At 45.3% G+C, this 113,062-nt stretch overlaps 5 protein-coding genes, 1 non-coding gene and 2 pseudogenes across 6 annotated transcripts; 3 read left to right on the forward strand and 5 right to left on the reverse strand.

Moving 5' to 3' along the window:
* Positions 1 to 15,697: 15,697 nt before the first annotated feature.
* Positions 15,698 to 19,565, reverse strand: LOC129141483 (PRAME family member 15-like). The gene is made up of 3 exons (XM_054677579.1): positions 19,258 to 19,565; positions 18,008 to 18,589; positions 15,698 to 16,259 (listed from the first exon to the last, which is right to left on the reverse strand). The coding sequence occupies exons 1-3, from the start codon at positions 19,548 to 19,550 to the stop codon at positions 15,698 to 15,700; spliced, it is 1,437 nt and encodes a 478-aa protein (XP_054533554.1). The 5' UTR covers positions 19,551 to 19,565.
* An 11,296-nt stretch (positions 19,566 to 30,861) lies between these two features.
* LOC129143353 (heterogeneous nuclear ribonucleoprotein C-like 2) lies at positions 30,862 to 31,917 on the reverse strand. Its single transcript, XM_054679439.2, has one exon. It carries the CDS (start codon positions 31,897 to 31,899, stop codon positions 31,018 to 31,020), a length of 882 nt encoding a protein of 293 aa, XP_054535414.1. The 5' UTR covers positions 31,900 to 31,917; the 3' UTR covers positions 30,862 to 31,017.
* Positions 31,918 to 40,340: 8,423 nt separating this feature from the next.
* On the reverse strand, positions 40,341 to 43,364 carry LOC129143352 (PRAME family member 10-like; annotated as a pseudogene).
* Positions 43,365 to 64,013: 20,649 nt separating this feature from the next.
* LOC129143351 (PRAME family member 8) lies at positions 64,014 to 68,573 on the forward strand. The gene is made up of 4 exons (XM_054679426.1): positions 64,014 to 64,522; positions 65,503 to 65,814; positions 66,196 to 66,771; positions 67,688 to 68,573. The coding sequence occupies exons 2-4, from the start codon at positions 65,528 to 65,530 to the stop codon at positions 68,247 to 68,249; spliced, it is 1,425 nt and encodes a 474-aa protein (XP_054535401.1). The 5' UTR covers positions 64,014 to 64,522; positions 65,503 to 65,527; the 3' UTR covers positions 68,250 to 68,573.
* Positions 68,574 to 70,371: 1,798 nt separating this feature from the next.
* LOC112207869 (U6 spliceosomal RNA) lies at positions 70,372 to 70,478 on the forward strand. The gene has a single exon (XR_002942292.1). It is a non-coding gene; the product is annotated as a U6 spliceosomal RNA (small nuclear RNA).
* Positions 70,479 to 74,901: 4,423 nt separating this feature from the next.
* LOC129143350 (PRAME family member 1-like) lies at positions 74,902 to 76,068 on the forward strand. Its single transcript, XM_054679423.1, has 2 exons — positions 74,902 to 75,032; positions 75,510 to 76,068. Exons 1-2 carry the CDS (start codon positions 74,902 to 74,904, stop codon positions 76,066 to 76,068), a joined length of 690 nt encoding a protein of 229 aa, XP_054535398.1.
* Positions 76,069 to 86,478: 10,410 nt separating this feature from the next.
* Positions 86,479 to 90,344, reverse strand: LOC129143347 (PRAME family member 15-like). The gene is made up of 3 exons (XM_054679419.2): positions 90,037 to 90,344; positions 88,792 to 89,373; positions 86,479 to 87,040 (listed from the first exon to the last, which is right to left on the reverse strand). The coding sequence occupies exons 1-3, from the start codon at positions 90,327 to 90,329 to the stop codon at positions 86,479 to 86,481; spliced, it is 1,437 nt and encodes a 478-aa protein (XP_054535394.1). The 5' UTR covers positions 90,330 to 90,344.
* A 13,852-nt stretch (positions 90,345 to 104,196) lies between these two features.
* LOC129143344 (PRAME family member 10-like) lies at positions 104,197 to 107,161 on the reverse strand (annotated as a pseudogene).
* Between the last annotated feature and the right edge of the window lie 5,901 nt (positions 107,162 to 113,062).

Here is a 113,062-nt window from a genome sequence, read left to right on the forward strand (position 1 = left end):
CTGATCAAGGAGGGCCTGAAGCCCGTGGGCTGGGCCACCAGTCCTATGGACCAGAGTGGGAACATGTGTTGCCTTTTCTGTGCCTGCTCATTGCCACCTATGACCCAATGAGTGCATACTTTCTCCTGTCTGATGTCAAAAAAAACCCAGACTCAGGGAGAACATTAGGAAGACCAGTGGCAGAGAGGAACTACCCACTGTTGGGATGATTTTCCTGTAGAGACAAGCAACCCACTCCGGGTCCTTTTCTCTGCTGAGAGCTGTAGAGATGATGAGATGACTTTCCTGCAGAGAGCAGCAACCCACTCCAGGGCCTTCTCTCTACTGAGAGCTGTGGTGATGATGGAATAACCTGCCAGGAGGGAGGGGTCACCCAGCCCAGGGCCTCCTCTCTGCTCAGAGCTAAACACTCATCAGGACGCCCTGGCTGCAGAAAGAAGTTACCCACTGTGGGTCTCTGAGCTGTTCTATTGCTCAGTAAAGCTCCTCTTTATCTCACTCACCCTCCACTTGCCTGCATATTTCACTCTTCCTGGTCACAGGACAAAAACTTGAGACCCGCCTAATGTTGGGGTAAAAGAGCAATAACACAAATAAAGCTGAAACATGCCCCTTGCTCACCAAATTGTAGGTGAAGAGAAAAAGAGAAGAGCGACTACTCTTCCAGGAGCCCAGATGTGGGAGCTTCCTGAGCCAGGGCTGTGACTCCCTTTTGGGGGTTCTGCAGTTCCTGGCATTTCCAAGCTTTCAGTGTTGGTGTCACTGTGTATTCCAGTGACAACCATGGAAGCTGTTTGTGCTGTGCCTGATTCATTTGCAGCCTTGCAGAAATCTGGCACCCATGCTGGCACCTGGAGCTGCCCATCCCACTGCTGCAGCAGCAGCAGCCGGTGACCGTCCAAAGTGGCCAGACCCCCTGCTCACTCACACACCCCTCACCACTCCAGCCCTGACCCGCCCTTAATAGGCATGTGCTCCAGGCCTGAAACATGAGCCAAGCATAGTCTACCAGGCTGCATGGGCAGAACGAACCCAGTGAACCCCATCAAAACTCTGGCAAAGGTGCCCCCAGCCACAGAGGTTTCTGGCCAGAAGAGTCACATTCCAAGGATTCCAGAAGAGAAAATTACTTAAACACAAAGAAAGACAATAAGAAAAGGATGGAAGAGAGAAGTCTCTAAACAACCAAAAAACAAGAAATGAAATGGGAGCACTAAGCCTTTATCAATAAAAACAATGAATATAATTTATCTCAATTCTGCAAGTGAAAGGCATAGGGTCTTTGAATGAGTAAAAAAATAAGACCCTACTATATGCTGTTTTCCAGAAACTCAATTCACCTATAAGCATACATGTAGATGAAAAGTGAAGGGGTAGAATAAGATATTCCATGCAACTGGAAACCAAAAACAGCAAGAGTAGCTGTACTTATATCAGGTAAAATAGATGCCAAATCTCACAATGCACTCAGGTGAAACAGAATACAAATCTGAGCTTGTAAAATAATAGACTACGCTTACACAAACTATGCCTAGAAAGAACATACATCAAAATAATAGAAGCCAAAAATGACAAATCCACATGCAACATCATATTGAATGAAGAAACGTTGAAAGTATTCCTGCTAGGAACTACAAGCAGACAAAAATGCTCACTTTATCCACCTGTAATCAACATAGGACTGAAAATTTTTGTCAGAGCAATCTGGTAAGGAAAAGGAATAAAGTATAATTAAATTGGAAAGAAGGAAGTGAAACTACCTGTGTTTGCCAATGATGTGATCATATGTGCTTAGAAAACTGGAAAGATTCCACCAAGACTCGTAGATGCGATAAGTGAATTCACTTAAATCTCAGGTACAAAATGAATATGTACAAATCAGTACCACTGTTTGATACCAACAACAAGCAAGCTGAGAATCAATTCAAGAACTCCATCCCTTCACAATAGTTGCAAAACAACAACAAAAACAGTGACAATAACAAAAACAACCTAGGAATACACTTAACCATCAGGTAAAGGATCTCTATTAGATGAACTACAAGACACTGCTGAAAAAAATCATAGACAACAAAAAAGCAGAAAAACATCCCATGCTCATGGATTGACAGACACAATATTGTGAAAATGACCACACTGCCCAAAGCAATCTAAAAACTGCAAACATCAAACATCAATCTAAAAGCGTCAGTCTAAAAATTTCATACACCAAAATACAAACACCATTTTCACAAGATTAAAAAAAGAATCCTAAGATTCATATGGAGATGAAAAAGAGGCTGAAGAGCCAAAGCAATCCTAAGCAAAATGAACAAATATGGAGGCATCACATTACCTGACTTCAATTTATATAGTAAGGCAATAGTAAGCAAAACTGCGTGGTGCCAGTATGAAGGTGGAGACATAGACCAATGGAATGGAATAGAGAACCCCGGAATAAAGCCGCATACTTACAACCCAGCGGTAGGACAGCTGCTTCTCAGTTTGTGCTGAGTGATGCCCCTTGGGGATATGGGGCCAAAGTTACTGGATTTTTCCCCCAAGAAAACCAGAGAGTGAATTGGGATATCCTGTGTGATTTTTAGACTGACTATTGCCATAGTGCTTAGGTCGTCTCCAGGTGCCCAGAGACTCAATCACCAACCAGTGTCCACATTCTTGTCACCGCTGCAAAAAAGAGTTTAGGAAGTAGGCAGAATGGGGCCGGGCGCGGTGGCTCACGCCTGTAATCCCAGCACTTTGGGAGGCCGAGGCGGGTGGATCACGAGGTCAGGAGATCGAGACCATCCTGGCTAACACGGTGAAACCCCGTCTCTACTAAAAATACAAAAAATTAGCCGGGCGTGGTAGCGGGCGCCTGTAGTCCCAGCTGCTCGGGAGGCTGAGGCAGGAGAATGGCGTGAACCCGGGAGGCGGAGCTTGCAGTGAGCCGAGATCGCGCCACTGCACTCCAGCCTGGGCGACAGAGCGAGACTCCGTCTCAAAAAAAAAAAAAAAAAAAAAAGGAAGGAGGCAGAATGAAGCAAAAGGCAAGAAGTGTCTATTGCAAAGCAAAGGAACACACTCAAGAGAGGGCTTATTCAGGAGAGCGAGTCAGGTACAAGAGAGTTTGGGTTTCTAATTTTATAGGATTTCTAAGGAGAGGTGGAAATAATCATTAGGATTTTAAGAAAAAATGGTGAAGTTTTCTTAGAACTGAGGTGTCACCTATTTATTTATTTATTTATTTATTTATGTTTTGAGATGGAGTTTCGCTCTTGTTGCCCAGGCTGGAGTGCAATGGCGCGATCTTGGCTCACTGCAACCTCCGCCTCCTGGGTTCAAGCAATACTCCTGCCTCAGCCTCTGGAGTAGCTGGGGTTACAGACATGCACCACCACACTCGGCTAATTTTGTATTTTTAGTAGAGACGAGATTTCTCCATGTTGGTCAGGGTTGTCTCAAACTCCCGACACCAGGTGATCCACCTGCCTCAGGTTCCCAAAATGTTGGGATTACAGGCATGAGCCACTGCACCTGGCTAGGTGTTAACTATTTTTATACTAAATATGGGCATTCTCAGAACCGTCCTGGCGCTGGTTTGTGACTTACTGTCATAATAGGTGTATAATTAGGCCTGGGGTAGGGCAAGGGTCAAACCCAGTGCCATGTCTGACCAATTCAGTGTCAGCCAGCATAGCCCCTTCCTGCTTGCTCGGATCTTATTGGTCAAGGCTTATCCTTATTCTTGCAGCTAATTTTACAAGCTCTTTTCTTGCTGCTGTATGAAATCACTGCTTGATATTTTCATGCTTCTCCTGTGACCAGCCAGCTTTCCTATTTTATGGGTATTTCTTTTCTTCTCCCTTCCCTTCCCTTCCCTTCACTTCACCTCCTCTCCTCTCCCCTCCCCTCCACTGTCTTTTCTTTTCTTTCTTTCTTTCTTTCTTTCTTTCTTTCTTTCTTTCTTTCTTTCTTTCTTTCTTTCTTTCCTTCCTTCCTTCCTTCCTTCCTTCCTTCCTTCCTTTCTTTCTTTCTTTCTTTCTTTCTTTCTTCTTTCCACTTTAAGTTCTGGGATACATGTGCAGAATGTGCAGTTTTGTTACATACGTATTCACATGCCATGGTGGTTTGCTGCGCCCATCAACCCGTCATCTACATTAGGTATTTCTCCTAATGCTACCCCTCTCCTAGCCCTCCACACCCCGAGAGGCCCTGATGTGTAATGTTCCCCTATCTGTGACCATGAGTTCTCATTGTTCAACTCCCACTTATGTGGTGTTTTGGTTTACTGTTCCTGTGTTAGTTTGCTGAGAATGATGGTTTCTAGCTTCATCCATGTCCCTGCAAAGGAAATGAACTTATTTTTTATGACTGCATAGTATTCCATGATGTATATGTGCCACATTTGCTTTATCCAGTCTATCATTGATGGGCATTTGGGTTGGTTCCAAGTCTTTGCTGTTGTGAATAGTGCTGCAATAAACATACTTGTGCATGTGTCTTTATAGTAGAAGGATTTATAATCCTTTGGATATATACCCAGTAAAGGGATTGCTGGATCAAATGGTATTTCTGGTTCTAGATCCTTGAGGAATTGCCACACTGTCTTCCACAATGGTTGAACTAATTTACACTCCCACCAACAGTGTCAAAGCATTCCTATTTCTCCACATCCTTTCCAGCATATGTTGTTTCCTGACTTTTTAATGATCACCATTCTAACTGGCCTGAGATGGTATCTCACTGTGGTTTTGATTTGCATTAGAGAAATGCAAATCAAATGACCAGTGGTGATGAACATTTTTTCATATGTTTGTTGGCTGGATAAATGGTTTTTTTGGAGAGTTGTCTGTTAGTATCCTTCACCCACTTTTTGACAGGGTTGTTTGTTTTTTTCTTGTAAATTTGCTTAAGTTCCTTGTAGATTCTGGATATTAGCCATTTGTCTGATGGATAGATTGCAAAAAATTTTCCCATTCTATAGGTTGCCTGTTGACTCTGATGATAGTTTCTTTTGCTGTGCAAAAGCTCTTTATTTTAATTAGATCCCATTTGTCAATTTTGGCTTTTGTTGCCATTGGTTTTAGCGTTTTAGCCATGAAGTCTTTGCCCATGCCTATGTCCTGAATGGTATCACCTAGGTTTTCTTCTAGGGTTTTTATGGCTTTAGGTCTTACATTTAAGTCTTTAATCCATCTTGAGTTAATTTTCGCATAAGGTGAAAGGAAGGGGTTCAGTTTCAGTTTTCTGCATATGGCTAGCCAGTTTTCCCAACACCGTTTATTAAATAGGGAATCCTTTCCCCATTAGCTGTTTTTGTCAGGTTTGTCAAGGATCAGATGGTTGTAGATGTGTGGCATTATTTCTGAGGCCTCTGTTCTGTTCCATTGGTCTACATATCTGTTTTGATAACTGTACCATGTTGTTTTGGTTACTGTAGCCTTGTCGTATAGTTTGAAGTCAGGTAGCGTGATGCCTCCAGCTTTGTTCTTTTTGCTTAGGATTGTGTTGTGTATACAGGTTCTTTTTTGCTTCCATATGAAGTTTTAAGTAGTTTTTTCTAATTCTGTGAAGAAACTCCATTAGAGCTTGATGGGGATAGCATTGAATCTATAAATTACTTTGGGCAGTATGGCCATTTTCATGATATTGATTCTTCAGACCCATGGGCATGGAATGTTTTTCCATGTGTTAGTGTCCTCTCTTATTTCCTTAAGCAGTGGTTTGTAGTTCTCCTTGAAGAGGTCCTTCACATCCCTTCTAATTTGTATTCCTATGTATTTTATTTTCTTTTAGCAATTGTGAATGGGAGTTCACTCATGATTGGCTCTCCGTTTGTCTATTGTTGATGTATAAGAATGATTTTGATTTTTGCACATTGATTTTGTATCCTGAGACTTTGTTGAAGTTGCTTATCAGCTTTAGGAGATTTTGGGCTAAGACGATGGGGTTTTCTAAATATACAATCATGTCATCTGCAAACAGAGACAATTTGACTTCCTCTCTTCCTATTTGAATACTTTTTATTTCTTTCTCTTGCCTGATTGCCCTGGCCGGAACTTCCAATACTATGTTGAATAGGAGTGGTGAGAGAGGGCATCCATGCATTGTGCTGGTTTTCAAAGGGAATGCTTCTAGCTTTTGCCCATTCAGTATGATATTGGCTGTGGTTTTATCATAAATGGCTCTTATTACTTTTACATACGTTCCATCAATACCTAGTTTATCTAGAGTTTTTAGCCTGAAAGGGTGTTGAATTTTATCGAAGGCCTTTTCTGCACATACTGAAATAATCATGTGGTTTTTGTCATTGGTTCTGTTTATGCGATGGATTACGTTTATTGATTTGCGTAAGTGGAACCAGCCTTGCATATCAGGGATGAAGCCGACTTGATATTGGTGGATAAGCTTTTTGATGTGCTGCTGGATTTGGTTTGCCAGTATTTTATTGAGGATTTTTGCATCGATGTTCATCAGGGATATTGGTCTAAAATTCTCTTTTTTTGTTGTGTCTCTGCGAGGCTTTGGTGTCAGGATGATGCTGGCCTCATAAAATGAGTTAGGGAGGTTTCCCTCTTTTTCTATTAAGTGGAATAGTTTCAGAAGGAATGGTACCAGCTCCTCCTTGTACCTCTGGTAGAATTCGACTGTGAATCCATCTGGTCCTGGAGTTTTTTTGGTTGGTAAGCTATTAATTATTTCCTCAATTTCAGAGCCTGTTATTGGTCTATTCAGAGATTCACCTTCTTCCTGGTTTATTCTGGGGAGGGTGTATGTGTTGAGGAATTTATCCATTTCTTCTAGATTTTCTAGTTTATTTGCATAGAGGTGTTTATAGTATTCTCTGATGGTAGTTTGTATTTCTGTGGGATCCGTGGTGATATGCCCTTTATCATTTTTTATTGCGTCTATTTGATTCTTCTATCTTTTCTTCTTTATTAGTCTTGCTAGCAGTCTATCAATTTTGTTGATCTTTTCAAAAAACCAGCTCCTGGATTCATTGATTTTTTGAAGGGGTTTTTGTGTCTCTATTTCCTTCGAGTCTGCTCTGATCTTAGCTATTTCTTGCTTTCTGCTAGCTTTTGAATATGTTTGCTCTTGCTTCTCTAGTTCTTTTAATTGTGATGTTAGGTTGTCAATTTTGGATCTTTCCTGCTTTCTCTTGTGGGCATTTAGTGCTATAAATTTCCCTCTACACACTGCTTTGAATGTGTCCCAGAGATTCTGGTATGTTGTGTCTTTTTTCTCATTGGTTTCAAAGAATGTCTTTATTTCTGTCTTCATTTCGTTATGTACCCAGTAGTCATTCAGGAGCAGGTTGTTCAATTTGCATGTAGTTGAGCGGTTTTGAGTGAGTTTCTTTTATTATTATTATTATGCTTTAAGTTTTAGGGTACATGTGAACGACGTGCAGGTTTGTTACATATGTATACGTGTGCCATGTTGGTGTGCTGCACACATTAACTCGTCATTTAGCCTTAGGTATACCTCCTAATGGTATCCTATGCAGCCATAAAAAATGATGAGTTCATGTCCTTTGTAGGGACATGGATGAAGCTGGAAACCATCATTCTCAGCAAACTATCACAAGCACAAAAAAACAAACACTGCATGTTCTCACTCATAGCTGGGAATTGAACAATGAGAACACATGGACACAGGAAAGGGAACATCACACACTGAGTGAGTTTCTTAATCCTGAGTTCTAGTTTGATTGCACTGTGGTCTGAGAGACAGTTTGTTTTAATTTCTGTTCTCTTACATTTACTGAGGTGTGCTTTACTTCCAACTATGTGGTCAATTTTTGGAATAAGTGCAGTGTGGTGCTGAGAAGAATGTATATTCCGTTGATTTTGGATGGTGAGTTCTGTAGATGTCTATTAGGTCCGCTTGGCGCAGAGCTGAGTTCAATTCCTGTATATCCTTGTTAACTTTCTGTCTCATTGATGTGTCTAATGTTGACAGTGGGGTGTTGAAGTCTCCCATTATTATTGTGTGGGAGTCTGAGTCTCTTTGTAGGTCTCTAAGGACTTGCTTTATGAATCTGGGTGCTCCTGTATTGGGTGCATCTATATTTAGGACAGTTAGCTCTTCTTGTTGAATTGATCCCTTTACCATGATGTAATGGCCTTCTTTGTCTCTTTTGATCTTTGTTGGTTTAAAGTCTGTTTTATCCGAGACTAGGATGGCAACTCCTGCCTTTTTGTGTTTTCCATTTGCTTGGAAGATCTTCCTCCATCCCTTTATTTTGAGCCTATGTGTGTCTCTGCATGTGAGATGGGTTTCCTGAATACAGCACACTGATGGGTCTTGACTCTTTATCCAATTTGCCAGTCTGTGTTTTTTAATTGGAGCATTTAGCCCATTTACATTTAAGGTTAATATTGTTATGTGTGAATTTGATCCTGTCATTATGATGTTAGCTGGTTATTTTGCTCGTTAGTTGATGCAGTTTCTTCCTGGTATCGATGGTCTTTCCAATTTGGCATGTTTTTGAAGTGGCTGGTACCTGTTGTTCCTTTCCGTGTTTAGTGCTTCCTTCAGGAGCTCTTGTAGGGCAGGCCTGGTGGTGACAAAATCTCTCAGCATTTGCTTGTCTGTAAAGGAATTTATTTCTCCTTCACTTATGAAGCTTAGTTTGGTTGCATATGAAATTCTCGGTCGAAAATTCTTTTCTTAAGAATGTTGAATATAGGCCCCCACTCTCTTCTAGCTTGTAGAGTTTCTGCCGAGAGATCCGCTGTTAGTCTGATGGGCTTCCGTTTGTGGGTAACCCGACCTTTCTCTCTGGTTGCCCTTAACATTTCTTCCTTCATTTCAACTTTGGTGAATCTGACAATTATGTGTCTTGGAGTTGCTCTTCTCAACGAGTATCTTTGTGGCATTCTGTGTATTTCCTGAATTTGAATGTTGGCCTGCCTTGCTAGATTGGGAAAGTTCTGCTGGATAATATCCTGAAGAGTGTTTTCCAGCTTGGTTCCATTCTCCCCATCACTTTCAGGTACAGCAGTCAGACATAGATTTGGTCTTTTCACATAGTCCCATATTTCTTGGAGGCTTTGTTCATTTCCTCTTATTCTTTTATCTCTGAACTTCTCTTCTCACTTCATTTCATTCATTTGATCTTCCCTCACTGATACCCTTTCTTCCAGTTGATTGAATCAGCTACTGAGGCTTGTACATTTGTTACGTAGTTCTCGTGCCATGGTTTTCAGCTCCATCAGGTCCTTCAAGGACTTCTCTGCATTGGTTATTTTAGTCAGCCATTCATCTAATTTTTTTTCAATGTTTTTGACTTCTTTGCCATGGGTTCGAACTTCCTCTTTTAGCTCAGAGTAGTTTGATCATCTGAAGCCTTCATCTCTGAACTCATCAAAATCCTTCTCCCTCTAGCTTTGTTCCATTGCTGGTGAGGAGGTGCGTTCCTTTGGAGGAGGAGAGGAACTCTGATTTTTAGAGTTTCCCGTTTTTCTGCTCTGTTTTTTCCCCATCTTTGTGGTTTTATCTACCTTTGGTCTTTGATGATGCTGATGTACAGACTGGGTGTTGGTATGGATGTCTTTTCTGTTTGTTAGTTTTCCTTCTAAAAGTCAGGACCCTCACTGCAGGTCTGTTGGAGTTTGCTGGAGGTCCACTCCAGAACCTGTTTGCCTGGGTATCAGCAGCAGAGGCTGCAGAACAGTGGATATTGGTGAACAGCAAATGTTGCTGCCTGATCGTTCCTGTGGAAGTTTTGTCTCAGAGGAGTACCTGGCCATGTGAGGTGTCAGTCTGCCCCTGCTGGTGGGTGCCTCCCAGTTAGGCTACTTAGGGGTCACAGACCCACTTGAGGAGGCAGTCTGTCCATTCTCAGATCTCCAGCTGCGTGCTGGGAGAACCACTATTCTCTTCAAAGCTGTCAGACAGGGACATTTAAGTCTACAGAGGATTCTGCTGCCTTTTGTTTGGCAATGCCCTGCCCCCAGAAATGGAGTCTGCAGAGGCAGGCAGGCCTCCTTGAGCTGCAGTGGGCTCCACCCAGTTCCAGCTTCCTGGCTGCTTTGTTTACCTACTCAAGCCTCGGCAATGGCAGGCGCCCCTCCCCCAGCCTTGCTGCCGCCTTGCAGTTTGATCTCAGACTGCTGTGCTAGCAATGAGTGAGGCTCCGTGGGCATAGGACCTTTTGAGCCAGTCACGGGATATAATCTCCTGGTGTGCCATTTGCTAAGACTGTTGGAAAAGCACAGTATTAGGGTGGGAGTGACCGGATTTTACAGGTGCCATCTGTCACCCCTTTCTTTGACTAGGAAAGGGAATTCCCTGACTCCTTGCACTTCCCAGGAGAGGCAATGCCTCACGCTGCTTTGGCTCAAGCTCGGTGCACTGCACCCACTGTCCTGCACCCACTTTCTGACACTCCCCAGTGAGAAGAACCTGGTACCTCAGTTGGAAATGCAGAAATCACCCGTCTTCTGCACCGCTCATGCTGGGAGCTGTAGACTGCAGCTGTTCCTATTCGGCCATCTTGGCTCAACCCCCTAGTTAATTTTTTATCTTTAATAGAGTCAGGGTTTCATCATGTTGGCCAGAGTGGTCTCGAACTCCTGACTGAAGTGATCCACCCACCTCAGTCTTTGAAAGTGCTGAGATTACAGATGTGAGCCACTGTGCCTGGTCAATTGCTGGACGTTCATGATACACCTGGAGTATCCACAGTATCACAAGGGCCATTTTTTTCCATAATCCAATTTATTTATATTATTGGTAGTGAGCTAATGTTGATGTCCCCAAGGTAGCAATTTAGTGACTATACCAATGATAAACGCTTCCATGCATCACGTGGTCAACAGCATTTGCTACCAAGTGCCACATTCCATGCTCAGCAGTGGGAACACAGGATGATGGAGACAAAGTTCCTGACCTTTAGCAGCAATATCGAACAAGTGAGATTGTCAAGAAAGAAGAAATCATTGTAAAACATACCATACCCCTACAATTCCGTAATCATGCTCCTGGATATTTAATGAAGTGAGTAAACCCACACCTGGATGTTTACAGCAACTTATTCATAATCGCCAAAACTTGGAAGCTAGCAAGTTGCCCTTCGGTCAGTGACTGGATAAGCAAACTGATCCATCCAGTCAGTGAACTATTATAAAGCTGTAAAAAGACATGAAAAATTCCTAAATGCACGTTATTGTACAAGTGAAAGAAGGCAATCTGAAAAGACTCATCCTGTTAGACATTCCAGAAAAAGCTTTTGCATTTTTCTAAGGAGACAGTAGAAAGCCCAGTGGATGCAAGGGGTTGGGAGTACAATGGGATGAATGGGAAGAGGACAGAGGACTTTTAGGGAAAGAAAACTACTCTCCATGATGCTCTAATGGTGGATACATGTCATTATCCCTTTGTTAAAATACACAGAATTTACAAAACCAGCAATGATCCCTCATGTGAACTATGGACATTGGGTGATAATGATGTGTCCCTGTGGCTTATTGGTTGTGATGAATGCTCTGTGCTGGTGTGGGTGCTGATCCTGTGGGGGTGCTGTGTATTGAAGGGGGAAGAAGGTAGATGAGAACTCTGCAGTTTCTGCTTAGTTTTTCTGTGAATCTAAAACTGCTGTAAAGAAAAAAATAGGCTGGGCGTGGTGGCTCACGTCTATAGTCGTAGCATTTTGGGAAGCCGAGGCGGGTGGATCACCTGAGTTCAGGGGTTCCAGACCAGCCTGGCTAAAATGACAAAACCCTGTCTCTACTAAAAAAAAATAATAATAATAATACAAAAATTAATCAGGTGTGGTGGTGCATGCCTGTAATCCCAGCTACTCTGGAGGCTGAGACAGGAGAATTGCTTGAACTCTCGAGGCAGAGGTTGCAGTGAGCTGAGATCGTACCACTGCACTCCAGCCTGGGTGAAAGAGTAAGACTCCATCTCCAAAATAAATAAATAAACTCAAGGCTGGGTGCAGTGGCTCATGCCTATAAGGGCTCACTCCCAGCAATTTAGGAGGCCGAGGCAGGTGGATCGCTTGAGCCCAGAATTTCAAGACCAGTCGGGGCAACATGGTGAAACCTGGTCTTCACTAAGAATACAAAAATAAGCCAGGCATGATGGTGCATGCCTGTTTTTCCAGCTACTAGGGGGACTGAGGCAGGGATATCACCTGAGCCTAGGAGGTCAAGGCTGCAGTAAGCCGTGATCATGTCACTGCACTCCAATCTGGACGACAGAGTGAGACTTTGTCTCCAAATAAAATAAAATAAAATAAAATAAACACAATATTTTTTAAAACTGTAATGTTTCCTTTCAAAGCTAAAATTGTGTTATTCTAAATATATTTTAAAGAAGAAATGATTATTGTTCAGTGTCTTTAAAATTGGTTTTTAAAATCTCATTTGTTTTGACATTTCAAACCAAGTTAACTATTCTTTTTCTCACCCTCCTTGAGACGGAGTCTTCCTCTTTCACCCAGGCTGGAGTGCAGTGCTGCATTCTTGGCTCACTGCAACCTTTGCCTCGCAGGTTCAAGCGATTCTCTTGCCTCAGCCTCCTGACTATCTGGGATTACAGGCACCTGTCACCACGCCAGGCTAATTTATTGTATTTTTCATAGAGACAGGGTTTCATCATGTTGGCCAGGCTGGTCTGGAACTCCTGACCTCGTGACCTACCCACCTCGGCCTCCCAAAGTGCCAGGAATACAGGCATGAACCACCACACCTGGCCATTAACCATTCTTAAAATATCACGTTGCATTCTTTAAAAGTTCTAATCTTTCATATACATAAGTTACAACACAAATATTTATACTCTAATAGTATTCACATTATAGTAAATTTTTTTTCATGTTCTGTCGCCTAGGCTGGAGTGCAGTGGTGCGATCTCGTCTCATTGCAACCCTCACCTCCCGGGTTCAAGTGATTGTCCTGCCTCAGCCTCCTGAATACCTGGGATTACAGGCGAATGCCACCATTCCCAGCAAATTTTGTGTATTTTTAGTAGAGATGGGGTTTCACCATGTTGGCCAGGCTGGTCTCAAAATCGCGAGGCTGCCTTGGCCTCCCAAAGTGGTGGGATTAGAAGTGTGAGACACCATGCCCGGCCATAATAATAAATTTTATTTTATCTTTTTTTTTTTTGAGACGGAGTTTTGCTACTGTTGCCCAGGCTGGAGTGCAATGGCTCAGTCTGAGCTCACCACAACCTCCACCTCCCAGGTACAAACGATTCTCCCACCTCAGCCTATCAAGTAGCTGCAATTACAGACGTGCGCCACCACGCCTGGCTAATTTTTTGTACTTTAAGTAGAGAAGGGGTTTCTTCATGTTGCTCAGGCTGGTCTCAAACTCCCAACCTCAGGTAATCCACCTGCCTCAGCCTCCCAATGTGCTGGAATTACAGGTATGACCCACTGCACCTGGCTCATAATAGTAAATTTTTAAAAACACCATAAAATATAATCCTTGCAACACTCAATTATACCATCTGGTCGGATCTATCAGCAGATGGCTCCCGAGACATACGGATTGGAAATTTTGATATTATTATGAATGAATCCAGTCCAGAAATGCCCACCCTGCCCCCTGCTGGCTCCTGGGGCTCTGCTCTTTGGGGGAATCATGATGAAATTGTGGCAGAGAGTAGAAGTTGAGCCCCATTACATGCCCTGAGTTCTTGTTGCCTCTCTATTATCAGGAAAAGGAGGTGAGATTGAAAGATGAAAAGTGCTGGGACTTCTGCTGAGAAGAGAAAAAAGAACAAGATGTATTGATCTAACTGTGTGCCAGACCCCATGCCAAGCCCTAAACATGAACCATCTCATTGGATCCTACCAAGATCCCATAAGCTGTTGGACATCATCATCCTCATTTTACAGGAAGCTGAGGCTCTTGGCTAACATCCCTGACAGCAACACCAGCCCCTGAGTACTCAGCAGGATCCTTCACTTGGGTGCCCATTATGCAGGCTTCCTCAGCACAGGGAAGGTCACTCATCACCCACAGGCCGTTGATCGTTATCCACCCTTTGATGCTGTCAGATTCCAGAACACGCTGCGCTAGTCTCTTCCTTCATAGGGAGAGAGGGAAGGTGTTATGAGAAAATCTCTCATCAATCTGACCTAGCTCCCCAAAAAGATGTAACTTTTAAAATGTCAGATGGAAATATTTAAAAAGTGTTACATGCCTGTATAGTTGTAGTATTTTACTTAAAGGGAATGTGGCTGTCTTTACTGGCTACAACGAGTTTAATTCAAGAAGGGCTGCTGGTCATCAGGAGAACAAGCAAGGGTTGATGCTGCCCAGAGTCTCCAGCCAATACACAATATGGACATCCCCTTCCACGGCAGCGGGAAGAGACTGGCTCCTTGTGCAGTGAAGCTGACATCCACCAACTAAGGCTTCCGGAAGCATGTGGAGACTCACAGGGAGTGGGCGGGGTCTCAGCATCTGGCTAGTGGTGAAAGACGCTGAGAAGAAGGTGCTTTCCGTGTGGATTGGCTCACTGTTCTTGCCCAGTAATGTTCCAGGCCTTTGGTGTCCACCTAGTGTGTATTAACCCACTGAACAGCCACAGCAACTAACAAGGAGTTAACAGACATCTAAAGAAGTGAAGAATTGGAGGAGGCCAAGCCAAGCGTGGTGGTCCACGCCTATACTCCCTGCATTTTGGGAGGCCAAGGCAGGAGAATCACAAGCTCAGGAGTTCCAGATCAGCCTGGGGAAGACAGCGAGGCCTTGTCTCTACTAAAAAGAAGTATCCAGGTGTGGTGGCTCACACAGCTGTAGTCCTAGCTACTCAGGAGGCTGAGATGGGTGGATCGCTTGAACCCAGGAAATTGAGGCTGCAGTGAGGTATGATTGTGCCACTACACTGTAGCCTGAGTGACAGGAGACCTCTAAAAAACAAAAACAAAAAAAAGCCTGACACAGTGGCTCACACCTGTAATCCCAGCACTTTGGTAGGCCTACTTGCGTGAATCACCCAAAGTCAGGAGTTTGAGACCAGCCTGACCAACATAGTGAGGAAACCCTGTCTCTACTAAACATACACAAATTAGCTGGGCATGGTGGTGCATGCTTGTAATCCCAGCTACTTGGGAGGCTGAGGCAGGAGAATCATTTAAACCCCAGGTGGAGGTTTCAGTCAGCTGAGATGGCACCATTGCACTCTAAACTCCAGCCTGGGCAACAAGAGTGAAACTCTGTCTCAAATAAAAGAATGGGAGGAAACTGATTACAATAACCACATTTCATTTAAATGCCTTGATTTTCTTGGGCTGCATCTTATTGATTGGACAACTCAGTCAGTGCCTTTTGTTTTTTCCATCAATAACTGAAGATTCCTGAGGCTTAAACTGGAAAACAGGTTACTTAATAATAGAGGGCACCAGACAGATTCTGCTCAGTTTTCCTTTATTTCTGATTGTTTCTTTACAACCATCCATGCAAGAGTAACTCCCTCATGTATTCTCAAGCCTGAATTCCACTCTAGACATTCAGATTCCCATTTTCGACTCTACAGGACACAGGTCCCCAAAGTCCCATCGAATCCATGGCAACATTTCCCCCAAGTCCAGCCCCTGCTTGATCAGCTTTCCTTTCCCACTTTCAGAGCCTATGTGTGAAATGATGTGTTCTGTGATCCCTTTAGGATGTACCTAAGACCTAGGTTTTAGTTTCCAAGTGTCCAGAAGAAAGCGTTTGACATACCCATCCAAATAGGCAGGCATTCAACAGCAGTACTGATCTGCCTCCAGGTCATAAAATGACCTGTTGCCACAGTCAGGGCAGTTGTCAGTACAGAGAAAGATCCTCTCAGGGTGCCTTAAGTCCCTCACTCTGTTCATCAGCTCAGCCCTAATTTGAGCAAATCTGCTCCAGTAGAGAATACCATCAGCACCATAACTCTCCCGCGGGGCAGGATACACCCCCACGCATAAGTTTTTGAGTATGATTGTGTGGCTCAGCAGGTTCTCCAGGGTGGCCATGGAGATGGGATTTCCACAGAAGCTGAAGGTGTTGAGCTCAAAGCAGCGGCTCAGGGCAGGCAGGATGGCGTTGACTTGGGAGTCTATGATGCCACAGTCATCTAAATCCAGGTACTCAAGGGTGGCTGCAACTTTTTCTAGGAGAATTTGGAGAGGCACAAGACTGAAATTGGTCAGTCTGATGCCACTCAGGTCCAGGGTCTTTAGTTGACTGATACTCGGGTACTGGGATAGATGCTTCAAGTCTGATTCCAAAAGCACACAGTTAGTTATTGTGAGGACCTTTAACGAGGTCTTCAGACAGCTGGGGAGAGAGAACAAGAAGTTAATTCTGGGGAATCATAGGGGTGAGTGGAGGGTAGTGGGGAATGGCTTCAAGGTAATGGATGGAGACCTTTTTGCCCAAGTCCAGGGTCATTCTGATGGCCTGATGGTCAACACTTAGGATGATGCGTGATGAAGAGCTTTGCCACCGAGGTCAATTCCACTTTAGGCCCAGCCCAGTAACTCACACCTGTAATCCCAGAACTTTGGGAGGCTGAGACTGGTGGATTCCTTGAGATCAGGAGTTTGAGACCAGCCTGGTGAACATGGCAAAACCTCCTCTCTACTAAAAATCCAAAAATTAGCCAGGTGTGGTGGCGGGAGCCTGCAATTCCAGCTACTTGGGAAGCTGAGGCAGAAGAACCGCTTGAACCCAGGAGGTGTAGGTTGCAGTGAGCAGAGATCATGCCACTACACTCCAGCCTGGGTGACAGAGAGAGACTCTGTATTAAAAAAAAAAAAGGAGAAAAAATAATTCCATTTGAGGCTGAGTCATTTCACCATCATTTATAGGAATGGATCAAGTTCACAGAATCCCTAAAGCTCCCTTTCCTCATCTGTCAGGCAGAAAACCACATCCCTGGGCCACAGGAGCCCAGTGGAGATGCAGGCATAAAGGACAAACCCAGACAGGATCCTGCAACATCAGCTGGGGTGGGCGGGCTGTAGGCGTCCCTGACACGCCTGTATCATCAGCAAACCATCTATCACTTTCACCATTCTTTGTGCCTGCTCCCTGACCCTCTGTTTCAGAATCATGCATTGCCTAGGTAATTAATTTACCTGGAGCTCAAAAGAAACTTTTACAACAGGGAATTAGAGATGGGATCATTCATGTTCACCAAACTGTGGGGCACAAAGCTGATTTTCTGACATGTGCAGGTTTGCTGAGCATTCCCCTCTTCAGTGCCCACTTCACTTCCCTACTTCACATCATCTTCTTAAAAAGTATCTTGTTGGCTGGGCGTGGTACCTCTCGCCTATAATCCCAGCACTTTGGGAGTTCACGGTGGATGGATCACCTGAAGTCAGGAGTTGGAGAATAGCCTGGCCAACATGGTGAAACCCTGTCTCTACTTAAAATATAAAAATTAGCCAGGTGTGGTGGCCCACGCCTGTAATCCCAGGCACTCAGGAGGCTGAGGCAGGAGAATCGCTTGAACCTGTGAGGCAGAAGTTGCTGCGAGCTGAGATGTCACAACTGCACTCCAGCCTGGACCATCAAAGTGAAAATCCATCTCAGAAAAAACAAGTAATCTTGTTTGTTTTTACTTTTATTTATTCATTTCTGACAGGGGTCTTGGTATGTTACCCAGACTGGTCTTAAACTCCTAGGCTCAAGCTATCCTCTTGCCTCAGACTCCCAGAATGCTAGGATTACAGGCATGAGCCACCGCCCCTGGCCTACTTTTCATCATCTTAACTTAGACACACGTCCTCAGGAAGAATTCAGAAAGGCACCCTCACTAGATCTGAAACCCCCAGTAGCTAGCTTCCTATTATGGCAACCTCTCTATAGCATCTCCCCTAGCTGATCCCTCTGCCTCTATTGCGATGGTTGCGTGATACCCATTTCAGGACAGGGCCGCCAACAGGACAATGCATGGACATTCTAGTGTCCCCTTCACGGTTACATCCTCATAGGCTGGCTCACAGTAGATGCCCACTAGTGTTTACTGTAACAGGCTCTGCTGTGGTCTGCAGAGAAAGCTCACCACCCTCCCTCACCTGAGCAGCTGGTCCAGGTGGCCTTCGAGGAAAGGAACAGAGTTCATATAAAGCTTTTGGAGGCAGCGCAGCTTGAGGAACTGAGTGGTGAACTGGGTAACAATCTCCTTCTTCTGCTCTGGGGAAACGTAGCGAGAGACATCCATGTGGGAGAGAACGAGCTTCTGAAGATTCCTCATGTGGCCCAGGTATGGGGTAAACTGTGTCAGGAATTGCAGTTTCCACCTGCAATTCACTTCCACCTCCTGGATACAGTCTAGGTTCACCATTTTCAGGATGCTTCTGATATTGCAGAAGGGCATTCCCAAAATTTTCAGCTTCTTACAGCACAGGTGTAGTAAATCTCTCCTCTGCTTGACCCATAGAAGGGGGTAGGTGAGGTATTCATCCAGAGTCCTGTTCTTGAGCCAAAGTTCTACGAACACAGTCAAGGGTTGCTGTCCTCTCATCCTTGGACAGTCCTGCACTGGTTTTTTGCTCCTCTTGGCATTGAGGAAGCACCCATGGGCCATAGCTTCAGACCAAACCATCCAGAAGTTCTCACAGACATCCTGTAAATCCAGCACTTGAAGTTTACACCTCCTGTGGGAAAATAGAGGTGAGACTGAGAATTTCAGAACTCATTTCTGAATTTAAACTCCACATCCTGGATAGCAGCTCCTCCCCTCCCTGCTTCTTGTCCCTCTCTCTGACTTTTCTTCACCCTGTTTTCCCCTTGGATCCTGCCCACTTCCACATTTTTTTGTTTTTTTTTTTGAGACCAAGTCTCCCTCTGTCGCCTAGGCTGGAGTGCAGTGGTGTGATGTCACCTCACTGCAACCTCTGCTTCCCGGGTTCAAATGATTCTCCTGCCTCAACCTCACAAGTAGCTGGGATTACAGGAACCCACCACCATGCCCAGCTAATTTTAGTATTTTTAGTAGAGTTGGGGTTTGCCATGTTGGACAGGCTGGCCTCCAACTCTTGACCTCAGCCTCCCAATCTGCTGGGATTACATTGTGAGCCACCGTGCCCGGCCCAGTTCTCACTTTTCATGGTGCCTTTCAGTGCCATTAGAGGAGAGGTTCCTGTTACCTCCATGGACCTGGCATGGTCAGCAGTGCTTTCCCTGAGGAGCTGGTGAATGGCCAAGTCCTCTCAGCTTCCTCACCACCAGCATGCCCCCTTGGGCCTCCTCACTTCTCATAACCTAGCTGTTCCTTCTGTTGGACACCTGGGCCCACCCCACCAGCCCACCTGGCCCACCTCACCTGGGACGAACCCCTTGGGTAAGCAGTGCATCAAGCCCATCAAGCACAGCTTGGAAGGCCTCCAGACAAGGCATCTTTATCAGAGGCCTCAGAGGGAGGCGGCGGAAGGGCCAGGCCTGCACCATCAGCTTCAGGGCCTCACAGCATCTCCTGCTGAAGGCCTCCATGAACAGTGGGGGGAAAAGTTCCGTGGGCAGCTCCTCCAGGGTGGACATGGCTAAGGCTTGGTCCCTCAGCAGGCTCCGCCCCGCAAGCTCCAGGAGTCTGGGTGGAGTCCGGATGCTCATCTTCATGAATCTGCAGGGAAAACTTCCAGAGGACAAACCCAGAGAAAAGGCATCACTCTCAGGCCAAGCCCATGCAATCTCATCTTCTCCCAGGGCCAAAGTCACTGCTCTGGCAATGGTGAAAGAGCCCTCAGTTTACTCGAATTCTACTCTGTACTCAGTGGCCATTAAGCCAGCATTCTGCTTCTGCTTCATCAGCATGAGCGTCTCCCAAGCAGTGAGGAAGCAGGGCCACAACTAGCCCTTCCTTTCTATCCAGTGCTCCATCCAGTGACTAGTGAGTGTGGAGGAACCTGAAAGCGAACGCCTCCTACCATTGGGGGAAATTACTAATTACTCAAGGTTCTAAAACAATGGGAATGGGAGTGTCACAAGCCTACATGTCCACATTTTCAGTTCCTACAAATAAGCTTGTTGGGAACATTCATGGGGCATCCCTAGAACAGGTTCTATTTGTTTTCTTTTCATTATTTAAGCTTGCTTTCTCTTTCTCTCTCTTTCTTCTTTCCTTCTTTCCCTCTCTCCCTCCCTTCTTTCTTTCTTTCCCCCTCTCCCTTCTTTCTTTGTCTTCTTTCCCTGTATCCCTTCTCTCATTCTCTCTCTGTTTCTCTCTCTCCCTCTCTCACTCTCTTTCTGACAGGGTCTTGCTCTGTCACCCAGCCTGGAGTGTAGTGGTGGGATCTCAGCTCAGTGCAGCCTTGACCTCCCAGCTCAAAGGATTCTTCCTCCTCAGCCTCCCAAGTAGCTGGGACCACAGTTATGCATCACCACACCCAGCTCATCTTTTATTTTTTGACTTTTTGTAAAGACAGTGGATTTCGCTATGTTGTCCAAGCTGGTCTTGAACTCCTAGACTCAAGCAATCTACCCCTCTTGGCCTCCCAACATAGTGGGATTATAGGTGTGAGCCTCTGCCCCAGCCACATTATTGAAAATTTCAGTGAGAAGCTTTGAATGCTATGTGACACTGTTATGCATCATTTGCAAGATAGATGTTTCCAATGCACACCTCTTACACATATTCAAACTGAACCACTTTGGCTGGATGCAGTGACTCACACCTGCAATCTGAGCATTTTGTGAGGCCGAGGCAGGTGGATCATCTGAGATCAGGAGTTCAAGACGAGCCTGGCCAACATGGTAAAACCCTGCCTCTACTAAGACAGCAAAAATTAGCCAGGTGCAGTGGTCTGCGCCTGTAGTCCAAGCTACTAGGGAGGCTGAGGGAGGAGGATCGCTTGAACCCAGGAGGCAGAAGTTGCAGTGAGCTGACATTATACCACTCCACTCCAGCCTGGGAAATAGGCTAGATTGAACAGAGAGACAGAGAGAGCTACATTTCACTAGACTTCTTAATCTCTACCCAGTTAATCCTGATTGGATTTTTGTCTTTCTTAATGATTAACTGATCGATTTAGATATTGATCCATCAAAATGAAAGATTTAGGGATAGGGTGAAAGTCCAGGACTCATTCACTGATTCCCTTCACAAACATGGAGTTTTACTAATATGTGTCCTTCAAAGTCCTGAGTGTGAGACAGGGAAGGGTTGAATCTCTTCCTGATATTAGACAGAAAGAAAGAAAACTTGAAAGTATCTTTGTTGAGGGATCCTTGGCTACATCAAATTTATCAAAATATTTCAGAGTTAAAACAGTTTTCAAAGACAGAGATGACAGTCCCTAAGAAAACACAATAGAAATCTTCATGTATCCTATGATCACCTGGGTCATATAATTTTTTTTGGTGTTGAGGGAGCTGAGTCTCACTTCGTTGCCCAGGCTGGAGTGCAGTGGCACCATCTTGGCTCACTGTCACCTCGGCCTCCAAGATTCAAGCAATTCTCATGCTTCAGCCTTCCACGTAGCTGGGACTACAGGCATGCACCCCCCACAGCCATGTCTCCATTTGGGTGGAAGAGGATGTGATTGGTTTAAAATTAAGGTCATAGATCCTTTTTGGTTAAGATATTGTTCTTGTTTTCTGGACAGGGTCTCTCTCTTTTGCCCAGGCTGGAGTACAGCAGTGGTGTGAGCATGGCTCACTGCAGCCTCAATCTTCTGGGCTCAAGTGATTCTCCCACACCAGCCACCCAAATAGCTGGGACTACAGATGCATGCCGCCATGCTTGGCTAATTAAAATAAAAAAAAAAGTAGAGGCCAAGCACCAGTGACTCACAGCTGTAATCCCAGCATTTTGGGAGGCCAAGGCAGGTGGATCACTTGAGGTCAGGTGTTCGAGACCAACCTGGCCAGCGTGGTGAAACCCCACATCTACTAAAAATACAAAAATTAGCCAGGCATGATTTCAGATGTCTGTGACACCAGCTTCTGAGGATGGAGACTGAGGCATGAGAATTGCTGGAACCCGGGAGGTAAAGGTTGCAGTGAGTTGAGATCGTGCCACTGCACTCCAGTCTGGGCAACACAGTGAGACTCCAACCCCACCCCCAAAAAAAACGTTGTGTAGAGTAGGGTTTTTGTGGTGTTGTCCAGGTTGGTCTCAAACCCACGGGCTGAAATGATCCTCCCACTTTGGCCTCCCAAAGTGTTGGGGTTAAAGGCATGAGTCACTGCTCCCTTCAAGAATTTTAAAAAGGCATCAGCTAAAGCACAATCAACTTTTTTGAAATAAAGACAGAACTGCATTTAGAGGAAAACATTCAAAGCTTCAAATTGTTCATATATATATAAAAAAAGGACAGGATATAGCTCTGTGCCATCGTAGGCTGCACTGTCACCATCCCAGACCGGCTGACTGTAGGTCAGATGGAAGTGTCCTTACAGAAATTAGTGACTTACCAGATCTGGATGTAGTCTAGAAGGTGCTCAGACCTCAGGAAGAACCAGGCAGGAACTCCAGGCTTGATGACTTTGGGTCTCTCCTGTGGGTCTTTAGAAGCTTTTATTGACCTTTCTAATCACAACTCCCACCCACGCCCCTCCACGTATCCGCTGCTAGCTTCCAATCAGAAAATGATATCTGATTGCATTTGTGAAGCTCCACCCAGGTAATCCTGATTGGGTTTTTGGCTCTCCCCAGATTAATGGATTGAATCAGATGTCCATTCATATCACATATCTATATTCACTTCATGAAGCAAGAAATTGACAGTGTTAGGGATAGGGTTGAAGTCAAGAATACATTCATTCAAGGCCAGACGAAGTGGCTCACACCTGTAATCCCAGCACTCTGGGAGGCAGAGGCAGGTGGATTATCTGAGGTCAGGAGTTTGAGACAAGCCTGGCCAACATGGTAAAACCCTACCTCTACTAAAATTAAAAAATTAGCCAGTTGCGGTGGTCTGCGCCTATAGTCCAGGCTACTAGGGAGGCTGAGACAGGAGGATCGCTTGAACCCAGGAGGCAGAGGTTGCAGTGAGCTGACAATACACCACTGAACTCCAGCCTGGGAAATAGGCTAGATTCAAAAAAAAAAAAGAAAGAAAAAGAAAAAAGAGAGAGACAGAACGACATTTGATTCGAATTCTACCCAGTTAATCCTGATTGGACTTTTGGCTTTCTTCCAGATTTACTGATGGAAGTAGATATTCATCCATCAAAGTGAAAGATTTAGGGATAGGGTGGAAGTCCAGGACTCATCCACTGATTCCCTTCACAAAAATGGAGTTTTACTAATATGTGTCCTTCACAGTCCTGAGTGTGAGATAGGGAAAGGTTGAATCTCTTCCTGATATTAGACAGAAAGAAAAGACTTGAAAGTGTCTTTGTTGAGGGATCCTTGGCTACATCAAATTTCTCAAAATATTTCAGAGTTAAAACAGTTTTCAAAGACAGAGTTGACAGTCCCCAAGAAAACACAATAGAAATCTTCATGTATCCAATAATCACCTGGGTGGTATAATCTAATTTTTTTTGGTGTGTGTGAAGCTGAGTCTCACTTTGTCGCCCAGGCTGGAGTGCAGGGGCGCCATCTCAGCTCCCTGTAACCTCCACCTCTGAGATTCAAGCAATTCTCATGCTTCAGCCTTCCACGTAGCTGGGATTACAGGCATGCACCCCCACACCCATGTCTCCATTCCGGTGGAAGAATTACAGTGAGGACGTGATTGGTTTAAAATTAAGGTCATAGACCCTTTTTGGTTAAGATATTGTTTTTATTTTTTGGACAGGGTCTCTCTCTTTTGCCCAGGCTGGAGTACAGCAGTGGTGTGAGCATGGCTCACTGCAGCCTCAATCTTCTGGGCTCAAGTGATTCTCCCACACCAGCCACCCAAATAGCTGGGACTACAGATGCATGCCACCATGCTCGGCTAATTAAAAAAAAAAAAAAGTAGAGGCCAAGCACCAGTGACTCACAGCTGTAATCCCAGAACTTTGGGAGGCCAAGGCAGGTGGATCACTTGAGGTCAGGTGTTCGAGACCAACCTGGCCAGCAGGGTGAAACCCCACCTCTACTAAAAATACAAAACTTAGCCAGGCATGGTTTCAGATGTCTGTGACACCAGCTTCTGAGGATGGAGACTGAGGCATGAGAATTGCTGGAACCCGGGAGGTAAAGGTTGCAGTGAGTTGAGATCGTGCCACTGCACTCCAGTCTGGGCAACACAGTGAGACTCCAACCCCACCCCCAAAAAAAACGTTGTGTAGAGGAGGATTTCTGTGGTGTTGTCCAGGTTGGTCTCAAACCCACGGGCTGAAATGATCCTCCCACTTTGGCCTCCCAAAGTGTTGGGGTTAAAGGCATGAGTCACTGCTCCCTTCAAGAATTTTGAAATGACCTAAACCAAAGCACAATCAACTTTTTTGAAATAAAGAGAGAACTGCATTTAGAGGAAAAAATTCAAAGCTTCAAATTGTTCATATGAAAAAAAAAAAGGACAGGATATAGCGCTGTGCCATCGTAGGCTGCACTGTCACCATCCCAGACCGACTGATTGTAGGTCAGATGGAAGTGTCCTTACAGAAATGAGTGACTTACCAGATCTGGATGTAGTCTAGAAGGTGCTCAGACCTCAGGAAGAACCAAGCAGGAACTCCAGGCTTGAAGACTTTGGGTCTCTCCTGTGGGTCTTCAGAAGCTTTTATTGACCTTTCTAATCACAACTCCCACCCACGCCCTTCCACGTATGCACTGCTAGCTTCCAATCAAAAAGCAATATCTGATTGCATTTCTGAAGCTCCACCCAGTTAATCCTGATTGGGTTTTTGGCTCTCCCCAGATTAATGGATTGAGTCAGATATCCATTCATATCACATATCTATATTCAGTTCGTGAAGCAAAAAATTGACAGTGTTAGGGATAGGGTAGAAGTCCAGAATACATTCATTCAAGGGTGGGCGAGGTGGCTCATACCTGTAATTCCAGCACTTTGGAAGGACAAGGTGAGTAGATCACCTGATGTCAGGGGTTCAAGACCAGCCAGGTCAAAAAGGTGAAACCCCGTCTCTACAAAAACACAAAAATTAGCTGGGCATGATGGCAGGCGCCTGAAACCTAGCTACTTGGGAGGCTGAGGCAGGAGAATTGCTTGAACCCAGGAGGCAATGGTTGCAGTGAGCCAGAATTGTGCCACTGCACTCCAGTCTGGGTGACAGAGCGACATTCTGTCAAAAAATAAAAAAATCATTCATTCATGAACTCCACAAACACTGATTGTATTTTACTAATATGTGAACTTCATAGTCTTGAGTGTGAGGCAGGGAAGGATTTGATCTGTTTACGACATTAGACAGAAAAATAAAATCTGAAAGTAGTGTTGTTAGGAGATCCTTGGCCACATCAAAATATAAAAATGCTTTATACTTTAAAAAGCTTTATAAAAACAGAGGAGTCATCCCTATGAAATCAGAATAAAAATCTCAAGGTATTGAATGGTTTTTGGGATTTTGTATAACCTAAGGTAGCAGATTACATGCTCGTTCTGGTGGAGGAGAGGTGCCACTGAGGGCGTGAGTGGTCTCAGGGCTTAGGTTAAGGCTTCTTTGGAAGAAATTGAAACCACTTCCCTAAACTTTATAAATTTAATCAGTGAAGAAGGGAGGGAGAGAAACAAAAATAAACCAAGCTTGCAACACATTCAGCATTCATCAGGACGTCTTCTTGCTCTCTGACCTGGTTCCTCATGGTTGCTGGCAGCCTACTGTTCCAAAATCATATAGACCTTAGATTACAGTTCCCCTTAACTTCCCTGCAGACAACGATTTACGCATTGTAAAACATTAACTTTTTCATCTGAGATATTCTTTCACGTTCTGCATGTCAGTGAAACTACTGATGCCAGCTGATCTGAAGGGCCCTGCAATGCACCAACTCACCAAAGAATGCAGTTTCTACATCCTGTTGACTTCTTCCCTCTTACTGCTACCCCAACTTTCCAGCCCCTTGCTATCCAGCATCCACTGGAAACCCTCAGTACTCCTTGGGGAGATGAATTTGAGGATCTCCTCCTAGCTTCTCATTCAGCCACCTTGTGATCAGTAAACTCTCTGCTGCAAACCCTGCAGTCTCAGAATATTGCTAAGCTACTGTGCAGCAGGCATAGGAACCTGATGGTCCTGTAATAAAGTCATGTGAAAATTACAAATGGGAAGTGAGGGTGGAGCTGGTCAGGGTTGAGCTGGGTTTTTAATGGGAACCTGGGAGTGAACCAAGACTTGCTGAACATGTTGGGGGTTATTGAGTGGGTGTAAGAGGAATCTATCTAACATTGCACTGATGCCCTTTTGGTTTTAATCCTTATGACCAAGTATGAGTCTTTCAAAACAATTTGTATAATCCTCCTTATTTTTCCTTTCAAAACCTTCAACTTCCTTTATCTCCCCAAATAATCTCACATCTATTCCCATTTCTTTGCTTACTTCATAATAAACATTTCTTTTTACAGAGTCTTCTTCTCTGTTAAGTAGACCATATATGTTGTTGCCACACAAGATGAGTAACCTGGTTCTCTGGACAGAAAGGGTCAAAAGGATCCCATTCCTCAACAGCTGGGGGTGATGTAAAGGTCATGGTTATTCTTTGTCATATCTGCACCTGCATATTGCCAGTGAAAACTTGCAGGGCACATTGGGCGGGCTTCCAAATTCACCACCTGTGGAAGGTCTTTCGATTGGCTTACATCCTGTCCCTGAGTAAAGTGTCTGATCATGAGTTCATGAGTGCCTCAAACCCCACAAGTATTGATGAAGGCTTCACCCACTGACAGTGAGAAGGACGCTGATTTGATTCTGATCATGAAGTTTTGCTGGTTGTCTTGCAAGGAATATGTTTTATCCTGTTATGTTGTTATCTAAAGCCAATGATTGTAACCTCTGTCTTGTCCTGTCCAATGGAAAAAAACAAAAACAAAAACTCAATTCTATTTGAGCCTTGCCAGGTCAATAAGACAAAAGAAAATTTAAAAACAAACTGATAGGAGGAGTCCCATTCCCTTCTTTTAACCTTTCTTACAAAAGCATTCCAACTTGTAACAGACTTTGGAAAACACCCACTTTGTCAGTGTGTGTCTTCCAGGTCAATCCTCACATTTAGCTTCCAGTGAAGCTTTCGTTAATTATTTCTACCTCAACAGCCTTATCTTCTATTGACACAAGGTTGCATGGTAATGGTTTGAATTGGGGTGGGAAGAAAAAATATTTCTATGTCTTTTATAAAGTAATCCTTGCATGTCATCTCCATAGAAGAATGAGTAGGTTCCTCTCCAAATATGTCCTGAGTATTGATGCATCCAATAAACAAAACTAATATTTATTTCATATACTAGAGCTATAGATGCATTCTATTTCCCTCTAGAATCTCCAATGAACCAATGTCTAGTTTCAGTAAGTTTCTCTGATTATATGGCAGAGGGTAACATGGTCATGTTCTGATTCTGTGTCTATGTCGATAACTATAGCGTTCCAGTCTTCATAATATGCGTCAAACCAGAGTTTATTCTAGTCGGAGTCTGGCACACCATCTAGATTAGACCCAGTTACACTAATGTTTTCTATGCATAGAGATAAGTTACCAGTAATGAAATCAATAATAGTCATAGGTCACCCATTTGCACCTATAGCTTCTTCTCAATGCCAAGTCATTTAATTATAAATATTAACCAACCTACCAAAGGAAGGATAACAAATCTTATCATGAATTTAGCATCCTCAATTGCTACCCAACGGTGTACGAAAGCAGGTTTTAGTATTAGGTGTGATCCTTCCCTTTCATCTAAATGACTCCATAGCCAGCAATTGCTTTGGTTAGTGAGAGTGGCCACATTTTGAACAGAAGATCTTAGAAAGTGTTTGGTTTGAGTGGTGAAAGTACCTAACAACATAAAATATAGGTTTGATAATTTTGTGTTAATACAAAACAAAACCAAGTCTCAGTCAATGGAAGAAGATCAAATGGAGTCTTGCTCCATTGTCTTGGAAAAGCTGTCTACCAGGTGATGATGTGTGCTTCTAGGGAAGGCTTTTCCTCAGATATCCTTAAGTTTAAGTCATCTGGTACGGTCCCATCCAATGCTGTTCATGGGCAGATTTCCCTTGGTGTCATTTCTAAAGGATGCAATCTCCAAATGCTAGGGCATGAGGGTCTAAGCATCACTGAAAGCCTCCTTCACCTAGTGGAAATAGTCTTTCAAATACTGCATCAAGGTCTTGCAGTATTGATTCATATTGTTACTGAACGATGGGCTCACTCTTCTAAGTGCATAGAACCCAATACTATGACACCATGTTTGAGAAAAGTAAAAAAGATTCAGCCAGGCATGGTGGCTCACGCCTATAATCCCAGCACTTTAGGAGGCTGAGGCAGGCAGATCCCAAGGTCAGAGGTTTGAGACCAACCTGGCCAACATGGAGAAACCCCCTTTCTGCTAAAAATACAAAAGTTAGCTCAGTGTGGTGACATGTGCCTATAATCCCAGCTACTCAGGAGGCTGAGGCAGGAGAACCACTTGAACCCAGGATGCAGAAGTTGCAGTGAGCCAAGGTAGCACCATTGTACTCCAGCCTGGGCATCAGAGACTCTGTCTCTAAACAAAAAATAAAAAGAATGCAGTCTCCTTTATTGGTTCAGCTAATTTTAGTTTCAAGATACAGTTTGTTCACTCAACCTTTGTAGAATACGAAGGATAATGAAGTTAATATTAGTGCCATTGGATCAGTAAAATCTTACCTGTGTGATAACCTGCCCAGTAACTGAGTTCTCCTCCCATTGGAGATTTCTCCAGAGATGCCCCAGAAAGGAAGCAAATTTTATAATCATTTTTTTGACTATGACTGTGGCATCAGTCTTTCTAAAAAGGTAATCTACAACCCATCCTGAAAACGGACACACAATCACAAGAACTGTAGCCTTTTTACATGGCTCACTGACATCATTGGTCCACGACAACCCCGTTTCGTGCAGCTATATGTGTGTATGTCTACCTATTCATATCTGTATCTATTTCCTTTTATTACCATGATTCACTTCCACTCTCCTTTCCATAGACAGCCACTCTACTCTTTGACCTAGCCTTGAATTTGCTTGTGACCTCATGGAACATAAGTATATGGAAAGCATATAGACTATATACTTGCATTTTGTATGTGTATTTATTTAAATCCACATATATGTTATAGCGTATGGTGCTACAGAAAAGGACCTCACAATTAATTGTCCAGTCCCAGACACTTTGGAGAGTGAATAGACATGCTGTTATAATAATTATTATTATTTTTGGAGATAGTGTCTGGCTCTGTGGCCAGGCTGGAGTGCAATGGCATGATCTCGGCTCACTGCAACCTCTACCTCTTGGGTTCAAGTGCCTCTCCTGCCTCGGCCTCCTGAGTACCTGGGATTACAGGTGCCCGCCACCACGCCTGGCTCTTTTTTGTATTTTTAGTAGGAATGGAGTTTCTCCATGTTGGCCAGGCTTGTCTTGAACTCCTGACCTCAGCTGATCCACCTGCCTCAGCCTCCGAAAGTGCTGGGAATACAGGCCTGAGCCACTGCACTCGGCCTCTCATGTGCCTTTTTAAATTGATGGGAAAATGACACCCAGGATAATTTATGGCCATTGTGGGAATTATTGGAAATCTTTAAGACTGTTTTTCTTACAAAACCACAATTGTAGGATTAAACAGTCTGAATGGGATGCTAGCACGTAGAGCCTTCTAAACTCTCTCTTCTTTTTTTGGGGAATTTGGGATCTGCCTACTGATTACAATTAATTGGTTGTCTTAAAAAACTCTTTGGTTAAGATTTTTTTTTGACAAGGTCTCACTCTGTTGCCCAGGCTGGAGTACAGCAGTGGTGTGAACATGGCTCACTGCTGCCTCAATCTTCTGAACTCAAGGGATTCTCCCACCTCAGCCACCCAAGTAGCTGGGACTACAGATCCATGCCACCAAGCCCGGCTAATTTTTTAAAAAAGAAGCAGGGCATTGGTGGCTCACTGGTGTGTAATCCCAGCACATTGGGAGGCCAAGGCAGGTGGATCACTTGAGGTTAGGAGTTCAAGACCAGCCTGGCCAACATGGTGAAACCCTGTTTCTACCAAAAATATAAAAATTAGCCGGGCATGGTGGCGGGTGGCTATAATCGCAGCTACTCAGGAGGCTGAGGCATGAGAATCGCTTGAGCCTGGGAGGCAGAGGTTGGAGTGAGTTGAGATCATGCCACTGCACTCCAGCCTGGGTAACAGAGCCAGATACCATCCCCACCCCTCAAAATAAATGTTTTGTAGAGATAGGGTTTTGCCATGTTGCCCAGGTTGGTCTCGAACCCCTGGGCTCAAATGATCCTCCCACCTTGGCCTCCCAAAGTGTTGGAATTATAGGCATGAGTCACTGCTCCCACCAATAATTTTTTTCTTTAAATTCCTGGTTTAATAAGGAGTTGTTTATTTTAAGGAAAAAAGGTCCCAAACATGGAGCTGTTCACAAAAATAACCCACAGTATCAACTTTAGAAAACACATTTTAAGAGTATAACACTAATTATTTTTCTGAGGATGCATTTGACATGCCAACTCTCATTCACAAAAATACATTGTTAGATTTTTGTTGAACTGCCCCACACAGCACACTAATATGGGGTGTAACACACATACTTGTAACTCCAAGCTGCTATCAGGAGCTACTCAACTCAATGAGATTGCCTTTGCAGTTAGGGAAGCAACTACTGAACTTATGTATGAAAGAAAAGAACCGTATTCCCTGCAAAAAAAGAAATTATTTTGGAGACAGTTGATAAAAACCATACGTCCTTTTTACTGTTAAGTCATAAAGAGGTATCTAAATTAAAAGCAAAAATTGCAGGGTAAGACTTAAGAAAACTTCTAGGAGCATCAAGGGAAGTGAAAATGGAACCAGGTGCAGGGCAATATGAATTAATGAATGTGGGAAGGACAAGGATGGGGAGAACAGTAAGCATGTGCTGAAGATACTAAGGGAGAGGATCTGGTGAAAAATTTGATGTTAGACAAGCTCCTAGGTAAAGAAACAATGGGATAAGATTTCTCAACCCCACTATGTGCTTAAGAGTCATCCTGGCCATTGGTGCTGTCTCTGTTATCCTCTCCTTCCTCAGCCTCTTTTTCATTATTCTTGATCAACTCTAGCTGGTTGTCCCCCTGATCTTCATTATCATCATCATCCAGTGGGTCCCCCTCCTCAGCAGAGTCATCTGCACCCCCCTCAGACTCCATCTTCACATGAGTCTCATCGTTCTTCATGGAGCTACTGCTCTGCTCCTCTTCTGACTTAGCATTTTTCACCTCTACCTCTTGTTTGCTCTGTTCCTTTTCAATTTTTTCCAGGTTTTCCAGGAGAGAATCCACTTTCTGTTTTATCTGGGTCAACTCCTGCTTAATGGCCTGAAGGTCATCTCCTTTCAGCTTTCCAGACTTGGAAGATCCCCGCTTTCCACTCTTAGAATTGAAGCCACTTTTGCCCTTTCGTGAGGTGTTTCCTGATACGCGCTGACGTTTCGAGGGCACTACAGCCAATGCCATAGCAGGAGGAGGAGGTACACGTGCTGGGAAACTGTACATCCCATCATAATAATGCCGTTGAAAGCCATAGTCCAAGTCAAAAGAGGAGCCGTACATCTCCGCTGCTGATCGTTTCACACCTGCGTTTCCTCGATTCGCTTTTGGCTCTGCAGCCAGGTTAATATCTACAACCTGGTCAGCAATCATTCTGCCATCTTCTCCTGCTACAGCAGCCCGGGCATTTTTCTCCTTATCATATTGAACGAAGGCAAAGCCCTTATGAGCAGAGCAGCCTGCAATTTTGCCATACTTGGAAAAGATCACCTCCACATCTGATTTCTTGACAACAAGAGTGTTGAGATTCCCAATGAACACACGGGAGTTCATGGAGTGAGGATCCGTCTTGTTGGTAACGTTGCTGGCCATTGTGTTGGATGATAAGGTTTCTCAAAAAGCCAAAAACAGGAGGCGGGAGGGAGAAGAGATTCGATTCTAAGTCTCCTACTGCCGGGTTCTACGTGGAGAAGCTGACTGCAGCTCGAGGCCAGAAATGCAGCCAAAACAGCTCAGTCTTCCTCTCTTCACAAAATGGCTCCCAACAAGAATTCTGAAATGACGTAAAGAAAAGCACAATCAACATTTTTGAAATAAAGACAAAACTGCATTTAGAAAAAAAAAGATCAAAGCTTGAAACCGTTCTTATGAAAAAAAGAAAAAAAGACAGGATAGAGTTCTGTGCCATCGTAGGCTGCACTGTCATCATTCTGCATCGGCTGACTGTAGGTCAGATGGGAGTGTCCTTACAGAAATTAGTGACTTACCAGATCTGGACTCAGTTTGCAGGGTGTTCAGACCTCAGGAAGAACCAAGCAGGAACTCCAGGCTTGAAGACTTTGGGTCTCTCCTGTGGGTCTTTAGAAGCTTTTATTGACCTTTCTAATCACAACTCCCACCCACGCCCTTCCACGTATGCACTGCTAGCTTCCAATCAAAAAGCAATATCTGATTGCATTTCTGAAGTTCCACCCAGCTAATCCTGATTGGGTTTTTGGCTTTCCGCAGATTAATGGATTGAACCAAATATCCATTCATATCACATATCCATATTCATTTCATGAATCAAGAAATTGACAGCATTAGGGATAGAGTGGAAGTCAAGAATTCATTCATTTAAGGCCAGCTGAGTTGGCTCATGCCGCTAATCCCAGCACTTTGGGAGGCCAAGACAGGCGGATCACCTGAGGTCAGGAGTTCAAGACCAGCTTGGCCAATATGGTGAAACCCTGTCTCTACAAAAATACGAAATTATCCGGGCATGATGGCAGCTGCCTGTAATCCAGATACTTGGGAGGCTGAGGTGGGAGAATTGCTTGAACCCAGGAGGCTGAGGTTGCAGTGAGCTGAGATTGCACACAGCCCTCCAGACTGGGTGACTGAGGGAGACTCTGTCAACAACAACAACAACAACAACAACAACAACAACAAAAAAAGAATGCCTTCATTCACGAACTCCACAAGAACTGATGGAATTTTACTGATATGTCACCTTCATAGCCCTGAGTGTGAGGCAGGGAAGGGGTTGATCTGTTCCGGACATTAGACAGAAAAATAAAACCTGAGAGTAGTGTTGTTGGGAGATCTTTGGCCACATCAATATTTTAAAAATGCTTTATAGTTAAAATAGCTTTATAAAAACAGAGAAGTCATCCCTACAAAATAAGAATAAAAAGCTCCATGTATGGAATGGTCTTGTGGGTTTTATATCACCTAAGGTAGCAGGTTATATGCTCATTCTGGTGGAAGAGAGGAGCTACTGAGGTTGTCAGTGGTCTCAGGGCTTAGGTTAAGGCTTCTCTGAAAGAAATTGAAACCATACATATAAACTTTATGAATTTAATCAGTGAAGAAGGGAGGGGGAGAAACAAAAATAAAGCAAGCTTGCAGCTCATTCAGCATTCATCATGAGGTCAGCTTGAACTGCTTCCTCATGGTTGCTGGCAGCCTACTGTCCGAAAATCATGTAGATCTTAAATTACAGTTCCCCTTAACTGCCCTGCAGACAACAATTTAAGCATTGTGAAGCATTAACTTTTTCATTTGACATATTCTTTCAGGTTCTGCATGTCAGTGAAACTACTGATGCTAGCTGATCTGAAGGGCCCTGCAAGGCACCAACTCACCAAAGAATGCAGTTTCAACATCCTGATGACTTCATACCTCTTACTGCTACACCAACTTTCCAGCCGCTTGCTATCTGGGATCCACTGGAAACCCTCAGTACTCCTTGGGTAGATGAATTTGAGGATCTCCTCCTAGCTTATCATTCAACCACCCTGTGATCATTAAACTCTGCTGCAAACCCTGCTGTCTCAGAATATTGCTAAGCTACTGTGCAGCAGGCATAGGAACCTGATGGTCCTGTAATAAAATCATGCCAAAATTACAAATCTTATCATGAATGTAGCATCCTCAATTGCTACCCAACTGTGATGAAAGCACGTTGTAGTATTAGCTATGATCCTTCCCTTTCATCTAAATGACTCCATAGCCAGCAATTGCTTTGGTTAGTGCGAGTGGCTACATTTTGAACAGAAGATCTTAGAAAGTGTTTGGTTTGAGTGGTGGAACTACCTAGCAACATAGAATATAGGTTTGATAATTTTGTGTTAATACAAAACCAAGTCTCAGTCAATGGAAGAAGATCAAATGGAGTCTTGTTCCATTGTCTTGGAAAAGCTGTCTACCAGGTGATGATGTCTGCTTCTAGGGAAGGCTTTTCCTCGGATATCTTTAAGTTTAAGTCATCTGGTACGGTCCCATCCATTGCCGCTCATGCGCAGATTTCCCTTGGCGTCATTTCTAAAGGATGCAATCTCCAAACGCTAGGGCATCAAGGTCTAAGCATCACTGAAAGCCTCCTTCACTTACTGGAAATAGTCTTTCAAATACTGCATCAAGGTCTTGCAGTATTGAGTCACATTGTTACTGAATGATGGGCTCACTGTCCTAAGTGCATAGAAGCCAATACTATGACACTATCTTTTGAGAAAAGAAAAAAGATTCAGCTGGATGTGGTGGCTCACATCTATAATCCCAGCACTTTAGGAGGCTGAGGCAGGCAGATCACGAGGTCAGGGGTTCGAGACCAACCTGGCCAACATGGTGAAATCCTGTTTCTGCTAAAAATACAAAAATTAGCTGGGTGTGATGGGGTGCGCCCATAATTCCAGCTACTCAGGGGGCTGAGGCAGGAGGATCTCTTGAACCTGGGAGGTGGATTTTGCAGTGAGCTGACATAGCACCACTGTACTCCAGCCTGAGCAACAGAAGCTCAGTCTCAAAAGAATATTAATAATAATAATCCAGTTTTCTTTGTTAGTTTAGCTAATTTTAGTTTCAAGATACCATTTGTTCTTGAATACCTTTGCAGAATACCAAGGATAGTGAAATTAATGGTAGTGCCATTGAATCTGTAAAATTTTACCTGTGTGATCACCTGCCTAGTAAACTGAGGTTTCCTACCATTGGAGATTTCTCCAGAGATGCCCCAGAAAGGAAACACATTTTATAATCATTTATTTGCTATGACTGTGGCATCAGCCTTTCTAAAATGGTAAGCTACAACGCATCCTGAAAAGAGACAGACAATCACAAGAATTGTAGCCTTTTTACCTGGCTCACTGTTATGATTGGTCCATGACATTCCTCTTTCTTACAGCTAGATGTGTGTATGTCCATCTATTCATATCGATATCTATATCTATTTCCTTTTATTACCATGATTCATTTCCACTCCCCTTTCCATAGATAGCCACTCTACTCTTTGACCAACCTTGAATTTGGATGTGATCTTATAGGATATAAGTATATGGAAAGTATATAGAATATATACTGGCATTTCATATGTGTATTTATTTTAATCCACATGTATGCTATAGTGTATGGTGCTACAGAAGACGGCCTGACAATTGTCCAGTCCTGGACACTGGAGAGTGAATGAACATGCTGCTATAGTTAATTTTCTTTCTTTTCTTTTTTTTTCGGAGATGCAGCCTCACTCTGTTGCCAGGCTGCTGGAATGGAATGACATGATCTCGATTCACTGCAACCTCCACCTCCTGGGTTTGAGTGATTCTCTTGCCTCAGCCTCCACTCTACCTGGGATTACAGGCGCCCGCCACCATGCCTGGCTATTTTTTGTATTTTTATTACGATGGGGTTTCACCATATTGGCCAGGCTGGTCTCGAACTCTTGACCTCAGGTGATCCACCCACCTCAGCCTCCCAAAGTGCTGGTACTACGGGCATGAGCCATCTTGTCCGTCCTTGTTGTCATTCAGATTTTCAGAACAACAGGGTGAATGAAGGCTTATAATCAACTTAACTATAGACCTTGGTCTCTTACCAAATTTTTAACTAACATATCTTTCAAATATAATAAGAATAAAAGTATTGCTTGCCCTATGTCAAATCCAGCTTGAAGTACTTAAATAGATTAACTCATAGCACTCTGTGAAGTCAATCTTGTGATTATTCCTTTTTATGGGTGAGTTAGCTGGGGCACAGAGGTTAAGTAAGTTGGATAAGATCATACAGCCATTGGCCACCGAGCCAGATTTGAACCTAAATTAATCAATCTGGATCTGGAATCTTTCCTACTGACCAAAATACCTATGTGCCTCTAAATCCTAAGCTGCTGAGGGTCTTACCTTGTTTCATATCTCAGTAGGAAGGGAGCTAATGTTTATCCATTACATCTGATGTTTAATGCAAATTTTTAATATATAACATTTCATTTTCCAAAATATGTTATTATACATTTACTTTGATTTTTCTGCATTTTTTAGGAACCTTGCTTTTCCTCCTTTAATTTGTTAGTGTGGTGAATTATGCATAGATTTTTCTGAGATTGTCTGGCATTCCTGGAATGGCCATTATATATTACTTTCTTTTCCTTTTTTTTTTTTTTTTTTTTTAAGACGCAGTTTCACTCTTGCTGCCCAGGCTGGAGTGCAATGGCGTGATCTCGGCTGACTGCAACATCTGTCTCCTGGGTTCAAGGGATTCTCCTGCCTCAGCCTCCTGAGTAGCTTGGATTACAGGCACCCACCACCACACCTGGCTAATTTTGTATTTTTAGTAGAGATGGGTTTTCTCCATTTTGGTCAGGCTGGTCTCAAACTCCCGACTTCAGGTGATCCACCCACCTTGGCCTCCCAAAGTGCTGGGATTACAGGCGAGATTCAGAATGCCTGGCCTATATAATACTTTTTAATGCACTGTTGCATTTATTAGCTGACATTTTATTAAGAACTTTTGCTGTCTTGCTCCAGATCATAGAAAAAAAGGCTTTCAATTTCTCCATTCAGTATGATGTTGGCTGTGGGTGTGTGAAAAATACTCTTTATTATTCTGAGGTTTTGTAGAGAGTTTTATCATAAAGAGATGTTGGCCAGTTGCAGTGGCTCACTGGTGAAACAGTGAAACGCCTTCTCTACAAAACATACAAAAAGAAAATTAGCTAGGCATGGTGGTGTGTGCCTCTAGTCCCAGCTACTCAGGAGGCTGAGGCAGGAGAATCACTTGGACCTGGGAGGTGGAGGTTGCAGTGAGCTGAGATTGCACCACTGCACTCCAGCCTAGGTGAATGAGTGAGGCTCTGTCTCTCTCTCTCTCTCTCTCACACACACACACACACACACACACACACACACACACACGTCCTTTCAGGACAAAACCTTGTTCACTCGTGGTGTATATTTAATGTGCTTCCACTAGAAGTGAGAAATTCTCATAGTTTACATAACATTTTAAAATTATGAATCACTCCAAAGGCATATCTACTATTTGTAAAAGTACTAACTACTTTGTCTTTGACTGTATGACAAGCTCTAGTAGGGGTGTATCTTACTGTAAATTGTTCTGATATAAACTCTAAAATAAACGCAACAGAATTAACCAACTTTTAAAACAGGAAAAATAGGCTGGGAGCGGTGGCTCATGTCTGTAATCCAGCACTCTGGGAGGCCAAGTCAGGCAGATCACAAAGTCAGAAGATGGAGACCATCTTGGCCAACATAGTGAAACCCCATCTCTACTAAAAAATATAAAAATTAGCCAGGCATGGTGGCACAGGCCTGTAATCCCAGCTACTTAGGAGGCTGAGACAGGAGAATCATTTCAACTACGGAGTCAGAGTTTAGAGTGAGCTGAGATCTCGCCACTGCACTCCAACCGGGGCAGCAGAGTGAGACTCCGTCTCAAAAAAAAAAAGAAGGCCGGTCGCGGTTGTGGCTCACGCCTGTAATCCCAGCACTTTCTGAGGCCAAGGCAGGCAGATCACGAGGTCAAAAGATTGAGACCATCCTAGCCAACATGGTGAAACCCCATCACTACTAAAAAATACAAAAATTAGCTGGGCATGGTGGTCTCCGCCCGTAGTCCTAGCTACTCAAGAGGCTGAGACAGCAGAATCGCTTGAACCCAGGAGGAGGAGGTTGCAGTGAGCCAAGATCGCGCCACTGAACTCCAAGCTGGTGACAGAGCGAGACTCCATCTCAAAACAAACAAACAAAAACAAAACAACAACAAAAAACCCCAAAAAAGCTGGAAAAATAAATTCTGAAAGAATTTCCATCTCTATGAGTTCATCTTCAGAAGTGATAGCATTTCCTGCTTGGCATTTTTCTCCTACATTTTTGGCATAAAATCTATCAACAAAAAGTATAAACCCAGGTTTGTGTAATAGAATGTTACACAATATTCATACTTTCCTCAGGCTTTTTCCACCCTGCTGTAGTCATTCACTTTTAGGCTTTCCCAGGTCCTAATACATTTGTGTCAACTGATATAAACCAGGTAACCCACAGTCACAGCCTCCTGCGAGGATTCTAATTTACTCAGTAGATGGGTGCAGTGACTCACATCTGTAATCCCAGCACTTTGAGAGGCTGAGGTGGGAGGATCACTTGAGGCCAGAAGTTCAAAACCCACCTGGGGAACATTGCAAAACTCTGTCTCTGAACAAATAAAAATAAAAATCCAACAGAAAATAATGGATACTACAGAGAATATGGAGCAATGAGAACCCTGGTACAACATTGGTAGTTATGTAAATTAGTACAGCTACTATGGAAAACAGTATGGAGTTTCCTCCAAAAAATAAGAATAGGATTAGCATATGAACCATAAATCCCACTGCTGGATATATATCCAAAATTAAATAAATACATCCAGGAGATATCTACACTACCATGTTGGTCAGGCTGGTCTCGAACTCGTGACCTCAAGTAATCCACCTGCCTCAGACTCCCAAAATTCTGGGATTACAGGCATACACCACTGCACCCAGCCTGCACTCCCCTATTTATTGCAGCACTATCCACAATAGCCAAAATATGGAATCAAACAAAGTGTCCATCAACAGATGAATGGATCAAGAAAATGTGGTAAATACACACAATAGAATATCATTCAGCCATAAACATGAATGAAATCCTGTCATCTGCAACAACATGGATGGAACTGGAGGGCATTATGTTAAGTGAAGTAAGCCAGCTATAGAAGACAAACATGGCATCTTCTCACTCATAATTGGGAATTAAAAACACGAAACTTAAAAATAGTAAAATGACTGTTATCAGAAGCTAGGAAGGGTACTGGGAAACGGATAATAAGAAGGGGATGGTTAATGGGAATAAAAACACAGATAGGAATAAGATCCAGGGTTCAGTAGCACAATAGGGCAAATCATGTTGACAATACTTCATAGTAAATTTCTACATAATTAAAACAATGGAATTGGAATGTTGCTAACACAAAGAAATTATAAATTCTTGAGATGGTGGCTATCCCTGTTACCATGATTTGAACATTACACATCTTATGCTTATATCAGAATTTCAGGCCAGGTGCAGTGGCTCATGTCTACAATCTGAGCACTTTGGGAGGCTGAGGCAGATGGTTTGCCTGAAGTCAGGAGTTCAAGACCAGCCTGGTCAACATGGTGAAACCCCCCTTTCTATAAAAAATACAAAAATTAGCCAGGCATGGTGGCGGGTCCCTGTAGTTCCAGCTACTCAGGAGGCTGAGGCAGGAGAATTGCTTGAACCCAGGAGGCAGATTTCTAGAGACTTCTGATGTATAAATGTCTAAAACAGGTTGATCAATCATGGAAGACACCAGAAAGTTTCCATTCAGGTTCCATTTATTTTTGACATTTTTAAATAACCATCCTTGCGGTGGTAACTCCTGCATCACTCTAGAACTTCAGGTTCTATTTCTAAGTCTAGGACACAGGTCCCTGAAGGCCTCATTGATGCCAAGTCAGCATTTTTACCCAGTCCTGCCCCTGGCTGAGTCACCTTTGTTTTTCCACTCACAGTGAGCACGTGCCTCAAATACGCGGCTGTGTGCTTCCTTGAAGAAGCGGCTGACCGGGCCCTGCTGCTCACACCTGTAAACCTGGCACTGTGGAAGGCCAAGGTGGTCAGATCACTTGAGGTCAGGAGTTTGAGGTCAGCCTTCGCCAACATCGTGAAGCCCTGTCTCTACTAAAAATACAAAAATTAGCCGGGCGTGGGGACATACACCCACAACACCAGCTACTTGGGAGGCTGAGGCAGGAGAATCACTTGAACCCAGGAGGTGGTGCTTGCAGTGAGCTGAGATTGTGCCACTGCACTTCATCCTGAGGGACGCAGTGAGACTCTGTCCCAAAAAATAAAATAAAATAAAAATAAAATAAAACAAAATAAAATAAAAAATATAAAAAATAAAATAAAAATTTAAAAAATGCACCCATGTACAATATTTTAGTTCCCAAGTGTCCAGAAGAAAGCTTATCCATCCCACGAACCAGGCCTTTCCTAGGAGCAAAGATGGAAGTCCACTTTCTCAGATGGCCATGAGCCACACGTAGGGCAAGGGACGGGACCAAAGAAGATCCTCTTGGGCTGCCTGAATTCCCTGAGTGTACGCATCAGCTCAGCCCGAATTGGGGTGAGGATCTCCCAATTGACATGACCCTTGTAGTCAAGACTCTCCAGAGGGGCAGGATACAACTCCAGGCCTAACTTGCTCAGCCCACCTGTGTGATGCAGCAGGTCTTTCAGAGCATTCATGGAGGTCTCATTTCCATGAAAGTTGAAGGTGGTGAGCTGGGAACAGTGGCTCAGGGCAGGCAGGAGGACCCTGAGTTGGGGGTCCTGGATCCGACAGTCCTTTAAGACGAGGGTCTTGAGAGTAACAGCAACTTTCTCCAGCAGAACGCCAAGGGGCTCAAGATTGGTGGTCCACATTAGGATATGAATCAGACGCAGCTCCTTTAGCTGACTGAGGCTTGGGTACTGAGACAGACACTCCATGTCCCGATCAGTTAGGTAAGCATCACTGAATATAAAGGCCCCCAAGGGGTTCTTGAGGTACCTGGGGAGAGCAAGAAGTTAGTTATGGGCAATGGTGCCAGTTAGAGGAGGGGGGTGGGAAATCATCTCAACGGTAAACTTGAAGTGGGCATTGATTAATTCTGCACCTTACTACCACACAGGTGTTATAGTAACTGCAATGTGGAAGCCTGTTTCACCCAAACACAAGTTTGTTCCCATCATCAGATGATGGTCTGCGTGCAAGGTGCTGCCTGATGAAGACCCAGATCATTCAGGGGCCACTCCATTTTAGGCTCAGTCCTTTCAACCTTGCCTGTGTGATTGGTACCACTCTCACACCTACTCCCTCACCCTCCATCCCAGAAGCATGCACTTCTGATATCAATTATCTTTCCTGGAGTTCAAAACAACATTTTACAGACAGGGAATTAGAGCAGTTTGCTAAGCTGCTGAAGACAGAGCTGCTACTGTGAAATGCACAGGTTTGATGTACTTTCTTTTTTTTTTTTTTTGAGACAGTCTCACATTGTAACCTAGGCTGGAGTGTAGTGGCACCAACCCAGCTTACTGCAGCCTCCACTTCCCTTGCCTCAGTCTCCCAAGCAGCTGGGATTACAGATGCCTGTCTGCATGCCCGGTGACATTTTTTTTTGTATTTTTAGTAGAGACGGGGATTCACTGTGTTGGCTAGACTGGTCTCAAATTCCTGACCTCATGATCTCCCTGCCTTGGCCTCCCGAAGTGCTGGGATTACAGGCATGAGACACCACAACCGGCCACACCTTCCCTTCTTTCATACCATCCTCTGTATGAAGAATGTGTTTTCATCATATTAACTTTATACACTGTTCCTCACAAGGAGTTCACAAATGCACCCTCACTAGATCTGAACCCTCAACTAACCAGCTCCCTACACACCTCTCTCTGTGGCATCTACCCCAGGCCATCCCTCTGCCCTTATTTGACTGGTCTTGTGATACCCACTTCAGGATATAGAGCACTGAAGAGCATAATGAGTTGACATTCTAGCGTCCCATTCCCTGTGACATCACCGGTGGCTGGCACACAGTAGATGCCCATTAACATTTACTGTGAAAAAGAACATAAGTCTGTGGTATGGTCTGCAGAGAAAGCTCACCATCATTTCTTACCTGAGCAGGTGCTCCAGGTGCTCTTTGATATTACTGATCTTTTATATAAAGCATCTGGGGGTAGTACAGGCAGAGGAATGGAGAGTCCAAGTCAGGAATGCACGGCCACTGGATGCTCACGTATAACTCACGCTCATAACCGAAGGCTAAAAAGAGTTCACGAAGATTGCTCATCTGGCTCAGGTAAGGGGCAAACTTTCCTGTTTTATTCAGAGAGGACTCTTTCCAGACTTCCAACTCCTGGATACTGTCTGGGTATATCCTTTCCAATAAATTGCAGAAACTTGAAGTGGACATTGAGTAATCCTGCACCTTATTACAGCACAGGTGCACTAGGCCTCTTCTGTAGTGGATCCACCCACAAAGGTAGCTCAGGCATTCATCCAGTGTACTTTCCTTTAGGCAGAGGTCTATGAACACCTTCAAGGGCTGGCGCTCTCCCATCCTTGGACAGTCCTCCACTGTCTGCCTCTTACTCATGGCCTCTGGGGAGCAGGAGAGGACCCTGGCTCCAGACCATATGGTCCAGAAATTCTCATCAACATCCCGCAAATCCAGCACTTGAAGTTTCCACCTCCTGTGAGTAACATAGGGGAAAAGCTCAGAATGTAGGCAAGGACCCACCCCTGACCTGAGCTTTCACTCCACATCCAGGACATCAGTCAGCTGCTCCTGTCCTCAGTGCTCCTCCTTCTGTCTCTTCTCCATCCTGTTCCCCCTTGGATTCTGCCTTGTACCCACTTCTAATACCTTTACTTTCTGCTGGGAGGAAGCAGGCTCCTGTTTCCTCAGTGGACCCTGTATGGTGAGCAGTCCTTTCCCAGAGGATCTGGGCAAAGGCCAAGGCCTCTCATGGGCACTGTCAGAAGGCTCTGAGCCACCCTAGCTCCCCAACCCCACCACTCCTCCTGAGCCAGCTGTCCCTTCCCTGGATGCCTGGACCCTTCCCCGCAAGCCACCTGAGTCACCTCACCTGGGGCGAACCTTCTGGGCCACCAGTGTATCAAGTCCCCTCAGGACAGCTTGCAAGGTCTCCAGATGAGGTGTCTTCATCAGGGATCCCAGAGGGAGGCAGAGGAAGGGCCAGGCCTGCACCATCAGCTTCAGGGCCTCAAAACGTCTCATGCTGAAGGCCTCCATGAACATCAGAGGGAAGACCTCCCTGGGCAGCTCATCCAGGGTGAAGATGGTCAAGAACTGGTTCCTCAGCAGGCTCTGCCCTGCCAGCTCCAGCAGTCTGGATGGGGACTGGAGGCTCATTCTGAGAAATCTCCAAGGAAAAACTCTAGAGGACAATCGAGTGAAAAGGCAAGTTTCTCGGGCCAATCCCCTGCAATCCCCGCTTCTCCTAGGGCCAAAGTCATTTCTCTAGCATGTGTGAAAGAGCCCTCAGTTTACTCCAATTCCATTCTGCAATAAGTGGCCACAGAGGCATAGTTCTGCCCTTCTGGTACCAAGAAGAGTGTGTCCCAACCTCTAAAGAGCAGGCAAGATCCCTCCTAGTCCATGAATTATTAGCCACTGTTGCAATAAACTCATAGCACTGGGAAATATTACCGAGGATCTCTGAAGCTCGGATCTCATGCCCAGCTAATCTTTTATTTTTTGACTTTTTGTAAAGACAGTGGGTTTCACTATGTTGTCCAGGCTGGTCTTGAACTCCTAGACTCAAACAATCCACCCACTTTGGCCTCCCAAAGTACTGGGATTACAGGCGTAATCCTCTTCCCGGCCTCATTATTGAAAATTTCAGCAAGAAGCTTTGAAAGCTATGTGACAGTGTTATGCATCATTCGCAAGACACAGATGTTTCCAATACACACCTCTTACACATGTTCAAAATGAACCACTTTGGCTGTGCACAGTGACTCACACCTGTAATCCCAGCACTTTGGGAGGCAGAGGCATTGGATCATCTGAGTTCAGGAGTTTGAGACCATCCTGGCCAACATGGTAAAACACTACCTCTACTAAAATTACAAAAATTAGCCAGGTGCAGTGGTCTGCGCCTATAGTCCAAGCTACTAGGGAGGCTGAGGCAGGAGGATCGCTTGAACCCAGGAGGCACAGGTTGCAGTTAGCTGAGATTATACCACTACAATCCAGCCTGGGAAATTGGCTAGATTCAAAAAAGAGAGAGAGAGGGAGAACTACATTGGATTAGACTTCTTAAGCTCCATCCAGTTAATCATGGTTGGATTTTTGTCTTTCTTCCAGATTAACTATCAAATTAGTTATTCATCCATGAAAGTGAAATATTTAGGGATATGGTGAAAGTCCAGGACTCATTCACTGATTTACTCCACAAACATGGAATTTTACTAATATGTGTCCTTTGTAGTTCTGAGTGTGAGATAGGGAAGAGTTGAATCTCTTCCTGACATTAGACAGAAAGAAAAAAACTTGAAAGTATCTTTGTTGAGAGATCCTTGGCCACATCAAATTTATCAAAATATTTCAGAGTTAAAACAGTTTTACAAAGATAGACATGACAGTCCCTAAGAAAACACAGTAGAAATCTTCATGAATCCAATGATCACCTGGGTGGTATAATTTAATTTTTTTCGTGTCGGGGGAGCTGAGTCTCACTTCATCACCCAGGCTGGAGTGCAGTGGTGCCATCTCGGCTCACTCTAACCTCTGCCTCCCAGGTTCAAGTGATCCTTATGCTTCAGCCTTCCATGTAGCTGGGATTACAGGCATGCACCTCCACACCCATGTCTCCGTTTGGGTGGAAGAGTTACAATGAGGATGTGATTGGTTTAAAATTAAGGTCAAAGATCCTCTTTGGTTAAGATTTTTTTTCTTTAATAGGGTCTCACAATGTTGCCCAGGCTGGAGTACAGCAGCGGTGTGAGCATGGCTCACTGCAGCCAAAATCTTCTGGGCTCAATTGTTTCTCCCATGTCAGCATCCCATACAATTGGGAAGACAGATGCATGCTACCATGCCCGGCTAATTAAAAAATATGTATATTTTGTAGAGGCCAAGCACCAGTGGCTCATGGCTGTAATCCCAGCACTTTGGGAGGCCAAGGCAGGTGGATCACTTGAGGTCAGGAGTTTGAGACCAACCTGGCCAGCATGGTGAAACCCCACCTCTACTAAAAATACAAAATTTAGCCAGGCAAGTTGGCAGTTGGATGTAATACCAGATACTCAGGAGGCTGAGGCATGAGAATTGCTTGAGCCTGGGAGGCAGAGGTTGCAATGATTTGAGATCGTGCCACTGCACTCCAGCCTTGGAAACAGAGCAAGACTCCATCCCCCGTTCAATAAAGAATATTTTATAGAGATGGGTTTTTGCTGTGTTGTCCAGGTTGGTCTCAAACCCCTGGGCTGAAATGATCCTCCCGCCTTGGTCTCCCAAAGTGTTGGGGTTAAAGGCATGAGTCACTGCTCCCTTCAAGAATTTTGAAATGACATAAACCAAAGCACAATCCAATTTTTTGAAATAAAGACAAAACTGCATTTAGAGGAAAAAATGCAAAGCTTCAAATTGTTCATATGAGAAAAAAAACAAAACAGGATATAACTCTATGCCATCTTAGGCTGCACTGTCACCATCCCAGACCAGCTGACTGTAGGTCAGATGGGAGTGTCCTTACAGAGAGATTAGTGACTTACCAGATCTGGACTCAGTTTGCAGGGTGCTCAGACCTCAGGAAGAACCAAGCAGGAACTCCAGACTTGAAGACTTTGTGTCTCTTCTGTGGGTCTTTAGAAGCTTTTATTGACCTTTCTAATCACAACTCCCACCCACACCCCTCCACGTATCCACTGCTAGCTTCCAATCAACAAGTGATATCTGATTGCATTTCTGAAGCTCCACCCAGTTAATCCTGATTGGGTTTTTGGCTCTCCCCAGATTAATGGATTGAATCAGATATCCATTCATATCAGATATCCATATTAAGTTCATGAATCAAGAAATTGACAGTGTTAGGGATAGGGTGGGAATCAAGAATGCATTCATTCAAGACCGTGCAAGGTGGCTCACGCCCGTAATCCCAGCACTTTGGGAGGACAAGTTGGGTGGGTCACCTGAGTTCAGACATTCAAGATGAGCCAGGCCAACAAGGTGAAACCCCGTCTCTACAAAAATACAAAAATTAGCCAGGGACAATGGCGCATGCCTGTAATCCAGCTACTCAGGAGGCTGAGGTGGGAGAATCGCTTGAACCCAAGAGGCAATGGTTGCAGTGAACCAAGATTGCACCATTGCACTCCACTCTGGGTGACAGAGGAAGACTTTGTCAGAAAAAAAAAAAATTCATTCATTCAGGAACTTCACAAACACTGATGGAATTTCACTAATATGTGACCTGCATAGTCCTGAGTTTGAGGCAGGGAAGGGTCTAATCTTTCCCAGATATTAGACAGAAAACTAAAATCTGAAAGTAGTATTGTTGGGAGATCTTTGGCCACATCAAAATCACAAAAATGTTTTATAGTTAAAATAGCTTTATAAAAACAGAGGAGTCGTCCCTACAAAATCAGAATAAAAATCTCCATGTATTGAATGGTCTTGTGGGTTTTATATCACCTAAGGTAGCAATTTTTTCACTCCTGCTGGTGGAAGAGAGGTGTCACTGAGGGCTTGAGTGGTCTCAGGGCTTAGGTTAAGGCTACTCTGGAAGAAATTGCAACCATACTTATAAACTTTATAAATTTAATCAGTGAAGAAGGGAGGGGGAGAAACAAACATAAACCAAGCTTGCAGCGCATTCAGCATTCATCATAAGGTCAGCTTGCTCTCTGACCTGCTTCCTCATGGTTGCTGGCAGCCTACTGTCCCAAAATCATGTAGACCTTAGATTACAGTTCCCCTTAACTGCCCTGCAGACAACAATTTAGGCCTTGTAAAACATTAACTTTTTCATTTGACATATTCTTTCAGGTTCTGCATGTCAGTGAAGCTACTGATGGCAGGTGATCTGAAGGGCCCTGCAAGGCACCAACTCACCAAGGAATGCAGTTTTGACATCCTGATGACTTCATACCTCTTACTGCCACCAAACTGCACCAACTTTCCAGCCCCTTGCTATCCATGATCCTCTGAAAACTCTCAGTACTTCTTGGGGAGATGAATTTGAGGGTCTCCTCCCAGCTTTTCATTTTGCCACCCTGTGATCGTTAAACTCTCTGCTGCAAACCCTGCTGTCTAAGAATATTAGTATGCTACTGTGCTGCAGGCATAGGAACCTGATGGTCCTGTAAAAAAGTCATGTCAAAATTACAAAGGGAAGTGAAGGTGGAGGCTGGTCAGGGTTGAGCTGTGTGTTTTAATGGGATCCGGGGAGTGAACCAAGACTTGGTAAACATGTTGGGGGTTATTGAGGGTGTGGAGGAGGAATCTTTCCAACATTGCACTGAGGCCCCCTTGGTGTTGATATTTGTGACCAAGAATGAGTCTTCCAAAACAGTGTATGTAATTCTCCTGATTTTTCCTTTCAAAACCTTTGTCTTCCTTTACCTCCCTGAATAATCTCACATCTATTCCCATTGCTTTGCTCATTTCATAATAAAAATCCTTTTTTTTTAAAAAGAATCTCTTTCTCTGTGAAGTAGACCATATATTTTATTGCCACACAAGATGAGTAGCCTGGTATTATGGAGAGAAAGGGTCAAAAGGATCCCATTCCCAACCAGCTGGGGGTGATATAATGGTCCTGGTTATTATTTGTCATATGTGCACCTGCATATTGCCAGTGAAAACTTACAGGTCACATTTTTCAGGAGTCCAAATTAACCACCTGTGGAAGGTCTTATGATTGGCTTACATTCTGTCCCTGAGTAAAGAATCTGATCTTGAGTTCATGAGTGCCTCAAACTCTACATGTATTGATGAAGCTTCACCCCCTGACAGTGAGAAGGACACTGATTTGATTCTGATCATGAAGTTTCACTGGTTGTCTTGCAAGGAAAATGTTTAACTTGTTATGTTGTCAGCTAAAGTCAATGATTGTAACCTCTGTATTGTACCTTCCAATGGAAGAAACAAAAACAAAACAAAAACTCAACTCTATTTGAGCCTTGCCAGGTCAGTAAAACAAAAGAAAATTTAAAAAAAAAACTGATAGGAGGAGTCTCATTCCCTTCTTTTAACTTTTCTCACAAAAGCATTCCAACTTGTAACAGACTTTGGAACACACCCACTTTGTTGGTCTGTGTCTTCCACATTGATTCTCACATTTAGCTTCCAATGAAGATTTATTTAATTATTTCTGCCTTAAGAGCCTTACCTTCCACTGACACCAGGTTGCATGGTGACAGTTTGAACTGGGGTGGGATGAAAAAATATTTTTATGAATTTTATTAAATAATCCTTGCATGTCATCTCCATTGAAGAATGAATAGGGTCTTCTCCAAATATGTGCTGAGTACGGATGCATCCAATAAATGAAACTATTGTTTATTTCATATAGCAGAGCTATAGATGCATTCTATTTGCCTCGAGTTTCCAATGAACAAATGTCTAGTTTCAGTAAGTTCTCTGATTATATGGCAGAGGGTAACATGGTCATGTTCTGATTCTGTGTCTATGTCAATACTTATAGCATTTCAGTCTTCATAATGTGTGTCAAATGGAAGACTTTGATTCTAGGGGGAGTCTGGGACACTACCTAGATTAGACCCGGTTACACTAATGTTTCCTATGCATGGAGATAAGTTACAAGTAATGAAATCAACAAGAGTCATAGGCCACTCATTTGCATCTATAGCTTCTGCTCAGTGCCAAGTCATTTAATTATAAATATTAACCAACCACGTGTGAGAGCAGATTCTACAATTAGTTGTGATCCTTCCCATTCATCTAAATGACTCCATAGCCAGTAATTGCTTTGGTTAGTGAGAGTGGCTAAATTTTGAATAGGAGACCTTAGAAAGTGTTTGCTTTGACTGGTGAAAGTACGTAACAAAATAAAATGTAGGCTTGATCATTTTGTGTTAATACAAAACAAAACCAAGTCTCAGTCAATGGAAGGAGATCAAATGGAGTTTTGTCCCATTTTCTTAAAAAAGCTGTCTACCATGTGATGATGTCTACTTGTAAGAAAGGCTTTGTTCCTTGGTTATCCTTAATTTTAAGTCACCTGGTATGGTCCCATCCAATGCTGCTCATGGGCAGATTTCCCTTGGTGTCATTTTAAAAGATGCAGTCCCTCTCCCTCTCCCTCTCCCTCTCCCCCTCCCCCTCCCCCTCCCCCTCCCTCTCCCTCTCCCCCTCCCTCTCCCTCTCCCCCTCCCCCTCCCTCTCCCCCTCCCTCTCCCCCTCCCTCTCCCCCTCCCTCTCCCCCTCCCTCTCCCCCTCCCTCTCCCTCTCCCTTTCCCCACGGTCTCCCTCTCTTTCCATGGTCTCCCTCTGATGCCGAGCTGAAGCTGGACTGTACTGCTGCCATCTCGGCTCACTGCAACCTCCCTGCCTGATTCTCCTGCCTCAGCCTGCCGAGTGCCTGCGATTGCAGGCGCGCGCCGCCAAGCCTGACTGGTTTTCGTATTTTTTTGGTAGAGACGGGGTTTCGCTGTGTTGGCCGGGCTGGTCTCCAGCTCCTAACCGCGAGTGATCCGGCAGTCTCGGCCTCCTGAGGTGCCGGGATTGCAGACGGAGTCTCGTTCACTCAGTGCTCAATGTTGCCCAGGCTGGAGTGCAGTGGCATGATCTCGGCTAGCTACAACCTTCACCTCCCAGCCGCCTGCCTTGGCCTCCCAAAGTGCCGAGATTGTAGCCTCAGCCGGACCGCCACCCCGTCTAGGAAGTGAGGAGTGTCTCTGCTCAGCCGCCCATCGTCTGAGATGTGGGGAGTGCCTCTGCCCCGCCGCGACCCTGTCTGGGAGGTGGGGAGTGTCTCTGCCCGGCTGCCCTGTCTGGGAAGTGAGGAGCCCCTCCACCCGGCAGCCGCCCCGTCTGAGAAGTGAGGAGCGTCTCCGCCCAGCAGCCGCCCCGTCTGAGAAGTGAGGAGCGTCTCCGCCCGGCAGCCGCCCCGTCTGAGAAGTGAGGAGCCCCTCCACCCGGCAGCCGCCCCGTCTGAGAAGTGAGGAGCCCCTCCGCCGGGCAGCCACCCCGTCTGGGAAGTGAGGAGCGCCTCCGCCCGGCAGCCGCCCTGTCTGAGAAGTGAGAAGCCCCTCCGCCCGGCAGCCTCCCCTTCTGGGAAGTGAGGAGCGTCTCCTCCCGGCAGCCACCCCATCCGGGAGGGAGGCGGGGGTTCAGCCCCCGCCCGGCCAGCCGCCCCATCTGGGAGGGAGGTGGGGGTTCAGCCCCCACCCGGCCAGCCGCCCCGTCCTAGAGGGAGGTTGGGGGCGCCTCTGCCCGGCCGCCCCTTCTGGGAAGTGAGGAGCCCCTCTGCCCGGCCACCACCCCGTCTGGGAGGTGTACCCAACAGCTCATTGAGAACGGGCCATGATGACGATGGCGGTTTTGTGGAATAGAAAAGGGGGAAAGGTGGGGAAACGATAGAGAAATCAGATTGTTTCTGTGTCTGTGTAGAAAGAAGTAGACATGGGAGACTTCATTTTGTTGTGTACTGGGAGGGGTTCTTCTGCCTTGGGATGCTGTTGAACTGTGACCTTGCCCCCAGCCCTGTGCTCTCTGGGGCATGTGTGGTGTCCACTCAGGATTAAATGGATTAAGGGTGGTGCAAGATGTGCTTTGTTAAACAGATGCTTGAAGGCAGCATGCTCGTTAAGAGTCATCACCACTCCCTAATCTCAAGTACCCAGGGACACAAACACTGCGGCAGGCTGCAGGGTCCTCTGCCTAGGAAAACCAGAGACCTTTGTTCACTTGTTTATCTGCTGACCTTCCCTCCACTATTGTCCTATGACCCTGCCAAATCCCCCTCTGCGAGAAACACCCAAGAATGATCAATTTAAAAAAAATAATAAAAAAATAAAAGATGCAGTCTCCAAATGGTAGGGCATGAAGGTCCAGTGATCATCAAAACCCTCCTTCACCAACTGGAAATAGGCTTTGAAAGGTCTTGCGGTACTGAGTCATATTGTTACTGAACGATGGGCTCACTCTCCTAAGTGCATAGAAAAGCAAAAAAGGCTGGGCATGGTGGCTGACACCTATATTTGCAGCACTTTAGGAGGCCAAGGCAGGCGGATCACAAGGTCAGGGGTTCGAGTCCAGCCTGGCCAATATGGTGAAACCCTGTCTCTATGAAAAATACACAAATTAGCTGGGTGTGATGACCCATGCCTGTAATCCCAGCTACTTAGGAGGCTGAGGCAGAAGAATCGCTTGTTCCTGTGAGGCAGAGGTTGCAGTGAACCGAGATTGCACCTCTGCACTCCAGCCTGGGTGACAGAGCAAGACTCCATTTTGGGAAAAAAAATTTATTAAGAGTTAACTGGGCTGGGCATAGTGGCTTATACCTGTAATCCCAGCACTTTAGGAGGCCAAGGTGGGCGGATCACAAGGTCAGGAGCTCCAGATCAGCCTGACCAATATGGTGAAACTCCCTCTCTATTAAAAATACAAAAATTAGCTGGGCATGGTGGTGCATGCCTGTAATCCCAGCTACTGGGGAGGCTGAGGCAGGAGAATCACTTGAACCCGGAAGGCCAATGTTGCAGTGAGCTAAGATCATGCCACTGCACTCCAGCCTGGGCAACAGAGCGAGACTCTGTCTCAAAGAAAAAAATAAAAATAAAAATAAAAAAGAGTTAACTGACAAGCAGATAGGAGACAAGTTCTAAACCTGTCTCCCCAATCTGGGGATGGTGGACCAAGCTTGCATCATCTTTCCAACTGGTTTCAGATGATGCCAGTTCAAACAGTCTGCCTGGCTGTGTTAATAGTTAAGAGGTTAAACCTTTTTCCCATCGGACATGCCTGAGCAATTTGGGCTTTGCGTCATCACCTGTAACAACTTAAGCAATGACTAATCTGTTGGAGTTGATCCTCTGGTTACATGATCAGAGCTAAAAAGTGCAGGGGATGCATGAGGTTCTATTATCAAAGGCATAGGTTCTCCAGTAAATACTTAATTATCAGTGTTTCTGATTGCAGTTGGTGAAAATAAAATACCTTATGGGGGATCTGGCTGTGTTTTCCTATAGGGGGTGGTAACAATTTCATTAAAGTAATTCAGTCTTGCTGGACATGATGGCTCACACCTGTAATCTCAGCACTTTGGGAAGCTGAGGCTGGCGGAACACTTGAAGCCAGGAGTTGACCAGCCTGGGCAACATGGTGAAACCCCATTATTTACTGAAAATACAAAAATTAGCTGGGTGTGGTGGTATACCTCTAATCCCAGCTACTTGGGAGGCTAATGCATGAGAATCACTTGAACCCAGGAGGCAGAGGTTGCAGTGAGCTGAGATAGCACCACTGAACTCCAGCCTGGGTAACAGTGACTCTGTCTCAAAAAAAAAAAAAAAAATTAACCCAGTCTCCTTTGTTAGTTTAGCTAATTTTAGTTTCAAGATACCATTTCTTCACTCGACCTTTGTAGGATGCCAAGGATAATGAAGTTAATGGTAGTGCCATTGGATCTGAAAAATCTTATCTGTGTGATCACCCGCCCAGTAAACGGAGTTCTCCTACCACTGGAGATTTCTCCAGAGACGCCCCAGAAAGGAAACACATTTTATAATCATTTATTCACTATGGCTGTGGCATCAGCCTTTCTAAAAAGGTAAGCTACAACCCATCCTGAAAACAGACACATAATCACAAGAATTGTAGCCTTTTTACATGGCTCGCTGTCATCATTGGTCCATGACATTCCCCTTTCTTGCAGCTATATGTGTGTATGTCTATCTATTCCTATCTCTATCTATACTTAATTTTTATTACCATAATTCACTTCCACTCCCCTTTCCATAGATAGCCACTCTACTCTTTGACCTAGCCTTGAATTTGCATGTGACCTCTTAGAATATAAGTATATAGCAAGTATTTAGAATATATACTTAAGATGGCCGAATAGGAACAACTCCAGTCTACAGCTCCCAGCATAAGTGATGCAGAAGACGGGTGATTTCTACATTTCCAACTGAGGTACCAGGTTCAACTCACTGGGGAGTGCCAGACAGTGGGTGCAGGACAGTGGGTGCAGTGCACCATGCGTGAGCTGAAGCAGGGCGAGGCATCGCCTCACCTGGGAAGCACAAGGGGTCAGGGAATTCCCTTTCCTAGTCAAAGAAAGGGGTTACAGATGGCACCTGGAAAATCAGGTCACTCCCACCCTAATACTGCGCTTTTCTAATGGGCGTAACAACTGCACACCAGGAGATTATATCCCACACCTGGATTGGAGGGTCCTGTGCCCACGGAGCCTTGCTCATTGCTAGCACAGCAGCCTGAGATCAAACTGCAAGGTGGCAGCGAGGCTGGGGGAGGGGCCCCCACCATTGCCGAGGCTTGAGTAGGTAAACAAAGCAGCCCAGAAGCTGGAACTGGGTTGAGCCCACCACAGCTCAAGGAGGCCTGCCTGCCTCTGTAGACTCCACCTCTGGGGGCAGGGCACAGACAAACAAAAGAAAGCAATAACCTCTGCAGACTTAAATGTCCCTGTCTGACAGCTTTGAAGAGAGTAGTGGTTCTCCCAGCATGCAGCTTGAGATCTGAGAACGGGCAGACTCCCACCTCAAGTGGGTCCCTGACCCCCGAGTAGCCTAACTGGGAGGCACCACCAAGTAGGGGCAGACTGACACCTCACACAGCTGGGTACTCCTCTGAGACAAAACTTCCAGACGAACGATCAGACAGCAGCATTTGCGGTTCACCAATATCCACTGTTCTGCAGCCTCTGCTGCTGATACCCAGGCAAACAGGGTCTGGAGTGGACCTCCAGCAAACTCCAACAGAACTGCAGATGAGAGTCCTGACTGTTAGAAGGAAAACTAACAAACAGAAAGGACATCCACACCAAAAACCCATCTGTACATCACCATCATCAAAGACCAAAGGTAGATAAAACCACAGAGATGGGCAAAAAACAGAGCAGAAAAACTGGAAACTCTAAAATTCAGAGTGCCTCTCCTCCTCCAAAGGAACGCAGCTCCTCACCAGCAATAGAACAAAGCTGGATGGAGAATGACTTTGATGATTTGAGAGAAGAAGGCTTCAGAAGATCGAACTACTCCGAGCTAAAGGAGGAAGTTCGAACCAATGGCAAAGAAGTTAGAAACTTTGGGGAAAAATTAGACAAATGGATAACTAGAATAACCAATGAAGAGAAGTTCTTAAAGGACCTGATGGAGCTGAAAACCATAGCATGAGAATTATATGATGAATGCACAAGCCTCATTAACCTACGCAATCAACTGGAAGAAAGGGTATCAGCGATGGAAGATGAAATGAATGAAATGAAGTGTGAAGAGAAGTTTAAAGAAAAAAGAATAAAAAGAAAAAAACAAAGCCTCCAAGAAATATGGGACTATGTGGAAAGACCAAATCTATGTCTGACTGGTGTACCAGAACGTGATGGGGAGACTGGAACCAAGCTGGAAAACACTCTGCAGGATATTATCCAGGAGAACTTCCCCAATCTAGCAAGGCAGGCCAACATTCAAATTCAGGAAATACACAGAATGCCACAAAGATACTCCTTGAGAAGAGCAACTCCAAGACACATAATTGTCAGATTCACCAAAGTTGAAATGAAGGAAAAAATGTTAAGGGCAGCCAGAGAGAAAGGTTGGGTTACCCACAAAGGGAAGCCCATCAGACTATCAGCTGATCTCTTGGCAGAAACTCTACAAGCCAGAAGAGACTGGGGGCCAATATTCAACGTTCTTAAAGAAAAGTATTTTCAACCCCGAATTTCATATCCAGCCAAACTAAGCTTCATAAGTGAAGGAGAAATAAAATACTTTACAGACAAGCAAATGCTGAGAGATTTTTGTCACCACCAGGCCTGCCCTAAAAGAGCTCCTGAAGGAAGCACTAAACGTGGAAAGGAACAACCAGTACCAGCCACTGCAAAAACATGCCACATTGTAAAGACCATCAAGGCTAGGAAGAAACTGCATCAACCAACGAGCAAAATAACCAGCTAACATCATAATGACAGGAACAAATTCACACATAACAATACTAACCTTAAATATAAATGGGCTAAATGCTCCAATTAAAAGACACAGACTGGCAAATTGGATAAAGAGTCAAGACCCATCAGTGTACTCTATTCAGGAAACCCATCTCACGTGCAGAGACACACATAGGCTCAAAATAAACGGATGGAGGAAGATCTACCAAGCAAATGGAAAACAAAAAAAGGCAGGGGTTGCAATCCTAGTCTCTGATAAAACAGACTTTAAACCAACAAAGATCAAAAGAGACAAAGAAGGCCATTACATAATGGTAAAGGGATCCATTCAACAAGAAGAGCTAACTATCCTAAATATATATGCAACCAATACAGGAGCACCCAGATTCATACTTTTTTTTTTTTTTTTTTTTTTTTTGAGCAGTAGCAAGATTTATTGCAAGGAGCGAAAGAACAAAGCCTCCACACTGTGGAAGGGGACCCGAGCGGGTTGCCCCACCCAGATTCATGAAGCAAGTACTTAGTGACCTACAAAGAGACTTAGACTCCCACACAATAATAATGGGAGACTTTAACACCCCACTGTCAACATTAGACAGATCAATGAGACAGAAAGTTAACAAGGATATCCAGGAATTGAACTCAGTTCAGCACCAAGCAGACCTAATAGCCATCTACAGAACTCTCCACCCCAAATCAACAGAATGTACATTCTTTTCAGCACCACGCCACACCTATTCCAAAATTGACCTCATAGTTGGGAGTAAAGCACTCCTCAGCAAATGTAAAGGAACAGAAATTATAACAAACTGTCTCTCAGAACACAGTGCAATCAAACTAGAACTCAGGATTAAGAAACTCACTCAAAACTGCTCAACTACATGGAAACTGAACAATCTGCTCCTGAGTGACTACTGGGTACATAACGAAATGAAGTCAGAAATAAAGATGTTCTTTGAAACCAATGAGAACAAAGACACAACATACCAGAATCTCTGGGACACATTCAAAGCAGTGTGTAGAGGGTAATTTATAGCACTAAATGCCCACAAGAGAAAGCAGGAAAGATCTAAAATTGACAACCTAACATCACAATTAAAAGAACTAGAGAAGCAAGAGCAAACACATTCAAAAGCTAGCAGAAGGCAAGAAATAACTAAGATCAGAGCAGAACTGAAGGAAATCGAGACACAAAAAACCCTTCAAAAAATCAATGAATCCAGGAACTGGTTTTTTGAAAAGATCAACAAAATTAATAGACTGCTAGTAAGACTAATAAAGAAGAAAAGAGAGAGGAATCACATAGATGCAATAAAAAATGACAAAGGGGATATCACCACTGATCCCACAGAAATACAAGCTACCATCAGAGAATACTATAAACACCTCTATGCAAATAAACAAGAAAATCTAGAAGAAATGGATAAACTCCTCAACATACACACCCTCCCAAGACTATACCAGGAAGAAGTTGAATCTCTGAACAGACAAATAACAGGCTCTGAAATTGAGGCAATAATTAATAGCTTACCAACCAAAAAAAGTCCAGGACCAGATGGATTCACAGCCGAATTCTACCAGAGGTACAAGGAGGAGCTGGTACCATTCCTTCTGAAACTATTCCACTTAATAGAAAAAGAGGGAATCCTCCGTAACTCATTTTATGAGGCCAGCATCATCCTGATACCAAAGCCTGGCAGAGACACAACAAAAAATAGAATTTTAGACCAATATCCTTGATGAACATTGATGCAAAAATCCTCAATAAAATACTGGCAAACTGAATCCAGCAACACATCAAAAAGCTTATCCACCATGATCAAGTGGGCTTCATCCCTGGGATGCAAGGCTGGTTCAACATACGAAAATCAATAAACATAATCCAGCATATAAACAGAACCAAAGACAAAAACCACATGATTATCTCAATAGATGCAGAAAAGGCCTTTGACAAAATTCAACAACCCTTCATGCTAAAAACTCTCAATCAATTAAGTATTGATGGGACGTATCTCAAAATAATAAGAGCTATCTATGACAAACCCACAGCCAATATCATACTGAATGGACAAAAACTGGAAGCATTCCCTTTGAAAACTGGCACAAGACAGGGATGCCCTCTCTCACCACTCCTATTTAACATAGTGTTGGAAGTTCTGGCCAGGGCAATCAGGCAGGAGAAGGAAATAAAGGGAATTCAATTAGGAAAAGAGGAAGTCAAATTGTCCCTGTTTGCAGATGACATGATTGTATATCTAGAAAACCCCATCGTCTCAGCCCAAAATCTCCTTAAGCTGATAAGCAACTTCAGCAAAGTCTCAGGATACAAAATCAATGTGCAAAAATCACAAGCATTCTTATACACCACTAACAGACAAACGGAGAGTCAAATCATGAGTGAACTCCCATTCACAATTGCTTCAAAGAGAATAAAATAGCTAGGAATCCAACTTACAAGGGATGTGAAGGACGTCTTCAAGGAGAACTACAAACCACTGCTCAATGAAATAAAAGAGGGTACAAACAAATGGAAGACTATTCCATGCTCATGGGTAGGAAGAACCAATATGGTGAAAATGGCCATGCTGCCCAAGGTAATTTATAGATTCAATGGCATCCCCATCAAGCTACCAATGACTTTCTTCACAGAATTGGAAAAAACTACTTTAAAGTTCATATAGAACCAAAAAAGAGCCCGCATTGCCAAGTCAATCCTAAGCCAAAAGAATAAAGCTGGAGGCATCATGCTACCTGACTTCAAACTATACTACAAGGCTACAGTAACCAAAACAGCATGGTACTGGTACCAAAACAGAGATATAGACCAACGGAACAGAACAGAGCCCTCAGAAATAATGTCGCATATCTACAACTATCTGATCTTTGACAAACCTGACAAAAACAAGAAATGGGGAAACAATTCCCTATTTAATAAATGGTGCTGGGAAAACTGGCTAGCCATAAGTAGAAAGCTGAAACTGGATCCCTTCCTTACACCTTACAGAAAAATTAATTCAAGGTGGATTAAAGACTTACATGTTAGACCTCAAACCATAAAAACCCTAGAAGAAAACTCATAGGTGTTCTCACTCGTAGGTGAGAATTCAACAATAAGAACACATGGACACACGAAGGGGAACATCACATGCTGGGGACTGTTGTGGGGTGGGGGGAGGGGGGAGGGATAGCAATAGGAGATATACCTAATGCTAAATGATGAGTTAATGGGTGCAGCACACCAACATGGCACATGTATACATATGTAACAAACCTGCACGTCGTGCACATGTACCCTAAAACTTAAAGTATAATAATAATGAAAAAAGAATATATACTTGCATTTTGTGTGTGTATTTATTTTAATCCACGTATATGCTCTAGTGTATGGTGCTACAGAAGAGGGCCTGACTATTAATTGTCCAGTCCCAGACACTTTGGAGAGTGAATGGACGTGTTGTTATAATTAATTGCTTTTTTTTGGAGATGGAGTCTCACTCTGTTGCCAGGCTGGAGAGCAATGGTTCGATCCAAACCATATCACAGGGGGTAATGCTGTCAGACAACGTATTTCTATTTCACTAGTAAAATTTCTTTGGAATAACAGATTTGGCAGTGAATATAAACATAGCAAACATTAGACGTGATGCTCTGGACCCCAACTCTTGCACAAGCCTCTGACTGTGGAGTTTTATTTGAAAGGATGAAAATGAGCAGCAGATTGCAGGGACTGGGACAGTATCATGTCACCGCCAAAGATGTTGACAAACAGACATTCCGTCATTCCAGTCCCACCACTTACAGACTGTCTGGCCTTGAAAATTTCTCCCTCTCTCTTTGAATCTGTCTCTTTCTCCATCAAATGTGTAGAAGGATAATCTCAATCTTCAGGTAAAAATGCTGAGTCCAAAGCATGGGGCATAATAAACCCTCCATAAATGTTGGCTACTTTTGTTGACATTCAAAGACAACAGGCATAATCAGGAAAACAGTTGAGGCCACAGGGGATAACTCAGCCCTAAGGCAGAGTCCTCTCCTGTGCCAGCCACTCCCTCTGCCAGGACACAAGCTTCACATCCACCCCAGGAAGAATTAAGAGCAAGTCCTGCTGACTCTGCCTCCAGGATGTCCCCATGCTGTCCATGGCCACTCAAGTGGACACCAGGACCTCCTGTCTGGACAGTGCAAGAATCTTCTGATGCATGTCCCTGCCCTCTGGTTATCCCCCCAGGGAACACGGTCCTCTCAGCCACCTCGGGGATGTGGAAAATAGGCTTCAAGTGGCCTCACAACCCTAACCCCAAACTGCCAATGACCCCTGAGTCACCCTTGCCCCTGGCTGCACCTCTCCAGTCTCATCTCCCTGAGTCAATTCACAACCTGCCACTTCAGACACTGGTCTTCTCATTCTCTCTGTGTTTCCCCTAAAGCACGTGAACTAGTCATTTTGTCCTTCTTGCTGGGGTCTGAGTCACTGGCCAGTCAAGGCCAAATGCTGGATCAATGAGACAGGAGGAGGCCAATGACTCCAGGCCCCAGGTGAGTGGAAGGGAGGCTTTTATGAACTGGGTGCTATCGAGAACCGCAGGCCCAGTGGGCATCCCTACAATGACCTCATGGTGTTTACATGTTTATGTGTGTGTGTGGTCAGCTAGGAAGTCACAGCTCTCCAGCATGGCTCCATGGCAGAGAAAAGTAAAATATCCCATGTCTCTAGCAGGGCAAGTTTCCCGTGAGTCCAGCAAGAAGGCATGGGATCTGTGGAAAGGAGGCCTCTGGGAAAAACCCCACCTTTGAGGATAATGTTAAAAGCTGAACTTGAGACCCTGAGAATCCTATGTCCTTCCCACTCCCCGCAGGGCTTCTCTTGATCCGGCCCTGACTCCCAGATGCAGAAGCCCGGGGAGGAGCTGGGAGACAGGGAAACTTGCTGGGACGCTCCATGCATTTGTCTCTAAGAGGGTCCCCAAACCCAGGTGCCTGCAGCATCAGGGAGGCTCAGAGTTCCTGTGTCTGCCTGAAGGAAGCCTCATTTGCATGGATCCATGTAAGTTCTGAGATTCCTTCCCACACGTGGCCACCTGCAGGTGCCCCATAAATTCATCTTCCCAAGAAGAGCCAATGGGGATAGGCGAGGACCCCAAACCTGCTCCCAACCCCACATCCACAGGACGGAGAGGGATCACCTGAAGCACAGGCCGGGGGTGAGTCCTGACCCCACTGTCTCCTCCTAATCCCAGAGGGCAGTGGAGTGGCCACAGGCACCCCACCAACTCCTCCTGTACCCCAAGCCCAAGATGAACAAACTTCCCGACTCACTGGCCTATCCCAACTTAAAAAAAAGCAGGACAACTCTCCCAGGTGGAGAAGACACCAGCTGCCTCTGCGGTGCTGAGCCCAGGAGCAAGATGATCACTGTTCAAACTGCCTTGGCAAGTTGTTTCAAAGAAATAAAGCCCTTGGCTTCTCAGTGTTTTGAGTCACGTTGCACTTAGTAAATGTTCGTTTTACTAATGTTTTTCACTTCCCTGTATATTTATATTCAGCAGTGAGAGACCTCTTCATATTCCAACAAAAAGTGATTAAAGGATTTGGGACACCTGTGATTATCCCCATGGGTTATTATGATCGCTCTGCACCTCGCAGCCTGCACAGTCATTTTTCTGACCGGGACTGCAGTGCTGAGCCTGGTGTCCTCTGCTGAGTTCATTTTCCAGCTTCCTTGCATTTTATTCATCTTCCCTGGTAGCACCCGGAATTGCAGGAAGCAATCCCAGGTGCTCAGTGAAGGTCTTTGAATGAACCAAGGGGAGAGGATTCAGGGGGAGGCAGAGGGTGTGGGAGGAGTCACATGTGCCAGAATCTTCTCTTCAGACGTGTCACAGAGAGTCCCCTCCAGGCACTCTTGTTGGGTCTCAGTGCTGGACATTGGAGGACTTTTCTGACTGAGGATCATTGTGCCCTCTCTGGATCCACTGGAAAGCTCTGGGCAGCCACGTGAGCCTTGGTTTGACTTCCATCCTCCATGATTTTCCCTTTGCTTGTCAGAGGAGGTTTGGAATAACTTGGATGTCAGGGACTCTGAGCCAGACCCCATTCTCTTTCATTCCCTCCTGAAAAGCCCAGTCCTCACTGTCCCATAAGGCTCTGACCAGTGAAAAGATGGAGCTGCATGATTTCCAAAGAGAATCCTTTTCTTGGCCTCAAGCCACAGCTGCTTCCCTCTGACCTGCTGCTTGTCTTTGGATCCAGGATGGACACTCGCCACCCGCTCTTCCTCTCCTGGGACTCCCCACTCTCCTGACTCTGTGCCCCCTGGGGCAGGATGGGGCAGCCACTAAAACCTCATTCAGACCAGGGCACATAAAATGTCTTGGGAACTCACAGACCCAAGTCCAAGCCCCAGTGCCCCACGGTCTCAGACACAAGTCCCTGCCTTTCAGAGACACAGCTCTGTGAGAGCCAGAGAACCTGGCTGCCTGCTCTGCTGCCACCTCCTTCCTTCCCCTTTATTTCAGCCCCATCAGCTCCTCTGGTCACGCCCCTTCTTGGCCCCATTCCTACTTTCAGTCCCTCTGGCTCCGTCCAGCCCGGAGTGAGGGTGCAGACCTCCTCCCACCCCAGGCTCTGAGCACCTCCCTCAGCATCAAGTGTCTGCTTTCAGAGTGACCTTGTCCTCAGACTTGACTGGAGGAAGAAAGAGAGGAAGCCCCTACTTTAGCTCACGATGTGCATGAATCTGACCTGGAATCAGACCCGGTTGAGGACCAGAGAAGGGCAACAGGGCCAGAACAGGGAGTTTGACTCTTAGAAATGCACAGAGAGTGAACAGCTCAGGCTAAGAAGAGACCTGACTTGGACAGAAACAGACTGACTGCATTCCAGGTGCAGCCTTGTCAGCTCTAAGGCTGAGTCAGGGGAGCCTGGGAAGGGATGGCCCCTGCACTGGGACATTTCCCAGGACCTCTTCTCAGCCTGGCACCCATAGGAAGACCAGAGGACTCAGGTCTCCTGCGTGCCAGGCAGGGTCACCCTCCAGCAGTCCAGTCCCAGGGGCCTCTTTAGGGCCAGAGCAGCAGCTGAGGAACTCCCTGCTTTATGGCTTCTCATGTTCACCAAAATAGCTCAATAGAATTTTGGGAGAATTCCTCAATGACTGCTCTGGGGTGAGGGTCTCCCAGCATTGTGGCCATGTTCTGTTGTTCAGGAGATTTGGGCTGAGGTATCCAGGATGCATAAAGAGATACCTGCCTTGACAGCTCAGGCTGGAGGAGGGAAACAGAAGCTCAGAAATATTCTAGAGACCCTGAGCAAGGGCCTGGGGGAGCTTTGGTATTCTGGTGGAGATTCTGTGAGTGGAGAAGGGGTCAGGTCATCTTCTCAGAGGGGCTCTGAAGGCTGCTCTGAGTTTGACAGCAGATGAGCACCTTGAGAAGAACAGGTGACAGGACATGGTAGAAATGCCCCCATGTGCGGGATTCTCAATGGGGTCCTGGGGATGGTGCTGGACCTTCTGAATTGGGCAGGAAGGGAAAGTCTGTCAATCAGTTCTTTTCAACATTTAGATTATTGAACTCCTTAGGGGATCCTCTGAGCACCTCACCTGAGGGGTCTGTCCATCATTTGCTGCCTGAACACGGGCAGGTTCCTCTCCCTAGCCAAGTCTCAGGGTCACCACTTTAAAAATGGGGAATATAGCAACATGCCTTAGATTCCTCGTGAGGGAGAGCTGAGATCTTGGATGAATGGTACCAGTCCCTGCTGTGCCTTGTGCATGCTCAATCAACAGAGACACTCAGGATGACCTTTGGTGCTGAGCTCACCCTCAGCCTCAGGCTCACAAAGTGAGGGCAGGTGAAGTAGAAGCCGCACTGAGCACGTTTCAGTTTAACTCGATTGCACACATAGCAGGGCATTGATAGTGAGGTCAGAAATGTGGAGAAAGAACATTTACAGAAATATTCCATGATGGAGAACATCCTTCAAAGTACTGCAGTTTTGGAAGCCAGTGGCATCTCCGAGCTGTTTGGGTTTCATATGGAATGGGAGAGAAAGGCCTGGAGGACTTTCTGGAGGCGGGGGACGTTCTTGCTACTTTGTGCCCTAAAATAGCAGAAGAATGACTGTGTGATCCTGCTTAGGATGGGAGCCATCCCTGAACTTAGCAGATCTTTTAACATGAAATAGAGCTTCCAGGTTTTGTTGGGGAAATGTATTGTACATTTGCACACAATACAACCAGATGTGTGCACCGTTCTTAAAGACAGGAAGGCTGAGTTTCTCTCTCTTCCTTCCTTCCTTCCTTCCTTTCTTTCTTTTCTTTTCTTTTCTTTTCTTTCTTTCTTTCTTTCTTTCTTTCTTTCTTTCTTTCTTTCTTTCTTTCTTTCTTTCTTTCTTTCATTTCCTTCCCTCCCTCCCTCCCTCCCTCCCTCCCTCCCTCCCTCCCTCCCTCCCTTCCTTCCTCCCTCCCTCCCTTCCTTCCTTCCTTCCTTCCTCTGGCATCTGCCCCAGCTCACATTCTCAGATTCCATCTTCCCAGGCTGATTTTCTGAGGCAAGCCCATCATTTTTGGGAGTAAACACGCTTTCCCTTGTAGTAGAGGCCAAGACTGTATCTGCCTCCTCTGCCCTTAAAGACAATGTCGTGTTTGAAGAGTCTGCACTGTCTCTTTTGTAATTATTCCCTTTTTAATTTTTAAACTCAATCTAGACGGAGTCTTTCAATCCTTCTGTGGAGATGCCCACAAAATACCCACCATGTTTTATGCTGTCTTGGTTCCTTTCCAGGATTCTATTAGAACACCCGGTCCCATCCTGCCCAGCCCCCACCTCACTTTGTCATTCTGTCCTGATTTCCTGCAGTGAAGCCTTGACCTTAGTCTTGTGATCAATCACACCCTCCGTGGTTCCCTTTTCAACCTGAACCCACATATGACCTGCCCTGTTATAAAACATAAAACCCAGGTGACCATTGGATAAAGGACCTTTTTAATCCATTTTCTTAGGGTGGACATCACTGTCTTTTTAAAGCTGTTTTAACTGTCTTAACGAAACGTGTTGATAATTTCGATGTGGCCACAGATTTTTCCATAAAGATATCATCAGGTTTTGTTTTTTCTTTCTAATGCCAGGAACAGATTAAACCTTCCATGTCACTATGAAGGTCACATATTAGTCAAACTTCATCAGTGTTTGGGGAATAAATGAATTAATGAGTTTTGGACTTTCACCCTGTTATTTATTCTTTCACTTTCATAAATGCACATCTAATTTAATCAATGAATCAGAAGAAAGTGTAAAACTCAATCAGGATTAACTAGGTGGAACTTCGGAATCTAATCAGGTATCACTTTCTGATTGGAAGCTGGTGATTGAGAAGGGGAGGGTGTGGTTAGAAACATCAATAAAAGCTCCTGAGTTTGCACAGGAGAGACCCAAAGCCCTGGTGCCTGGAACTACTGCTTGATTCTCTGAGAGATCCCAGCACCCTGCAAACTGAGTCCAGATCTGGTAAGTCACCACCTCCTTAGGAACATGCCCATCTGATCTGCAGCCAGCCAGTCAGGGATGGTGACACGCAGCCCAAAGTGGCACAGAGAATTTCCTGTCTGTTTTTTCAATTAAACAGATGTAGGTTTTGATTTTTCCTCTAAATATAGTTTTGACTTCATCCCTCAAATTTTGATTTCTGCTTCATTTTTCTCATTTCAAAATTCTTATTGAAGCAGTTTTTTAAAAAAGATATTAACAATTTACAGTTGGATGAATTTTTATGTCTTGACATGTGAAGTTACTGGTTTCTGTGCCCTTCAGCTAGAGTTCACACACTTGGTGATATTGTGATTTTCTCGAGTCTTGTTCTGAACATGGGATTTATCTCTGCCCTTAGACTCTGTCCCTAAGTGGGTGATTGTGAGTATGTGGAAGGGATGTGTATTGGATCCTTCATCTGAGACTTAGTGTTTCCATCCGCACCTTCCAAGTGCTCTAGAATACTGCCACACTGCTTTTATAGTTTCTCTTATAATTTTTCAAAATAAAAACAAATGGCATTGATTTTAGGGAATCACTTTAGTCTTCCCCAAGCATGCTAATTGTGTAAACTGAGAATGCAGGCTGTGTGGGGCCACAGGACAGTCATTCTCATTGTTTTTGGGTGGTAAGTAGCAAAAAAATTTCCCTCAAAAAGGTGGAGCTTAGCTTTCAGGATCCTGAGTGACAGATCCCAGTAATCCTGAGTTTCAGTGGAGCAATGCATAGAAATTAATGGGCCACTGGCCACCTCGTCCCCTCCTTGGTGTTTGGAAGACATTCTTTGTGGTAGTCGCAGGGGCACAGGTACAGATTTGTGGCCACCAAGTGCAGAATGGAATTGGGGGGAATTGAGGGCTTTTCCACCTCCACCAGAGCAATGAGATTAGCAATAGGAGAAGATGAGGTGATCGTATTTGGCCTTAGAGTGATGCCTTTTCTCTGGATTTGTCCTCTAGAGTTTTCCCTTGCAGATTCATCAAGATGAGCATCAGGGCCCCACCCAGACTCCTGGAGCTGGCAAGGCAGAGGCTGCTGAGGGACCAGGCCTTGGCCATCTCCACCGTGGAGGAGCTGCCCAGGGAGCTCTTCCCCACACTGTTCATGGAAGCCTTCAGCAGGAGACGCTGTGAAACCCTGAAAACGATGGTGCAGGCCTGGCCTTTCACCTGCCTCCCTCTAGGGTCCCTGATGAAGTCGCCTCATCTGGAGTCGTTAAAATCTGTGCTGGAAGGGGTTGATGTGCTGCTGACCCAAGAGGTTCGCCCCAGGTGAGGTGACCCAGGTGTCCAGGTGGGGAGGGCCCTTTGTCCAGGGTAGGGACAGCTGTTTCAGGAGGAGGAGGGGCACAATGGAGGCCCAGAGGCTTCTGATGGTGCCAGTGAGGAAGCTCAGGAAGGCCTTGGCCATTGCCCAGCCCCTCTGGGAAAGGACTGCTCACCATGCAGGGTCCACTGAGGAAACAGAAACTTCTCTTCTAGTGGCTCTGAAAGCTACAGGCAATGGGGATGAGGCAAAATCCGGAGGGCAAAGGGGTTGGACAAAATCAGAGAAGGAAAAGTGGCAGAGAGGAGAACAGCTGATGTCTGGGATGTAAATAAAAGCTCAGGTCCTTGCCTTAGTTTGGAGCCTCTCTTCTCCTTTACCCACAGGCAGTCAAAACTTCAAGTGCTGGACTTGAGGAATGTGGATGAGAACTTCTGCGACATATTGTCTGGAGCTGCTGCATCCTTCCCGGAGGCTCCGAGTCAGAAGCAAACAGCAGATAACTGTCCAGGGACAGGCGGGCAGCAGCCATTCATGGTGTTCGTAGACCTTTGTCTCAAGAACAGGACACTGGATGAATGCCTCACCCACCTCTTAGAGTGGGGCAAGCAGAGAAAAGGCTTACTGCATGTGTGTTGCAAGGAGCTGCAGGTTTTTGGAATGCCCATCCACAGTATCATAGAGGTCCTGAACATGGTGGAGCTTGACTGTATCCAGGAGGTGGAAGTGTGCTGCCCCTGGGAGCTGTCCATTCTTGTCAAGTTTGCCCCTTACCTGGGCCAGATGAGGAATCTCCGCAAACTTGTTCTCTTCAACATCCATGCATCTGCCTGCATTCCCCCAGACAATAAGGGGCAGTTCATTGCCCGATTCACCTCTCAGTTCCTCAAGCTGGACTATTTCCAGAATCTGTTTATGCACTCTGTCTCTTTCCTCGAAGGCCACCTGGACCAGCTGCTCAGGTGAGGAAGGATGGTGAGCTTTCTCTTCAGACCACAGCAGAGCCTTTCTTTGTTACAGTAAACACCAGTGGGTATGCACTGTGAGCCTGTGAGGAAGTAAGAGTGAGGGGACACTAGAATATCCATGCATTATCCTGTTGGTGGCTCTGTCCTGATATGGGTATCACACAACCATCCCAATAAAGTCAGAGGGATCTCCTGGGCTAGATGCTATAGAGAAGATGCCAAGCTAGGAAGCTAGCTACTACAGGGTTTAGATCTGGTGAGAGTGCATTTGTGAATTCCTCCTGAGGATGTGTGTCTAAGTTAAGATGATGGGAAATAGGGAGGTGAAGAGGGCACTAAAGAAGAGAATGCCCATCACACTCCTATATTTTAAAATATGAGGTCTATCCTCACCTGCCTAGTGAACAGGCAAAATCCTGTGTTTCCCTGTCAGCACCCTGTTTTGAGCTCCAGGTCGGTAATTAATGTACGGGAAATACATGATGATAGAATAGAGGGCGAGGGAGCAGGAGTGAAGAATAGTAAAAATGATAGATGGTTTGCTGATGGTACAGGCATGTCAGGGTCCCCTGCAACCTGGCCACCCCAGCTGATGTTGCAGGATCCTGCCTGGGTTTGTCATTTAGGACTGTGTCTCCATCGGGCTCCTGTGGCCCAGAGATGTGGTTTTCTACCTGACAGATGAGGAAAGGGAGCCTTAGAGTTCATGGACTTGATCCAGTCACCTCGGTGATGGTGAAGGACTGAGCCTCGATTGGGACTGCACTGAAGGAACAGAGTCTCCATTCCCAAACCCCAGGTGCTGACTATCCTCAGATGAGCAGAGCAGCCCTGGGTTATGGAGAGCGTCATCCCTCACCCTGAAGTCATCCCCACCTCTCTCCTCTAACTCCTTCTTGTTCTCTCCCAGGTGTCTCCAGGCCCCCTTGGAGATGGTCGTTATGACCGACTGCCTGCTGTCAGAGTCGGACTTGAAGCATCTCTCTTGGTGCCCGAGCATCCGTCAATTAAAGGAGCTGGACCTGAGGGGCGTCACACTGACCCATTTCAGCCCTGAGCCCCTCGCAGGTCTGCTGGAGCAAGTTGTGGCCACCCTGCAGACCCTGGACTTAGAGGACTGTGGTATCATGGATTCCCAACTCAGCGCCATCCTGCCTGCCCTGAGCCGCTGCTCCCAGCTCAGCACCTTCAGCTTCTGTGGGAACCTCATCTCCATGGCTGCCCTTGAGAACCTGCTGCGCCACACCGTCGGGCTGAGCAAGCTAAGCCTGGAGCTGTATCCTGCCCCTCTGGAGAGTTATGACACCCAGGGTGCTCTCTGCTGGGGGAGATTTGCTGAACTTGGGGCTGAGCTGATGAAGACACTGAGGGACTTAAGGCAGCCCAAGATCATTGTGTTCTGCACCGTCCCCTGCCCTCGCTGTGGCATCAGGGCCTCCTATGACCTGGAGCCCAGTCACTGCCTCTGTTGAATGCCTGCCATCAGGGTGGATATATTTCAAGCTTTCTTCTGGTCATTTCGCAGCTGAAATCTAGGCCATGAGTGCATGTTAAAGGGAACACAGACCCATCGTTTCAAATGCCTCCTAAGTGTGAATGGGAAAGGAATGAGGATGCAGGAGGGGCAGGACTGGGGGAAAAGTTGACTTGGAGTGGATGGGCTCTTTAGAGACCTGTGTCCCAGAGAATCAGAAATGGCAATCTGAATTGCTAGAGTGAGAATCGGGGAGGAGAGACACATGAGAGGGTTACCCCTGCACAGATGGTTGTAAAGTAACAGTCAGAAATAAAGGGAAACTGAGTGGAAACTGTCTGGTGTCCTCCATAATTGCTTAACATGGCTTAACAATTAAACAATTTAAACCTAAAAAAGTCCAGTTACTGATCGAGCTAATAAGGCACTGATTTGTCTGTGACTGATGAGGTTCAGCTCCTGGAAATCAAGCCATCAAAATGGAATTTGATCATTTGGATCAATTCCCTCCTTTTCTTTTCTTCTCTCTGTGCATCTGTTACCTTCTTGCTATTCTCTCTGCCTATTTAATGGGTTAATACACATGAGAGACGCACACAGGGCCTGAAGCATTCTAAGTGTAAAGTGAGTGTCAGCCCCTGAAGTTAAGCCCCTTCAGGTGCCCTCATTCTGTCCCAATGCCAAGACCCTGTTCACTCTCAATGGGTGGATTCAGAGCTCTCAGTTCCTGACTGTTACCTGTGCTGGGAAAGGACTTCACTGCCCAAGGCGTGGCCCTGCCCTGGAAGGAGAGCTCCACACTGTATGAGCAGGAGCCTCAGGGCATCACTAACCCATGCCTGTCATGGTGGGTAGCGGCCCTTGCTGAATTAAAGTAGTTGTGGCCAATAAAGACATCCAAATTCCCTTTTAGCAAAATGCTGACATTATGTAGGCATATAATACCTATAACATCAATGAAAGACCTTTTCTTAACTCCTCCTTCTTCTCCCTGTGAAGGAAGACTAGTGCATGGTAGTAGGAATCACACATCCTTAGAGGGTGGATAATGATCAAGTGCCTGTGGGTAATTAATGACCACACCTGTGCTGAGGGACCCTACACAAAGGGCACCTAAGTGTAGAACCCTGCCGAGGACTCAGGGGCTGGTGCTGTTGGGCACGAAACAGCCAAGAGGCTCAGTTTCCCTGTAAAATGAAGATGATGATGCCACCACCCTATGAGACTATCGTAGGACCCAATGAGACGGTGCACGGCCAGGACTTGGAATGGGGCCTGGCATACAGTAAGAGCTCAATACATGCATCTTGTTCTTTTTTTTCCCCTCCTAATAGAAGTCCCAGCATTCTTCACCCTTCAATCTCACCTTCTATTCCTGATAACAGGGAGGCAGCAGAAACCCAGGGCAGGCAATGGGACTCAACTTCTACATGCCACCACCACTTAATCATGATTCCCCCAAACAGCAGAGCCTCAGCAGCCAGCAGAGGGTGCGATGGGTGAGGCAGGACTGAGTTCATCTCTAGTGATCAAGAGATAAAAATTTCCAACCCATGAGACTCATGTGCCATCTGCTGGTTGCTCAGACCATCTGGTGTAATTTATTGATGCAAACAGGGTGATATTGAGTGGTATCTCCAAAAATCTGCTGTTATGTAAAAGTTTATAGAGAATAAATATTGTGATTTATATATAACACATTTATACATATTGAATATATATATTGAAATTTTAACTTATAATGGCAATTTGGTATTTTAAAGTATGTAGTGCAATATTTTAAAAATGTCTGTGGGCCAGGCACAGTGGCTCACGCCTGCAATCCCAGCACTTTGGGAGGCCAAGATGGGTGGATCACGAGGTCAGGAGATCGAGACCATACTGGCTAACACAACGAAACCCCGTAGCTACTAAAAATGCAATTAATTGGCCGGGTGTGGTGGTGGGCACCTGTAGTCCCAGCTACTCAGGAGGTTGAGGTAGGAGAATGGCATGAACCCAGGAGGCAGAGTTTGCAGTGAGCCGGGAGTGTGCCACTGCACTCCAGCTTGGGGGACAGAGTGAGACTCCGTCTCAAAAAAAAAAAAAAAAAAAAAGAAAGAAAAAAAAAGAAAATGCTTGTGTTGGTCTGGGCAGCACATATACTAAAACTGGAATGATACAGAGAAGATTAGCATGGCCCTTGCACAAGGATGACATGTAAATTCGTGACACGTTCCATATTTTTCAGGAAACAACAGATGCTGGAGAGAATGTTCAGAAATTAGGCATGCTTTGACACTGTTGGTGGGAGTGTAAATTAGTTCAACCTTTGTGGAAGACAGTGTGGCAATTCCTCAAGGATCTAGAACTAGAAATATCATTTGACCCAGCAATCCCATTACTGGGTATATACCCAAAGGATTATAAATCATTCTACTATAAACACACATGTACACATATGTTTACTGTGGCACTGTTCATAATAGCAAAGACTTGGAGCCAAACCAAAAGCTCTTCAGTGATACACTAGATAAAGAAAATATGGCACATATACACCATTCAATACTATGCAGCCATAAAAAATGATGAGTTCAGGTCATTTTCAGGGACATGGATGAAGCCGGAAATCATCATTCTCAGCAAACTAACACAAGAACAGAAAACCAAATACCACATGTTTTCAGTCATAAGTGGGAGTTGAACAATGAGAACACATGGACACAGGGAGGGGAACATCATACACCAGCGCCTGTCGGGCAGTGGGGGTGTTGGGGAGGGATAGAATTAGGATAAATACCTAGCGTAGATGACGGCTTGATAGGTGCAGCAAACCACCATGGCATATGTATCGCTATGTATCCCTATGCACATTCTGCACATGTATCCCAGAACTTAAAGTAGATTTAAAAAATGCTTAATGTGGTTTTGAGTCTCAAATAAAATGACACCTTCAAAACTGATTTTGAAGATCAATGAATAAGAAATGCTCTTATTTAAAAATATTTAAATTTATGCAATTTTGGAGCTGGAAGGAAGTGCAATATTTTTAGGGAAATATGATTTATTTTCTTAGAGCAGTTATAAGGTCACAGTGAAGTTGAGCAGAAAGTAGAGCATTCCCACATACTTCATGACCCCACTCTAGCACGGACTCCTAAAGGATCAACGTCCTGCCCCAGCGTGGTCCATTTGTTCCAATGCATGAACCACACGGACCATCCTTATCACCCAAAGTTCATAATTAACATTAAGGGTTCACATCTGGTGCTGTATATTCTATGAGCTCTGATGAATTGATGATGACAAGTATTCACCCTTATAGCATCATGCAGAGTAGCTTCAGTGCCCTAAAAATCACCTGTTCTCTTTCTATCCATCCCACTGTACCCTGACTCCTGGCCCCCCCAGGCTTTCTACTGTGTCCATAGATTTGCCTTTTCCAGAATGTCATGTGGCCTTTTCATGTTGGTTTCTTTCACTTGGTTATGTGCATTTACTTTTTTTTTATGTTTTTCAGGACTTAATAATCTACACTGTCAGGATGTCCTACAGTTTATACATCCATTTATCTGCTGAAGAACATGTTGGTCCCTATTAAGTTTTGTCTATTATGAATGTAGTGATTAAAAACATCCAGGTTTTAGGTTTTCTCATTTGGGTAAGTGCCAAGGAGCGTGGCTGCTGGGCCATGTGCCTAGGTTGTGTTTGATAATGATTTTTTTCCTGGACAATCTCATGTGGTAGACAGAGATTGCTTCTTCAAGGGGAGGGACTGTGTCTCTGTCACCCTGTGGTCCCACAGCAGAGCATGGAGCCTGGCAGGTGGCTGTAAATGCTTATTGATCACATAGTGCTTAGAAATCACTTTATAGCCACTACAATGCAAATGCCGGGCAGTCAACATGAGCTGCCACCAATAATATAAACATGTTGAATATGGATGAAGTCACCCTCCTTTTGCCGGGGTCACTACCTGTGTGTCACGGCAGTGCCGTCATCACATGGATGAACTTCATCTGTTTTTTATAGATTTCCCCCCATGTAATACAGGACACAGTCTTTAAACAAAGAGTCACCAGGGTTCCTGATGGCCACTGGCCTGAGTCTGTCCCCTTGGAACTAAGGGCCCTCATAACTGCACTTACCTACCACAGGCGTCCCTGTAAGCACCACTAGAGGGCGAGCATCTTCACCAAACCTGATGGACCCAAGAAGTCTGACCTGAATGTCTCCCTGCTAGGCAGGAGTCCTCAGAGGAATCTTCTATCCAGTCCAGATGGAGGGAACTGGAAGAGTCTCCTCAAACCCTGGACCAACAAAGAGATTCCCTCCAAGATCCCAATTAGGGAGCCAGGACAGGGACTGAGAGGGAACAGGGAAGGGAAGGCACCATAGGTCCCAAAACCTGGAACTGATGGAGAAGGTCCCCTCCAGAAACTGTTTGGAGAGAACCATCTGGGAAGAATCAAAGTCTCTGAGATCTTCCACCTAAGAGCTGGACATCTGAATTCAGGAAGACTTACCTGAGGCCTTCCCATGGCGCAATCGAGAAGAGCTCACGGGGCTCTTGCCAGTGCAGGATGCATTGGTTCTGGAGGCATCAGGAAGAGATCGGAGGTCCCCTTTGAATCCCACTTCTAACACCAATGAGGTCCACTAAAAATTATGGGGTCTATAGATTTAGAAAAAAGGAGCGTAATTTCTTCTAAAGGTTTACAACCTGCTCGCTGGGAAATGGGCCTCCAGGCAGGACCTGAGGCAAGCGCTTGGAGGGAGGGAAGGTGACCCAGGAATCTATGCTGAACCTGTTGGCTGCCAACTGTGCATATTCAGCAGGTTATTGGAGCAGCTATGAAAATTCACAGGGCGGGGGATGCATGCATGTATGGTGAGCAAATATACATGTCACATACGTCCCAGGTTCACCTGGTGGTTGAGGCTTTACATTTAAATGCATTATAATTAGGTTCTTTGCATCCAGAGGTGAAGTTGGGACATGAAGGTCCCCAATTCCTAACTAAAGGGCCTGGGGAGTCACCTTCTACAAATCACAAAGTCCCCTCAGAGGGGGTTTATTTAACCCTATATAAAGTGGCTTGAGGCTGAGCGCAGTGGTTCACGCCTGTAATCCCAGCACTTTGGGAGGCCAAGGCAGGCAGATCACTTGAGGTCAGGAGTTGGAGACCAGCCTGACCAACTTGGAGAAACACCATCTCCACTAAAAATACAAAATTACCTGGGCATGGTGGTGCATGTCTGTAATCCCAGCTACTCGGGAGGCTGAAGCAGGAGAATCACTGGAACGCAGGGGATGGAGGTTGTGGTGAGCTGAGATCACACCATTGCACTGCAACTGGGGCAACAAGAGCAAAACTCGGTCTCAAAATCCATAAATAAATAAATAAATAAATAAATAAATAAATAAAATAAAGCGGCTTGTTTTCCAGCCTGACTCAGGGTAGCCCAGAGTCTTCTGAAGGTGCTGGTGAGGAAGCTCAAGGAGGCTTTGGCCATTGTCCAGATCCTCAGAGAAAGGACTGCTCACCATACAGGGTCCACTGTGGGAACAGAAACCTGCTTTTTCCCAGTGGAAGGTAAAGGGACTAGAAGTGGGGAGCAGTATGAATCAAAAGAGAAAACGGACTGAGAAAAGTCAGAGAGAGAACAGGGAGCAATGAGAATGAAAGCAAAAGTCAGGGATGGCTCCTTCTAAATTCTGAGCTTCTCCCTTACTTTACCTATAGGAGGTGGAAACTTCAAGTGCTGGACTTGCTGGATGTTGATGAGAATGTCTGGGCCGGATGGCCTGGAGGCTAGGCCCTGTCCTCCTCCCCAGAGGCCATGAGTAAGAGGCAGACAGCAGAGGACTATCCAAGGATGGGAGAGCACCAGCCCTTAAAGGTGTTCATAGATGTCTGCCTCAAGGAAACACCCCAAGATGAATGCCTGAGATACCTCTTCCAGTGGGTTTACCAAAGGAGAGTTTTAGTACACCTGTGCTGTAGTAAGTTGGTGAATTATCTGACACCCATTAAATATATTAGAAAGTCATTGAAAATAGTCCACCTGAATAGTATTCAGGAGCTGGAAATTCACAACATGTCCTGGCTGCATCTGATAAGAAAGCTTCATTGTTACCTGAAGGAGATGAAGAATCTTCGCAAACTCGTTTTCTCCAGGTGCCATCATTACACGTCAGACAATGACCTCGAGGAATGGTTACTCACCAAATTCAGCCTGTGTTCCTCAGGCTGGAACACCTCCAATTGCTTAAAGTAAAATTGATCACCTTCTTCAGTGGGCACCTGGAACAGCTGATCAGGTGAGAAAGGATCGTGCACTTTCTCTGTAGACCACAACACAGCCTTTTTTTGTTACAGCAAACGCTAGAAGGCATAACTTTTGTGTCAGTCAGTGGCGACATCACAGTGAAGGGGACACCAGAATATCAACACATTGTCCCATTCAGTGCTCCATGTTCTGGAGTGGCTATCACAGGATCTCTGCAATGAGGGCAGCGGGGTCACCTGGGGTAGAGGCTAGAGAGCTACATCATGTACAAGGCAGGTAGTGGGGGTTTCAGCTCTACTGGGGGGTGCATATGTGAATTTCTCGTTACAAAGTGTGTTTCAAGTTGATATGATATAAAAGAGGTAATACAGGAGGGTATGAAAGGAGGGATAGCGCATCAAACCTGTGCATTTCACAGTAGAATCTCTGTCCTCACCAGCTTAGTGATCACAAATGATCCTGTCTCTAATTCCCTGTCTGTAAAAGGTTGTTTTGAACCCCCGGAAAGGTAACTGACATGGGAAATGTGTGCTTCTTGAACAGAGGCTGAGGGAGTAGGCGTGAGAGTGGTAAAAAGTGATAGGTGGTTTGCAGATGCAGGCACGTCAGGGAGCCCCTGCCAGTAGGGAGCCCTAGCTGATGACCCTAGACCTTGCTCAGTTGAGTTCTTCGTGCACATCTCCCACCGGGTACCTGTGGCCCAGAGATGAACTTTTCTGCTAAAAGATGAAGAAAAGAGGCTTTAGTGATGTGATTTTGTGGCCTTGAACCAATCACACAAGCAATGGTGAAAGGATCGAGGCTAAACTAGGACTGCCCCTGAATGATCAGAATCCTCATCACAGAGCAACTTGCATGTGGACCATCATCACATGATGGGAATAAACTTGTGTTTGGGTGAAGCAGACATTTCCCTTTCAGTTATTCCCCACCACCTTCATCTAACTGGTATCACTGCCCAGAACTAACTTCTTGATCTCCACAGTTGCCTCCAGAACCCCTTGGAGAACTTGGAGTTAACTTGTGGCTACCTATTGGAAGAGGACATGAAGTGTCTCTCCCAGTACCCAAGCCTCGGTTACCTAAAGCATCTGAATCTCAGCTACGTGCTGCTGTTCCGCATCAGTCTTGTACCCCTCGGAGCTCTGCTAGAGAAAATTGCTGCCACTCTCAAGACCCTCATCTTGGAGGGCTGTCAGATCCACTACTCCCAACTCAGTGCCATCCTGCCTGGCCTGAGCCACTGCTCCCAGCTCACCACCTTCTACTTTGGCAGAAATTGTATGTCTATGGGCGCCCTGAAGGACCTGCTGCGCCACACCAGTGGGCTGAGCAAGTTAAGCTTGGAGACGTATCCTGCCCCTGAGGAGAGTTTGAATTCCTTGGTTCGTGTCGATTGGGAGATCTTCACCCCACTTCGGGCTGAGCTGGTGTGTACACTGAGGGAAGTCAGGCAGCCCAAGAGGATCTTCACTGGTCCCACCCCCTGCCCTTCCTGTGGCTCATCACCGTCTGAGGAACTGGAGCTCCATCTTTGTTGCTAGGGAAGGCGTGCCTAGCGGGGTAGAGAAATCCAAAGTTATCTTCTAGGCCCTTGGACACTAAAATCTAGTATGTAGGTGCAAGTTATGTTTGTTTTTTCTTATTTCCTTTTTTAATAATTCTAAAATTTTATTAAAGAACATTTGAGACAGGGTTTCGCTCTGTTGCCCCAGCTGGTCTGAAACTGCTGGGCACATGGGATTCTCCTGCCTTGGCCTCCTAAAGTGCCAGGATTACTGGCATGAGTGATTGTGACCAGGCCACATGCAACTTACAGGAAGCACAGAATTCTTTGCTTCAGGCAGGTGCTCAATATGAGGGAAAAAAGATAACAGCAGGGGGCAAGACTAGAGGAAAATGTTGAGGTGGAGTCAATGAGACCTTATGGGACCCATGTCCTACAGAGTCAGAAAGAGAAGCTAAAGTTCTACAGTGATGAGAATGTTATCCCTGCAGGGACGGTTACCAAGGAATATCAGAAATAACCTCAATGAAAACTTTCTGGTGTCCTCTGTATTTGATTGACTTGTTTTAGCGATTTTACATCAGAAATCTCTAGTAATTGAGTTACTGATGGAAAAGTATCAAAGTACTCTGTTGTCTGTGATTGAGATTCAGCTGCAAAACATCTATTTCCCACCCATTCTTTTTCTTTGCTTTTTTTAAAAAAAATAAATAAATAAAAGACAACATCTTGCTTTGTCACCCAGGCTGCAGTGCAGTGGTCCCGTCTGGGCTCACTGCAATCCTATCCTTCGGGGCTCAAGTGATTCTCATGCCTCAGCCACTCTAGTAGCTGGAATTGCATGCAAGTGCCACCAAGCATGCTACTTTTTGTATTTTTAGTAGAGACGTGGTTTTTCCATGTTGACCAGGCTGGTCTTGAGCTCCTGGCTTCAGTGATCTGCTGACCTTGGCCTCCCAATGTGCTGGGATTACGGGTGTGCCAATGATCTCCACCCATTCTTTACTTCTCTTCAGTCATCTGTTTTTTCCTTACATTTTCGCCTGCAAGGAGCAGCTCAGTCAGGCACAAAGGGACGGGCAGAGAGGGGCCCCGAGGAGAAGATGGGCTTGAGGTGGTAGGCAGAGCTGGGATCAAGCTACAGGGGCCTTTGTTGGGAAGCAGAAATGGCACCTAGTTCAATGACCTGGCCAGCTATGGGGCCACTGTGCCCACCCTGCTAACAGTGCCAAGTTCCTGGGTGTCGAAGGGAGGTTCTGTGCTAATCCTCCTGGGGCTGCATTTCCAAGATCTGCCCCCCACAGGGGTGACCACGGAGACTGACGTTCCTAATTGCTGGGTCTGGGGACCACGGTCCACTCCTGGAGGCACCCCACCTTGGCAGGGTTGTGAGCCAGGCCTGTGCCCCGTGTTCCTGAGGCAGACAGCTGTGCCACCCACACCCTATCATGGCTTAATAAGACCCGCTCCCAGGTCTGGAGCCTCTACAAAGCCTCAAACTCACTCCTCACTGCCTGCTGTTAGCCTGCAATATTCTTAACTAGAGTGCAGTTGGGGCTCATTAAACCAGACCCAGAAGCATTGGGTTTGTTTTTGCAGGGTTGGCCAGAGCTGCTGTGAACCTGCATCTCACATGTCACCTCTGTGGAGAAACACAGAGAGAGGGCATAACTGAGGCTACGTACACTTTGAACCTGATGGGATCCTGGGACAAGAGGGAGTCCTGGCTCTCCCGAGTTGGCAGGACAGTAGCTCCAAAGGCACAACTGAAGCTGCCCAGGTCGCAGTTCCAACCAAGGTCCCCCAGTGCTCTTGAGGGCTCAGGAGGTCTCCCCTTCTCCTGCAGCATGGGGGTGTCTGCTCCCACTGTGTGGTCCCTCCTGGCACCTGCTGTAATTTTGGAGCGGGGTTGGGGTCAAGCATGTATGCTGTGGCAGCCCAGATGAGTGTGTGCATGCTCAGGTTAGTGCTGATGCACCGTCCGCCTGCTGTCTTGAACACTCTGGGCTTTGGGCCCTGATGAGCGTGGGAGGGAGGCTGAGAGGGGGCTGAGGACAGATCAGTGCTGGCCTTTGGATGCTCCTTGATGCAAGTGACCTGGGCGCCATGGGTGGTGGTGGCAGGCAGACAGACTCCTGGATGGGAAGACGAGGGTACCTGGTGAGGCTCTACCTTGTGACCAAGCAGGGCCTGAAGCCCGTGGGCTGGTCCACCAGTGCTATGGACCAGAGTGGGAATATGTGGTGCCTTTTCTGTGCCTGCCAATGGCTACCTATGACCCAAGCAGCACATACTTCCTTCCCCATGATGCCCCAAAAGCCCCAGATTCAGGGAGAACATCAGGATGAACAGTGGCAGAGTGAAACTACCCCCTCTTGGGATGATTTTCCTGCAGAGACAAGCAATCCACTCTGGGGCCTTTTCTCTACTGAGAGCTGTGGAGATGATGAGATGACTTTCCTGGAAAGAGCAGCAGACACCACTGTGTACTCCAGGGACAAACATGGAAGCTGCTTTTGCTGTGCCTGGTTCATTTGCAGCCTTGCAAAAATCTGGCACCTGTGCTGGCACCTGGAGCTGCCTGCCCCACTGCTGCGGGAGCCAGTGACTGTCCAAAGTGGCCAGACCCCCTGCTCACTCACACACCCCTCACTGCTCCAGTCCTGACCCTCCCTTAATAGGCATGTGATCCAGGCCTGAAGCATGAGCCAAGCGTAGTCTACCAGTCTGAGTGGGCAGAACAAACCCAGTGAACCCCATCAAAACTCTGGCAAAGGTGCCCCCAGCCATAGAGGCTTCTGGCCAGAAAAGTCACATCCCAAGGATTTCATAAGAGAAAATTACTTAAACACAAAGAAAGACAATAAGAAAGGAAGGATGGAAGAGAGAAGTCTCTAACCAACCAGAAAACAAGAAATTAAATGGGAGTACTAAGCCTTTATCAATAACAACAATGAAGACAATATATCTCAGTTCTGCAAGTGAAAGGCTTAGGGTCCTTGAATGAGTAAAAGAATAAGACCATACTATATGCTGTTTTCCAGAAACTCACTTCACCTATAAGGACACATGTAGTCTGAAAGTGAAGGGGTAGAAAAAGATATTCCATGCAACACACCTGTATTTCCAGCTAACTGGAAGACTGACATGGGAGGATCATTTCAGCCTGAGAGGCCGAGGCTGCACTGAGCCGAGATTGCACCACTGCACGCCAGCCTTAGAAACAGAGTAAGGCTCTGTCTTTCAAAAGAAGAAGAAAGAAAAGAAAAGCAAAGAAGATGTCTCTTCACATTTTATGCTGCACAGGCATTTTTTTTCTGATCTGCACTGCACTGCCAAGCCAGGTGTATTCTGTTGAGCTCACTTTGCAGCTGCCTTGCTTCTTGTTTATCCTAAGTAGCACCCAGAATAGTAGGTGGCACATTGCAGGCACCCAGTCAAAGGTTTTTTTTTGTGTTTCACATTTTTTTGTCTGTTTGTTTTGTTTGTTTGTTTGTTTTTGAGACAGAGTTTCACTCTTGTTGCCCACCCAGGCTGGAGTGCAATGGCGTGATCTCAGCTCACTGCAACCTCTGCTTCCCGGGTTCAAGCAATTCTCCTGCCACCACATCCGACCAATAGGAAGGGGAGGCACTGGATGTTAATAGTGTCAAATGTGCCAAAATCTTCTCTGTGGTTTTTCCCCAGAGTCTCCCCCTCCAGGGCCACCTGAAAATCCTCAGCCCTGGACAATGCAAGATTTTTTTTGACTGAGGATCACTGTGCTCCTTCTAGATCCACCAGAAAGTGCTAGTCAGTCTGATAGGTCCTGGTTTGACTTACATCTAGCAAGACCTTCACCTGGTTGGCACGAGTAGATATGGGGTCACTTGGATGACAGGGACTCCAGTCCAGACCCCATTCTACCCCATTCCCTCCTGCAAAGATCAATCCTCACAGTCCTATGAGGCTGTGGCAAGTGCAGAGACACAACTGCACCATATCCAACGTGGCTCCCTTCCCCTGGCCTCACACCAAGTCTCCCTCCCTCTGACATGTCCCTTGTCTTTGCATCCAGGGTGGATGTTTGCCATTGACTCTCTCTCCCCATGTCTCCCTGCTAGACTGACTCTTTGCCCCTGGGGTGAGATGGGGCAGCCACTGGAACCTCATGTAGACCAGGGTGAAATCAAAGGGCCTTAGAAACTCGCAGCTCCACATCCAGGCACAGGTCCTTTGAGGATCTCAGACACAAGTCCACAGCTTATCAGGGACGTGGCTCTGTGAAAGCCAAATAACCCGGCCCCCAACCCTGCTGCCATCTCTCTCCTCTGTACTTACTCTGGCCCACATCAGCTCCTCTGGGCCACTCCCTTTCTGGGCCCTGTTCTTTTCCTTAGTCCCCCTGGCTCCATCCAGCCTGCAGCGAGTTCCCAGACCTCCCCCACCCCAGGCTGCCACAAGCACCTTCTTAGGCATCCACTCTGCTCTCAGAGTGAGCTTCTCCTCAGATCTTTATTGGGGAAAAAAGGAGGGCAGCCCCTGATCTTGGAAAAGACGGTCACAAATGAGACCTGGAATGAGATCCTGTTAAGGACTAAAGAAGTCCAGCAGGGCCTGAACAGTGATTTCTACTGTTAGAAACATGGAGAGGGCAAACACCACAGGCAAAGAAAGCCCTGACTCAGAACCAGACTTACTGCATTCCAGGTGCAGCCTCGTCAGCTCTAAGGCTGGGCAAGGGGATCCTAGAAGGGATGGGCCCCTGCACTGGGACCTGTCCCAGGCTCTGCCAACAGCCTGGCGCTTCTAGGAAAACCAGAGGAGTCAGCTCTTCCTGTGGAAGGCAGACAGACTTCCCCTCCATTGGTCCTGGGTGCCTCTTTAGGTCCAGAAGAGCAGCTGAGGAGCTCCCTGTTTTGTGCCTTGCTATGTGCACCCAAAAAGCTCAGTAGAATTTGGGGAGAATGTATGAGTCACTGCTGATTCCAGGGAGAGTGTCTCTCAGCACTGTTTGTGGCCATAGTCCTCGGTGCAGGAGAGATGGCCTGACATTTCCAGGAAGCAGAGGATTCAGCTTCTCTCACAGCTCAGGCTGGGGGAGGAAAACAGAAGTTCAGAAATATTTCAGAGACCCCCATCAAAAGCCTGGAGAAGCTTTGGAATCCCAGTAGAAATTCTGTGAGTGGAATTGAAGTCAGGCCGTCCCTTCAGATGGGCTCTGAAAGCTACTCTGACCTGGACAGCAGAGGAGCACCTTCAGAAGCACATGCAACCAGAACATGGTAGAAAGACCCCCCAAACTGCAGGATTCTCACTGGGGTCCTGAGGATGGTGCAGGATTCCCCCAAGGGGTTCATTTTTCTCCCAAATTCTTCAGATACACAGCTTGCACCATTCATGCTTCCAGATTGAAAAGTCTCCCTCCTTATGTCTGACCACACTGCTCCTCTTTGGGCTCTGCCCCAGCTCGCACACTCAGATTCACTCTTCCCAAGCTGGTATTCTGAGGGAAGCCCATCACGTTTGTGAGTAATGATGCTTCACCTTCCAGTAGGAACCAAGACTGTATCTGCCCTCTCTGCCCTCAAAGACACTGTGATGTTTTACGAGTCTGCATTATGTCTTTTGTAATTAGGTTTTTTTAATTTTTAAACTCAATCTAGAAGGAAGTCTTTCAATCCTTTTGTCTAGATGCCCACAAAATACCTGCCGTGTTTTATGTTGTCTTGGTTGCCTCCTAGGGTCCCATTAGAACAGTCAGTACTGTCCAGCCCAACCTCCACCTCACTTTGTAATTTAGGCCTGATTTCTTTCAGTGATGCCTTGACCTTAACCTTGAGATAAATTACACCCTCAGTAGTTCCTGTCTTCCACCTGAATGGGCATATGATCTACCATGTTAGGTAGCACAAAACCCAGGTGACCAGTGGATACACTGAGATTTTATTGTGTTTTTAGGGATGACATCACTGTCTTCTTAAAGCTGTTTTAACTCTGAAAAGTTTTGATACTTTTGATGTGACCAAAGGTTCTCCAATAAAGATACCATATATATATATATATGTATTTCTAATGTCTGAAACAGATTAAACCCTTCCCTGTATCACTATGAAGGTCACATATTAGTAAAACTTTACCAATATTTATGGAATAAGTGAATAAATGAGTTTTAGTCCTTCACCCTATTATTAATTCTTTCACTTTCATAAATCCATATCTAATTTAATCACTTAATAAGAAGAAAGTTGAAAACTCAACCACCGTTAACTGGGTGGAAGTTCAGGATCCAGTTGGATGTCATTTTTGGATTGGAAGTTGGTAATTGAGAAGGGGGTCGTGGTGAGAAAAGTCAATAAAACTCCTGAAGATGCACAGAAGAGACCCAAAACCCTGGCTCCTGGAGCTACTGCTTGATTCTCAGAGAGGTCCCAGCACCCTGCAAAGTGAGTCCAGATCTGGCAAGTCACCACTTGTTAGGGATGTGCCCGTTTGATCTGATGTTCTGTATAGCATGTCACACAAAAGTCTGGAAGACACTAGCACATACACTGTGAAGAGAAGTCTCAAAAAAAGGGAAGGTTATAGAAGACACTTGCTCTGTGTTTTTGGAATGTTTTGCATTGAGAATTCTGTCCAGAGAAGGCAAAAAGAATGAAAAACAAAGGAAGCTCACCCACATGTACCTCTATGTACCTTTTACCATGCTGGACTTTCTTTTGTTTTGTTTTCTTTTCCCTCTCTCTCTTTTTTTTTTTTTTTTGATATGGCATCTCACTCTGTTGCCCAGGCTGGAGTGCAGTGGCACGATCTTTGATCACTATAACCTCCACCTCCTGGGTTCAAGCAATTCTCCTCCCTCGGCCTCCCCAGTAGTTGGGATGATACGTGCCACCACGCCCAGTTAATTTTTGTATTTGTTTTTATTATACTTTAAGTTTTAGGGTACATGTGCACAACGTGCAGGTTAGTTACACATGTATACATGTGCCATGTTGGTGTGCTGCCCCCAGTAACTTGTCATTTAACATTAGGTATCTCTCCAAATGCTATCCCTCCCCACTCCCCACACAACAGGCCCCAGGGTGTGATGTTCCTCTTCCTGTGTCCATGTGTTCTCATTGTTCAATTCCCACCCTATCACAAGGACAAAAAAAAAACACCGCATGTTCTCACTCATAGGTGGGAATTTTTGTGTTTTTAATAGATACAGAGTTTCACCATGTTGCCCAGACTGGTCTCCAACTCCTGACCTGAAGTGATCCATGCGCCTCAGTCTCCCAAAGTGCTGGGATTACAGACGTGAGCCACCACACCGGGCCAATTGCTGGACTCTCATGACACACATGGATATGGTATCACAAAGGCAATTTTTTCCATAATCCAATTTATTTATATTATTGGTAGTGAGCTAATGTTGACGTCCCCAAGTTAGCAATTCAGTGGCTATACCCATGACAAACGTTTCCATGCATCACGTGGTCAACAGCATTTGCTCCTGGGTTCAAGAGATTCTCTTGCCTCAGCCTCCTGACTATCTGGGATTACAGGGGCCCGTCACCACCCCAGGCTAATTTTTTGTATTTTTAGTAGAGACGGGTTTTTACCACATTGGCCAGGCTGGTCTCAAATTCCTGACCTCGTGATCTGCCTGCCTCGGCCTGCCAAAGTGCTGGGATTACAGGCATGAGCCACCACGCCTGGCCATTAACCATTCTTAAAATATCACATTGCATTCTTTAAAAGTTTTATATCTTTCATATACGTAAATTACAACACAAATATTTATACTCAACTAGTATTTACATTATAGTAAATTTTCTTTTCTTGCTCTGTCCCTCAGGCTGGAGTGCACTGGTGCGATCACAGCTCACTGCAATCTTCGCCTCCCGGGTTCAAGCGATTGTCCTGCCTCAGTCTCCTGAATACCTGGGATTACAGGCGAATGCCACCACGCCCAGCAATTTTTTTGTATTTTGAGTAGAGACGGGGTTTCACCATGTTGGCCAGCCTGGTCTCAAAATCCTGACCTGAAGCGATCTGCCCACCTCAGCCTCCCAAAATGCTGGGATTACAGGTATGAGACACCAAGCCTGGCCATGACAATAGCCTCAGCCTCCCAAAGTGCTGGGATTACAGACATGAGCCACCGCTCCTGGCTCATAATAGTAAATTTTTAAAAATACCATATAATATAATCCTTGCAACATTAAATTACACCATCTGGTCTGATCTACCAGCAGATGGCACCCGAGACCTATGGATTGGACATTTTACTCTTCTTAGGAATGAATCCAGTCCAGAAATGCCCACCCTGCCTCCTGCTGGCTCCTGGGGCTCTGCTGTTTGGGGGAGTCATGATGAAGTTGTGGCAGAGGGTAGAAGTTGAGCCCCATTGCATGCCCTTGGTTCTTGTTGCCTCCCTGTTATCAGGAAAAGGAGGTGAGATTGAAAGATGAAAATTACTGGGACTTCTGCTGAGAAGAGAAAAAAGAACAAGATGTATTCATCTAACTGTGTGCCAGTCCCCATGCCAAGCCCTAAACATGAACCATCTCATTGGATCCTTCCAGGGTCCTATAAGCTGTTGGACATCATCATCCTCATTTTACAGGGACCTGAGGCTCTTGGCTAAGATCCCTGACAGCAATACCAGCCCCTGAATCCTCAGCAGGATCCTTCACTTGGGTGCCCATTATGCAGGCTTCCTCAGCACAGGGAAGGTCACTCATCACCCACAGGCCCTTGATCGTTATCCACCCTTTGATGATGTGAGATTCCAGAACACCCTGCACTAGTCTCTTCCTTGATAGGGAGAGAGGGGAGTTGTTATGAGAAAATCTCTCATCGATCTGACCTAGCTCCCTAATAAGAAGTAACTTTTTAAATGACAGATGGAAATATTTAAAAAGTGTTACATACCTGTATAGTTGTAGTATTTTACTTAAAGGGAATGTGGCTGTCTTTACTGGCTACAACCAGTTTAATTCAAGAAGGGCTGCTAGTCATCAGGGGAAAAAGCAAGGGTTGGTGCTGCCCAGAGTCTCCAGCTAATACACAATATGGACATCCCCTTCCAGGGCAGCGGGAAGAGAGTGGCTCCTTGTGCAGTGAAGCTGACGTCCACCAACTAAGGCTTCTGGAAGCATGTGGAGACTCACAGGGAGTGGGCAGGGTCTCAGCATCTGGCTAGCGGTGAAAGACCCTGAGAAGAAGGTGCTTTCCATGTGGATTGGCTCACTGTTCTTGCCCAGTAACGTTCCAGGCCCTTGGTGTCCACCTAGTGTGTATTAACCCACTGAACAGCCACAGAAACTAACAAGGAATTAACAGACATCTAAAGAAGTGAAGAACTGGAGGAGGCCAAGCCAAGCGTGGTGGTCCACGCCTATACTCCCTGCATTTTGGGAGGCCAAGGCAGGAGAATCACAAGCTCAGGAGTTCCAGATCAGCCTGGGCAAGACAGCGAGACCTTGTCACCACATAAAAAAACAAGCATACAGGCGAGGTGGCTCACACGCCTGTAGTCCTAGCTCCTCAGGAGGCTGAGGTGGGAGGATCACTTGAACCCAGGAAATTGAGGCTGCAGTGAGCTATGATTGTGCCACCGCACTCTAGCCTGAGTGACAGGAGACCTCTAAAAAACAAAACAAAACAAAAAAGCCTGACACAGTGGCTCACACCTGTAATCCCAGCACTTTGGTAGGCCTACTTGCGTGAATCACCCAAAGTCAGGAGTTTGAGACCAGCCTGACCAACATAGTGAGGAAACCCTGTCGCTACTAAACATACACAAATTAGCTGGGCATGGTGGTGCATGCCTGTAATCCCAGCTACTTGGGAGGCTGAGGCAGGAGAATCATTTAAACCCCAGGTGGAGGTTGCAGTCAGCTGAGATGGCACCATTGCACTCTAAACTCCATGCTGGGCAACAAGAGTGAAACTCTGTCTCAAATAAAAGAATGGGAGGAAACTGATTACAATAACCAAATTTCATTTCAATGCCTTGATTTTCTTGGGCTGCATCTTATTGATTGGACAACTCAGTCCGTGCCTTTTGTTTTTTCCATCAATAACTGAAGATTCCTGAGGCTTAAACTGGAAAACAGGTTACTTAATAATAGAGGGCACCAGACAGATTCTGCTCAGTTTTCCTTTATTTCTGATTGTTTCTTTACAACCATGCATGCAAGAGTAACTCCCTCAAGTATTCTCAAGCCTCCACTCTACACATTCAGATTCCCATTTTCGACTCTACAGGACACAGGTCCCCAAAGTCCCATCGAATCCATGGCAACATTTCCCGCAAGTCCGGCCTCTGCTTGATCAGCTTTCCTTTCCCACTTTCAGAGCCCATGTGTGAAACGATGGGTTCTGTGCTCCCTATAGGATGTACCTAAGACCTAGGTTTTAGTTTCCAAGTGTCCAGAAGAAAGCGTTTGACATATCCACCAAAATAGGCAGGCATTCAACAGCAGCATTGATCTGCCTCCAGGTCATAAAATGACCTGTTGCCACAGTCAGGGCAGTAGTCAGTACAGAACAAGATCCTCTTGGGGTGCCTTAAGTCCCTCACTCTCTTCATCAGCTCAGCCCTAAGTTGGGCAAATCTGCTCCAGCAGAGAGTACCATCAGCATCATAACTCTCCCGCGGGGCAGGATACAGCTCCAGGCATAACTTTCTGAGTATGATTGTGTGGCTCAGCAGGTTCTCCAGGGTTGCCATGCAGATGGGATTTCCACAGAAGCTGAAGGTGTTGAGCTCAAAGCAGTGGCTCAAGGCAGGCAGGATGGTGTTGACTTGGGAGTCTACGATGCCACAGTCATCTAAATCCAGGTACTCAAGGGTGGCTGCAACTTTTTCTAGGAGAATTTGGAGAGGCACAAGGCTGTAATTCGTCAGTCTGATGCCATTCAGGTCCAGGGTCTTTAGTTGACTGATACTCGGGCACTGGGATAGATGCTTCAAGTCTGATTCCAAAAGCGCACAGTTAGTTATTGCGAGGATCTTTAACGAGGTCTTCAGACAGCTGGGGAGAGAGAGCAAGAAGTTAATTCTGGGGAATCATAGGGGTGAGTGGAGGGTGGTGGGGAACGACTTCAAGGTAATGGATGGAGACCATTTTACCCAAGCCCAGGGTCATTCTGATTGTCTGATGGTCAACACTTAGGAAGCAGCGTGATGAAGACCTTTGCCACTGAGGTCAATTCCACTTTAGGCCTGGTGCAGTAACTCACACCTGTAATCCCAGAACTTTGGGAGGCTGAGACAGGTGGATTCCTTGAGATCAGGAGTTTGAGACCAGCCTGCTGATCATGGCAAAACCTCCTCTCCGCCAAAAATCCAAAAATTAGCCAGGTGTGGTGGCAGGCGCCTGCAATTCCAGCTACTTGTGAAGCTGAGGCAGGATAATTGCTTGAACCCAGGAGGTGTAGGTTGCAGTGAGCAGAGATCATGCCACTACACTCCAGCCTGGGTGACAGAGCGAGACTCTGTATTTAAAAAAAAAAAAAAAGAGAAAAAATAATTCCATTTGAGGCTGAGTCATTTCACCGTCATTTATAGGAATGGATCAAGTTCTCAGAATCCCTAAAGCTCCCTTTCCTCATCTGTCAGGCAGAAAACCACATCTCTGGGCTACAGGAGCCCAGTGGAGATGCAGGCATAAAGGACAAACCCAGACAGGATCCTGCAACATCAGCTGGGGTGGGCAGGCTGCAGGCGTCCCTGACACGCCTGTATCATCAGCAAACCATCTATCACTTTCACCATTCTTTGTGCCTGCTCCCTGACCCTCTGTTTCAGAATCATGCATTTCCTAGGTAATTAATTTACCTGGAGCTCAAAAGAAACTTTTACAACTGGGAATTAGAGATGGGATCATTCATGTTCACCAAACTGTGGGGCACAAAGCTGATTTTCTGACATGTGCAGGTTTGCTGACCATTCCCCTCTTCAGTGCCCACTTCACTTCCCTACTTCCCATCATCTTCTTAAAAATTATCTTGTTGGCTGGGCGTGGTACCTCTCGCCTATAATCCCAGCACTTTGAGAGTCCAAGGTGGGTGAATCACCTGAAGTCAGGTGTTGGAGAATAACCTGGCCAACATGGTGAAACCCTGTCTCTACTTAAAATATAAAAATTAGCCAGGTGTGGTGGCCCACGCCTGTAATCCCAGGTACTCAGGAAGCTGAGGCAGGAGAATCGCCTGAACCTGGGAGGCAGAAGTTGCTGCGAGCTGAGATGTCACAAGTGCACTCTAGCCTGGACAATCAAAGTGAAAATCCATCTCAGAAAAAAAAAGTTATCTTGTTTGTTTTTACTTTTATTTATTCATTTCTGACAGGGGTCTTGGGATGTTACCCAGACTGGTCTTAAACTCCTAGGCTCAAGCTATCCTCTTGCCTCAGACTCCCAAAGTGCTAGGATTACAGGCATGAGCCAGCGCCCCTGGCCTATTTTTCATCATCTTCACTTAGACACACGTCCTCAGGAAGAATTCAGAAAGGCACCCTCACTAGATCTGAACCCCCCAGTAGCTAGCTTCCTAGCATGGCAGCCTCTCTATAGCATCTCCCCTAGCTGATCCCTCTGCCTCTATTGGGAGGGTTGCGTGATACCCATTTCAGGACAGGGCCGCCAACAGGACAATGCATGGGCATTCTAGTGTCCCCTTCACTGTTACATCCTCATAGGCTGGCTCACAGTAGAGGCCCACTAGTGTTTACTGTAACAGGCTCTGCTGTGGTCTGCAGAGAAAGCTCATCACCCTCCCTCACCTGAGCAGCTGGTCCAGGTGGCCTTCGAGGAAAGAAACAGAGTTCATATAAAGCTTTTGGAGGCAGCACAGCTTGAGGAACTGAGTGGTGAACTGGGTAACAATCTCCTTCTTCTGCTCTGGGGAAACGTAGCGAGAGACATCCATGTGGGAGAGAACGAGCTTCTGAAGATTCCTCATGTGGCCCAGGTATGGGGTAAACTGTGTCAGGATGGGCAGTATCCACTTGCAATTCACTTCCACCTCCTGGATACAGTCTAGGTTCACCATTTTCAGGATGCTTCTGATATTGTGGAAGGGCATTCCCAAAATTTTCAGCTTCTTACAGCACAGGTGTAGTAAATCTTTCCTCTGCTTGACCCATAGAAGGAGGTAGGTGAGGTATTCATCCAGAGTCCTGTTCTTGAGCCAAAGTTCTACGAACACAGTCAAGGGCTGCTGTCCTCTCATCCTTGGACAGTCCTGCACTGTTTTTTTGTTCCTCTTGGCATTGAGGAAGCACCCATGGGCCATAGCTTCAGACCAAACCATCCAGAAGTTCTCACAGACATCTTGTAAATCCAGCACTTGAAGTTTCCATCTCCTGTGGGAAAATAGAGGTGAGACTGAGAATTTCAGAACTCATTTCTGAACTTAAACTCCACATCCTGGATAGCGGCTCCTCCCCTCCCTGCTTCTTGTCCCTCTCTCTGACTTTTCTTCACCCTGTTTTCCCCTTGGATCCTGCCCACTTCCACATTTTTTTTTTTTTTGAGACCAAGTCTCCCTCTGTCGCCCAGGCTGGAGTGCAGTGGTGTGAGGTCACCTCACTGCAACCTCTGCTTCCCGGGTTCAAATGATTCTCCTGCCTCAACCTCACAAGTAGCTGGGATTACAGGAACCCACCACCATGCCCAGCTAATTCTAGTATTTTTAGTAGAGTTGGGGTTTACCATGTTGGACAGGCTGGCCTCCAACTCTTGACCTCAGCCTCCCAATGTGCTGGGATTACATTGTGAACCACCGTACCTGGCCCAGTTCTCACTTTTCATGGTGCCTTTCAGTGCCATTAGAGGAGAGGTTCCTGTTACCTCCATGGACCTTGCATGGTGAGCAGTGCTTTCCCTGAGGAGTTGGTGAATGACCAAGTCCTCTCAGCTTCCTCACCACCACCATACCCCCTTGGGCCTCCTCACTTCTCATGACCCAGCTGTTCCTTCTGTTGGACACCTGGGCCCTCCCCACCAGCCCACCTGGCCCACCTCACCTGGGATGAACCCCTTGGGTAAGCAGTGCATCAAGCCCATCCAGCACAGCTTGGAATGCTTCCAGACAAGGCATCTTTATCAGAGGCCTCAGAGGGAGGCGGCGGAAGGGCCAGGCCTGCACCATCAGCTTCAGGGCCTCACAGCGTCTCCTGCTGAAGGCCTCCATGAACAGTGGGGGGAAAAGTTCCATGGGCAGCTCCTGCAGGGTGGAGATGGCCAAGGCTTGGTCCTTCAGCAGGCTCCGCCCCGCAAGCTCCAGGAGTCTGGGTGGAGTCCGGATGCTCATCTTCATGAATCTGCAGGGAAAACTTCCAGAGGACAAACCCAGAGAAAAGGCATCACTCTCAGGACAAGCCCATGCAATCTCATCTTCTCCTATGGCAAAAGTCACTGCTCTGGCAATGGTGAAAGAGCCCTCAGTTTACTCCAATTCTACTCTGTACTCAGTGGCCATTAAGCCAGCATTCTGCTTCTGCTGCATCAGCATGAGCGTCTCCCAAGCAGTGAGGAAGCAGGGCCACCACTAGCCCTTCCTTTCTATCCAGTGTTCCATCCAGTGACTAGTGAGTGTGGAGGAACCTGAAAGCGAACCCCTCCTACCATTGGGGGAAATTACTAATTACTCAAGGTTCTAAAACAATGGGAATGGGAGTGTCACAAGCCAACATGCCCACATTTTCAGTTCCTACAAATAAGCTTGTTGGGAACATTCATGGAGCATCCCTAGAATAGGTTCTACTTGTTTTCTTTTCATTATTTAAGCTTGCTTTCTCTTTCTCTCTCTTTCTTCTTTCCTTCTTTCCCTCTCTCCCTTCCTTCTTTCTGTCCCACTCTCTCTCCCTTCTTTCTTTCTTGTCTTCTTTCCCTGCCTCCCTTCTCTCATTCTCTCTCTTTCTCTCTCTCCCTCTCTCACTCTCTTTCTGACAGGGTCTTGCTCTGTCACCCAGCCTGGAGTGTAGTGGTGGGATCTTAGCTCAGTGCAGCCTTGACCTCCAAGCTCAAAGGATTCTTCCCCCACAGCGTCCTAAGTAGCTGGGACCACAGTTATGCATCACCACACCCAGCTCATCTTTTATTTTTTGACTTTTTGTAAAGACAGTGGATTTCGCTATGTTGTCCAAGCTGGTCTTGAACTCCTAGTCTCAAGCAATCCACCCCCCTTGGCCTCCCAACCTACTGGGATTACAGGTGTGAGCCTCCGCCCCAGCCTTATTATTGAAAATTTCAGTGAAAAGCTTTGAAAGCTATGTGACACTGTTATGCATCACTCGCAAGATAGACGTTTCCAATGCACACCTCTTACACATATTCAAACTGAACCACTTTGGCAGGGTGCAGTGACTCACACCTGTAATCTGAGCATTTTGTGAGGCCAAGGCAGGTGGATCATCTGAGATCAGGAGTTCAAGATGAGCCTGGCCAACATGGTAAAACCCTGCCTCTACTAAGACAGCAAAAATTAGCCAGGTGCAGTGGTTTGCACCTGTAGTCCAAGCTACTAGGGAGGCTGAGGTTGGAGGATTGCTTGAACCCAAGAGGCAGAAGTTGCAGTGAGCTGACATTATACCACCCCACTCCAGCCTGGGAAATAGGCTAGATTGAACAGAGAGACAGAGAGAGCTACATTTGACTAGACTTCTTAATCTCTACCCAGTTAATCCTGATTGGATTTTTGGCTTTCTTAAAGATCACTGATTGAATTAATATTCATCCATCAAAATGAAACATTTAGGGATAGGGTGAAAGTCCAAGACTCATTCACTGATTCCCTTCACAAACATGGAGTTTTACTAATATGTGTCCTTCAAAGTCCTGAGTGTGAGATAGGGAAGGGTTGAATCTCTTCCTGATATTAGACACAAAGAAAGCAAACTTGAAAGTATCTTTGTTGAGGGATCCTTGGCCACGTCAAATTTATCAAAATATTTCAGAGTTAAAACAGTTTTCAAAGACAGAGATGACAGTCCCTAAGAAAACACAGTAGAAATCTTCATGTATCTAATGATCACCTGGGTGGTATCATCTAATATTTTTTGGTGTGGGTGAAGCTAAGTCTCACTTTGTCGCCCAGGCTGGAGTACAGCGGTGCCATCTCAGCTCACTGTAACCTCCACCTCTGAGATTCAAGCAATTCTCATGCTTCAGCCTTCCACGTAGCTGGGATTACAGGCATGCACCCCCACGGCAATGTCTCCATTTGGGTGAAAGAGGATGTGATTGGTTTAAAATTAAGGTCAAAGATCCTTTTTGATTGATTTTGTTTTTGTTTTTTGGACAGGGTCTCTCTCTTTTGCCCAGGCTGGAGTACAGCAGTGGTGTGAGCATGGCTCACTGCAGCCTCAATCTTCTGGGCTCAAGTGATTCTCCCACACCAGCCACCCAAATAGCTGGGACTACAGATGCATGTCACCATGCTCGGCTAATTAAAAAAAAAAGTAGAGGCCAAGCACCTGTGACTCACAGCTGTAATCCCAGCACTTTGGGAGGCCAAGGCAGGTGGATCACTTGAGGTCAGGTGTTTGAGACCAACCTGGTCAGCGTGGTGAAACCCCACCTCTACTAAAAATACAAAACTTAGCCAGGCATGGTTTCAGATGTCTGTGACACCAGCTTCTGAGAATGGAGACTGAGGCATGAGAATTGCTTGAACCCGGGAAGTAAAGGTTGCAGTGAGTTGAGATCGTGCCACTGCACTCCAGTCTGGGCAACACAGTGAGACTCCATCCCCACCCTCAAAAAAAAAAAAAAAACGTTGTGTAGAGGAGGGTTTTTGTCATGTTGCCCAGGTTGGTCTCAAACCCCTGGGCTGAAATGATCCTCCCACTTTGGCCTCCAAAAGTGTTGGGGTTAAAGGCATGAGTCACTGCTCCCTTCAAGAATTTTAAAATGGCATCAGCCAAAGCACAATCAACTTTTTTGAAATAAAGACAGAACTGCATTTAGAGGAAAAAATTCAAAGCTTCAAATTGTTCATATATATATAAAAAAAGGACAGGATATAGATCTGTGCCATCGTAGGCTGCACTGTCACCATCCCAGACCGACTGACTCTAGGTCAGATGGGAGTGTCCTTACAGAAATTAGTGACTTACCAGATCTGGATGTAGTTTAGAAGGTGCTCAGACCTCAGGAAGAACCAGGCAGGAACTCCAGGCTTGAAGACTTTGGGTCTCTCCTGTGGGTCTTTAGAAGCTTTTATTGACCTTTCTAATCACAACTCCCACCCACGCCCCTCCACGTATCCGCTGCTAGCTTCCAATCAGAAAATGATATCTGATTGCATTTGTCAAGCTCCACCCAGTTAATCCTGATTGGGTTTTTGGCTCTCCCCAGATTAATGGATTGAGTCAGATATCCATTCACATCACATATCTATATTCAGTTTGTGAAGCAAGAAATTGACAGTGTTAGGGATAGGGTAGAAGTCAAGAATACATTCATTCAAGGCCAGTCGAAGTGGCTCACACCTGTAATCCCAGCACTCTGGGAGGCAGAGGCAGGTGGATTATCTGAGGTCAGGAGTTTGAGACAAGCCTGGCCAACATGGTAAAACCTTACCTCTACTAAAATTACAAAAATTAGCCAGGTGCGGTGGTCTGCGCCTATAGTCCAAGCTACTAGGGAGGCTGAGGCAGGAGGATCGCTTGAACCCAGGAGGCAGAGGTTGCAGTGAGCTGACAATACACCACTGAACTCCAGCCTGGAAAATACGCTAGATTCAAAAAAAAAAAAAAAAAGAAAAAAAGAAAAAAAGAAAAAGAAAAAGAAAAAAGAGAGAAAGAGAACTACATTTGATTCGTCTTCTTCCCAGTTAATCCTGATTGGATTTTTGGGTTTCTTCCAGATTTACTGATGGAATTAGATATTCATCCATCAAAGTGAAAGATTTAGGGTTAGGGTGAAAGTCCAGGACTCCTTCACTGATTCCCTCCACAAACATGGAGTTTTACTAATATGTGTCCTTCACAGTCCTGAGTGTGAGATAGGGAAGGGTTGAATCTCTTCCTGATATTAGACAGAAAGAAAAAACTTGAAAGTATCTTTGTTGAGGGATCCTTGGCCACGTCAAATTTATCAAAATATTTCAGAGTTAAAACAGTTTTCAAAGACAGAGATGACAGTCCCTAAGAAAACACAGTAGAAATCTTCATGTATCTAATGATCACCTGGGTGGTATCATCTAATATTTTTTGGTGTGGGTGAAGCTAAGTCTCACTTTGTCGCCCAGGGTGGAGTACAGCGGTGCCATCTCAGCTCACTGTAACCTCCACCTCTGAGATTCAAGCAATTCTCATGCTTCAGCCTTCCACGTAGCTGGGATTACAGGCATGCACCCCCACGGCAATGTCTCCATTTGGGTGAAAGAGGATGTGATTGGTTTAAAATTAAGGTCAAAGATCCTTTTTGATTGATTTTGTTTTTGTTTTTTGGACAGGGTCTCTCTCTTTTGCCCAGGCTGGAGTACAGCAGTGGTGTGAGCATGGCTCACTGCAGCCTCAATCTTCTGGGCTCAAGTGATTCTCCCACACCAGCCACCCAAATAGCTGGGACTACAGATGCATGTCACCATGCTCGGCTAATTAAAAAAAAAAGTAGAGGCCAAGCACCTGTGACTCACAGCTGTAATCCCAGCACTTTGGGAGGCCAAGGCAGGTGGATCACTTGAGGTCAGGTGTTTGAGACCAACCTGGTCAGCGTGGTGAAACCCCACCTCTACTAAAAATACAAAACTTAGCCAGGCATGGTTTCAGATGTCTGTGACACCAGCTTCTGAGAATGGAGACTGAGGCATGAGAATTGCTTGAACCCAGGAAGTAAACGTTGCAGTGAGTTGAGATCGTGCCACTGCACTCCAGTCTGGGCAACACAGTGAGACTCCATCCCCACCCTCAAAAAAAAAAAAAAAACGTTGTGTAGAGGAGGGTTTTTGTCATGTTGCCCAGGTTGGTCTCAAACCCCTGGGCTGAAATGATCCTCCCACTTTGGCCTCCAAAAGTGTTGGGGTTAAAGGCATGAGTCACTGCTCCCTTCAAGAATTTTAAAATGGCATCAGCCAAAGCACAATCAACTTTTTTGAAATAAAGACAGAACTGCATTTAGAGGAAAAAATTCAAAGCTTCAAATTGTTCATATATATATAAAAAAAGGACAGGATATAGCTCTGTGCCATCGTAGGCTGCACTGTCACCATCCCAGACCGACTGACTCTAGGTCAGATGGGAGTGTCCTTACAGAAATTAGTGACTTACCAGATCTGGATGTAGTTTAGAAGGTGCTCAGACCTCAGGAAGAACCAGGCAGGAACTCCAGGCTTGAAGACTTTGGGTCTCTCCTGTGGGTCTTTAGAAGCTTTTATTGACCTTTCTAATCACAACTCCCACCCACGCCCCTCCACGTATCCGCTGCTAGCTTCCAATCAGAAAATGATATCTGATTGCATTTGTCAAGCTCCACCCAGTTAATCCTGATTGGGTTTTTGGCTCTCCCCAGATTAATGGATTGAGTCAGATATCCATTCACATCACATATCTATATTCAGTTTGTGAAGCAAGAAATTGACAGTGTTAGGGATAGGGTAGAAGTCAAGAATACATTCATTCAAGGCCAGTCGAAGTGGCTCACACCTGTAATCCCAGCACTCTGGGAGGCAGAGGCAGGTGGATTATCTGAGGTCAGGAGTTTGAGACAAGCCTGGCCAACATGGTAAAACCTTACCTCTACTAAAATTACAAAAATTAGCCAGGTGCGGTGGTCTGCGCCTATAGTCCAAGCTACTAGGGAGGCTGAGGCAGGAGGATCGCTTGAACCCAGGAGGCAGAGGTTGCAGTGAGCTGACAATACACCACTGAACTCCAGCCTGGAAAATACGCTAGATTCAAAAAAAAAAAAAAAAAAAAAAAGAAAAAAAGAAAAAGAAAAAGAAAAAAGAGAGAAAGAGAACTACATTTGATTCGTCTTCTTCCCAGTTAATCCTGATTGGATTTTTGGGTTTCTTCCAGATTTACTGATGGAATTAGATATTCATCCATCAAAGTGAAAGATTTAGGGTTAGGGTGAAAGTCCAGGACTCCTTCACTGATTCCCTCCACAAACATGGAGTTTTACTAATATGTGTCCTTCACAGTCCTGAGTGTGAGATAGGGAAGGGTTGAATCTCTTCCTGATATTAGACAGAAAGAAAAAACTTGAAAGTATCTTTGTTGAGGGATCCTTGGCCACGTCAAATTTATCAAAATATTTCAGAGTTAAAACAGTTTTCAAAGACAGAGATGACAGTCCCTAAGAAAACACAGTAGAAATCTTCATGTATCTAATGATCACCTGGGTGGTATCATCTAATATTTTTTGGTGTGGGTGAAGCTAAGTCTCACTTTGTCGCCCAGGCTGGAGTACTGCGGTGCCATCTCAGCTCACTGTAACCTCCACCTCTGAGATTCAAGCAATTCTCATGCTTCAGCCTTCCACGTAGCTGGGATTACAGGCATGCACCCCCACAGCCATGTCTCCATTTGGGTGAAAGAGGATGTGATTGGTTTAAAATTAAAGTCAAAGATCCTTTTTGATTGATTTTGTTTTTGTTTTTTGGACAGGGTCTCTCTCTTTTGCCCAGGCTGGAGTACAGCAGTGGTGTGAGCATGGCTCACTGCAGCCTCAATCTTCTGGGCTCAAGTGATTCTCCCACACCAGCCACCCAAATAGCTGGGACTACAGATGCATGTCACCATGCTTGGCTAATTAAAAAAAAAGTAGAGGCCAAGCACCAGTGACTCACAGCTGTAATCCCAGCACTTTGGGAGGCCAAGGCAGGTGGATCACTTGAGGTCAGGTGTTTGAGACCAACCTGGTCAGCGTGGTGAAACCCCACCTCTACTGAAAATACAAAACTTAGCCAGGCATGGTTTCAGATGTCTGTGACACCAGCTTCTGAGAATGGAGACTGAGGCATGAGAATTGCTTGAACCCGGGAAGTAAAGGTTGCAGTGAGTTGAGATCGTGCCACTGCACTCCAGTCTGGGCAACACAGTGAGACTCCATCCCCACCCTCAAAAAAAAAAAAAACGTTGTGTAGAGGAGGGTTTTTGTCATGTTGCCCAGGTTGGTCTCAAACCCCTGGGCTGAAATGATCCTCCCACTTTGGCCTCCAAAAGTGTTGGGGTTAAAGGCATGAGTCACTGCTCCCTTCAAGAATTTTAAAATGGCATCAGCCAAAGCACAATCAACTTTTTTGAAAAAAGACAGAACTGCATTTAGAGGAAAACATTCAAAGCTTCAAATTGTTCATATATATATAAAAAAAAGGACAGGATATAGCTCTGTGCCATCGTTGGCTGCACTGTCACCATCCCAGACCGACTGACTCTAGGTCAGATGGGAGTGTCCTTACAGAAATTAGTGACTTACCAGATCTGGATGTAGTTTAGAAGGTGCTCAGACCTCAGGAAGAACCAGGCAGGAACTCCAGGCTTGAAGACTTTGGGTCTCTCCTGTGGGTCTTTAGAAGCTTTTATTGACCTTTCTAATCACAAGTCCCACCCACACCCCTCCACGTATCCGCTGCTAGCTTCCAATCAAAAAGTGATATCTGATTGCATTTGTGAAGCTCCACCCAGTTAATCCTGATTGGGTGTTTGGCTCTCCCCAGATTAATGGATTGAGTCAGATATCCATTCACATCACATATCTATATTCAGTTCGTGAAGCAAGAAATTGACAGTGTTAGGGATAGGGTAGAAGTCAAGAATACATTCATTCAAGGGTGGGCGAGGTGGCTCATACCTGTAATTCCAGCACTTCGGAAGGACAAGGCGAGTAAATCACCTGATGTCAGGGGTTCAAGAGGAGCCAGGTCAAAAAGGTGAAACCCCGTCTCTACAAAAATACAAAAATTAGCTGGGCATGATGGCAGGCACCTGAAACCCAGCTACTTGGGAGGCTGAGGCAGGAGAATTGCTTGAACAAAGGAGGCAATGGTTGCAGTGAGCCAGAATTGTGCCACTGCACTCCAGTCTGGGTGACAGAGGGACATTCTGTCAAAAAATAAAAAAATCTTTCATTCATGAACTCCACAAACACTGATGGTATTTTACTAATATGTGAACTTCATAGTCTTGAGTGTGAGGCAGGGAAGGATTTGATCTGTTTACGACATTAGACAGAAAAATAAAATCTGAAAGTAGTGTTGTTAGGAGATCCTTGGCCACATCAAAATATAAAAATGCTTTATACTTTAAAACGCTTTCTAAAAACAGAGGAGTCATCCCTACGAAATCAGAATGAAAATCTCAATGTATTGAATGGTCTTCGGGATTTTGTATAACCTAAGGTAGCACATTACATGCTCGTTCTGGTGGAGGAGAGGTGCCACTGAGGGCGTGAGTGGTCTCAGGGCTTAGGTTAAGCCTTCTTTGGAAGAAATTGAAACCACATCGATAAACTTTATAAATTTAATCAGTGAAGAAGGGAGGGAGAGAAACAAAAATAACCAAGCTTGCAACACATTCAGCATTCATCAGGACGTCTTCTTGCTCTCTGACCTGGTTCCTCATGGTTGCTGGCAACCTACTGTTCCAAAATCATATAGACCTTAGATTACGGTTCCCCTTAACTTCCCTGCAGACAACGTTTCAAGCATTGCAAAACATTAACTTTTTCATCTGAGATATTCTTTCAGGTTCTGCATGTCAGTGAAACTACTGATGCCAGCTGATCTGAAGGGCCCTGCAAGGCACCAACTCACCAAAGAATGCAGTTTCTACATCCTGTTGACTTCTTCCCTCTTACCGCTACCCCAACTTTCCGGCCCCTTGCTATCCAGCATCCACTGGAAACCCTCAGTACTCCTTGGGGAGATGAATTTGAGGATCTCCTCCTAGCTTCTCATTCTGCCACCTTGTGATCATTAAACTCTCTGCTGCAAACCCTGCAGTCTCAGAATATTGCTAAGCTACTGTGCAGCAGGCATAGGAACCTGATGGTTCTGTAATAAAGTCATGTGAAAATTACAAATGGGAAGTGAGGGTGGAGCTGGTCAGGGTTGAGCTGGGTTTTTAATGGGAACCTGGGAGTGAACTAAGACTTGCTGAACATGTTGGGGGTTATTGAGTGGGTGTAAGAGGAATCTATCTAACATTGCACTGATGCCCTTTTGGTTTTAATCCTTATGACCAAGTATGAGTCTTTCAAAACAATTTGTATAATCCTCCTTATTTTTCCTTTCAAAACCTTCAACTTCCTTTATCTCCCCAAATAATCTCACATCTATTCCCATTTCTTTGCTTACTTCATAATAAACATTTTTTTTTTTACAGAGTCTTCTTCTCTGTTAAGTAGACCATATATGTTGTTGCCACACAAGATTCGCAACCTGGTTCTATGGACAGAAAGGGTCAAAAGGATCCCATTCCTCAACAGCTGGGGGTGATGTAAAGGTCATGGTTATTCTTTGTCATATCTGCACCTGCATATTGCCAGTGAAAACTTGCAGGTCACATTGGGCAGGCTTCCAAATTCACCACCTGTGGAAGGTCTTTTGCTTGGCTTACATCCTGTCCCTGAGTAAAGAGTCTGATCGTGACTTCATGAGTGCTTCAAACTCTACAAGTATTGATGAAGGCTTCCACCCACTGACAGTGAGAAGGCACTGATTTGATGCTGATCATGAAGTTTTGCTGGTTGTCTTGCAAGGAATATGTTTTATTCTTTTATCTTGTCATCTAAAGCCAATGATTGTAACCTCTGTATTGTCCCTTCCAATGGAAAAAACGAAAACAAAAACTCAACTCTATTTGAGCCTTGTCAGGTCAATAAAACAAAAGAAAATTTAAAAAAATAATTGATAGGAGGAGTCCCATTCCCAGCCCGGGCAATAGAGTGAGACTCCATCTCAAAAGGAAAAAAAAAGGCCGGGCACGGTGGTGGCTCACACCTGTAATCCCAGCACTTCAGGAGGCCAAGGCAGGTAGATCACGATGCCAAAAAATTGAGACCATCCTAGCCAACATGGTGAAACCCTGTCTCTGCTAAAAATACAAAAATTAGCTGAGCATGTTGGCACCCACCCATAATCCTAGCTACTCAAGAGACTGAGGCAGGAGAGTCGCTTGAACTCAGGAGGAGGAGATTGCAGTCAGCCAAGATTTCACCACTGCACTCCAACTTGGTGACAGAGCAAGACTCCGTCTGAAAACGAACAAACACAAACGAACAAACAAACAAAGAAAAAATCTGGAAAAATAAATTCTGAAAGAATTTCCATCTCTATGAATTCATCTTCAGAACTGATAGCATTTCCTGCTTGGCATTTTTTGCCTACATTTTTGGCATAAGATCTATCAACAAAAAGTATGAACCCAGGTTTGTGTAATGGAATATCTTAAACATCAATAGGAGGAGTCAATAGTTCTGATGCCACACACACAGGTATGGTCTTCTCCATCATCAGGAAATGGTAACCAAGTGGTAGAGTTTTCCAGAGTGTAGCATTTGAAATGGAGATTTGAAGGTGACAAGGAAAGGATTTTGTAAGACATTAGTGTACAAGTTGAGCAATGTTGGTTCCTGTCACAATATTTTTATTGATTTATTTAATTTATTCATTTATTTTTTGAGATGGAGTCTCGCTCCGTCACCAGGCTGGAATGCAGTGGCACGATCTCAGCTCACTTTGACCTCTGCCTCCCCGGTTCAAGCAATTTTCCTGCCTCAGCCTCCTAAATAGCCGGGACTACAGGTGCATGCCACTACACCTGGCTAATTTTTTGTATTTTTAGTAAAGATGGGGTTTCACCATGTTAACTAGGATGGACTCAATCTCCTGACTTCGTGGTCTGCCCGCCTCGGCCTCCCAAAGTGCTGGGATTACAGGCCTCAGCCACCATGCCTGGTCGGTTCACATCAAAATTTAAGAGGTATTCAATTGCATATGAAACTTGTAGGCAAAGTTTATTTCTTTTTTCTTTAAAGCATTAATTAATTTATTCATTTATAACGTATTTATTTATTAATTTTTTTTTGAGATGGAGTTTCACTCTTGTTTTCCAGGCTGGAGTGCAATGGTGCGATCTCGGCTCACTGCAACCTCTGCCTCCCAGTTCAAGTGATTCTCCTGCCTCAGTCTCCCAGTTAGCTGGAATTACAGGCACAGGCCACCACACACAGCTAGTTTTTGTATTTTTAGTAGAGAGAGAGTTTCACCATGTTGCCCAGGCTGGTCTGGAACTCCTGACTACAGGTGATGCACCCACCTCGGCCTCTGAAAGTGCTGAGATTACAGGCATGAACCACCGTGCCCGGCCTACACTCATCACTTTTAATACTTTCTACATCACATGAAGAAGAAGAGCAGAAACACTTGAGTACTTCATGAAGGTCAAGGTTGGCATGAGTTTGGATTCCAATATGATCAATTTCTGCTTTTAGGGAAACAAGCAGTTCAGGTTAAGGAAGGTCAGGAAACTCTAGGGTTTTCTCTCCCTCCAAAGAAAGCTTTACGCATCACCTTAACAGAGAAAGCAAATCTCATCCCCATGTTGTCACTTAATAAAAAGCCACACTTTCCTAAAAATGGTCCAAATGTCATTTGGACTGCTTCAAACACAGGGATTTTCTGAACTTCATGTGAAACCCCTCCTCAGAAATATTTTCCTTTCTCCAAGGGATTTGCTGATATATTGGCTGTAAACTGGATATGGCAGCCCTGGTTTCCACCAATACTGTACCTAAGTCTGCAATGATCTTAATCTCAGCTTCTCCATTTTTATTTAAAGCTATTATAGAAAACAATTTACCAGAGAGTTATTTTAAATTCCATCAATATGGAGGCATCAGAAATGTCCTCTAGCCAGATGTGGTGGCTCATGCCTGTAATCCCAGCACTTTGGGAGGCTGAGGTGGGGGAATAACCTGAGGTTGGGAGTTGGAGACCAGCCTAACCAACATGGAGAAACCCTGTCTCTACTAAAAATACAAAATTAGCCAGCTGTGGTGGTGCATGAATGTAATCCCAGCTACTTGGGAGGCTGAGGCAGGAGAATCACTTGAACTCGGGAGGTGGAGGCTGCAGTGAGCTGAGATCCCACCATTGCACTCCAGCCTGGGCAACAATAGTGAAACTCTACCTTAAAAAAAAAAAAAAAGGCAGAAAAGTAAAGAAAAACAAAAAAGAAATGTCCTCTAATGTGAACAACCTCTGGGACAAAAGCCTTCTGTCCAATAGACACCTGGTGCATAGGTGGACAATTTTCATTCCAATGGCCTGTTTCAAAGGTGGCAGGCAACTCTAGCAGGGTTTCTGTGTTTACACCAAACTGGATTTGAGTTTTAATAGTAAGGGGAGCTCCCCCATAAAAAACCAACAGAAAATAATGGATGCTATGAAGAATATGGAGAAATGAGAACCCTGGTACAACATTGGTAGTTATGTAAATTAGTACAGCTACTATGGAAAGCAGTATGGAGTTTCCTCCAAAAAATAAAAATAGGATTACCATATAAACCATAAATCCCACTGCTGGATATATATCCAGAAAAAAAAAAGAAATATATCCATGAGATATCTACACTACCATGTTGGTCAGGCTGGTCTCGAACTCCTGACCTCAAGTAATCCACCTGCCTCAGCCTCCCAAAATTCTGGGATTACCGGCATGAGCCACTGCACTCAGCCTGCACTCTCCTATTTATTGCAGCACTATCTACAATAGCCAAAATTTGGAATCAACATACGTGTCCATCAACAGATGAATGGATCAAGAAAATGTGGTAAACATACACAACAGAATATCATTGAGCCGTAAACATGAAGGAAATCCAGTTATCTGCGACAACATGGATGGAACTGGAGGGCGTTATGTTGGGTGAAGTAAGCCAGATACAGAAAGACAAACATGGCATGTTCGCACTCACATTTGGGAATTAAAAAACACGAAACTTAAAAATAGTAAAATGACGGTTATCAGAAGCTAGGAAGGGTACTGGGAAATAGAGAATAAGAAGGGGATGGTTAATGGGAACAAAAACAGAGACAGGAATAAGATCTGGGGTTTAGTAGCACAATAGGGCAACTCATGTTGACAATAGTTCGTAGTAAATTTCTACATAATTAAAACAATGGAATTGGAATGTTGCTAGCAGAAAGAAATGATAAATTCTTGAGATGGTGGATATCCCAGTTACCATGATTTGAATATTACGCATTTTATGCTTGTATCAGAATATCAGGCCAGGTGCAGTGGCTCATGTCTACAATCCAAGCACTTTGGGAGGCTGAGGCAAGTGCTTTTCCTGAGGTCAGGGGTTGGAGACCAGACTGGCCAACATGGTGAAACCACCTTTCTACTGAAAATACAAAAATTAGCCAGGTGTGGTGGTGGTTCCTTGTAGTCCCAGCTACTCGGGAGGCTGAGGCAGGAGAGTTGCTTGAACCCAGGAGGCTGATTTCTAGAGACTTCTGATACATAAATGTCTAAAACAGGTTGATCAATCGTGGAAGACACCAGAAAGTTTCCATTCAGGTTCCATTTATTTTTGACATTTTTAAATAACCATCCTTGCGGTGGTAACTCCTGCATCAGTCTACAACTTCAGGCTCCATTTCTGAGTCTAGAACACAGGTCCCTGAAGGCCTCATTGCTTCCAAGTCAGCATTTTTAACCCAGTCCTGCCCCCGGCTGAGTCACCTTTGTTTTTCCACTCACGGTGAGCAGGTGCCTGAAACACACAGCTGTGTGCTTCCTTTAAGAAACGGCTGACCGGCCCCGGCTGCACACACTTGTAAACCTGGAACTGTGGAAGCCCAAGGCGGTCAGATCACTTGAGGTCAGGAGTTAGAGGCCAGCCTCCGCCAACATTGTGAAACCCTGTCTCTACTAAAAATACAAAAATTAGCCGGGCTTGGGGCCCACACCCATGACACCAGTTACTTGGGAGGCTGAGGCAGGAGAATGACTTGAACCCAGGAGGTAAAGCTTGCCATGAGCTGAGATTGTGCCACTACACTTCATCCTGGGGGACAGAGTGAGACTCTGTCTCAAAAATAAAATAAAATAAAATAAAAATATAAACAATTAAATTAAATTCAAATAAAAAATGCACCCATGTACAAGATTTTAGTTCCCAAGTGTCCGGAAGAAAGCTTATCCATCCCACTAACCAGGCCTTCCCTAGGAGCAAAGATGGAACTCCAGTTTCTCAGATGGCCATGAGCCACAGGAAGGGCAGTGGGTGGGACCAAAGAAGATCCTCCTGTTCTGCCTGACTTCCCTGAGTGTACGCGTCAGCTCAGCCCGAATTGGGGTGAGGATCTCCCAATTGGCATGACCCCTGTTGTCAAGATACTCCAGAGGCGCAGGATACATGTCCAGGCCTAACTTGCTCAGCCTGCCTGTGTGACGCAGCAGATCTTTCAGAGCATTCGTGGATGTCTGATTTCCATGAAAGTAGAAGGTGGTGAGCTGGGAACAGTGGCTCAGGGCAGGCAGGGGGACCCTGAGTTGGGGGGCCTGGATCCGACAGTTCTCTGAGACGAGGGTCTTCAGAGTAGCAGCAACTTTCTCCAGCAGAACTCCAAGGGGCTCAAGATTGGTGGTCCCCGTCAGGATATGAATCAGACACAGCTCCTTTAGCTGACTGAGGCTTGGGCACTGAGACAGACACTCCATGTCCCGATCAGTTAGGTAAGCATCACTGAATATAAAGGCCCCCAAGGGGTTCTTGAGGTACCTGGGGAGAGCAAGAAGTTAGTTATGGGCGATGGTGCCAGTTAGAGGAGGGGGGTGGGAAATCATCTCAATGGTAAACTTGAAGTGGGCATTGAGTAATTCTGCACCTTACTACCACACAGGTGTTATAGTAACTGCAACGGGGAAGCCTGTTTCACCCAAACACAAGTTTGTTCCCATCACCAGATGATGGTCTGCATGCAAGGTGCTGCCTGATGAAGACTCAGATCATTCAGGGGCAGCTCTATTTTAGGCTCCGTCCTTTCAGCCTCGCTTGTGTGATTGGTACCACTCTCACACCTACTCCCTCACCCTCCATCCCAGAAGCATGCACTTCCCATATCAATTACCTTTCCTGGAGTTCAAAACAACCTTTCACAGACAGGGAATTACAGACAGGATCATTGGTGTTTATTAAGCTGCTGAGGATGGAGCTTCTACTGTGAAATGCACAGGTTTCATGCACTTTCCCTTCTTCTTTTTCTTTTCTTTTCTTTTCTTTTTTTTTTTTTGACACAGAGTCTCACACTGTAACTTAGGCTGGAGTGCAGTGGCACAATCTCAGCTCACTGCAGCCTTCACTTCCCTTGCCTCAGCCTCCCAAGTAGCTGGGATTACAGGTGCCTGTCACCATGCTCAGCTAAATTTTGTATTTTTAATAGAGATAGGGATTCACTGTGTTGGCCAGGGTGGTCTGAAACTCCTGACCTCGTGATCTGCCTGCCTCAGCCTTCCAAAGTCCTGAGATTACAGACGTGAGTCATCGCACCAGACTGCACTTTCCCTTCTTTCATACCCTCCTGTTTATGAAGAATACGTTTTCATCATATTAACTTTATACACACTTCCTAAGGAGGAATTCACAAATGCACCTTCACTAGATCTGAACCCCCAACTAACTAGCTCCCTATACATCTCTCTCTGTAGCATCTACCCCAGGCCATCCCTCTGCCCTTATTTGAGTGGTCTTGTGATACCAACTTCAGGATATAGAACACTGAACAGCTTAATGAGTTGACATTCTAGCATCCCATTCCCTGTGACATCCCCAGTGGATGGCACACAGTAGATGCCCACTAACGTTTACTGTGAAAAAGAACAAAACTATGTGTTATGGTCTGCAGAGAAAGCCCACCATCGTTTCCTACCTGAGCAGGTGCTCCAGGTGCTCTTTGATATTACTGACCTTTCTTATATAATGCATCTGGGGCTAGGACAGGCAGAGGAATGGACAATCCAAGTCAGGAATGAACTGCCATTGGCCGCTCACGTATAACTCAGGCTCATAACCGAAGGCTAAAAAGTTTGCGAAGATTGCTCATCTGGCTTAGGTAAGGGGCAAACTTTCCTGTTTTATTGAGAGAGCACTTTTTCCAGACTTCCAACTCCTGGATACTGTCTGGGTATGTCTTTTCCAATAGATTTCTGAAACTTGAAGTTGGCATTGAGTAATTCTGCACCTTACTACAACACAGGTGCACTAGGCCTCTTCTGTAGTGGATCCACCTTCAGAGGTAGCTCAGGCATTCATCCTGTGTACTTTCCTCTAGGCAGAGGTCTATGAACACCTTCAAGGGCTGGCACTCTCCCATCCTTGGACAGTCCTCCACTGTCTTCCTCTTACTCATGGCTTCTGGGGAGCAGGGGAGGACCCTGGCTCCAGACCATATGGTCCAGAAATTCTCATCAACATCCCTCAAATCCAGCACTTGAAGTTTCCACCTCCTGTGCGTAACATAAGGGAAAAGCTCAGAATGTAGGCAAGGACCGACCCTTGACCTGAACTTTCACTCCACATCCAGGACATGAGTCAGCTGCTCCTGTCCCAGTGCTCCTCCTTCTGTCTTTTCTCCATCCCGTTCCCCCTTGGATTCTGCGTGGTACCCACTTCTAGTACCTTTACCTTCCACTGGGAGGAAGCAGGTTCCTGTTTCCTCAGTGGACTCTGTATGGTGAGCATTCCTTTTCCGGAGGATCTGGGCAATGGCCAAGGCCTCTCATGGGCACCATCAGAAGCCTCTGAGCCACCCTAGCTCCCACACACTGCCACTCCTCCTGAGCCAGCTGTCCCTTCCCTGGATGCCTGGACCCTTCCCACCAGGCCACCTGAGTCACCTCAACTGGGGCAAACCTTCTGGGACACTAGTGTATCAAGTCCCTTCAGCACAGCTCGCAAGGTCTCCAGATGAGGTGTCTTCATCAGGGATCCCAGAGGGAGGTGAAGGGAGGGCCAGGCCTGCACCATCAGCTTCAGGGCCTCACAACATCTCATGCTGATGGCCTCCATGAACATCAGAGGGGAGACCTCCCTGGGCAGCTAGTCCAGGGTGAAGATGGTCAAGAACTGGTTCCTAAGCAGGCTCTGCCCTGCCAGCTCCAGGAGTCTGGATGGGGCCTGGAGGCTCATTCTGACAAATCTGAAAGGAAAAACTCTACAGCACAATCCAGCAAAAAGGCAAGTTCCTCAGGCCGATCCCCTGCAACCCCCAATTCTCCCAGGGACCAAGTCATTTCTCTAGCATGTGTGAAAGAGCCCTCAGTTTACTCCAGTTCCTTTCTGCAATAAGTGGCCACAGAGACATAGTTCTACCCTTCTGGTACCATGAAGAATGTGTCCCAACTTCTAAAGAGCAGGCAAGATCCCTCCTAGTCCATGAATTATTAGCCACTGATCCACTAAACTCATAGCACTGGCAAATGTTACCGAGGATCTCTGAAGCTCAGATCTCATACCCAGCTACTCTTGTATTTTTTGACTTTTTGTAAAGACAGTGGGTTTCACTATGTTGTCCAGGCTGGTCTTGAACTCCTAGACTCAAACAATCCACCCACTTTGGCCTCCCACAGTGCTGGGATTGCAGGCATGAGCCTCTGCCTGGTCTCATTATTGAAAATTTCAGTGAGAAGCTTTGAAAGCTATGTGACAGTGTTATGCATCATTGGCAAGACACAGATGTTTCCAATACACACCTCTCACACATATTCAAAATGAACCACTTTGGCTGTGTGCAGTGACTCACACCTGTAATCCCAGCACTCTGGGAGGCAGAGGCAGGTGGATTATCTGAGGTCAGGAGTTTGAGACCAGCCTGGCCAACATGGTAAAACCCTACCTCTACCAAAATTAGAAAAATTAGCCAGGTGCGGTGGTCTGTGCCTATAGTCGAAGCTACTAGGGAGGCTGAGGTGGGAGGATCGCTTGAACTCAGGAGGCAGAGGTTACAGTGAGCTGACAATACACCGCTGCACTCCAGCCTGTGAAATAGGCTAGATTCAAAAAAAAAAAAAAAAAAGAAAAGAAAAGAAAAGAAAAGAAAAGAAAAGAAAAGAAAAGAGAGAGAGAGGGAGAACTACATTTGATTCGACTTCTTAAACTCTACACAGTTAATCCTGATTGGATTTTTGGCTTTCTTCCAGATTAACTGATTGAATTAGATATTCATCCATGAAAGTGAAAGATTTAGGGATAGGGTGAAAGTCCAGGAGTCATTCACTGATTCCCTCCACAAACATGGAGGTTTACTAATATGTGTCCTTCATAGTCCTGAGTGTGAGATAGGGAAGAGTTGAATCTCTTCCTGATATTAGACAGAAAGAAAGCAAACTTGAAAGTATCTTTGTTGAGGGATCCTTGGCCACATCAAATTTATCAAAATATTTCAGAGTTAAAACAGTTTTCAAAGACGGAGTTGACAGTCCCCAAGAAAACACAATAGAAATCTTCATGTATCCAATGATCACCTGGGTGGTATAATCTAATTTTTTTTGGTGTGGGTGAAGCTGAGTGTCACTTTGTCGCCCAGGCTGGAGTGCAGCAGCTCCATCTCAGCTCACTGTAACTTCCGCCTCTGAGATTCAAGCAATTCTCATGCTTCAGCCTTCCACGTAGCTGGGATTACAGGCATGCACCCCAACACCCATGTCTCCATTCGGGAGGAAGAATTACAGTGAGGATGTGATTGGTTTAAAATTAAGGTCAAAGATTCTCTTTGGTTAAGGTTTTTTTTTGTTTGTTTTGTTTTTGTTTTTGTTTTTAGCAGGGTCTTACTCTGTTGCCCAGGCTGGAGTACAGCAGTGGTGTGAGCATGGCTCACTGCAGTCTCAATCTTCTGGACTCAAGTGATTCTCCCATGTCAGCAAACCAAATAGCTGGGAATACAGATGCATGCTACCATGCCTGGCAAATTAAAAGATATATATATTTTGTAGAGGCTGACCACCATTGGCTCACGGCTGTCGTTCCAGCACTTTGAGGGGCTGAGGCAGGAGGATCACTTGATGTCAGGAGTTTGAGACCAACCTGGCCAGCATGGTGAAACCCCACCGCTACTAAAAATACAAAACTTAAGCAGGCATGGTGGCAGAGGGATGTAATACCAGCTACTCAGGAAGCTGAGGCTTGAAAAGCCTGGGAGGAAGAGGTTGCAGTGAGTTGAGCTCTTGCCACTGCACTCCAACCTTGGCAACAGAGTGAGACTCCATCCCCGCTTCAAAAAAAGAATGTTTTGTAGAGATGCATTTTTGCCATGTCGCCCAGGTTGGTCTCAAACCCCTGGGCTCAAATGATCCTCTCGCTTTGGCCTCCCAAGGTGTTGAGGTTATGGGCATGAGTCATTGCTCCCATCAAGAATTTTGAAATGACATAAACCAAAGCACAATCCAATTTTTTGAAATAAAGACAAAACTGCATATAGAGGAAAAAATTCAAATCTTCAAATTGTTCATATATATATATAAAAGACAGATATAGCTCGGTGCCATCAAAGGCTGCATTGTCCCAGTCCTAGACCAGCTGACTATAGATCAGATGGGAGTGTCCTTCCAGAAATGAGTGACTTACTAGATCTGGACTGAGTTTGCAGAGTGCTTAGACCTCAGGAAGAACCAAGCAGGAACTCCAGACTTGAAGACTTTGGGTCTCTCCTGTGGGTCTTCAGAAACTTTTATTGATCTTTCTAATCACAATTCCCACCCACACCCCTCCATGTATTCAGTGCTTGCTTCCAATCAACAAGTGCTATCGGATTGCATTTCTGAAGCTCCACCCAGTTAATCTTGATTGGGTTTTTGGCTGTCCCCAGATTACTGGATTGAATCAGATATCCATTCATATCAGCTATCCATATTAAGTTCATGAATCAAGAAATTGACAGTGTTAGGAATAGGGTGGAAATCAAGAATTCACTCATTAAAGGCCGGGTGAGGTGGCTCACACCTGTAATCCCTGCACTTTGAGAGTCCAAGTTGGCTGGATCACCTGAGGTCAGGCGATCAAGACCTGCAAGGCCAACATGGTGAAACCCCATCTCTACAAGAACACAAAAATTATCCTGGCATGATGGCAGGTGCCTGTAATCCAGCTACTCAGGAGGCTGAGGTGGGAGAATCGCTTGAATCCAGGAGGCAATGGTTGCAGTGAGCCAAGATTGCACCATTTCACACCGTTCTGGGTGACAGAGTTAGACTTTGTCAAAAAAAAAAAAAAAAAAAAAAGAATTCATTCATTCATGAACTCCGCAAACACTGATGGAATTTTACTGATATATGACCTACATAGTCCCGAGGTTGAGGCAGGGAAGGGTTTGATCGGTTCCGGATAGTAGACAGAAAAATAAAACCTGAAAGTAGTGTTGGGAGATCTTTGGCCACATCAAAATTATAAAATTGTTTTATAGTTAAAACAGCTTTATAAAACAGAGGAGTCATCCCTACAAAATCAGAAAAAAAATCTCCATGTATCGAATGGTCTTGTGGGTTTTATATCACCAAAGGTAGCAATTTATTTGCTCATGCTGGTGGAAGAGAGGTGCCACTGAGGGCTTGAGTGGTCTCAGGGCTTAGGTTAAGGCTTGTCTGGAAGAAATTGAAACCGTATCTCTAAACTTTATAACTTTAATCAGTGAAAAGGAGAAGGGGAGAAACAAAAACAAACCAAGCTTGCAGCACATTCAGCATTCACCAGGAGGTCAGCTTGCCCTCTGACCTGCTTCATCATGGTTGCTGGCAGCCTACTGTCCCCAAATCGTGTAGAACTTAGACTACACTTCCCCTTAACTACGCTGCAGACAACAATTTAAGCATTGTGAAACATTCACTTTTTCATTTGAGATATTCTTTCAGGTTCTGCATGTCAGTGAAACTACTGATGCGAGCTGATCTGAAGGGCCCTGCAAGGCATCCACTCACCAAAGAATGCCGTTCTGACATCGTGATAACTTCATACCTCTTATTGCCATCAAACTACACCAACTTTCCAGCCCCTTGCTATCCAGGATCCACTGCAAACCCTCAGTACTCCTTGGGGAGATGAATTTGAGGATCTCCTCCCAGCTTCTCATTCAGCCACCTTGTGATCATTAAACTTTGTGCTGCAAACCCTGCTGTCTCAGAATATTGGTAAGCTACTGTGCAGCAGGCATAGGAACCTGATGGTCCTGTAACAAATTTATGTCAAAATTATAAAGGGAAGTGAAGGTGGAGGCTGGTCAGAGTGGAGCTGGGTATTTTAATGGAATCCTGGGAGTGAATGAAGACTTGGTAAATGTGTTGGGGTTTATTGAGAGGGTGGAGGAGGAATCTTTCCAACATTGCACTGAGGCTCCCTTGGTTTTCATACTTGTGACCAAGAATGAGTCTTTCAAAAAAATTTATGCAATTCTCCTCATTTTTCCTTTCAAAACCTTTGTCTTCCTTTACCTCCCCGAATAATCTCACATCCATTCCCATGGCTTTGCTCATTTCATAATAAAAATCCTTTTTTTTTTTTTTTTTTGTGGAGTCTCTTTCTCTGTTAAGTAGACCATATATTTTGTTGCCACACAAGATGAGTAACCTGGTTTTCTGGAGAGAAAGGGACAAAAGAATCCCAATCCTCAACAGCTAGTGATATGAAGGTCAGGATTATTCTTTGTCATATCTGCACCTGCATATTGCCAGTGAAAACCTGCAGGTCACATTAGGTAGACTTCCAAATTAATCATCTGTGGAAGGTCTTATGATTGGCTTACATCCTGTCCCTGAGTAAAGAATCTGATCTTGACTTCATGAGTGCCTGAGACTCTTCAAGTAGACTGATGAAGGCTTCACCCAGTGACAGTGAGAAGGACACTGATTTGATTCTGATCGTGAAGTTTTGCTGGTTGTCTTGCAAGGAAAATATTTTTGCCTGTCATGTTGTCATCTAAAGTCAATGATTGTAACCTCTGTATTGTCCCTTCCAATGGAAAAAACAAAAACAAAAAAGCTCAACTCTGTTAGAGCCTTGCCAGGATAAAACAAAAGAAAATTAAAAAAAAACAACTGATAGGAGGAGTCCCATTCCCTTCTTTCAACCTTTCTTATAAAAGCATTCCAACTTGTAACAGACTTTGGAAAACACTCATTTTGTCAGTGTGTGTCTTCCAGGTCGATCCTGACATTTAGCTTCCAATGAAGCTTTGTTTAATTATTTCTGCCTCAACAGCCTGGGCAACAAGAGTCTGGGACACCACCTAGATTAGACCCAGTTACACTAATGTTTTCTATGCATAGAGATAAATTACCAGTAATGAAATCAATAATAGTCATAGGCCACCCATTTGCACCTATAGCTTCTTCCAGTACCAAGTCATTTAATTATCAATATTAACCAACCTTCCAAAGGAAGGATAACAAACCTTATCATGAAGTTAGCATCCTCAATTGCTACCCAACTGTGTATGAGAGCAGGTTCTACTATTATTTGGGATCCTTCCCTTTCATCTAAATGTCTCCATAGCCAGTAATTGCTTTGGTTAGTGAGAGTGGCTACATTTTGAACAGGAGACCTTAGAAAGTGTTTGGTTTGAGTGGTGAAAGTACCTAACAATATAAAATACAGGTTTGAGAATTTTGTGTTAATACAAAACAAAACCAAGTCTCAGTCAATGGAAGAAGATCAAATGGAGTCTTGTTCCATTGTCTTGGAAAAGCTGTCTGCCAGGTGATGATGTCTGCTTCTAGGGAAGACTTTTCCTAGGGTATCTTTAAGTTTCAGTCATCTGGTACGGTCCCGTCCATTGCTGCTCATGCGCAGATTTCCCTTGGTGTCATTTCTAAAGGATGCAATCTCCAAATGCTAGGGCAGGAAGATCTAAGCATCACTGAAAGCCTCCTTCACCTACTGGAAATAGTCTTTGAAATTCTGCATCAAGGTCTTGCAGTATTAATTCTTATTGTTACTGAATGATGGGCTCACTCTCCTAAGTGCATAGAACCCAATACTATGACACCATCTTTGAGAAAAGAAAAAAAGATTCGGCCAGGTGTGGTGGCTCATGCCTATAATCCC

Source organism: Pan troglodytes, chromosome 1 (genome assembly GCF_028858775.2).
Source record: "Pan troglodytes isolate AG18354 chromosome 1, NHGRI_mPanTro3-v2.0_pri, whole genome shotgun sequence".
Classification (NCBI taxonomy): domain Eukaryota; kingdom Metazoa; phylum Chordata; class Mammalia; order Primates; family Hominidae; genus Pan; species Pan troglodytes.

What these genes read in the sequence shown, in the direction of transcription:
- LOC129143353 (XM_054679439.2), bottom strand. Translation starts at nt 31,899, where the DNA reads ATGGCCAGCAACGTTACCAACAAGACGGATCCTCACTCCATGAACTCC.
- LOC129143350 (XM_054679423.1), top strand. Translation starts at nt 74,902, where the DNA reads ATGAAAGGAGGGATAGCGCATCAAACCTGTGCATTTCACAGTAGAATC. An exon ending in TGTTTTGAACCCCCGGAAAG is followed by an intron (nt 75,033 to 75,509) that starts GTAACTGACATG and finishes TGATCTCCACAG; the next exon opens with TTGCCTCCAGAACCCCTTGG.
- LOC129143347 (XM_054679419.2), bottom strand. Translation starts at nt 90,329, where the DNA reads ATGAAGATGAGCATCCGGACTCCACCCAGACTCCTGGAGCTTGCGGGG. An exon ending in ACCCAAGGGGTTCATCCCAG is followed by an intron (nt 89,374 to 90,036) that starts GTGAGGTGGGCC and finishes ATTTTCCCACAG; the next exon opens with GAGATGGAAACTTCAAGTGC. An exon ending in CACCTGGACCAGCTGCTCAG is followed by an intron (nt 87,041 to 88,791) that starts GTGAGGGAGGGT and finishes CTCTCTCCCCAG; the next exon opens with CTGTCTGAAGACCTCGTTAA.
- LOC129143351 (XM_054679426.1), top strand. Translation starts at nt 65,528, where the DNA reads ATGAGCATCAGGGCCCCACCCAGACTCCTGGAGCTGGCAAGGCAGAGG. An exon ending in ACCCAAGAGGTTCGCCCCAG is followed by an intron (nt 65,815 to 66,195) that starts GTGAGGTGACCC and finishes CTTTACCCACAG; the next exon opens with GCAGTCAAAACTTCAAGTGC. An exon ending in CACCTGGACCAGCTGCTCAG is followed by an intron (nt 66,772 to 67,687) that starts GTGAGGAAGGAT and finishes GTTCTCTCCCAG; the next exon opens with GTGTCTCCAGGCCCCCTTGG.
- LOC129141483 (XM_054677579.1), bottom strand. Translation starts at nt 19,550, where the DNA reads ATGAAGATGAGCATCCGGACTCCACCCAGACTCCTGGAGCTTGCGGGG. An exon ending in ACCCAAGGGGTTCGTCCCAG is followed by an intron (nt 18,590 to 19,257) that starts GTGAGGTGGGCC and finishes ATTTTCCCACAG; the next exon opens with GAGGTGTAAACTTCAAGTGC. An exon ending in CACCTGGACCAGCTGCTCAG is followed by an intron (nt 16,260 to 18,007) that starts GTGAGGGAGGGT and finishes CTCTCTCCCCAG; the next exon opens with CTGTCTGAAGACCTCGTTAA.